Source organism: Schistocerca serialis, chromosome 1 (genome assembly GCF_023864345.2).
Source record: "Schistocerca serialis cubense isolate TAMUIC-IGC-003099 chromosome 1, iqSchSeri2.2, whole genome shotgun sequence".
NCBI lineage: Eukaryota > Metazoa > Arthropoda > Insecta > Orthoptera > Acrididae > Schistocerca > Schistocerca serialis.
This window is the reverse complement of record NC_064638.1, coordinates 89700957-89845135: the sequence shown is the minus strand read 5'-3', so window position 1 is coordinate 89845135 and position 144179 is coordinate 89700957. Positions and strand designations below refer to the sequence as shown.

At 41.6% G+C, this 144179-nt stretch overlaps 1 protein-coding gene and 1 non-coding gene across 2 annotated transcripts; both read right to left on the bottom strand.

Annotated features, from left to right (window-relative positions):
* Positions 1-60382: 60382 nt before the first annotated feature.
* Positions 60383-143949, bottom strand: LOC126462417 (protein rogdi). Its single transcript, XM_050096071.1, has 7 exons — positions 143901-143949; positions 143746-143817; positions 143422-143550; positions 110762-110919; positions 92821-92941; positions 87744-87953; positions 60383-62348 (listed from the first exon to the last, which is right to left on the bottom strand). The coding sequence occupies exons 1-7, from the start codon at positions 143934-143936 to the stop codon at positions 62280-62282; spliced, it is 795 nt and encodes a 264-aa protein (XP_049952028.1). The 5' UTR covers positions 143937-143949; the 3' UTR covers positions 60383-62279.
* On the bottom strand, positions 61021-61095 carry Trnas-cga (transfer RNA serine (anticodon CGA)). The gene has a single exon. It is a non-coding gene; the product is annotated as a tRNA-Ser (tRNA).
* Positions 143950-144179: the final 230 nt, after the last annotated feature.

Here is a 144179-nt window from a genome sequence, read left to right as displayed (position 1 = left end):
GAGCAAAAGATGCTAGGTGCACTACAATGCTGTCGAGACTACAAATTACATTGGTCAGAATTGCTTCCAGTCCCATAGCATTCACCTCGCGTGTCATGATGTCGTTGATTCATACATCTCGTGGTATCTGAAGCAGAAGTTCAGTGTGTGTGCGCGTTGAACCTCACCGACACCTGAGGGGTCTGAAAGCTAGAATAAGTGCCAGTCAGAGGCAGCCAAGATTGTGTTTGTGATCAGCTGCACCTCGACTAGTGTCACCAACAGAAGGCCACCATGCAAACAGCTACAGCGAGTGAATAAGCCTCCCACAAACTCAAACCAGACATCAAGGTGGTCAACATGACAACAGCAATGTTTCACTAGCGTGTGATTTGGGCTTGGAGATCTGCCAATGAGGTCATAACTTAAGACTTCAGCAGAGCGACATAAGCGTAATTTCAATATCCTTGTTATATGGTGACGTGTTTATTTCCAAAGCTTTTTAGATGAACAGACGCCCGATCTCCAAGGTTGGCGATGGGTAGTGCGTCGCACTGTTTATTACCCCGTCGCCTGTGGAGCTGCAAGAGCCTTAACACACTTCATTATTCTCAAATATTTCTAAAGTGGTACTATATTTTGAATTTAAAATTATAATTACCATTCCGTAATTTGTTACAAATTAGTAACCACTGTGTTTTTTGAAGAGAACAATAAATGCAGAAAATAGGCAAGTACTACTGCATAGTAACTCTGACTCTTAAGGTATCCAAATGCGCTAACTTAGTAACTATTCGTCTCTTAAGATAGATAAGTGTTGACATTTTGTAACTACGACTGTCTTAAGATAGCTCAGTGGTCTCATGTAGTAACTAACATTCTTGAGGTAGCTTCGTTCCACCAACTTATTAACTATGATTCTCATAAGATACCAAAGCCCCTCCATTGACGTCACCCTAACAGTATCTAAATTTTCTTAAGGTAACCAAATAATCTCTATGTGAAAAACATACTCTCTTAAGCTGCCAAATCACTGCACATAATTACTGTGACTTACCCGTATTCTTCCTCCCACCGGAGGTTGAATTCCTCCATCGGCCATCGGTGTGTGTGTTGTTCATAGCATAAGTTAGTTTAAGTAGAGTGTAAGTTTAGGGACCGATGACCTCAGCAGTTTGGTCTCTTATGAATTCACACACATCTGAATATTTATCCGTATTCTGCATGTAGCCACACTGAGACTTTTAAACCAGCCGAATGGCCATATATGTATTATCACGTGGCAGTTTTGGGTAATGAAATGCCACTAAGCTGATGTTAGCAGAAGTAAAGAGGTAACAGCATGTAAACTGGCAGTAGCAAAGAAAGATATCCAGGAAACGGAAAATATGGTAACTTTGACTGTTAATTTAAATGACAGGGGGTCTGGAGCATTAAGCTGATCCGAAAGTGAAACACGGACGGTAGATAGTTCAGAAAAGAAGGGAATAGAAGCTTCTGAAATAGGGTGCTGCTGAAGATTGCTGAAGACAGGGTGGATATTCGAGTAACTAATGAACCGAATTAGAGAGGAAATAAAAGAAAGAATAGGTTGGGGCATCAAGACATAATTAATTTGGTAAATGAGAGAAGTGGGTTGCAAGGGGAGAGGGTGTAAAAATTGTAGATAGAGACCAAGTCTTCATAATAGTAAGAAGATTCAGATGGCTGTAGGCTGCACTAGTTATGTGTAGATATACGAGTGCCGTCCATAAAGTAAGTTCCGATCGGTCGCGAAATGGAAAGCACTGGGAAAATCCGGTAAAGCTTTGCAGAGATGTGTTAGGCAGTGTCTCTAGTATGCCCATCGATCGTATCGCGTCACTCTTATCAGTTTTGAGTGAACAGTGAGCACGTAAAGATACGTAGGGAATAGCGTCTTCCGCCAAGTATGAGGGCCTGGTTAGAGATTTCGCCTGTTTCATGCAGCCCACATAACACAACAGTCGAGCAGTTCCTTCTTCATGCCAATTCTCGGCCGCACACTGCAGGGGCAATGAAGACGTTCCTGCAGCGTTTCCGATGAGAAGTGTTTGATCACCCACAACACAGTCCGCAATTGGCTTCCCCTGAGTCTCATCTCTGCACACAAGAGCCGCTGGCTATGGTGACAAAATTTTTCCACAGACAACAAGCTGCAGACCAGTGCAGATAACTGGCCGAAAGCACGGGCGGCTGCTTTCTATGGCGACTTTATTGGAAAGTTGATACAACACTACGACAACACTCGAAGTTGAAGCGGCGACTATGTAGAGAAGTAGGTGGAAGGTGTACCTAACTGTTGCAAATAAAACGTTTCTGGTTCTCACTGTGGTTTCCATTTCGCGACCGATCGGAACTTACTTTCTGGACAACCCTCGTATTACGGTGGAGAGCTGCACCTGACTGGTCTTCGCACTGCAAGACTGCAACATCATCGACAACGATGACAACAGTAACAACGACCAGCAAGTGGAAGTCGCGTGTGTAGCTCCCCATCCCTGAAAGAAACCACAAAACCTGATTGACGTTCTGCAGTAACTGACACCTAACTGGATTTCATCGCAGCTATCACGAGTCAGTTGTACTATACACATCATCCAGATAGCAATATGTCACTATAAAACGAAATAAAAAAATATTTTATTAAATTCAGGTACTTCACCCATAGAGCGACTATTCAACATACCCATTTTAAGGTTGTGAGTGTTTGCATCGTCATGTTGTTTTGTTTTTTTTTTTTTTTTAACTGCTGCAAAAATTATATTAAGCATCTTAACATTATAATTTACATAATAATTCAACCATAAAAACTGCACAGAGTAATATTTTATTTGCTAGAAGTAGGAATGGGAATTTTTCTCGCTCGAGAGTTTCGAAACAGCTGACAAATTGTCGAGGATCTTATGAAACATCTGTATAAATGTCGAACTGTAGTTATGCCGCGTAAGCAACAACATACTGATAGTGTATGACCTACGCCCTTGTAGTGCAGCTATCGTGACTGGATATGCAAATCAACAGACTGTTAGTGCAAGACCTACTTCCTAGGAGAGCAGCTATGGCGTTAAGCCGGTTAATGGAGTAGCGGCAGCTGTTGAGGTCTCCAAGAGCACACGTTATGCACGGAGAACGGTAAGTGAGGCAGTCGTGCGCATCGATACACCACTTTAAACAGCCGCATTAGCAGCTGATTTGACGGAATATTTGCCCTTAGTTAATTTAAAAGTAGAAGTGACTTAGAACTAAATCCAGCTTCTATAGCATTCGGAAACCGTCACATTTTAGCAGCGAAATGCATAAATGCTTCGTGATATCTTGCGCCCATTTTTAATGCGCTCAGAAATTGATATTAGTCTTAACCGCTCTATTTATTAATTTTATACTGCCTTACCCATTTATGTATCGCGACATTCTCAAAGGCTCTACAACATAAATAAGTGAAGGGGTATCCGTGAATAAAACCATTTTGTTTTCTTTGTTGAGTTTCGATTCTCCCCGAAGGGAGCGGGCTGATAGCAGCTTACTACGCCGCTCTTCAGCCTACAGAATTTGTTTTAAAAAGATGAAGATAATAAATACTAAAAGCTGTCTATAAAATCGGTGACTTAAATGGTAAAATAGCGGAAAATAGTGGAACTTAAAACATAAAACAAAGGGTTGATGATGCTAATAAAATATTCAGGAAGCAAAAAAATAATAGACAGACAATTAAAAAACACGGCGACAGTCTGGTTGCTGTTCGCAAGAGATATAAAATTCACACCCAGTGACAGCAGGATTTCTGTTCGCAACACTTTGGAAAGACTCACAACACTGAACACGAACACTGCACTAAAAGGTTGGCACAAATATGACATACCACAGCCGAAGGCAGACGGGGGGAACCTGGACAGATGATGGGAAAGAAAGGGGGGAGGGGTAGGAGAGGAAAAAACGAAGTGGGGGGAGGTAAAGAAAACCATTGGCTCAATTACATAAAACCTGCATCGCATAAACGGAAGAAGCAAGCACTCAGTGAAAAAACTTTGATAAGATGCATAAAATGCACGTCGTAAATAAGACGAATTGAGGTAGAACGCATCAAAACATCTGTAACACATTATAACGTAAAACTAAACTGAATTTGTCAAACACGGATACAAAGTGTCTGGTCTACATTACATGACAACATTTGAGTGCAACTGACTAACTGTACACAACGAAGTATTAGATAAAGAAACCGCCAGATGTCAGTGTCATCGGTGTTTATGAAAATTATATGTATTGAAATACAGAAGTACTGATACAACTGACTGATACATTGTAGTTTTAAATGACAAACAATATTCAATGTTCTGTTATATCTATTACATCCCACGGTTTGTTATCTAATAAGTACCCATCTAGTGCAAGGAGACTGGCATAAACTATCACCACAATATGGCTTTATTGTATAAAAAATTGTAAAAAATAAATCTCAATGTATGCATAAGTTTATATCCAGAAATGCATATATAAAAACGTTGAAATTGGTATATTGATATTCCAACCGTGAGATAAAACAAAATTTACAAAGTTACTCACAAAATGATCATAAGAGTATTTATTATGTAACAGTTTTGTAGAACAATCATGGAAGTATTAAGTAAAATAGAAAAAGGATTATATATAATGATAAGAACACTTCAAATGAATACGCATCTGCTATACTGCTCAAGATAAACAGTGAAAAATGAGCGTCTGCCACATCTTGTAAGCTGTACTACGTCGTGAGCGAGCCAATAAAAACCTGGCGGTATTGTGTAACAATATTCCACCTATGACATAACCAGCAATACTCAAAAAACCAATTAACAATATGTGAAAGTTTTAGCAGATGCTAATTTTTACTTTTATCTTGAGCCGTATATTAAATACACACTCATCTGTTGTATTCCGATACTTCTATGCATTGTATTTTACTTTATACGCTGGTGCTTTCCTCTGCAATATTGGTACATGCTAAATATGCTTCCTGTAATTCTGCGTGCAGCTTTGTAAATTTTAATTTACCTTATGGTTGGAATACTAATATACCGATTTAAACGCGTTTATACAGGCATTTCTGGATATTAAATCATGCACTTCTTGTAATTTATTATTTTATTGAACAGCTAGATGTTCACTTATTTCGATTACATTTTTAGGATTCCGTGTCTCATACGGTAAAAACTGAACTCATGAGTTCGCTTTGTTATCGTCCACCTATCTGTCTGTCAGTCCGAGTGTTTAAGAACCCTTTTTTCTCGGGAACAGATACACGTATGAAGTTGAAATTTTTGTCACATACTAAGGACTGCGATTCCTTAGCAATGTGGAAAATTTAAGCTTGTACGTCAATGCAGTCAAAAGATTCTGGCGTTTAAGTCACGTATTTTGATACTCGCAAACTCAGCCATCAGTACCTTCCCGTTAACCTAGAATGTGAAATTTGGTAAGAAGCAATATTTCACCGCACAAGGAAGGGAAAAATCCGAAAATTGTAAATTTGTAATTATATCAACCAAAAAAGATTTTTTTAACATTTGTTATCCGTCTCTTAAACTCCTTTTCCTCAAAAACTGGTCGACGTACCGAGTTGAAATTTATGTCACATCCTAAGGACTGCGGTCCGTTAGCGGCGTAAAAAATTTAAGGTTCTACGTCAACGCAATCAAATGAGGCGGCTACTTATGTCACGTATTTTGATACTCGAAAACTCACGCATCAAAATTTACCGGGTACGTCTCTTTGACCTATAATCATAAATTTGACAAGAAGCAAGGTTTCACAAGTAAAGGCAAAAATTTAGAAATTGTTAAATTATAATTGTATCACATAAAAATATTTTTTGCCATTACAAACTTACCTTATATTATTAATCTGTCAAAAATCTCAGAAACTATTTGCTGGGATTTTGATATGGTTTTCAGTAATAAGCAGAGTGATTCACGATGAATGTTTGTGTATTTAATTTACAAATATTTCGTGCTAAATGGCTGAGCTACGATGAAGTGAAGTCCCCTGCCGCTGTGTAAACGATGCCTTTGCCATCTAGCAGCGGTAGGTGGAATGCATTCCGACTGCAGCGCTGGCGGTCTATGCCTGCGACACTACAGCACCTGCAATGTTTCAAAGCAAAATAATACTGCTACTGCTAACTGACGCGTAACTGCACTTCCATTGTTCTGGAAGAGGTTCTGAGATTCCATAAAGTATCCATTGAAGCACTCCACGGAAGAATTCGACTTACATAACAGCACTAGCCCTATGGCCGGCTGTACCTTTTTCTTGCCTGGATACTTCGTCAAATATCGCAACAGGTACGTGATTAGATGAATTCAACGTATCGTCAAATGCCAGTTAACAAAGCATGTAAATATAATTCCAACGTCGATAAAATAAATGAAAAATTGCAACATGAAATGGGAAATTACACAAAATTCAAACTTAAAATTGAAACATTCTCGGAAGTCTTGAAATTTCCGGGGTCGATATTATACCAGTGTCGATATTACTAAAAGGAAAAAATTGTCCAGATTCTCGATTTCCAAGATGGATATACTATCTATATACACAATTAAGTTTATACGGAATCCTTGGCGCGTGAGTCCTACTCACTGATGGCATCTTGTGATGATAATTTTCGCCACTCTCTCTGCATCAAATGGATATTCGTTATATAATTAACAACGAGATGTAATAGATATAGTAGAATATCATTTGTCTTTTAAAACTATATTGTATCAATCAATTGCATCAGTACTTCCGTGTTTCAAAAGATATAATTGTCATTAACGCCGTACAATTCTGCCACCTAGCGGTCTTCTTAATTTGATAACGTATATAGTGAGTCAGCAAGCAATCAATCGTCGTCATGGAATGTAAACCAAATAGTTTATACCCACGTTTGACAAGTTCAGTTTCGTTTTGTCTTATAATGCGTTATAGATGTTTTTGTGAGTTCTATCTCTTTCGGATTCTTTTATGATGTGCGTTTCATGTATTTCATCAATGTTCTTTCACTGAGTGCTTGGTTCTGCCGTTCTTACGATGCACTAATGTTTTTTTTTCACTGATACACTTTCATATAGTTCTCTTCTAGAGCCTTTCAGAATGACGTAAGGATGAAACACTTAACGCAGTATAACATTAATAAATAGAGTGGATAATAATTTGGCCTGTGCATTTCAGTGAAGAAAAAATGAGAATAATAAGAGCGCGCAACATCTAGGTTAGACTGTGGTACACACCACACACCGTATGGTTGTTTGCAAAGTACAGATATTGTTGTTGTTGTGGTCTTGAGTCCAGAGAATGGTTTGATGCAGCTCTTCATGCTATTCTATCCTGTGAAAGCTTCTCCATCTCCGAGTAACTACTGCAACCTACATCTTTCTGAATCTGTTTAGTGTATTCATACCCTGGTCTCCCTCTACGATTATTATCCTTCTCGCACCCCTCCAACACTAAACTGATGATCCCTTGATGCCTCAGAAGTGTCCTACCAACCGATCCCTTCGTCTAGTCAAGTTGTGCCACAAATTCCTCTTCTCCCCAATTCTATTCAGTACCTCCTCATTACTTATATGATCTACCCATCTGATCTTCAGCATTCTTCTGTAGCACCACATTTCGAAAGTTTCTATTCTCTTCTTGTCTAAATTATTTATCGTCCATGTTTCACTTCTATACATGGCTACACTCCATACAAATACTTTCAGAAAAGACTTCCTGACACTTAAATGTGACGTTACGAACATAAAGACCTAAACAGCCTACTTACAAGATTACAAGCAAATATTAAAGGAATATATAGAGGTGGAAGCAATATGTAGAGGGTCTATGGAATGGAGACAAACTTGAGGTAAATATGATAGAAAAAGGAAGTAGGTGAAGATTTTCGGAGATGTGATACTGCGAGAAGAATTTGGCAGAGTACTGGAAGGCCTAAGTGGAAACAATGTCCCTGTAGTAGACGACTTTTCTTCAGAATTATTGAGACGATTGGGAGAGCCAGCCATGACAAAAATTATTCCACCTGGTGCGCAAGATATGAGTCATGTGAAGTACCCTCGGACTTCATGAAGAATGTAGTATTTCCAGTTCTAAAGAACGCAGTTGCTGACCGGTGTAAATACTCTTATCAGTTTAACAATTCACTCTTGCAAAATGTATGTGCATTATTTTGCAAAAGAATGGGAAAACTGGTACAATCCGACCTCGGGCAAGGTCAGTTTGGGTTCCGAAGAAATGTTGGAACACATGGGGGAATACTGAGTCTACGACTTACCTATATATATATATATATATAATGACTTTTGAACATTATTAAGGTAAATACATTGTTTGTTCTCTACCAAAATCTTTCATTTGCTAACTATGCCTATCAGTAGTTAGTGCCTTCAGTAGTTAGAATCTTTTTATTTAGCTGGCAGTATTGGCGCTCGCTGTATTGCAGTAGTTCGAGTAACGAATATTTTTGGCGAGTTAAGTGATTCATGAAAGGTATAGGTTATTGTTAGTCAGGCCCATTCTTTTGTAGGGATTATTGAAAGTCAGATTGCGTTGCGCTAAAAATATTGTGTGTCAGTTTAGTCTTGATCAGAATAAGTAAAGAGAGAAGTGTCTGAGTACGTTCAGTTTTGCTCAGCTGTTTGAAAATCAAATAACGTAGAAGTTTACCAGCACAGTCATACATAATTTTCCAAAGGGGACGTTTCAATCTAAGCTCTAGATATTCATACAGCCACTTCTCTTTTCTCTGAATGTGTCCTTAATTTCGCTATAGGCAGCGTTTATCTTTACACTAGTTATACATATTTCTACAGCCTTGCATGTTTCCTCTAATTTCGGCTTATCCATTTATTGTTTTCTGTCAGCCTCATTTTTTAAACATCTGTAATCCTTCCGCCTGCTGTATTTGATACAGTTTTACGTTTTCTCCTTTCGTCAATTAAACTCAATATCTCCTGTGCTATGCAGAAATTTCTACTAGGCATTGACTTTCTACTTTTGTGATCCCTGTTGTCTTCGCTATTTCATCTCTCAAATCTACCCATTAGTCTTCTTCTGTGTTCCCTTACCGTGTCTCTGTCAATCGTTGCCTAGTGCTTCCTTTGAATTCGTCTACTTCCTCTAACTCTTTCATTATATCCATGTCTCGTCTTCTTAATTTCCCACAGCTGCAGTTCATAACGAATAAATTATAGTCAGAGTCCACATTTGCCCGAGGAAACGACTTATTTTTTAAAATCTGGTTTCGAAGTTTGTGTCTTACCATTAGATAACCAACCTGAAATCTTCCAGTGTCCTCAGGTCTCTTCCACGTGTACCATCTCCTTTCATGATTCTTAAGCCAAGTATTAGCTGACTAAATTACGCTCTGAACAAAATTCTACCCGGCAGTACTCTCTTTCATTCCATTCCCCCAATCCACGTTCTCGCAGTACTTTTCCTTCTCTTCGTTTTCCTAATATCAGATTCCAGTCATCAACCACAATTACATTTTTGGCCCCCTTAACTATCTCAATTATTTCCATTATCGTATCAAATGCTTTTTCAGTCTCTTCATCACCTGTGGAGCTAGATGGCATATAATTATGTACTACTGTGGTTCGTTTAGTATTTTATCCATCCTCGGCAACTGTCGTCGTATGTAACGAAATAACAAACAACCAGTTGCATTACAGAAATTTAATTTCCTTTTGATGGATATAACCTTCTGAAGAACATGTATGGAAATTAAATTTCTTTTATGTAATTGGTTGCTTATTATTTCGTTACAGACTGTGGTGTGTTTTGGTTTTGTGTCTATCTTGGCTACAATATTGCGTTCATTATGCTATCCATCGCAGCTTACCAGTGTTTCTATTTTCTTATTTATTATCATACCTACTCCTGGATTACTGTTATTTTATTTTGCTTTGTTAATCCTGTACTGACCTGATCAGAAGACCTGTTCTTCGCTAATTCTTGTAATATCTAACTTCAACCAATCTGTTTCCATTTTCAGATTTTGTAGCCTGCCTACCCCAGTAAGGGATCTAACATTCCTCACTCTGACAAGTAGAATGCCAGTTTTGTTTTTCCTGATGACCACATCCACCAGATTAGTCCGCCTGGAGACACGAATAGGGAACTATTTCACCCTCGGAATATTTCACTCAAGAGGATGCCGTCATTAAACCATACAGCAAAGCTGTATGACCTCGGAAGGAATAACAGGTAGAGTTTCCCCTTTCTATCAGCCGTTCCCAGCACTGCTGGGACATGTTGGTTAATATTACAGAGCCAGAACAGTCCATTATCCAGACTGTTGCCCCTGCAACTACTGACGAGGCCGCTGCTTCTCTTCAGGCACCATGTGTTAGTCTGACCACTTCACGGATAGCCCTCAATTATGGTTGCATCTACGATATGGCTGTTGGGGTGTGCTATCCACCCAACAACGGCAAGATCCATAGTTCACGAGGGCATGTGTTTTGCAGAAGACAGAGAATTTTTAAACAAAACAAATGTGATGTAGATGTTTCGTGGCTTCCCTAAATCACCTGAGGTCCTGAGTGTTACAATATTCTTGCCGCTGACGTCCTCTTCAAGGGATTTGATACGGTCCAATACTAAGGACAAACTTTCGATACATCGGCAATTTCTGTATAAATATTTTCATCAGTTTCTTGTCGCATAAGGGATCTTCAAATATTCTCTCATATCATAGTGTTTCATAACGTAATCTTTAATAGTTACAATTTTGCACGTATTTGGAGATAGTGTTAGCAAAAAAGACAACATTCCACTGTTTGTTCTCTGACCAATACTTGTATTGCACCATGTCTGAGAGCTGAGGAGATAACTTTCGTTTTGGTCGATCATTTTGCTGCTCCAAGTATGCGTTTCTACCTCCATGTATCCTGTACAGAAGATAATCTTCTCCATGTCGTCCCAGCTAGTTTTAAATACAACTCGGTGCTGTCTCATTAACACTATTGAATGGATGTCGACGGGAGATGGGAAAGAGTGCAAATGTCTGACACTCAAGTTATTATCGTTTACAGCATTTACGTGGTGTAATGATGAATTCTTGCTTCCTTCGACTACGACCTCTCGGACGACTTTGCGAAACTTTTCTTCGTTCAAGTCTCTCTGTGAATTTCTCTGTTTTATGACTCGCAGACCTTCCTGTTGCTTGATTTAGCAGAGCTTTATATTACACTTACACGCCTCCAGTAACTTCAAATACGTTTTCCGTGGTAGTTTGACACTTATTTATGGTAGATGCGACGACGCTCGTTAATTTTGTCATTTAAGCCAGTCACGATTTACCGATTTTACTGCTTTTCCAACCTGAATTCTTCTCTGATATTCTTTATTTTCCATCCGATCGTTTTCTGAAATTTTTAGCGCATGTGCTCGACTGTTTTCGTCATCGAATCAGTTAACTCTGTTCTACGTTTGGCTATCGTTTAGCGCGTTTCCTGTATGCTTTCTTTCTACTCATGGTTATTTCTTTCAGTAAATTCTTTCTGTTGGCGACTATTTGTGTCTGTGCTAGACTGTCAGTAATAAGTTATTACTATCGATCTGCATGACGACGTCGTCTTCTATGTCCCTGGCATATTCCCTCATCGTAACGTCATTACTTTAATGCTACTACTATCACTGTCTACCAGCGATTCGTATTCATTATCAGAGAAGCCACTAGAAACATTTACATTTATTGTGTCTTTATAACTTTTTACCAATTGACTTTCTCCTTGATCGGGCGTCATTAATACTGAATGCCACTAGTTTAGGCAGAAACACGTTCGCATTTTGCATCTGTTTCGTTCAATAAGTTCGCAGCTCGTGGTCTCGCTGTAGCGTTCTCGCTTTCCAAGAACGAGGTCCCAGTTTCGATTCCCGGCTGGGTCAGAAATTTTGACCTGCCCCGAGATGAGTGGGTGTTGTTGTGTCGTCTTCATCTTCATCATTCATCCCCGTTACGGTCGGATGCTAATCACCTCCATTAGGACCTTGCCTAGTACGGCGGTGCGGTTCTCCCGCATCGTTCCCCTATGCTCTCTCAAGAAGCATGGGACTTCATTTCATTTCCATTTTCGTTCAGTATTTTTTAAATGTATTTACTGGTTTATTTAACTTGGCAATATTAGGACTAACAGGCCCTCTCTTACACCTAACCAGGCGTTCCACATATTTTGCATTGCATATATTACAGTAATCATGTTATACTAAATTTAGAAAATAAACATCACAATAATGCAGATAAGAAACATACATACCATTTATATTGTACGTGATAAGATCAATAATAATTAGAGTTTACTGTCAGGTGGGTTCTTAATTGTGGGCGTTAGCAACAATGGGCATGAAGAGAGGGAGGAGGGAGGGAAAGAGGAGTGTGGTAACAAACTGTTAGTGAATATAAGGGAAGAGACGGTACCGTAGCTCATAGAGAAAACAAAAGAGAAAAAAGTGTAACTGGGAGAAGATAGCAGCATTTGTTTTGTTATTTGACAGAGGGGAAGTTGGCCATATACATTAATTTTTGGGAATCGCTATGAGGGCGACAGAACTAAGTGCTTCAACTTTTTCTTAAAAGTAGCAGAACACTGAATCGTGCGAACAGTGTAAGGCAGCTTGTTCCAGAGGCGGACAGCAGCGACAGTGTAGGACTTCGCAAAAGTTTTTCTTTTATGACTGGGGACAGCTAACATACTTGATAAGTAAGACCTTGTGTTTATATCATGATGGCACGACAGGTGTTTAATCTCTGAAGCTCTGACTAGTCGGTGAATTAAACGTAGCGTGTACCGATTTGTTGAAAACTGTGGTACTGGCTAGATTATTTCAGGTAACACCTAGAACTTGATGCTATTATTCGAGAAAGAAAATTATCAGCAGCAAGCAGAAATGAAGTGTTCAGATTGCAGACCTGGAAAGATGTCAGATCTGAGTGACTACTGTTCCGTAAAACTTAAGGAAGGGGTAGACAAAGTAACAAAACAAATTGACAACTGCATGGAAATGAAAGTCCGGAAGCACGTTGTCGTGCACAGAAAGCTGGATGACTCGTGGCATGACGTCAGCGTGATGGTAGCACCAACTTTGGCTGGCTCCGTAACACGAGGCAAGTGGAGGAACGGGAAATGACAGTGTGTGACAGCGAGCACTGATTGTGCACCATGCTGTTGTTATACATCGTCTACATCTACATCTACATGGTTACTCTGCAATTCACACTTAAGTGCCTGGCAGAGGGTTCATCGAACCATTTCCATACTACTACTCTGCCATTCCACTCTCGAATGGCGCGTGGGGAAAAGGAGCACCTAAATCTTTCCGTTCGAGCTCTGATTTCTCTTATTTTATTATGATGATCATTTCTCGCTACGTAGGTGGGTGTCAACAAAATATTTACGCATTCGGAAGAGAAAGTTGGCGATTGAAATGTCGTAAATAGATCTCGCCGCAAAAAAAAAAAAAAAAAAAAAAAAAAAAAAAAAAAAAAAAAAAACCCTCTTTGTTTCAGTGACTGCCACCCCAACTCGCGTGTCATATTAGTGACACTCTCACCCCTATTGCGCGACAACACGAAACTAGCTGTCCTTCTTTGCACTTTTTCGATGTCCTCCGTCAATCCTACGTGGTAAGGATCCCATACTGGGCAGCAATATTCCAGCAGAGGACGGGCAAGTGTAATGTAGGCTGTCTCTTTAGTGGGTTTGTCGCAGCTTCTAAGTGTTCTGCGAACAAAGCGCAGACTTTGTTTCGCCTTCCCCACAGTATTATCTATGTGGTCTTTCCAATTTAAGTTGCTCGTAATTGTAATTCCTAGGTATTTAGTCTAATTGACAGCCGTTAGATTCGTACGATTTATCGTATACCCAAACTTTATCGGATTTCTTTTAGTAACCATGTGGATGACCTCGCCCTTTTCTTTGATTAGTGATAATTGCCACTTTTCGCACCATACAGAAATTCTCTCTAAATCATTTTGTAATTGGAACTGATCGTCTGATGATTTTACTACACGGTAAATTACAGCGTCATCTGGAAACAATCTAAGGGGGCTGCTCAGATTATCACCTAGATCATTTATATAACTCAGGAACAGCAGAGGGGCTATGACACTACCTTGCGGAACGCCACATATCACTTCTGTTCTACTCGATGATTTACCGTCTATCACTACGAACTGTGACCTCTATGAAAGGAAATCACGAATCCAGTCACACAACTGAGACAATATTCCATATGCACGCAATTTGATTAATAGTCGCTTGTGAGGAACGGTATCTAAAGCCATCTGGAAATCTAGGAATGTGGAATCGATCTGAGATTCCTTGTCGACAGCACTCATTACTTTATGGGAATAAAGAGCTAGCTGTGTTGCACAAGAACGATATTTTCTGAATCCGTGTTTGTTATGTATCAATAAGTCATTTTCTTCGAGGTGATTCATAATATTCGAGTACAGTATATGCTCCAAAATCCTACTGCAAATTGAGATCAGTGATATGGGTCTGTAATTCAATGGGTTACTCCTATTTCCTTTCTTGAATAATGGTGTGACCTGTACTACTTTCCAGTCTTTAGGAACAGACCTTTCGTCAAGTGAGCGGCTGTATATGATTGCTAAGAAAGGCGCTATTGAGTCTGCATACTCTGAGGGGAACCTGATTGGTATACCATCTGGACCGGAAGACTTGTCTTTCTTAACTGATTTGTTTCGCAGCACCTAAGATATCTACTTTTATGTCACTCATGCTAACAGCTGTTCTGGTTTCGAATTCTGGAATATTTACTTCGTCTTCTTTCGTGAAGGAATTACGGAAAACTGTATTTAGTAACTCCGCTTTAGTCGCACCATCATTGGTAACATTTCCATCTCTATCGCGCAGTGACGGTATTGACTGTTTTTGCCACTGGTGTACTTTACATACTACCAGAATTTCCTTGGGTTTTCTATCATATTTCATCAATACAACATAGCCCGAAGACAACATTTCGATGACTTCACACGGGGAAGAATCATCGGGGAGCTGGAAAAAGGACAAAATGTGACGACTGTGACCCCGGAGTCTGGTATTGATCATAGCATTGTTTCACGTGCATGACGATGAGTTCTGTATCACAGGCACTGCCGCCCAACGGTGAGGAGGTGGTCGACCACAGTCAACTGGAAGAGCTGACGGCCGCTACACTATGCAGCAGGGAGAAGGGACCCACGTCAAACAGCACGCGCAGTAGCAACCACATTTAGCAGGGCTCCTCGCGCTCCATAGTAACACAGCGACTGCATTGGGGTAGTCTCTTTGTCCTCGGATGCACAATACGTTGTTGTTACAACCCTCGGACTCAGGGGTTGTAATATGTCAGAATGACCGAAGCGTGCAGAGAAACACAGGCAAGTGTGTCATCGACTTTATTACATCGAGGGTGCACAGCAGGCCTTCTGCTGAACTCGGCGACGCGCGGCGTGCGTGGGCCAGCGCCAGCGCGAAGTACCAGAATCTGTAGCCTCGTTGTCGGGTTGTCCAGCCTTGCGGACGTAGCGATGCTACTCGCGCCGCAGCTAAGCGGCCGCCGCGTGCCTCACCTGCCCCAATAGCCCGGAACACGGCCCACTGCTCCCTCATACGCGACTCACGGACTCCGTGTAGCGCGCCGAAGGGAAGCAGCCGACCGCCGTCGTTGCAGTGAACCCTAACAAAATGGCTCTAAACACTATGGGACTTAACATCTGAGGTCATCAGTCCCCTAGAACTTAGAACTACTTAAACCTAACTAACCTAAGGACATCACACACATCCATGCCCGAGGCAGGATTCGAACCTGCGACCGTAGTAGCCGCGTGGTTCCGTACTGAAGCGCCTAGAACCGCTCGGCCACAGCGGCCGGCGTGAACCTTAGCAGCTCCGGCCGTCCGACCAGCGCCCGCAGACTGCTCTCCGCCCGAGAGGCAGCGAGTTCGCCCCCCGGCACCGCCCCTGCGGACGGCAGCTTGCAGTCCGCCTGACGATGCCACTCGGAGGCTAGCAACCCCCTCGGTCCTCGCGCCGCTGTAGCTCCAGGGTGCGACACGCCCCGCCACAATATGATGCGTCCATGCAGCGGAGGTTGGAGGTAGCTTCAGCGGGCCGGTTGGCTGCCGAGATCCATCACCAAAAGGTCGTCGTGGTTGGCCTGCAACTTAAACAATCGGCATTCTCTCTGGTTCTAGACGCGGACAAAGTGGCGACACGACTGCTCGATTTGAGCCTCCGGGCTCGCTTATTTATACATCTTTTCCATACGCCTCTGATGTAGCTTCTCTGAAGGGGACAAGTGGAGTGCTCTTTAGTAATTACTAAGTCAGCTCTCCTCAGCTCGCTTCGGTCCCTACACACAGGTCACTAGGCGCTATTGTAACTGCAACGTATGTATTCTTCACAGCTCATCGGTGACCCGCGCTGCCCTGATTACTTCACATGCAGTGCCCGCCGGGCCGTGCCTTCTAGCCTGCGAGCGGTTTCGTAACCTGCCTCGCAGAACCGTTTGCAAAATACCAATATTACCTGCTCCTGCTATCCTATGTAGTGTGATGTACGTCTACAGCTAGCATTTTTGTTTCAGGCAAATTGGTTATGAAGAAGTGGGCGAATATTCGCGATTCCTTCCAAAGAAGCGAGAGGATGTACGACGGCAGTTCAATAAGTAATGCAACACATTTTTTTTCTCGGCCAATTTTGGTTGAAAAAACCGGAAATTTCTTGTGGAATATTTTCAAACATTCCCGCTTCGTCTCGTATAGTTTCATTGACTTCCGACAGGTGGCAGCGCTGTACGGAGCTGTTAAAATGGCGTCTGTAACGGATGTGCGTTGCAAACAAGGGGCAGTGATCGAGTTTCTTTTGGCGGAAAACCAGGGCATCTCAGATATTCATAGGCGCTTGCAGAATGTCTACGGTGATCTGGCAGTGGACAAAAGCACAGTGAGTCGTTGGGCAAAGCGTGTGTCATCATCGCCGCAAGGTCAAGCAAGACTGTCTGATCTCCCGCGTGCGGGCCGGCCGTGCACAGCTGTGACTCCTGCAATGGCGGAGCGTGCGAACACACTCGTTCGAGATGATCGACGGATCACCATCAAACAACTCAGTGCTCAACTTGACATCTCTGTTGGTAGTGCTGTCACAATTGTTCACCAGTTGGGATATTCAATGGCTTGTTCCCGCTGGGTCCCTCGTTGTCTAACCGAACACCATAAAGAGCAAAGGAGAACCATCTGTGCGGAATTGCTTGCTCGTCATGTGGCTGAGGGTGACAATTTCTTGTCAAAGATTGTTACAGGCGATGAAACATGGATTCATCACTTCGAACCTGAAACAAAACGGCAATCAATGGAGTGGCGCCACGCCCACTCCCCTACCAAGAAAAAGTTTAAAGCCATACCCTCAGCCGGTAAAGTCATGGTTACAGTCTTCTGGGACGCTGAAGGGGTTATTCTGTTCGATGTCCTTCCCCCATGGTCAAACGATCAACTCTGAAGTGTATTGTGCTACTCTTCAGAAATTAAAGAAACGATTTCAGCGTGTTCGTAGGCACAAAAATTAGAACAAACTTCTCCTTCTTCATGACAACGCAAGACCTCGCACAAGTTTTCGCACCCGAGAGGAGCTCACAAAACTTCAGTGGACTGTTCTTCCTCATGCACCCTACAGCCCCGATCTCGCACCGTCGGATTTCCATATGTTTGGCCCAATGAAGGACGCAATCCGTGGGAGGCACTACGCGGATGATGAAGAAGTTATTGATGCAGTACGATGTTGGCTCCGACATCGACCAGTGGAATGGTACCGTGCAGGCATACAGGCCCTCATATCAAGGTGGCGTAAGGCCGTAGCATTGAATGGAGATTACGTTGAAAAATAGTGCTGTGTAGCTAAAAGATTGGGGAATAACCTGGTGTATTTCAATGCTGAATAAAACAACCCCTGTTTCAGAAAAAAAATGTGTTGCATTACTTATTGAACTGCCCTCGTATAAGTCATCTCTAAAATCTGCGAGTGAGCGGCAACCACCCAGAACGTACATAAACATCCAACAGCTTCAATTTTTGAAGAAAACAACAGAAGAACGTCCGACTTCCGACAGTTTCTCGGTGACTGAAAATGCGACCACGGAAAGACCAGTTTCTGATGACACTTTTTCCTTCACTGACGATACTCAGGATCCAGAAGCTGACTGTAATAAGACATTCAAAGAGGAAGTGCGTAATTCTGACATACCGAAATCACGCAGTAACAAGAAGAGGAAGATTGACCCTCAAGAGGTAGAGCTGATCAATGCACTGCACAGAAAATCAAATCGCCATATGTCTTTTTTCAGCGGGAGAATTCCAACGCTGGAAACATTTGACGACGATGAGGTAGCAGAGTTTCAATTAAGAGTTATGCAGATTGTTTCTGAAATTAAACAGCGTAAAAAGTCGTGGGACAAAAATAATACTGCCGCTCATCCTAGTACATCACGTGAATACACAGGTTTAACCCTTTATGAGGTACAACCAGTTACAAATGCAGAAGTCAATAGGCAACGATCCACAACAGACACACAGTGTTACCAACAAGCAGTGGAGCAATTTTCAGGGACGTGTTCCAGATCCTCTACGCCATCACAAACCTCTGAAAATTCAGGTGCTGGGTCGTTCAATTTGTAAGCTATGTTTCAATTTTTGATATGATTACAAAAATGTACATCCTTCAGAATAATAAACTTTTTTAAAATTTTACTTTTGTTTATCCCACTAACCTAATTGTAATTGCCAACATTTGTTTAGGCTGGATACATTCTCGGAAGGACGTGTTGCGGCGCTGAATGGAACTCTTCATTCGATCACGTAGATCGTCAAAAGTTCGTAAACTTCTCCGAAAATAATTAAAAAATTTACCTTCATCTCCCCTTAATTCCTCAAAAAGAACAAAGAATGCACACACTTCGTCTCTTCTCACATTGAGTGGATGAACCCAATGCAACCTTCTTCTTCTTTTTCTCTTCAAACGTCTATCGAAGACAAGCCACGCTAATAACTGGTCGGGCTCCGTTTTTCCTCTGAAAGCAACTGCTGGCGGAAGGGCGGCGCGGCACGGCACGCCGTGTTGCTGTCGGGTGAGTGTGAAGAGACGCGGCTCTCGTGTCGGCCCGGCAAGAATGCCGGCTTGTCGGCTGCCGGGTAGATGTGAAGTAAGCCTAAAGCCGTCGGCACACGGACCGTACATCCGAACGTTGAGCGTTGAGCGTGCCGAGTTTATGACGTCATGGCGTGGAATAGCACTTTCGAGAGTCTTTCCGAACGTGCAGAGCAATATCTAGCATGTGGGGTATTCTGAGCGTGCGTCTGAGCGTTGACCAACGCCCCCTACGTCACATGGACGCCATCTCCCTTTAGCACAGAGCTGTGAGGCGCCATATTGGTTCACTTCAAACCTATATGTATATATGCCGTTTCTGAGCACCAGCAAACTGAGAATCACTTTCAAACCCATTGTTAACTGTTTGATTCGTTGTAATAACGTGAAACATCATATTCGTGGCAAAAGAATTATTATAACTTGCGCATTATGGGAGTACATCATTTGAAGGTAGCGACACACTAAAAACACGTTGTTCTTGGTACAATTTGTCATTATTAAATTTCTGTCAGTAACAGAGCTACGATTAAAGCAGTTAGCAAGTGTTGACGCGTTATAATTGTCCATGCTTGAATTGTTGTTACTTTAGCGTAGTGAACAGCGTTAATGATTCACGACCGCATGCGTGATATGATGACTGTTCGCGTTTTGCAAAATGTAAATATTTTTTTCCTAACATTCGCATATTTAATAGGTTCTGATGCTTTATAATTAGTGTTATGTAAGTATATTCTAAAATATTTGATGTTATGTAAATATAAGTTCACCTTTTTTTGAGGAGTGAGTTTTTCCATTGTCTTAATCTACAGGACAGCTTGCGCTACTTGTATAAAGACGTTCTGTTCCTTTTTCTTTTCAGTTTCGTAATTCACATGTTGTAAAGATTCTACTAATGGGGAGGAACAGTGATCCAGTAAGAATGACGTTAGCGTTTTACTAAAATGTAGGAAAGATAAAATAGTGTTTATCTTATGTGGAGAACTATGCAAATTTGTGTCGCACTGTTTGTAATGGATCTTTTATAAGCCTGTGTCCTTATTAATTGGAAATGGTACTTTTCTTTTTGCCTTAAACACGTACATCGATATTGAAGTTTTTATTTGTGTATATTACATAAAGAACAACGTGACAAGGATATGGACAATGGAGGAAATGTGCGTTTCAATAGAGCTGACGTGGGAATTTTACGCGCGCCCGTTTAGTAAACAGTGTGATTTACGAACTAGAAACATCCCACAAGTTCCGCTGGAGTGCGTTGCGATCGCGTATACCACGTCAGGGCCCACGTACCGTGTGCACAAGTCGATTCGTTCCTGAGCGTTCAACAGCATGTTGAACTCCGGCACGCTGAACGTTGACGTTCAACAGCACGGACCGGGTGCCGACGGCTTTACTGTTACCTTCCAGCCATAACTGCGCGTGATTTACAGGAATTCTTCAAATCCACGCCTGTACTTAATCGTGGCGTAGCTTTGTGTTCAGTAGATACATGCTCATCGGAAGCAACGTCTGCGATGGTGCCCAGAGCAAAGGGACTGGACCAAAGAGGAATGGTATCACGTTCCCTGCCCGGATGAGAGAAAATTCAGTCTGATGAGTGATTCTGGACGTGAGAGGCACCCAGGAGCATTATCAAACATAATCGTTTCGGTGGTCCAGGTGATATGGTGTTGAATGGGCGAACTGATCTCCAAATCTTTAAACACTATACACTTAGCGATCAATTCCATTATGTTAGTGTGCTATGTGCATCTTTCCAGGGATGCATTCTGCCCTGGAGTCACTTCTATGGATGACAATGTGCGATCGCATACGGCAGCGCAGGTGGAGGAGTTCTTGGCACGAGAGGACATTCCACCAACGGACTGGCCTGCTTGTTCCTCCGATTTAAATCCCATAGAATACGTGTGAGAAGAGTCGGGAAGGCGTACTGCAGCAAGTCCGCATGCACGATCGATCATGCATTGGTTGTCAACGGCTCTGGTGGAAGAATGGTATGCCTTACCACAAGAACTCTTTACCTGCCTCGTGGTCAGAGTGAGAGCACCCTGCAAGACATGCACTGCCGTCCTTGGTGATCACGCTCCCTATTAAGAACCATGTCCAGTCTTTTGTCATATCCGGGGAACCATCATAAATCTCATTGACTACAGTGCTATTATTGTCTTTGAACAAAAGTAATTTATGTTCGTCTCATTGTGTATTTCTTTCAGTTACCTTCTTCAAGAAGAATAAAATAATTCCAATCACAAAGAAAGCTGGTGTTGACAGACGTGAAAATTACCGAACTATCAGTTTAATAAGTCACGGCTGCAAAATACTAACGCGAATTCTTTACAGACGAATGGAAAAACTGGTAGAAGCCGACCTCGAGGTGATCAGTTTGGATTTCGTAGAAATATTGGAACGAGCGAGGCAATACTGAACCTACGACTTGTCGTATAAGATAGATTAAGAAAGGCAAATCTACGTTTCTAGCATTTGTAGACTTACAGAAAGCTTCTGACAATGTTGACTGGAATACTCTCTTTCAAATTCTGATCGTGGCAGGGGTAAAATACAGGGAGCGAAAGGCTATTTGCAATTTGTACAGAAACCAGATGGCACTTATAAGAGTCGAGGGACATGAGAGGGAAGCAGCGGTTGGGAAGGGAGTGAGACAGGGTTGTAGCCTCTCCCCGATGTTATTCAATCTGTATATTGAGCAAGCAGTAAAGGAAACAAAAGAAAAATTCGGGGTTGGTTTTAAAATCCATGGAGAAGAAATAAAAACTTTGAGGTTCGCCGATGACATTGTAATTCTGTCGAAGACAGCAAAGGACCTGAAAAATCACTTGAACGGAATGGACAGTGTCTTGAAAGAAGGATATAACACGAACATCAACAAAAGCAAAACGAGGATAATGGAATGTAGTCGAATAAGTCGGGTGATGCTGGGTGACGTAGATTAAGAAATGAGACACTTAAAGTAGTAAAGGAGTTTTGCAATTTGGGGGGCAAAATAACTGACGATGGTCGAAGTAGAGAGGATATAAAATGTAGTCCGGCAATGGCAAGGAAAGCGTTTCTGAAGAAGAGAAATTTGTTAACATCGATTATAAAATGGCTCTGAGCACTATGGGACTTAACATCTATGGTCATCAGTCCCCTAGAACTTAGAACTACTTAAACGTAACTAACCTAAGGACACCACACAATACCCAGTCATCACGAGGCAGAGAAAATCCCTGACCCCGGCGGGAATCGAACCCGGGAACCCGAGCGTGGGAAGCCAGAACGCTACCGCACGACCACGAGCTGCGGACAACATCGATTATTGATTTTAAGTGTAAGAAAGTCGTTTCCGAAAGTATTTGTATGGAGTGTAGCCATGTATGGAAGTGAAACATGGGCGATAGATAGTTTGGACAAGAAGAGAATAGAAGCTTTCGAAATGTGGTGCTACAGAAGAATGCTGAAAATTAGATGGGTAGATCACATAACTAATGAGGAGATATTGAATAGAATTGGGGAGGAGTTTGTGGCACAACTTGACTAGAAGAAGGGATCTAATGGTTCAAATGGCTCTGCGCACTATGGGACTTAACTGCTGAGGTCATCAGTCCCCTAGAACTTAGAACTACTTAAACCTAACTAACCTACGGACATCACACACGTCCATGCCGGAGGCAGGATTCGAACCTGCGAGCGTAGCGCCTAGAACCGCTCGGCCACTCAGGCCGGCAAGAAGGGATCGATTCGTAGGACTCGTTCTGAGGCATCAAGGGATCACCAATTTAATATTGGAGGGCTGCGTGGAGGGTAAAAATCGTAGAGGGAGACCAAGAGATGAATACACTAAACAGATTCGGAAGGATGTAGGTTGCAGTAGATACTGGGAGATGAAGAAACTTGCACAGGATAGAGTAGCATGGAGAGCTGCATCAAACCAGTCTCAGGACTGAAGACCACAACAACAAGAACGACCTTCTTTACCGTAATGTAGTAGCTCTTTCTATGAATGGTCCAAGTTTCATCGAGCTACATTATTCAGCAGTGACACATCATGCAGAAGTTACTTTCATCCTTTAAGTTTTGAGTGCCAGTGTATTACACTGCTCAATGACCAAATCAAGTGCCCTTGTGACTGGCCACATCCTAACTTGTCCGATTCTCCTGTCCGTCAGCTTTGTGCACAGCGAAAAACGCCCACTTCATTGGAGTCATGTTGAGACGTTACAGTATTGTTTATGGCTATTCCAGGAGTCACTTGCGAGGGATTAATTAACTATTCCTCTCGGGTCCAGACGTAAATTATCAAATGATGCTGACTGCTAGTTATTTGTCAGATGCAGTGAACATAAGGAAAATATAGTCCCTACGTGACATTAAACTTCAATGAAATAATTATTAATTCATGTCACAGCATTTGACATTTAACTTTAGCTCTATAAAAGCGACAAACGAACATGTAATACACAACTCGCGAGCGCACATTGCGGCTACGACCTACCAGGCCAGCGCGCTGGCGTAGACAAACCGTGGGTGACAGTAACATTATTACAGCGAGACCTAACTTGTGGTGCCATTCATTTAAAATCGTGCAACCGCAAAAGTGTATTACGGCAATGCGGGAGATAGGGGAACCTCACAACATGGATGTAAGAAATACTTCCTTACAGGTCGATGACGAAAGTCGTAAAATTCTAACCTCCTACCTTTTCTCCATAGCAATCAAAATGGATTCGTTTCTGAAAATGAAATAAAAACACACGTCTAACATAAATAAACTAAGCAACCAGTTTCCATGTTCCAGAATTTGCAGCCTAACTGAAATTTTTCGTGATATTTCGACAGCTTCCGTAGCTGTCTTTCTTAGGTGTGTCGAGTGTAGACCTCGCTCGCTCGCCGTCTGGAAACAGTAAACTGGGCAGTCAGTTCGCCGCCTTGTTACAACACCAATTGTTTTCCGGAAATTAAAATGGCGATCAGGATGCTTTCTCTGTATCGGACTTCCAAATGAAATATAAAGAAACCGAGCACCGAATCTTACCTTCACTTAAATCGATTGAACTGTACGACACTGTAACCACATCTATCAGTTGTGGTTTTTCAGCATTTTAGTGACGTTCCACCATGGGCCGAACAAACACGTGACGGTTAGTACTGCATTTGTTTGTATACATTCAATGTCCACCGTTAGTCTTATCTGGTATGGGTCTCACGCGCTTCAGCATCATTCTAAGTTGGGTCACACGAGATTTTTTGTAAAAATTCTCCTTATTAAACAATGTATTTCCTCAGTATTCTACCAATGAAATGAAGCTTGACACCTGCTATACCTGCGACAGATGATATGAAACCATTCTATGTTATATCTCTACAAATTGTCAAACCCAAGTATTTGTATGAGTTGACTGATTTTAGTTATGTCTCATTGAAACTCTAGTCAAAGGGTTTCCATGGTTTAGGAATTGTACAGTTTCATAATTCTGTACATTTTAGGCAAGTTTTCAGTCTTTTCACCTCTTTGAAATCCTATCAATATTTTAGTGAATGTTTGTGAAATCTTCTTCAGACTTCACTTTATTATGGACAACTACATCGCCTGAGGTCTCTGTTAATATTTGCTGCAAGGTCATTCATATACAACACGAACAGCAGGAGTCCCAACACAAGCCCCTGAGCCACGCCTAAATTTATTTCTACATCTGTCGATGACTCTCCTTCCAAGGTAAATGTTGCGTTCTTCCCAGCAACAAACCCTAAACTATCTCTTTTGAAGCCCCATATGACAGTATTTTCGTTAGTAAGCGTTGGTACTGTACTGAGTCAAACGTTTTTTGGAAGCCTACTTCTGTCGCCTACTTCACTGCTTTGATCCAGAAGGTTGACACCTGCAGCACGATGCGGGTATGTTCATACTTCATGTAATGTTCACGAGTAGGCGGTGTTCAGAAACAGCTCTTTTGGTTGACTGATTGACGGTAATGTATCTTTGGCTTTCTTTCGACCTAGGTCACAAACTAAGAAACTGCTTTATGCGACAAATGCAATGGTTTGATAAGAAATTAAATATTATTAAAATTAGTAGCGCCGATATATTGTTAGCAATCGTAAGACGGAAAAAACTGAAAAAATTGCAGGGAGTGTAACAACAAGCAAAAATATGTGAAGTCAATGCGCTAGCCGTATGGAGTGGCCGCGCGGTTTGAGGCGCCATGTCACTGATTGCGCCCCTCCCCCCCCCCCCCTCCCCCCTCCCCTTGCCGGAGGTTCGAGTCCTTCCTCAGGCATGGGTGTTTGTGTTGTACTTAGCATAAGTGTAAGTCCAGGGACCGATGATCTCAGCAGACTGGTCCCTTAGGAATTCACACATATTTGAACATTTTTCAATGCGCTAGAAAACGTAATGCACGAATTTTGCTTTGATCTAGAACAGTTCAACATAAGACAATGGATTAACAGTGCAACATAAAACCTAGACGGGACGCCGACTTACCGCAGAATTCCCAATCTCCGGGACCAGGCTATCTATGATGCTTTTTATTTCTTTCTTTCGAGACCACCTTTAGGGCTCTAGAGTCTGGTACTTTGCTCTCCCTTGTCTGTTACATCCCTGCAAGAAGGCATCGCCAGGATACTTGACAAGGGCATGCAGGTAGGATTTACTGCGGGATCTGGAAGGGACTTGGGGGATCGCGGATGTATTTCTCAAGAGCTTTACGCCCTGACCTATTTGACATCAGCCAGGTTATTTTAGGACAAACCAGCTTTTTAGTTATTGTGTATTATTGCAAGAAGTGACTGTAGAACTGCTACAAAAAATATCGGATACAATATACACCTAGAGGACGCAGCGGGGTCGAGAAGATGGTGAAGAACATTCTGGAGGTAATATGACTGTGAAACAATTGAATTATACCGTAAATAATTACGATTTTAGAAGGCTACTGGGGTAGCCTTTTCTGTTTAAACAAAGGACCGCTAGTTGGCGCTCTTGAAATGTGGCATCAGCGCCGTTCGAAAGTATGTCGTTTCTTATTGATAAAAAAAGGCTATCTAGAAATTGTCCGTTTAACTCGTATACAGTGAGCGTTTGAAGAAACAGTGTAGTGGTAAAACGCAAATTTCACGGGGAGTCCTCTGGATGATTTTCTACGATTTTCGTAATTGCATAAGTCATCAACAATGCCTGGAAGCGCCGTTCCAAAGTATGTCGTTTCTTATTGATAAAAAAAAGGCTATCTAGAAATTGCCCGTTTAACTCGTTTACAGTGAGCGTTTGAAGAAACAGTGTAGTGGTAAAACGTAAATTTCACGGGGAGTCCTCTGGATGATTTTCTAAGATTTTCGTAATTACATAAGTCATCAACAATGCCTGGAAGCGCTTCGTTCAACAACTATCAATCAAACACCTTGATGAAAGACTGATTAAAATGGTTCGCAGAATTTCGTTGTGGTCTTGCTTCCTTCAGCATTGAATTTAACGCCGTTTGATCAAAATCGGGTGTTGTTCCAAAAACATTGATTCTGCGCCGCGACAAGGTAGAAGAGGATCCGTTTGTAACACACTGCGAGATAAAAGCGTCAATAGACGCATCCAAGTCGGCACTAAATTCAGTTTTTCATGAATATTTAGCTGAGAAAAAGAACACTGGCCTGATAGATTTTGCAGCATTTGAACAAAGTTAGGAAACAGGCCTGTACCATTTGGTGCAAGGAAAGACTCGAAAAATTAAACTCAGAAAATATGAGAGCCATTTAGAACACCGTAACAGCAGACGAAATTTGCACGTACTCCAACGAGCCGCAAACTAAGCAGAAATCAGTCGTTTGGGTGTTCCCTGACGAACCGAAACAACAAAATCTGGTTCGTTCGCGAAGCAATTCAACAAAAAATTATCGCGTGTTTCAGTATCCATAGCGCGACCACTGCTTTAGAGGATCGAAGAACACGTTGTGTTGTGTGACGTACGACAATTTGTTCATCACAAGTCAGCGATGAAATCAGGATGAACAACCGAAAACGATGCTACATACTTCATAATGGCAATGGGGGTACTAAGGGAATGATGACGCGAATATACGGCCTCCCTCTCCCAACCGTTGACCTCACCTGCCAGTGGTATATCCTACCAAGCAGGCGAGGCTCTGACGGCTGAGTATTGGCGCTATAATCATAACATCGAGTACGGAGGAAATGCTGTAACATGCTCACTTTCGTGAGTTACGAGCTGTGGCTGGTAAAGCTTAGAGCTGGCAGCCTCATCATCATCAGTCTTACCCATTCAGTGTCTCAGTAAACGTACTTGGAGTACCCAGTCCACCGTTGGAAACACGACTGATTACCGAGATATGGCATGGGAAAGAAATAGGAACAAGAGAAAATGGTTTAACGGAGCTTGGAAAGTTGCCACCTGGAACGTTAGGGGAATTGCTCTTAAGGAAGTCGATTTAGCTAATCATTTGAAAGAAAAAGAAATAGATTTTGCACCGATTACAAAAACAAAGAAGAAAAAAATCTGGAACTAAATATGTAGACAACTACACAGCGGCTTAAAGCAGGAACAAAGAGAAAGTAAATGTGTTACGGTCTAGATTCATAGAAAATGAGAAGATGAAATACTGGACTATGATTATGTAAATGAACAGATTAAACTAGTACGAATTAAAGATCCGAGAGAACTCCTAAGATTCATAGCAACTTACGCCGCAGAGGAAAGAAAAAGTGAAGAGTCCAAGGCCTTTTACAAACAGTTACAACTGATATTAAACAGATACAATAAAAATCAGATTTTACTTATGGGAGATATCAATCCTAGAATTGGAAATGTACCAGTTCCAAAAATTTGGAGGTAACGTATGTAACGAAAACATCCTCAGAGATTTTGTTACCTTTAACCATTTAAAAACTACCAATATTATCTTTAGGAAGAAGGGCATACACAAATTTACCTGGTCAGCAAGAGGATACAGATCTCTTATAGATTATACAGGGTTATTACAAATGATTGAAGCGATTTCACAGCTCTACAATAACTTTATTATTTGAGATATTTTCACAATGCTTTGCACACACATACAAAAACTCAAAAAGTTTTTGTAGGCATTCACAAATGTTCGATATGTGCCCCTTTAGTGATTCGGCAGACATCAAGCCGATAATCAAGTTCCTCCCACACTCGGCGCAGCATGTCCCCATCAACGAGTTCGAAAGCATCGTTGATGCGAGCTCGCAGTTCTGGCACGTTTCTTGGTAGAGGAGGTTTAAACACTGAATCTTTCACATAACCCCACAGAAAGAAATCGCATGGGGTTAAGTCGGGAGAGCGTGGAGGCCATGACATGAATTGCTGATCATGATCTCCACCACGACCGATCCATCGGTTTTCCAATCTCCTGTTTAAAAAATGCTGTACGTCATGATGGAAGTGCGGTGGAGCACCATCCTGTTGAAAGATAAAGTCGGCGCTGTCGGTCTCCAGTTGTGGCATGAGCCAATTTTCCAGCATGTCCAGATACACATGTCCTGTAACGTTTTTTTCGCAGAAGAAAAAGGGGACGTGAACTTTAAACCGTGAGATTGCACAAAACACGTTAACTTTTGGTGAATTGCGAATTTGCTGTACGAATGCGTGAGGATTCTCTACCGCCCAGATTCGCACATTGTGTCTGTTCACTTCACCATTAAGAAAAAAATGTTGCTTCATCACTGAAAACAAGTTTCGCACTGAACGCATCCTTTTCCATGAGCTGTTGCAACCGCGGCGAAATTTCAAAGCGTTTGACTTTGTCATCGGGTGTCAGGGCTTGTAGCAATTGTAAACGGTAAGGCTTCTGCTTTAGCCTTTTCCGTAAGTTTTTCCAAACCGTCGGCTGTGGTACGTTTAGCTCCCTCCTTGCTTTATTCGTCGACTTCCGCGGGGTACGCGTGAAACTTGCCCGCACGCGTTCAACCGTTTCTTCGCTCACTGCAGGCCGACCCGTTGATTTCCCCTTACAGAGGCATCCAGAAGCTTTAAACTGCGCATACCATCGCCGAATGGAGTTAGCAGTTGGTGGATCCTTGTTGAACTTCGTCCTGAAGTGTCGTTGCACTGTTATGACTGACTGATGTGAGTGCATTTCAAGCACGACATACGCTTTCTCGGCTCCTGTCGCTATTTTGTCTCACTGCGCTCTCGAGCGCTCTGGCAGCAGAAACCTGAAGTGCGGCTTCAGCCGAACAAAACTTTATGAGTTTCTCTACGTATCTGTAGTGTGTCGTGACCATATGTCAATGAATGGAGCTACAGTGAATTTATGAAATCGCTTCAATCATTTGTAATAGCCCTGTATAATAATAAATGAAGGATTTCCCGGACAGATTAGAGATACCAGAGATTATCGAGGAATGGACATTGGAGCACATCACTTGTTATTGTTGACAATAATTGATATGTATGTAAAATAGAGAAGACCGAAGAAAACAATTGAGGATCAAAAGGAAGAACAAGTTCTTAAAGTTCACCTTTTAGAAGACAGCAGCATAAAAGATTTCTATCAAAATCGTAAGACAAAAACATCAGCGAATTTAGAAACGGTAGAAGACTTGGAAGAAGAATGGAACAACGCAAAGACAGTCGTATCGAACATAGCTAATGAGGTTCTCGGGTAGAAAAGGAAATACAGGAAATGTAGAGGAGTAAGGATTTGGACGCCAGAGATGGAAAAAAGTATTAAAGAAAAACACCCAACTCTCAACACCTGCATAAATAATACCACTAATGAAAAGTACAATGAATATAAAGGGAAGAGAAATAGTGTGAAATGCATGACTCGCAAAGCGCAAGCAGGATCATGGAAACGCGTTATTAGGAATATAGAGCATAATTTACATGTCAGACAAACTATCGCTTATATTATCAGACTATCGCTTATATCATCAGACAAGACAATTGTCGTATACGTGTTAATAATACTGGAGAAAACGAGTGGATAGCTCATTATAAAAAATTGTGGTATGATTATACTTTAATTCAGACATTATCTGAATTATATGACACAAAAGGTCTGGACGATACTGACACGAGAGAAATGATGGAAGGTCTAAAAGCTACAAAAAGGTACGAAAGCTACTGCTTTAGATGGTATTAATATGCAACAGTGGAAATAGAGGGTTATTCCTGCATCTAAGACTTCTTCATGCATTTAATCAACCTTGGAGAAGTAAGAAGGTACCAAAAGACTGGCTGAGAACCAATATATTAGCTAACTTTTACAAAGGACGATAAAAATAAATGTAGTAGCTATCGAGATAGAAGTCGCCAGGATTCAGCCAACAATTTATATGCCAAAATTCTGAATCCAAGACTTAAAAATATCATGGAAAAGTTAATATCTGCAGAACAATCAGGTTTTAGAAAAGGACGAACAACAACTGACAACGTTTTTACACTGAAACAGTTTATAGAGAAAATGAGTTCACTAGGGAAATTAATCTCTCTTTTGCAGATCTTTAGAAAGAATTCGATAAATTCGGTAGATGTGAATAGATAAATGCTACGGAATATCATGGCTGAACGAGGTTATCCATGTCACCTCGTAACTGCTATTAACAGTCTACACACAAACACTGGAATTGTTACATTTGTGGGAAATATAACAACAAAGCCAAACACAAACAAAGGGATACGACAAGGATGTCGTGTTTCTCCAACACTCTTCAATGTATACATACTCGAAGTTATCAGCAAATGGAAAATGTGGATCATAAATGTTTTTTAGATCTTAACACTAGGCTAAATGTAATTTTATATGCAAATGACTTAACTCTCATTACAGAGAATGAAGGTGACGTTCAAATGGGAGTCTATAAGATGCAGTAGATATACTCGAACTACAACCTAACATTGGTGGTAGATGAAAAGAAGGTGATAGCATTTCAGGGCAGACAACAAAAAGTGGCGAATAATAAAATCTTGGAGCAAATAAAACATTTTAAATATCTAGCGTGCGACATCACTTGCGAATATAACCATGCCATAGATCAAAAATTAAATAAATTTACCCAGCTCAAATTTTATAAAACAATACTGGTATCAACCCCTACTTATGAAAGTGAAGCGTGGGCAGCAATAAGACACCAAGAGAATAGAATACAGGTACAAAAACAGAGATTTCTAAGCTGAGTGGAAGGATGTACGAGGAAAGATCGAAAAAAAAAAGATATAAGAGATGATTCAGGAATATATAATTTAAACGAGAAAATAAAGGAAAATAGGAGAAATTGGTAGGAAGATGTAGACCATATGGGTGGAGAAAGGTTTCCGATAAAGACTCTGAATTGTAAATACTCTGTAAGAAGACATGTAGGTATACCATCCAAGAGATAGGTACCGTAACAAGCAATGTGCCTAATACATGAAGTGAAGAAGAAGAAGAAGAAGAAGAAGAACGTTAGAGTGAAAAAAATATTACAGAAGTGGTTCGAACACATGCAAAAGTGCATAAATTTCAAGGGCGAATATTTTAAAAATCATGCGGTTTCTAACAAAAAAGGTTCTTCTTTTATTATTTTGTAAAAGGTTAAAAGGCCACCCTCATTGTATACTTAACATCAAATCAGAGTTGCCTGCATGTGGAGGATCCCAGCTTAAAACTTTACCTTAAAGAACTGCATTTTCAACCTTCAGCTGTATTAATTCGGCCGGTCAGACCATCAGCACTGAAAGGAAAGATATATACAATAATTAGAAAAGCAATTCATCTCTCTCTCAGATGTGTCGGAAACCCCCAACGTTACACTGAGTTTACACATGCTCATCTGTCAATGTATGCCCATAATATATAATAAATTGGTCTTATTGTTGACTAAGTGTAAAGGAAATATCGGGCAGTCTTCATGATAGTTACGAATCGTGGAACCGTATAATTCAGGCGCGACTTGGGTACCAGCCCGATTTCACTCATTCGGATGTGGGAAACCGCATAAAAGCCACATCCAGGCTCGCCGGCATACCGGCCCTCGGCGTTAATCCGCCGGGCGGCTTCGACCCAGGGCCGGCGCGCCTCCCCGAATCCCGGGAGCAGCGTACTAATGCGTGCGGCTATCGGGTAGCTTATTAATAAGGGCGATTCTGGACTTGTGACACGGACAGCTACCCTGAGGAAAGACGCCTTCGTCGTTGAAAAAGACATCAAGCATTCTCCCCCATAGCATAATACTGCCTCCATGTGCATCTATCGGTGGCGCATGGCATGTTTCGTGCAGCCGTTTGCCTGGATGATGGCCGTCCGGACACGACCTCCCTAAAGTCCACCGTGCTGCAGACACCTTGACCTCCGACACATTCTTGTAGTCCCTGCCAGCGCATCAAACGCCCAAGTTGGAGAACAGAAACGAAATCAAATGAACGTGTAACATTTGTGGCCGGGAGGTCCCGTCTGGGGAAGTTCGGCCGCCGGGTGCAAGTCTGATTTCAGGTGACGCCACAATGGGCGACTTGCGAGTCGGTGATGATGAGATGATGATGAGGACAATACAACACGCAGGCCACGCGCGGAGAAAATGAGCAACCCGGCAGAGAATCGAACCCTGGCCAGCTGCATGGTAGGCAAGCACTTTACCACTCAGCTAAGCAGGCGGCCACGAGATGAGAATGCCATCCTTACCACAGGGAGAATGACTCCCCAGCCCTCCAAAGCGGTCGTTGCACAACCGGACCATTTCTTCCCTGTAGATATTAAAAGTTATCTAAATAAATTGAATTATATCTGAAGTACTGTGTTTCCGACTGTAAGCTCTGAGCTGTAATAATAAATGAACTGTCGTAATGTGAAAGCAAATCTGCTCTGTAGTAGTAATTAATTGTCGTAGTGAAAAGGGGAGTGTTTCATACTGTAAAAGTTATCAATCTGACTGCAAGAATTTTGAACAGTATAAACTGCCTGAATAATGAACTTTGACATGAAACCTAGAGTAATTGGTTTTGCAAAATTGATCTCAAAAACTGTCTCTGAATATCATAAGTTGGTCCTGATTGAATAAATAAAAAAATCAAAATATTTTCTCCTCACCTCTGTTGTTGTTGTTGTTGTGGTCTTCAGTCATGAGACTGGCTCGATGCAGCTCTCCATGCTACTCTATCCCGTGCAAGCTTCTTCATCTGCCAGTACCTAATGCAACCTACATCCTTCTGAATCTGCTTAGTGTATTCATCTCTTGGTCTCCCTCTACAATTTTTACCCTCCACGCTGCCCTCCAATACTAATTTGGTGATCCCTTGATGCCTCAGAACATGTCCTACCGACCGATCCCTTCTTCTAGTCAAGTTGTGCCACAAACTTCTCCCCAATTCTATTCAATACCTCCTCATTAGTTATGTGATATACCCATCTAATCTTCAGCATTCTTCTGTAGCACCACATTTCGAAAGCTTCTATTCTCTTCTTGTCCAAACTATTTATCGTCCATGTTTCACTTCCATATATGGCTACACTCCATACAAATACTTTCAGAAACGACATCCCGACACTTAAATCTATACTCGATGTTAACAAATTTCTCTTCTTCAGAAACACTTTCCTTGCCATTGCCAGTCTACATTTTATACTCTCTCTACTTCGACCATCATCAGTTATTTTGCTCCCCAAATAGTAAAACTCCTTTACTACTTTAAGTGTCTCATTTCCTAATCTAATTCCGACTTAATTCTACTACATTCTATTATACTCGTTTTGCTTTTGTTGATGTTCATCTTATATCCTCCTCTCAAGACACTGTCCGTTCCGTTCAACTGCTCTTCCAAGTCCTTTGCTGTCTCTGACAGAATTACAATGTCATCGGCGAACCTCTAAGTTTTTATTTCTTCTCCATGGATTTTAATACCTACTCTGAATTTTTCTTTTGTTTCCTTTACTGCTTGCTCAATATACAGATTGAATAACATCGGGGATAGGCTACAACCCTGTCTCACTCCCTTCCCAACCACTGCTTCCCTTTCATGTCCCTCGACTCATAACTGCCATCTGGTTTCTGTACAAATTGTAAATAGCCTTTCGCTCCCTGTATTTTACCCCTGCCACCTTCAGAATTTGAAAGAGAGTATTCCAGTCAACATTGTCAAAAGCTTTCTCTAAGTCTACAAATGCTAGAATCGTAGGTTTGCCTTTCCTTAATCTATCTTCTAGGATAAGTCGTAGGGTCAGTATTGCCTCACGTGTTCCAATATTTCTACGGAATCCAAACTGATCTTCGCCAAGGTTTGCTTCTACCCGTTTTTCCATTCGTCTGTAAAGAATTCGTGTTAGTATTTTGCAGCCGTGACTTATTAAACTGATAGTTCGGTAATTTTCACAGCTGTCAACACATGCTTTCTTTGGGATTGGAATTATTATATTCTTCTTGAAGTCTGAGGGTATTTCGCCTGGCCCATACATCTTCCTCACCAGATTGTAGAGTTTTATCAGGACTGGCTGTCCCAAGACTGTCAGTAGTTCTAATGTAATGTTGTCTAGTCCTGGGGCCTTGTTTCCACTCAGGTCTTTCAGTACTATGTCAAATTCTTCATGCAGTATCATATCTCCCATTTCATCTTCATCTACATCCTCCTCCATTTCCATAATATTGTCCTCAAGTACATCGCCCTTGTATAGACCCTCTATATACTCCTTCCACCTTCCTGCTTTCCCTTCTTTGGTTAGAACTGGGTTTCTATCTAAGCTCTTGATATTCATACAAGTGGTTATCTTTTCTCCAAAGGTCTCTCTAATTTTCCTGTAGGCAGTATCTCTCTTATTCTGCGCAAATCTGGATATCGCGTTGCAGCACTGCTCTGTCTGTAGTGTATCCCAAGGCATAGGGTAAATATTGTGTAGCCCAAGAGGAAGGTGAAGGTGGAAGGTAATAACTGGGTTGTGAGTTAACGACACCTGCCAATGTGAATACGAAATCTTAATTATCACAAACTGATCTGTAGTGTTGCCTGAGGTCTAGAGTGGGGTTCAAGGTGTCAGTCTGGTTGTGAACTGGTGAAACCAACGAATGTGACGTCAGTAAAATATCAGTAATTCTTATTATGGTGTGTGTTTTACATGCATTGGATTTCGGTGAGTGGTTTAGGTCCATTCTTTTGAAGGTGACACGAGTCAGAGTGGACGAATGGTTTCAGCAAGTTCAGTATTTTTACACATTTTTTATGGTAGTATAATTTGGATAGGAGAAACCGCGAGCAACATTAGGAAGCCCGATGACAGACACTAAAGTCCCAAGTAGTGTTCAAGGATGTACTGTATGACACTGCATCAGAAACAACACAAATTAACACGAACTGCAGACTTTTACAGTGAATGACAACACGATTGTATCAATACATGTTACAATCAGAAGACGTCAGCCGCGCAAGCCAACTCCAGCGTACCAATTAGAGTTTAAGAAGCATGGAGCATTGAGATTAACGAAGATATGTTGCGCAGGTGACAGTGTCTAAATGTTTATTACGATGATTATGAAACTGATGATGACATCGATGACGAATACCCTAAGATCTGGCAGCACTCTTAATGGCTTTTTTCCTCTATCCTTGAGAAAACTTTAAAGTAGTTGCTTTTATCCGACGCAAAGCACTAAAACCACGCACTTGATTCAGTGGTTCAAATGGCTCTAAGTACTATGGGACTTAACATTTGAGGTCATCAGTACCCTAGACTTAGAACTACTTAAACCTAACTAACCTAAGGCCCGAGGCAGGATTCGAACCTGCGGCCGTAGCAGCAGCGCGGTTCCGGACTGCCATGCATTTGACGAAATGTTGAAAGTTACTGACGGACTTTAATGCTGTAGCCGGACCAGCAGCGAAATACGAACATTTGGCATTTGCAGTCAATGATTTTAGCATTAATTATTTATCCACACTCGTTTCGCAGCCTGACACATACCTTCACTGTGCTAGTGCCTCGCATGACTGTTCAAACTCTACAAGGGTTCTCCAGTATGCCTCATGGCGCTGATAGCCTCGCCGTTGAGTTCCCGTAATCTCCAAACACAGACACCCCGGTCTGCCTTGCTGCACTAGTGACCATGACAGAAAACTTATTGCACAGGATCGCTTATTGCGAGGGTAGTTCCGAAAGTAATGCCTCCTATTTTTTATGGTGACTTTGAACGTTCGCGCCGGATGTCGTTGGTGTAGTGCTATTGCTTGACCCTTCCTCTTTCATTTGCAGGTGATTCCGTTGTTCTGCGGTGGTTGGCGCCAACAGAAGATAGTTCCAAAACTGAGTCTGCTATGGACGCGCGTATAAAACAGCGACGTGTGATTGAACTCCTCACTGCTGAAGAAATTGCGCCGATTGAAATCCATCGACGTTTGCTAAAGTTGTATGCAATAGACGTGATCAATGTGAGGCGATAGGTACGCCATTTTCAAAGTGGTGAAAAGGGTGTGATGACAAGCCACGGCCCAGTCGACCCTCGCAATGAAGAGTGCCTTGATAAACTCATCCATGGTGATCCGCGGATAGCGACCAGAGAATTGTGTGCAAAGCTGAATGCCGGGTGCAGTACCTTGGAAACGATGTTGGAACAGCTTGGTTATCGCAAAGTCTGTGCGATATAGGTCCCTTAAAGAAGAACAAAAAAACTCATCGAATTTGTCAGGACCTACTGGACTAAAAAGAAGCTGAAAGTGACAATTTTCTGAATATCGTCGTCACAAGAAATGAGTCGTGGTTTAACCACTACGAACCGGAATACAAAAGACAGTCCATGAAAGAGCGACGTGCGAGTTCTCCGTCAAAGAAGAAATTCAAGACACAGCCGTCTGCAGGCAAAGTGACTTGCACAGTCTTCTGGGAAGGTCTGGGCGTGGTTCTTTTGAATTTCCTGGAGCCTGGAGAAACTTCCAGTCCAGGATAATACGTCACTGATTACGCTGAAAGCATGAAATTTCAGGGTAAAGCCTGAGAAGAAGACCAACTTTCACCTGCAGCATGATAACGCCAGACGCCACATCAGTTTTGCAACCACGCAACTCATTGCAAAATTCGGGTGGGCTGTCTAACCACATCCACCGTATAGTCCCGATTTAGCGCCTTCAGACTTCCGTCTCATTGGGCCTCTGGAAGATGGACTACATGGCGAGCATTTTCAAGACCTGGATGCCGTTGTTAAAGTTGTAAGGAAGAGATTAGAATCAGCTGGTGCTGATTTTCACAAGCGCGGCATGCATGCTCTGGTTCATCGATGCTGAAGTGCATAAAGAATGGTAATTACTATGTGGGAAAATGACAGCCTGTAGCTGAAATATTGCTCTATTTAGCTGTGCTGTTGTGATTTATGTATCCCCTATAGCTTCCATGAATAAAAATAGAAGGCGTTACTTAGCCGGCCGCTGTGGCCGAGCAATTCTAGGCGCTTCAGTCCGGAACTGCGCTGCTGCTACGGTCGCAGGTTCGAATCCTGCCACGGGCATGGATGTGTGTGATGTCCTTAGTTAGGTTTAAGTAGTTCTAAGTCGAGGGGACTGATGACCTCAGATGTTAAGTCCCATAGTGCTTAGAGCCACTTGAACCAATCGTTACTTTCGGAACGACCCTCGTAGCACCCTTTTGGTTGTTTCCAGAATGAGTATTCTAGCAGATTGAAGTTTTAAGTCAGGCTGAGGCGATAGGAGAGAAAAGTAAGGGTTTGAGTTCGAACACAGGTGAAAAATGCATTGTCAATCAGTCAGAACCTTTCATTAGAGAGTACACTCAGCAACAGAGTAGAAGATTCTTTCTGGTGACGAATTTTTGCAGTTGCAGCACAATTACATAATTGGCGAACAATCGCTGGAATCAGTCATAACCTCCAGTTATCTAGGACTTCCTATCCTATTTAATGTGCAACAGCCACATAAATTAAACCATGGAGAAGGGAGATGTCAAATTAAGATAAACTAGAGGAATGATAAGAAACTGTCATGCGATAATCAAACCGGGAGATAGAAAAGATACAAAGAAAGTGCCACATTTTTGGTATGCGCTTGTATATTCAGCGTGAGATTGTCATAGAATAGCCCAACAATTTGTTTCGAGAGAGTTTATTATGGAAGTACGATCGTAAGGGTGGTCAAGCAAACACTGTGACTGGATTATTTCTCATTGATAGATACAGACTTAATTTCAGACGTGACAGGGAAGTGTGTCCGAACTCTTGCTGTTCATGTTGAATATTAATTATCTGGCATACAATATTAAAAATAACCTAAGGACTTTTGCTGACGATGTGGCTATTTACAATGAAGTACTCTCTGAATAAAGTTGAACAAATGTGTAGTCAGATGTTGATAAGATTTCAACGTCATGGAAACTCTGGCAATTTGATTTAAATATTCAGGAATGTGAAACTGTGCAAGTCACAAAACAAAAAATTGTTGTATCCTATGACTATGAGGTAAACTAGTCACAACTGGAATGAGCTTATAAAAATACGTGGGTGTGACAGTATGCAAGACTATGAAATGGAACAATCGCAGGGGCCCATTTTACATTGATGGACGTAGTCAGCATAATTTTCGGTTTTTGGTTAAATGAAGCAGGTGGCAGACTTCTATACATTGATGGGATACTTAGTAAATTCGATCTATCTACAAAAGAAATTGTTACTTTAAAAAACTCTTGACACCAATTCTAAGAGTACTACTCAAGTGTGTGGGAACTGTTCCAGACAGAACTAATGCGGATGCTGAATGCAAGGGCGAGTGTTTTACGTTGGAACACTTTCGCCTTTAGTCCGCCCTATGATCGAAGTTTATTATACATTTGTATCTGATATCAGAATAATAGCATTCTCTTTATGTACGCTCCCTTGCTGAAATTACAAAAATCACAACGAAAAAGTAAAGATTTTGTACAGTGCGCCCACAACGGTTACATTACGTACATTACATTGCAGTAAATTATTAGTTCTTTTTAATTAGGCACATATTAATTGGGTTAATACAGTGTTATAGAAAATCACTTGTATCTTTTATTTTCTCATCATAAATATGACTACTTTAAGTTCTTCGGTTACATCAGTTACAGTAACAACGTTTATGACTATTTGCAGCTAACATTTTTTCCTTCATTACCATTTAAAAATCAGAAGTCACGGGTGCCATAAATATACAATAACATGCTTACGTTTATACAGTAGTGCTACTTACATTAACCGCAGTAACATGTGAACAAAGCAAGGCCATGCAGAAATCTATCGCGAAAGGAACGAAACACTTCGCATTATTTTATAATTTAGTGAAATCATTATTTCCAGTTAATCGAGCAGCCCTTTGGGAAATAGTCTTAAATTTACCGCGGCTACGTCCCGTATGATAAGGAGCCGGGAGATGAGGCGAAAGAGCTAGGAAAGATTCAGCATAGCGCTTGGGAACTTTTATAATAAAACTTCGTATCAGCTTTGAAATTACTAAGGGGGAGATGAAGGCTGGGGCCATGGCAAGCGGAACAGATTTAGAAATTATGAGAGAGCTCTATCAGCACCACCGGTAATGCGGAATGTTCTTAAACGAAGATTGCGAAAGACTAGATCTACACTAAATGCTCGAAAGGTCCTAGTTTTCTTCCATTTGATGTGGTAAGTGTACCATTGCACGAGAATCCCTATTTTTAAATGTTGTCTGCCTTCTGTAGGCATGCAATTACTTGATAATTACCAAAGGAAGTTTAGAGCTTAATATCTATCCGACGTCGAGTTTATGAAGGCGGACCACTTGTTCTAACTGAAGGAGGATAGCTAAAGAAGTGACAGAGACCTTATCGAAGTGAACCATCCTGACATACCGCTGAAATGATCTAGAGAAACCAAATGCAGAGTGTTTCCCTCCCAATTATTCTCCTTGAGTTGATACAGATTCTAGTACAGGATGTCTCAAGACTATATTGTATACATGAATGAAGACAAACTTGTGAATTTTCTTATGCATGGACCACAGAGTTTTTATTTCCAAAAGAACTTTCTACAATTATTTTTATGAACAATGTTTTCATTTACGTTTCACAGATGTCCAGAGTGCCCTTCTGCACGACAGTCATACCATCCCAAATCTTTGCTTACAAACGCCTTATTGCTGCACTGTTAGTTGCCACCTCCACTCGACGCACATAGGACTCAGTCACGCATAACTGTGCTGTGTTACATGATCCCAAGTAAATTGTTTCGGAAAAATCCAAGAGCGATGATTGTTATTACTCAAAACTGGCTGTGCTCTAACAGAACCGGACTGAAGGCATGAAGAGGGTGAGTACCATCATCGAATATATATGGGACGGTAAAAAATTTTCCGTTTGAGGCAATGCTCCAGCGCATGTGCAACGTAGCGCGACTCCGATCCGGATATACACTGAAGAAACTGGGATAGGCATGCGCATTAAAATACAGGCAGAATACGGCGCTGCAGACAAGTGTTGGGCACAGTTGTTAGGTCGATTACTGCTGCTACAATGGCAGGTTATCAAGATTTAAGTGAGTTTGAACGTGGTGTTATAGTCGGCGCACTAGCGATGGGACACAGCATCTCCTAGGTAGCAATGAAGTGGGGATTTTCCCGTACAATCATTTCACGAGTGTGCCGCGAATATCAGGAATCCGGTAAAACATCAAATCTCCGACATCGCTGCGGACTGAAAAAGATCCTGCAAGAACGGGACCAAAGACGACTGAAGAGAACTGCTGCAGATTTCAATGCTGGGTCATCAACAAGTGTCAGCATCCGAACCATTCAATGAAACATCACTCGTGCACCCTTGATGACTGCACGACGTAAAGCTTTATGCCCAACCTGGGCCCGTCAACATCGACTTTGGACTGTTGGTGACTGGAAACACGTTGCCTGGTCGGACAAGTCACGTTTCAAATTGTATCGAGCGGATGGACACTGCATGTCAGCAGGGGACTGTTCAAGCTGGCGGAGGCTCTGTACCAGTGTGGGGTGTGTGCAGTTGGTGTGATATGGGACCCCTGATATGTCTAGATAAAACTCTGACAGGTGACACATATGTAAGCATCCTGTCTGATCACCTGTATCCATTCACGTCCATTGTGGATTCCGACAGACTTGGAAATTTCCAGTAGGGCAACGAAACACCTCAAACATCCAGAACTGCTACAGAGCGGCTCCAGGAACACTCTTCTGAGATGAAACACTTCCGCTGGCCTCCAGACTCCCCAGACATGAACATAATTGAGCATATCTGGTATGCCTTGCAACGTGCTGTTCAGAAGAGACTTCCATCCCCTTGTACTCTAACGGATTTATAGACAGCCTTGCAGGATTCATGGTGTTAATTCCTTCCAGCACTACTTCAGACATTAGTCGAGTCCGTGCCACGTCATGTTGCGGCACTTCTGCATCCTCGTGGGGGTCCTACACCATATTAGGCAGGTGTACCAATTTCTTTGAGTCTTCAGTGTATTAAGGAGCGCAATGCCACAGAATTCTTCCTTGACGAGATGTTAAATGCTGTTAAAGTTCAACATTCCACCGAAAAAACTTTTGTTGCGTCCATATCTCGGTAGATAAAAACGTTTCAAGTATTAACCACGTGACAAAAGAAACACCTCCTTGTGGGCAAGCTCATTTCGATATTTTGAATCATTTCTGAAATACAACGGGTGTACGACCACATGATTCACATAGCACGTGTGACCTTCCTGTAAACATAAAAATCAATATCTCGTGAAAAGATATAGATACCATAATTTTCTCATCTTTAAATACAATTTTGATATGTCAGCTATATTTCATATAAAGCAATATGTGGCCTAAATTGAATAGTCTACACAATGCGTATTTACCTTTTATAAACTCTTAACATTTCCTGCAATTATTTACTTAATTCCAGTATGGAACAGTACCTATGGCGAATAAAGAAAAGAAGTTCAGTGCTGTAGCAAGTGAACATATCATGCTGTAAGATGTGAAGGAATCAAACTTTTCAATTGGATAGTTTTCTTAAAATCGGATGATAAGAATTTCATAGTGGTCAGCACATCCGCTTAAGTTCTTCGCCAACAATTCGCATAGGACAAAGTAACCACATCGCACCGCTTCATGCTGGATCTCTTGAACATTCGCGCAGTCCTGCGGCATACTACGTTCGCATGAGATAGCTCACGTAGAACGATGTGTTAGCGATGTGGGGCGTGCGAGACAAATTATACGATGCACTACTGTCTAGATTGCTCGGAAACGTTTATTGCACTGCTAACTGACAAATCAGTCTGCAAACTGGTCCCCAGCTGCCTCCCAGCAACTTTTACCGAATCTCCACAAAGACAAAACAGGACTAGAATCCAAAGTCAGTAGGTAAAAGTCACACAAAACACCACACTTCATGTTGCCATGGAAACATGTAATTTATGGTTTCTGTTAGACCTCGCCATGTCTGTCAATTTTCTCCAATCCCAACACCAGCTATCTAGTGGCTCCACACTCTGCTTTAAGTTAACCTTTTACCAAGCATGTGCCCGCCCACTAAACCCCAGCAAACAGTGGGAAAGCAGAATCTCCAAACTCTTCTTCCGCATGGAAAATGTAACTTTGTGGATGATGAAAGACCACTCACTCCTGACTTCAGGGATGTTAAACATTTAAATCATTACCTCCAGCCTAGATGTAGAAAGACTCCCTCCCCCAGCGATGGCTGATAGCTGACTCCTCCAGATCTCGTAAACTTCAAGCAGCTCCACGAAATTATTTTTTCACGTTCAGCCCTGTCTGCTAATTAGCGCCAGGAGCCAAATGTAGTAATTTCATTAGTCATTTCCTGCTTCCTCTCATAGCACCACCCTGCAAATTTCTGCCTCAGCAGGAGACCATCAATGCACACTGATATAATGAGACTCTAAAAAGTTCAAAATAAGCATTCAAAACAAAAGGAGGGGAATGGTGATGAGAAGAGTATACTTGTTGCACAACAGCACCTGTCCTCACACAGCCTTAAGCCATCAATGTGCTCTTGGACTCATTTTATTGGGATGTTATGGATAACCCTCCACATTTCCAACTTTGCAACTCCAGATTATCATCTTTTCACTCCCTCCCTCCTCCTCCCCTCAGACCTAATACCTGCATTATCTATTTCAAATGGTACATTCAAGTATGCCTATTTGATAACCAAGCCTCACAATATTAATCCTCCAAACTTGGGCCTTAAACAAATCTATCATCACAAAACAATATACCTATTAGTAATGTACAAGATGTACACTAAAGTTACTGCCATTTGAAGGATAAAAAAAAAAAGTAGATATTAATCAGGCAAAGAGTCAAACTGGCTATCGAAGCGGATATCAAATAATGGACCATAAACAAAAACAAAATATTACAGTTGGCAATGAATGGGAATTACCACTTTGCCTATGATTCATTTCACATAGCTTCAACAAAATATGTACTAATTAGTCACTGAAAAACAATGCATTGATTCAACCTACATTAGTATACTGATAAACATCTACATCAAATTTCAAAACTGAAAGAGTAATTGGACACGGAGATTCCATATCACCAAAAAATATTCTCAGTAATCTTAGAGGATGTTGTCATACATTTGAACTGGGATTAAGAAAAAGGAATGTGTGCGTTGTTTTATTTTAGGGTGCAAAAACAACTAGGGTCATACGCACCCATGTCAAAACTGTAGAACACGAAGACAGAGAGAGGAGTTAAAAACGACTACACATCAATCACAGTCAACGAAAGAGAAGACAGCTAAAAAGAGGGATGTAGCAAAAGGACTATATAATACACCACAAACGGATGTCCAGAACTAAAAATTAAATGGCCTTCGCCACACTGCTACGACAGATAAAAAGTAAAACATTGTCGACAGCCCGTGCATCTTTTTCTAAAATGGCTGACAATTGAGACAGCAAACACAAACAGAACATAAGCAGTTAAAAAAGGGGCATTCCATCAGGAAATGGCGGACCATCAAAAGTTGAGCGCAATGTGCACAAAGTGGTGGAGGAACACCACTTAACAAATGGCAATGGCTAAAAAGACACTGCTCAATGTGAAACATAGTTAAATGATCTCACAGCAAGCGGAGGTCGTCTAATCTGCTGGGAGAGGCTTAATACGCCAGAATTGTTCCCATGAAGAGAGGACCAGTAGCAATGCCAAAGTGATGCCAGCTGCTGACAAACAGCAGCACAGAGATCATCAGAGGGAATGTAAGAAATGGAGGGCTGAGGTACAAGGACTGCAGTGTTGGCAACAGTGTCAGCAGCCTCATTTCCTGTCACACTGACGTGACCAGGAACCCACATAAAAATCACAATACCTCCATCAAAAGTGAGCAAGTGACAGCCTTCCTGGACCCATTGCACTAAGGGGGGGATGGTGTACAGCACACAGAGCCTTAAGGGCACAGAGAGTCAGAGCAGATGACACAATTGAAAAGCCTGTGTCACCAGATGTACTGCTGTAAATACCAAGCAGTGTTCCAGAAGCCGATACCAAAAAAACTTTGGCGCCAATGACAAGGGCACACCTGACACCACAGTCAGTCTAAGAGCCATCAGTGTACACAAAGGTACTATCACGAAGTTCCATGCGAAGGTTGTGAAACTTAAGCCCATAGAGCACAGCTGGAGTAGTGTCCATAGGAAGCAAATGAAGGCGAAGGTGAACACAGGCCGCCACATGAAACCAAGGTAGTGAAGGGTTCACTGTGGTGTCACTGCCAGACACCACACTTGCTAGGTGGTAGCTTTTAAATCGGCCGCGGTCCGGTAGTATAGGTCGGACCCGCATCTCGCCACTGTCAGTAATCGCAGACCGAGCACCACCACACGGCAGGTCTAGAGAGACGTACTAGCACTCGCCCTAGTTGTACAGCCGACTTTGCTAGCGATGCTACACTGACAAAGACTCTCTCATTTGCCGAGAAGATAGTTAGCATAGCCTTCAGCTAAGTCAATTGCTACGACCTAGCAAGGCGCCGTATTCAATTGATATTTATTATATGAAGCATGTATCATCAAGAGCGATGTTCTACAATTATGGATTAAAGTTAAGTATTCCAGAAGCTACGTACTTTTCTTTATAGCATTCATTACGTATCCTGTTTCAGACCTCACGCCAGCCTGCGTGAGCTTAAGCACGTGCCTTTCGGCTTCCTCTCATTGTGTCTAGGCTGTCTTGTCTAGACACAACATTTACATCCATTGGGAAAGCTGCAGGTAGCGTGAATTTAAGCTGTCGGAGCAAGAGCTGAACGTGAACTACGGGAGATAACATAGAAGAGCAACGAGCCCCATACTGGCGATCAAATGAGTCATAAAGGAAGGAAGCAATGAATGGGTGGCCACGCACGGCAGACAAACGGCATGCATACCTGCTGCAGAGAAAGTCACGGCATTAGGACAGTGGTAGTCCGGCAGCACTCTCAACCAGGCTAGTGTAAAAGGTGCCAGTGGCCAAATGGATGCCACAATGGTGGATAGTATTGAGATGGCGTAAGAGGGACACACGTGCAGATCCAGAAATGAATCCAGAAATGAAACACCCATAGTCTAGTTTCCAACAGACAAGGGACCGGTACAAGCAGAGGAGGGTGGCTCAATCAGCTCCCCAGTAAGTACCAGTGGTGACACTGAGGGACCACATACAGTTGGCCAGTGGGCTGCCAGTTAAGACACATGGGAGGACCAAGAAAGTTTCCTATCGAACATGTTTCAATGAATGGAAGAGCAACAAGCCCATAATGTAAACACGGTGGATGAAACCAACTGCACCGTCAGAAATTCATATAAACTGTTTTGTCAGTGGAAAAACAAAGTCCATTGTTGATGCTCCATGAGTAAAGATGATCGAGACATTGCTGGAGACACCACTCAATTAGACAAGTCCTTGGAAAACTGCAATGGATGGCGAAATCATCAACGAAAAGAGAGCTGGAGATGCCCAGTGGGGGAGAGGCCATTATAGGGTTAATGGCGATAGCAAAGAGGGCAAGACTCAGGAACCCTGAGGCACACCATTTCCCTGAATAAAGGTGTCCGACAAGGCAGAACCCACATGACCTTGAAAACTCAGTCTTTTAAAAATACCTGAAGAAAATGGGGCATGCAGCCTTGGAAGCCCCATGTGTAGAGAGTTTGGAGGACACCAGTCCTGCAGCAGGTGTCGTAGGCTTTCTCCAAATCGAAAAACACTACCACAGTCTGGGATTTCAGCAGAAAACCATTCATGACATGGGTGGACAAAGTGACCAGATGGTCAATTGTAGAACATCGTGTTCGAAAGCCACACTGTGCTGTGGTCAGTAAATTGCAAGACTTGCCCACCACACCAGCTGGGCATAAAGCATACATTTCATCACCTTACAAATACAGCTGGTGAGAGAAATGGGGGTTAGCTAAAAGGAAGGTTTTTGTCTTTATCATGCTTAGGTATGGGTATGACAATGGCTTCACACCAGCCTCTGGAAAATGTACCGTCCATCCAGATGCGGTTGTACATATGAAACAGAAAGCGCTTGCTCGCAAGAGAAAGGTGCTGCAAAATCCGAATGTGAACATCATCTGGCCACAGAGCGAAGGATTGGGATGAAGTGAGAGTGTGATCTAGCTCACTCATAGAAGGGCAGCATTGTAGCACTCACGATTTGGAGACAAGAAGGGAAACGCCCATGGAGTCTCCGCTAGTTTCCGAAGAAGGAAGGCAGGGCGATAGTGGGAGGAGCTCAAAATGTCCGCAAAATGGCGGCCCAAGGTGTTGGAGATAGCAGTAGGGTCCACTATGACATTGTCTGCTAATGTCAGGCCAGAAATTGGGAAATGGATCGTGGTCCCAGAGAGCCAACTGAGGTTGGCTCACATGACACTGGAGGGAGTGAAACTGTTAAAGGAACGAGTGAATGAAATCCAGCTAGCTTGTTTGCTATCTTGAAGAATGTGACAACACTGTGCGTGCAACTGTTCATAATGAATGTAGTTTTCCATCGTAAGATGACAGTTAAAACCACAAAGAGCATGTGCCTGCACACATATTGCATCACAGCTTGCCTCAGTCGACCTACAGACTTTGACACAGTGTGGTAAAAAGGAAGTGCGAGGAATGGAATGTTCTGCAGCGGTAAGGATAATGGTTGTAAGATATTCTACATGGTCATCATCACAACTGGGGAAATGTTTTTTGTCAAAAGGTCGCCAGAAAGGAGTAAAGCCTCCACTTGGCATTAGAAAGCTGACATTTGGGTACGCACTCAGGTGGGGTACAAGTCAGTAAATGGATAGCACATGGGAAATGGTCGCTTGAGTATGTGTCAGACAGAATGGACCACTCGAGACAATGGGCAGGCTAAGCAGTGCAGAAGGATAGAGCCAGATGTGAATATGTATCCGTGGAGCTTGAAAGGAACATGCGTGCACCTGCGTTATGGCAGAGGAGGTTGATTTAGAAGGTCAGCCAAGAGGGCAACTCTCCGACAAGTTCTGAGAGAACCCCAATGGGGATGGTGTGCATTGAAAGTCACCAAGCAGCAGAAAGAGGTGAGGTAGCTGCCTGATGAGCTGGAGGAAGTCTGCCCTAGTGACATCAAATCACAGAGGGATGTAAACAGTACGAAGGGAAAAGGTCAAGTGAGGAAGGAAAAGGTAAAATGCAACAGCTTGAAGATAAGTAGGTTGGTTGGTTGGTTGGTTGTTGTGGGGAAGGAGACCACACAGTGAGGTCAGCGGTCTCATCGGATTAGGGAAGGATGGGGAAGGAAGTCGGCCGTGCCCTTTGAAAGGAACCATCCTGGCATTTACCTGGAGCAATTTAGGGAAATCACGGAAAACCTAAATCAGGATGGCCGGACGCGGGATTGAACCGTCGTCCTCCCGAATGCGAGTCCAGTGTCTAACCACTGTGCCACCTTGCTCGGTAAAGATAAGTAGTCTGGGAGATGGGTTGACTATAAATGTAATCACTTATGAGCAGCACGACTCCCCCACGACATGGAATGCCATCCTCGGGGCAGAAGGTCAAAACGGACCAGGAAGAAATACGAGCACTCAAAGTGGCCATGAGGACATAATTTTGTTTCCTCGAGGCAGAGAAGAAGCAGACACTGTTATTCTAAGAGCAGCCATAAATCCTCTTTGTTGGATCGAAGGCAACGATTGTTCCATTGAAGGAGAGTCTTAACGAGGAAAGGAAACAACAGAAAAAATACAGGTTATCACCTCAGCGGTTGCCAAGTGTCGTCCTTCACCGACTCTCTGCTATAGGGCACAGAGGCTGGAGGATCCTGTTCCATTAGATCTACAGAGGCATTTGCATTCTCCCTGTTTTGATCTGCGGAGTCCAAGGTAGAAAAATGGTTGGTGGTGCTCACCAGCGACATGGAGGTCAGCCAGGTGAGGGTATCACGTGGCAACACTGTCAAAGAAGATCTCAAGTCAGCAAAGGAGAAGACCAATTGCCTTTGTTCGACTTCTTGGAGCCTCTCTGGTTGGCAGAGGAAGACTCAGATGTTTGATGGCTGGAGGGACGTAGGAAGTTTTCGCGGGAGTATTCCTTCTGTCCTTTCTGGCCTGCTGGTTGTGTAGCGAAATTGCCCCAGGATCGAATGTATGGTGGCTTGTTGCACAGTTGGAGACAGCAATGCTACCATGATTTCACAACGGCAGTGCTGTGTTTGAGGTCACATGTCTGCATGGCCATGTCCTTCAAGGAGCAAGATGTAGCAATAACAGTACTGTAAAAATAAGTGTTGGATAGGAGAACACAGGGTTTCCGACTAGCAAACAACTTGCAAGTGACCAGGTAAGGCAATTTTCCCTTTACCCACATCTCTTGGATGTCGCACTCATCGAGACACATGTGACAATCTTAAGAGGCGGCGGTATGGTCACCAATGCAGTTGATACAGCGGGTAGGAGGAGGCGGACAATCGCCCTCATGCGCATCCCTACCACAGTTTACTCATTTGGCCAGGTGTCGACAAGACATTCGAGTGTGGTTTAAATGATGGCACTGGTAGCAGGGCATCGGGTTCAGAATGTAGGGTTGGACTATGTTAACATCGAAGCCTACTTTGATCTTGGACGGAAGTACCACTCTATCAAATGTGAGAAAAAGAGTGAGTGTGGGCACTAAGGATGCATCTACCTTCTTCATCACCCGATGGACACCCATGATACCCTAATCAGAGAGGTACATTTGGATTTCTGCCTCAGTCAAACCATTGAGCAGCCTAATGCAAATAACACCATATGAAGAATTCAGCATTCGATGGGCCTCAACATGAACAGGATAGCCATGGAGGAGCGAAGCTGCAAGCAATTGTTGTGCTTAAGAATCAGCAGTAGTCTCCAAAAGCACTGTGTCATTGTGTAAACGAGAGCAGGATTTCGCAGGACTAGCAACTTCAACAACAGCTTTCTGAATAATAAACGAATTTAGCTTAGTCAATGACAGACCGTCTTCAGTATGTAAAACCACGAGGAACCGTGGTGCAGCTGGGAGGGTCTTTGAATCATTAACCTCATTCCATTTACATTCCGTAGCCATTGACTGTGAAGATGATTGGCTCATTGCGCGAAAATACCCGATTGCCAGCATCTCCAATGGCACACTTCTTCCAACTGGGGGCCTCCTTCAGGAGGGGGCGCAATCCACCTTAGGTGATTATTCACACCTCCTGAACACTTGACGGAGGGATCAATAGGCAATCAGCCCTCCCCGGGCCTGGGCTATACCACCGGTACGTACAAACCCTATCTGTCGACTGGGACTAGGAACTACATGTTACCCAATCACCTGTTAAACATCAGAGGCATGGGTCGGCCTTCACGAGCATACAGGGAGGAAGAAGAAAATGAGGAACCTCAAATGCCAAAGCAGAAGAAGGGTAGGAGGTGGTGGTGAACGAAGAAAGAAAAAAAAAAGGAACAAAAACAGTGGAGAGTATTCTGATATTGACAAAAAAAAGAAACAGCAAGAGGATAGACATGCAGCGTAGAAGGGAAAAGATGCTGCAAAGGCTGGGACCCCATGGTAGCCGAGCTCGGACCCGCCAAAGAGCAGCGAGCCCTCTGGGGGAGGAATGTGTGTTAACAGAGCATATATGATCCACTTAATGTTTTATAGGAAGGATCGATTGCTACTCCCCACGTAGATATGTTGAGCTGTAGATAGACACAGCAAAAAGACTGCCAAATGTGAGCCTTTGGCCAAAAGGCCTTCTTTTAAACACACACACACACACACACACACACACACACACACACACACACAAACTCAACTCTGTATAGTGAATAGCAATCAGTAATTTTCATAATATTGTCATTATTCCCTCCTGAATCTTCAACTTTATGCTTCTACTTAATGCTTTGCTGGTGAAATTCTACTATTTACTTGCATGTTTATTATAAACATCTGGAAGAAATGGAATATCTTAACAATGAGGCCCATGCTGCACTATCTGGGGAGCCTCTGTGCAGGCTGTATGGTCATGTGTGGAGGATCACTACCTGTCCTGACATTCTATTGTATCCAGCAGAGTGATGCCAGTCAGATCAACAGAGTAAGGATGACTCAGACACATATCTTGTACCTATATAACTGTATCACAAGTCCAGTGTCACCAGAGCATCTCAGTACACCATACCTCATTTTTTTCCCCAGTGTTTTTAAGACCTCTAGCTTTATGGACACAAGTATTTTAAGAAAAGACAACTGGAGAGCGAAAAATAAATGTATTTGACAGCACGAGCGTTGTCAATAATAAAGGAAAATTATTTTGTTTATTTCAACTGCTGGTAAAAATAACAACTACTTATGAATTTCTTATGATTAAAACCTCGAGATGAAGAAATTGTGTATCTGAAGGAATTGGTGGGCTAAACATGAATTCATACAAAACACATAACATTAACAACAACATTTAATTTATTGCTTGTGTTCTCGTGCACCTTGTTTCAGTAACACAAAGCAAAACTCCAAGATCTTCTCATAAGTGCCAAAATTAATACATCTAAGGACACAGCAGACAATGGTAGACCCAGTTTCACAGCCTTACCACATGGAATACATACAAAAGAATATTATTGTCATTTTGATAAAGTTTACTAAGTACAATGAAGAAAGGTGCTGAGATGTACAGATTTCTTATTACTCTAAAAACCATCAACAGAGATACAACACCGATATAGCAATGGTAATATCAAATTACTAAGTAACAGTTGACATGTTACTTGGCTACAATTCACAGTTATATAAAAATCCTCTTTAGCAATTTGTACATCCAAAGATCAGAAAATGAGGGTAGAAAACAGCAATTACTTCACAGTTCCTCCCAACGGCAACAGAAAACTGAATCTACATACATGCACACAATGAACCTTTACACACAAATAATATGCCTACGATTTTTTGTTTGCAAATGACTGCACTGGAACACTGCTTTATGTTAGTCCTTCTATTACTGAATACAGCTCCTCAGCAAAAAAAACTGAAAGGAGATTTCAAATGAAGAGGAACTTCATTGCATTTTGGCATCCAGTCAGTAAGAGAATTTTCTTGTAAGAAAACAGCATTCACAATGTATTTACTTTTAGAAATATAAAGTCATAAAGCAGTTTCACAGCCTTCTTGGCTTTTTTTTCACACTTCATGTAATGATTTAATTCACAGCCTTACGTATTGTTACAATATTTACACAAATTCTGATAAACTTATAAGGACTTACCCAAAAACCACAAGTTCATAATGACATTTGAAGTGTTGTTGTAACATCGGGAGAGTGCATTACCGAAACAACCAGTCAAAACCATTTCATTTCTAATTGTACGGTATGCAACGTCTGTTGTTATTACAATTGCTAGACTAGATGGTACTGTCAGCCTGAGTGTTTTAGTGACAGAGCATGGTTTACGCATTGTGTGGATCCATTTTTGGATAATCTCAAAATATCGGAGACCCACTTTAGTGAAAGTGATTTACTTGCCACACCTTACTATTCTACTGCAACCACGGAGCAACTACTTGAACAAAAAATATCTGGTAATAGCGACGTACAATTCAATTCTGAAAATGAACAACTAAGGTTTATGGTACGTATGAGATAAAACTCTCTCTACATCATAAGAACTACTCAACATCAATAAAAACTGCTCCAAATTTTTTTATCCCCATTTTTAAAAAATCTTTCAAAATCAAAAGTAAAAAATATACAAAGCATTAAGCAGACTACGAAGTAGTGAGCAAGTAGCCCATCCTTGTATACATCAAACCCTTTCCTCCACCCCACTTGTTTCAGTTACTGAAGGACTTACAAGCTTACAAGTTATTCAGTATAAAAGGACACACTATAAGAACTGAGCAGTTACAACCCCTACAGGCTACAGAGGCATACCATGCAACTTCTGAGAGACGTTTCTTTCCCCTTTGACAAAAGTAGAGAACACTAACAGAATATAGAATTTCACAGTTTTTCCACATTATACAATATTAAAATAATATTTCATCTTTTCAAGAATACAAAAGAACTGTAAATCTACTAATCATAGATATCACTATAAGTCTAAAACAAATTTCACATAAGGAAATGTACATGTACAAAAAATAAAAGTGGCAAACACTATCACTTGCAAAACCTTGTGATTTTGAACTACGAAAAATGTATAATGGCTGTTTCAATCTGCAATACGCACCAACCATGCAATGATAACAGGTCTAAAAACAAGAATCCTCTACTGTGACAGACAGTCCTATGATACATTTCTTAAGTGTACTACAACACCTAACAGAACAGTCTGCCACATAATTACTACAGGAATATCTCATAGTTTAACAAAGACATCCTAAATGTAAAAATCATAATTATATCAAAAGCAACAACATATCAACGTATCCAAGTATTAACACCGTAAGTCGAAAAATGGTAAAAGTGAGTTATGATGTTTTCCAGAGTTGTTACTTCACCATTTTCCTCCTGTATAAAAATCTTATTTCTATCACCGCAAATTAAGCAGCAACAGCAATCTTCAGAATATTGTAAGTCATGTAAGAACTCTTTCACCAATGAAAAGAATTGCAATTCATGTTCTGATGTTTTCCCTGGGAGAATGGTAGGTTTCAATGAGTGGGGCAACATGAAGCAAAAGATGGCAAACAGGCTGAACTATAGGGAAAGGAAGAAAAGAAATGGAAGCACTGGTGGTGGAACAAGGAATGTGAGGAAGCGGTAGAAACTCGCAGGAAAGCCTGAAGAGACCGGAGCAGCAAGAAGGACCCAGAAAAATGGGAAGTGTTCTTAGGAGCAAGAAAGGAAGCTGCCCTGACCAGATGATGAAGCAGGAACTGGACAAGATTTAGATCAACTTCAGGAAAAACAGCAGCAGACACTTTTTTGGGAAATTCAAAAGAGTCTGATTGGATACAAGAGTAGAGAACTGTTTATAAGAGATAAGAAAGGGGAGCTGGTAGTTAGTGTGAAGGAGAACTGTAGGATTTTTTGCAGACTACTTTCACGACCTGCTGAACTGCGAATCACCTGAAGACGAGCTAGAATTGGGGACTGACACAGAAGAGAGAGAGAGAGAGAGCCACGCCCTCCAACCAGGGATGAAGTCGCACATGCCATAAGCGATCTAAAGAATAATAAGGGAGGTGGAGAAGATGGTATAGCAGCCAAGATGATAATGTGCGGAGGCAACAAAACAATAGACAACATGACTAACATAATCCACCAGATTTGGAGGACAAAGAAGTTGCCAGAAGGACGGAAGAATGCATCTGTAGTACCAATACATAAGAAGGGGGACAAGAGATGCAAACAACTACAGAGGAATATCGCTACTAGACTTCTGATACAAGGTGCTGTCTAAACTCTTGCTCAAAACAGTAGAAGAACAGATAGAAAGTACAGCTGGCGACTACCAAGCGGGATTCATGATGAGAAGAGGATGTATAGAACAGATATTTATCCTGAAGCAACTGATAGAACATAGGGCCTTAAAAAACGAAGAGACAGTAATAACCTTCGTGGACTTCACAAAGGCATATGACTCCATCGACAGACAGACTCTTGTTAGGGTCCTGAAGAACAAAGGACTACATGGAACTACACAAGAACTCATAAAAGAAATTCTGACAGACACAACAGCAAGGGTGAGATTCAGAAGAGCACTGTCAGAAGAATTGAGATCAAGACTGGTGTTAAACAGGGAGATGGATTGTCACCATTGTTGTTCAATATAGCACTGGACAAAGTAATCAGGCAGTGGAGAGCAAAAAAACGAGGAAATGGGAATATCAAAGACCCATGTGGGGGACAAAAAGGACAACAGGGCTCAAGTGGACTGCCTAGCCTTTGCAGACGACAAAGCATGGTACGTGAGATGGAAGAAGACGCAAAGACACAACTCGACAACTTAAGTAAGGTAGCCAGAAACGTGGGACTGAGGATCGCCTATAACAAGACAAAGACATTAAATACCACTGCAGACTGGGAAACACCGGAAGGCATTGCGCAAATGGTGGACAAATTTAAATACCTGGGAGAATTTATAACAGGAAGGAACAGGAGCAAGGAGGGAATAACAGAGAGGATAAAGAAGATAATTTCAGCCTTCTGTGTGATGAGAGAGATGTACAATAAAAAGAATATATCCATAGAGGCAAAAATAAGCCACTACATGGCAATGGTGAGGAATGCAGTATTATATGCTGCTGAGACGATGACACTAGGAAGAAATGGGGCAGAACAACTAGAGAAAAATACTGAGGAAAAATACTAGCTCCCGAAAGAGGTGGATGCAAAGATCTAGGGAAGAATTGTACCGGAACATGAGAACAGTATTCAAGGAAATCAGACTCAAAAAGGCAAAGTTTGATGAACATGTAATTAGGATGAGTATGGACAAAGAGTGTGTGGTGAACAACAGGGAGGACAAGGGAAAAGGCAGGAACCAAGTAGGTTGTTGAACTTGGAAGGACTGGTTGGAATTGGGGATCAAGGGTGAAGGAAAGGAAAATTGGAGGAATAAATACACACCAAGCAATATGCCGGAGGTCAACGACAGAGAAGAATATAGGAAAAGATTAAGAGTGACACCAGTGGAGCCGAAGGAGAAAAGAACACTGAAGATCTCAGAAGAAGAGCGGGAGAGAAGAAGAGAAAGAATGAAGAGGTTCTGGGAGAAGAAGAGGAAAATGCAGTTCACAGAGGGGCTACCCGTGGTCCTAAAGAGGCCGTAATGAAGAAGAAGAAGATGAAGAAGAAGAAGAAGAAGAAGAAGAAGAAGCTGCCCATTTCTTTCAACGGGAGAGTGAACTGTAAATAAGAGGGAATTGTTTCCTAGTGATGCTGAGGCTGTAGTTCCTGGTTCCCAAATGTTCATCCCATGGATTTATTATCAAAAAGCAAGATTATTTACATAATTTATCAGGTCCGAGATGCCATAGATGGCTGATGTGTGCGTGAGATGTGCTTACGTCTTGTTTTCTTTTTCTGACAAATGTGGCTGAAAGCTAATGTGTACGTGCCTCAGTAGCGCAGTTTGCAACTTAAAATATCGTCTTTACGGTAAGTAGCAATCTCTCTCTTTCTCACATTGTTAAATTCACTTCACTCTCAGACAATACCATTATCATTGCACACTTCGATCTGCAGAAAGTGTTGGCTACACCATAGTCAGATTTGAGCATTTATTACTACAAACAGAAGTATTCTATTTTGAGTATGTGTCATCAGAAACAAGGAACAACAGCACTAAGTTTGGCAGGACGCCACTGCCTGTCATGGTCCAAATAAAATAGTCAGGCACCTATACCATTTCTTACAAATGCAAGCTGGTAAAGATGACAAAACATTTAAATTCTATTCATACAGCTGTAGAGGACAAAATAGGGACAAATTGCTACTTTCTATGTTTGTCATTGCATCTATTAAATTTGGAATACCAGTCACATGTCACTTTCTAGAACAGGGGCATTCTCAGAATGACGACGAGTCAATAGATGCTCTAACTGAAAGAAGAAACAATCTCTCCATGTTCTGCATCAGTGGGTCACCTTAAATAGAATGAGTAAGGCCACCAGCAAGCCATACACAGCTAATGAAGAGAGTCAGGATTTAATATATGACTTCAAGGAAGTAGTGCAGAAGCAACAGTGGCTGTACATACCAATAAAAATAAGGTACATGGAGTAAAGTGCCCCAGGAAATTCCTGTCTTAAAAGGGTGACCATCACAGTGTACTTCAAGTACACTTACCAGGAAGAAGCAAAGAGTGTGTGTGTCCAGAAGCAATCTAGAGGAAGGCCACTACCACCCTGTTACATCCTCAAACTGACTTATCACAGGTTCTTGCCAATCAGAGAACAGGAGTTTAAGAATGTCTTGTCCTTACGCAACGGCAAGCGCATCCCAACTGCTTATCATCCGTTTTATCCAAGCCAGTTTAAACACAAACCGGTACACCAGAACATACTGATGGTGCTATATCAAGTGCTGATGAATGAGGATCACTAATGGAAAGTGTAAAAGAATGTCTTAATACATTCCTTTCTCATCTTTTGTTGTCATAAAACTATGTAGCGCAACTTATCATAGAAATATGATTTAGATTTTTCCAGAGAAAAGCATCATAAGCCCTCAAAGTCCATCTTTGAAAACAGGTAGAACTAACAGAACTTGTATCTGTTAAGTTTCAAAAAAATTGAAATAAACTTTGATTTATGCTGTTCACGTTAAACTTCTTTTGCTTTTCCTGTAAAATAAACAATTTGGAGTGAAATTTACTTCTTGCAGACTCCTTGGCACTGATTGGCAATAAGTTTCAGGTGGGAATCACTGCTTTGTTTCGCCATGCTCTCTCCTCAACATAGATTACGTTCAACCAAGAATATTTTGAACAGATTGACGGTGTCGCCACGGGTAGCCCCTAGTATCACTTGGTGGCCAACCTTTTTATTGAGGATTTTGAGGAGAGAGCACTTGAATCAGCAGCCCTCAAACCAACTGTTTCTTGGAGGTACGTGGATGGCACTTTTGTAGTGTGGCCTCATGGAGAAGAAAAATTAATAGAGTTTTTAGATCATCTCATCTCCATTCATTCATGAGAACATTCGGTTTGCCATGGAATTAGAGAAAAATGGTTGCCTCCCTTTCTTGGATGTGCTAGTTAGACAGAAGAGTGATGGCTCTCTGGGGCATTCGGTTTATCAAAAGCCCACACATACCGATTTGTATTTAAATTCGCCCAGCTGCCATCACCCATCGCAAACAATGAGTGTACTTAAAACGCTTGTACACAGAGATCATGTAGTGACAGATGCAGATAGTTTGCCTGAAGAGCTTGCCCATCTGAAGAGGGTATTCAAAGAGAATGGATATTCTACCCGTCTAATTAGTAAGGCACTTGCAATTAAGCCAAAGGAACAGGGAGTGGAGAAAGAAGAGAGCACACCTACTAAATCTTTAGCTTTCCTTCCCTTTGTTGGCAACATTTCCTTAAAAATTGCCAGAATCCTCCACAGTTTCGAAGTGAAAGTAATTTTCCATCCACCATCGAAGATTTCCGACTTACTGGGATCAGTGAAAGATGATCTGGTATTGCGGAAGGCGAGAATTTATAAAATACCTTGTCAGTGTGGCATATCATATATAGGACAAACATTGCGAACAGTAGAAGAACGTTGCACTGAACATCAACGCTGTACTCGCCTTTTGCAACCTAGAAAGTCTGCAATTGCTCAGCATTGCATTTCCACTGGACACTCAATGGATTATGACAAGACAACAATTTTGGCCACAGCAACATCCTTTTGGGACTCTGTCATAAAAGAATCAGTGGAAATTCGCATGACAGACAATCTTATCAACCATGACAATGGCTACCAGCTTGATAATGCGTGGTACCCCCGTCATCTCTAAGATCTGCTCCAGACGAAGACGTCAGAGTACTCCGATGGCCGCGGCAATTGACAACGCTGAAGACAATTGATTTTTGTAATTCCACCAGCGAGGGCGCTGCTGGCGGGCAGTACGGTTCGTCTGTCCATATGATTTTGACACATGCGCGGAATACTCGCTGCACGCTATATATTACGAAACGGAGCGCGTCTTCGTCAATCTTCGATGGCTCACCTGAGGATGGCTGGCAGTTGTCCAGTCGAAATATCGTGGATGGAAGCCAACGACGACCGGCTGCAAGCCCAAAATCTTTTTGAATAAACAATTTGGAGTTACAACGTTAATACTTGGAGCCGTTAATATAACAACAAAAAATTAAAAATTAGATAGCTCTGACCAAAAATTCAAAAAATATCATAATTATTTGAGCATGATACTGAGCACACACAGGTTCATCATGTTTAGCTGTACAAAAAATTGTGCATCTGCTGAAGGCAGCAATGTACTGAGGATACAACATACACATATATTCTATTCAAGGTTTTGATTAATTTAATTGAAACCTAAACAATGAACACTTTTTTCTTACAGAAATACACCCTGAAAATGCAGTCAGCAGATTACACTGTCCAACCAAGAGGTGCCAATGTTATATTAAAGCATACACAATCACATCAGATGAAAACCACAATATTTACCGTCATTCTCAAAAATGAAGACGTGGTTATCCTCAATAACTACAGGTAATGATAGCAAACTCTGTATCATGAAACCAAGTCTGATACAAAGAACAAGTTTAAAACAATGTGTCTTCCAGCTACTGCTAAATGTTTTGCATTTAAATTAATTTAACACCATTGTATACAACATTTCACAACAGCTATTCAACATTACCAAAACAAGGTTACAGATGGCCAAATGGTGAATGACATGTACAGACATGGTCTGCGAAGGTAACAGGTAAGTTTATCTTCTTCCCCTACAGGACATAATGCCAAACAAACAGTTCTTGCCAGTGACGTAAGATATCACTTTGTTGGTGGAAAAAGCACACAGCAAACACAAACAAATATGCTCAAAAAATGGTTCAAATGGCTCTAAGCACTGTGGGACTTAACATCAGTCCCCTAGACTTAGAGCTACATAAACCTAACTAACCTAAGGACATCACACACATCCATGCCCGAGGCAGGATTCGAACCTGCGACCGTAGCAGCAGTGTGGTTCCGGACTGAAGCACCTAGAACCGCTCGGCCACAGCGGTCAGCACAAATATGCTGTTCTGGAATCTGAATGATGAGTATTTTCAAGGAAAATAATGTCTTACCCTGTTCTGGACAGAGTTCTTGCCCATGTCAAAAAGAAGTATTTTTGTACATTCACTTTGCATCTGAATCGTCCTGTAATTTATCACTGAGAATGTGAGGAGATACTACTTGCAGTATTAATACCTTATCCATAATGCATAATTACAAAGAGAAATTATGATCTCAGCCTGCACGTTGCTACCGAAGTATTAAGGTGACGGGAAAATTTGAATGTAGCAAGCAATCATCACCAGATTCCATGAAAAATCAAATAATAGTCATCTCTGTCAACAAATAACAGTGATGTTACAAAACAGTTTAATATCTAGCATCATGATTGCCATAGTCATTTATGTGCAGTACCAATTAATTTTGCTCAAAAACCTCATTAGTACGAAAGCCTACCAACAGAATATTCTAAGCATGAATTCAAAGGAGAACTGACCATTGGATACTTCTTTTCCTGCCCACACCAATCAGGTAAATTCATTTCAATACTTTATTAATGAAGTTCAATTTCAGTGGTGTAGATTGAAGGGAATGCAAGGACTTATTGTTGCACTGACATTACAATCAGTGATAAAGTAAAAGCACACCCCTGTATGAATATATTACATATTACCAAATGTGTAATTGTATTTCTTATTTTATGTAATTTAATAAATGAAGGAAACAGGTGTGGGACCTTTTTTTTTATCAGTGAAACTGTAAGTATCTGCAGACATGCAGTAGGTGTACACCTGAATAACACTCACTCACCAGATACGATTGCTCATCCGCACTCTTGAATATGGAAAAACAGAAAGAAAACAGAAAACACAGTGCTTCAATGACTAATCTCCTGGAATGTGTTCTGAGGTTTTTCTAAATCAAGGTTACTAAAGAGTGGAAAAATGTTGTGCCAAGATAACTGTAAATGTACACATGAAATTCAACTAACATGACAAATATTTCAATAACTGAAGCATTACTGAGTCACAATATTATGACTCCAGTATGCAGCATGACCATTTGGTATTCATCTCTTGTTATTAAGAAAAAGGCTTTTGAGAACAACATACATGTCATAAACAATAATGCATTACAGAATTGCGTGTCTTAATACAGTACAACATCAAAACTCAAATATAATTCCAAACAGTAAAATTATTAAGTATCTTGTTGCATAACAATATGACACACTTGATCGTACTGTACAGCCACATGGTCAGAAGGTGAAGGCACAACAATACACTCCCAAATGTCATGCTGATAGAGTAACAGTTCATGTTAGATCAATTCCTGCATGTCTATTGCAAGAGATAGCATAGAGAAAATATTTCAGCTCTGTAGTATCAGTGCCAGGGCTGTAGAATAGTTATATTGAGTTGTGTATTATTGTAGTTACAGAAAATAACCATAACGCAAGTGATGCATTTAAAAAGGTACAAGTTGGAAAAAATTACATTTTTCATCATCTTTACTGTCGAGAACTTCAGTCAATCTTTAGACAGTCATACATCACTGAACTCAAATAGAAAATGTATTTTCCAATCTTTGGGAAAGTGAACAATAACAACATGCCCTTTATTGTTGTTTTCTCAATAAATAATGCACAAAAACCAAAAGCATCTACACTGCACATATTATGCATGGAATGCTAATATTTTCAACTTCGAAACTTCCTGGCAGATTAAAACTGTGTGCCGGACCGAGACTCGAACTCGGGACCTTTGCCTTTCGGAGGCAAGTGCTCTACCGACTGAGCTACCCAAGCACGACTCACGCCCCGTCCTCACAGCTTTACTTCTGCCAGTACCTCGTCTCATAACAGCGCACACTCCGCTGCAGAGTGAAAATCTCATTCTCGATTTTCAACACAAACACAAACACACACAAACAATCTCCGCAACTTGGCTACACTAAGCACAAAACCAGCTTCAATAATGGGATTAAAATGAACCTTAGAAATTTACCACTAGTATATCAGACAAATATAATTGGTATAATACACCACAAACATAACAGCTACTAGACAAGGGATATTCCATCACCTTTTTTTATTTCCCGGATTCACTGTAAAAGTCTACTTAGGATGAAACCGTGAGTCCAGATACGAAAAATTGACTACATGTGACACACAAGGTCTTATACGACGAAATTTGGAGAACATTTGGTTCCCATTTCATTATAGAGGCACATGAAGATGATATAAAAGTTATTAAATCCACTAACCTGGAGTCACACAAATCATTACAGTCCTCTGTACATTAATTTTGAATCCAGTAAGTATTTACTTTAGCAACAAATCAAATGAAAAGATTTGTGTTCTTAGCTTAATAGAATTTCCGTACCTAAGATAAAGCAGCCAGGAAACTGATATAATGTACAAGAAATTACTAGTGGCCTTAGTTACTGTTTTAGGCTTGTACAGAAAACCAGTGTGAAACAAAATCATCGCATAGGTACTCAGTTGTTACTTAAACAAATAAAATTCCTTAAAAGTATATAGATCTAAAAGTAATAAAACTTGCATACATTAACAAGCAAAAATAAAAATTCTAAAATTTTCCAGTCTGATTTCATAATACACACATTATGAGCGTGCAGATCATTCTGTTGAAAATGCAGATTTGTGCACATTTCCACATGGAGCCATGGAAATATGCCCTTTTAGCTCAAGGCGCACACAGGAACAATAACTGTAGAAATTTTATTCTTTTGGATTTTGAACTATCATGTCTACCAGGGAGTAAACAACTTTGAGCACTATCAGTCATTTTTGTTATGACTGAGGAAACATTATCTTGTAAATCTTATGGTAACATTAAATACCGCACGTAAATATATATGCACATACAATACAAAATTAACAACCTGACACTTCAAGTGTCTTGGATGGTACATCTGAGCAGCAATACCACTTGGCTGGAAGGTCAATTTCAGTACTAATAGCAGAACTTTATTGGGGTACTGGAGATGCCACTCTCATACCCACAGTGAAGTCCTTATACTGTGAGAATACACCAATCTGAAAATAAGAAGCATTAATTAAGCCAGAAACATAAATAACAGAAATTGTTTGCAGTGACAGCAAACATTATTTACTTCATAGTTTACCTAAAAGAAATAAAATACAATGCCTTAGATTTCAAATGTTCTGATATGCACCTTGATAAAAGGGTGAGTAAATGAAAGAAAAATTAAAGACTTTAGGAATATAAAAAACTTACTCAGGCGGAATAACGATAATATGAAAGGGTCTAGACAGACGTAGAAAGCATCACAAATGTCATAATTTACAAGGTGTTTCTGTTCCAAAAGCAACAAAAAACTATACAGAGGGAAAACAGGTAGAGCAGGCTTGTGCTTCTGAATGCAATACAGAGAAGAAAGGGCAAAGTGTAATCTCCCCCCCCCCCCCCCCCCCCACACACACATACACACACACTCTTGTGTGCCTAATTCTACATTCTGAGTGGGGTCAAAGTGTACCAATTTAGTTTCCTTCTTGAGCTTCAAACATGCTGCTGCAACTTGCTTGGTCCATCTGAATTACATATTTTTCTTTGAAAACTGATTCAGTGATCCAGCAATTTCAGTGAATCAGTTGGTGAATTCGTTTTAGTAATGTTTCTTTAGATGAGGCAGTGATCAGCAAATCACTGGTATACTGCGGGGACATTTGGTATGCCAAATTGTAGCCTCTGGTAATTGAACAGTAAAAGCGGAGTATCCTTACTGATTTGGCTTTGGTACAGCCACAATTGTGTAGCCCAATGACTGGTTGTTGGTTGGTTGTTTTGGGGAAGGAGACCAGACAGTAAGGTCATTGGTCTCATCGGATTAGGGAAGGAAGTCGGCCGTGCCCTTTGAAAGGAACCATCCTGGCATTTGCCAGGAGCAATTTAGGGAAATCACGGAAAACCTAAATCAGGATGGGCGGACGCGGGATTGAACCGTCGTCCTCTCGAATGCGAGTCCAGTGTCTAACAATGACTGATCTTCACTGGCTTCCAGAATGATTCTTTGGTCAGTCTTCCAATTTATTATTTAATTTTATCCATCACAGCAAATGGAAATTTGATGTGACTACTATCTTCAATTTCAGGACTATTTTGTTGGTGCCTAAGTCAGGCTGGAAAAGAGATTCATGAAGTTCATATATTGTTTTATCAGCTTCTTTAAATCAATTTTGATCCACCATTTTTTGCAATCAGTGACTCATTATTATTGAATACTGACTGTTTTCTGTGAGTTTAGAAAGAGTAATGGAAGCTTTCTGGTGGTTCTGATGTCTTTGACCACTGTCATCATTTTTCCCTTTAAGTTAATCTGGGCTCCAATAAATGTTTTCAGTGTTGAATTTCAATCGAAGTATTTTGGTCAGTCCAGAAATTCATAAATATTCTTGGTCAGTCCAGAAATTCATAAATATTCAGGTTTATTAGAGGGCAATTTGCACCAGTATCCTGCAAGAATTTCATCATGAAGCCAATGATTTGTGGTGGCATGTGTATTTTTCCAGTGTCTTCACTGCTCAAGATTTTATCATTGCCAGTTTCTTCAGGCACTGCAACTTAATTTGCTTCTTCTGTGTTTTCCTAGCCCTAGCAGAATTCAAATCAAGAACTGCTGCCAACATAAGTAACTTGGAAGAAGATATCCTCAAAACAGTGAAGCAACTTAAATCACTTAACCCTTTAACTGCTCTGGACATGTTAGCGCGCGCTCCTTTGCACCTATCCCTGTGCTCTCTGAAGGTGTTTACTCACACCACTAGTCCTCCTATCTATGCATAGACATGTTCAGATTACTAGGCAGAAGGACTGGTGGTGCACAAAAAGACGTTCAAGCACACAGGGGCAGGTAAAAAGGCACACGCATTAACATGTCCAGAGCAGTTAAAGGGTTAATAAAGGCAAATCTTCTGGTTCAGACTGTATACGAATTAGGTTCCTTTCCGAGGATGCTGACGCAGTAGCTCCACACTTAATCACACACAACTGCTCACTTGATGAAAGATTGAAAAAGTTGCACAGATTACACCAATATTTAATAAAGGCAACAGGAGTAGTCCACTAAATGTCGATATACAGCAGGATTTTGGAACATATATTGTGTTTGAACATTATGGATTACCTATATTGTCTATTGACACACAGTCACTGCGGGATTTATAAAACACCTTTATTGTGAAACACAACTACCTCTTTACTCACACGACATGCTGAGTGCTACTGACAAGGGATTTCAAACTGATTCCATATTTCTAGGTTTCCAGATAGCTTTTAACACCATGCCTCCCAAGCAGCTTGTAATCAAATTGCGTGCTCATGGAATATTGTCTCAGTTATTGCCATTTCCTGTCAGAGAGGTCACAGTTCATAGTAAGTAACTGACAAAAAGTCATAGGGTGATTTCTGGTGTTCTGTATCTAAATAAACAATTTAGGAGACAATCTGAGCACCCATCTTAGGTTGTGCAGATGATGCTGTTGTTCACTGTCTAGTAAAATCATCAGAAATCAAAACAAATTGCAAAACAATTTAGGAAAGATATCTGCATGGTGTGAAAATTGGTAATTAAGCCCAAATAATGAAAAATGTAAGGTCATCCACATGAGTGCTAAAAGGAATCTATTAAATTTCAGTTACATGATAAATCAATCAACTCTAAAAGGCCGTAAACTCAATGAAATACCTACAAATTACAATTACGAATGACTTAAATTGGAAAGAACAAAGAGAAAATAGGAAAAGATGAACCAAAGACTGCATTTTATTGGCAGAACACTTAAAAGATGATTTTTCTTCTATAGTTATCCTTCTGTCTGTTACTTAAAAATGAACAGTATTTATAGCAAAACTGTAATTTTCAATGTTTAATTCGGCTTTTACTCGAAAATTGTTGATTTGTAATGTGAAATGTAGGGATGTTGTGGTAAAAATAAAGAAAACAATAAAGATTTATTGTAAAACACTAGAAAATGCAATTTCCTCAACAAAAAGGTAAAATAGAAAGTCATGAAATAAAAAATATCAAACCATTTCAATACTTTGCCAAACTCATATAAAACATTTTTCTTATAAACAACCATGAACCATGGACCTTGCCGTTGGTGGGGAGGCTTGCGTGCCTCAGCGATACAGATGGCCGTACCGTAGGTGCAACCACAATGGAGGGGTATCTGTTGAGAGGCCAGACAAACATGTGGTTCCTGAAGAGCGGCAGCAGCCTTTTCAGTAGTTGCAGGGGTAACAGTCTGGATGATTGACTGATCTGGCCTTGTAACAATAACTAAAACGGCCTTGCTGTGCTGGTACTGCGAACGGCTGAAAGCAAGGGCAAACTACAGTCGTAATTTTTCCCGAGGGCATGCAACTTTACTGTATGGTTAAATGATGATGGTGTCCTCTTGGGTAAAGTATTCTGGAGGTAAAATAGTCCCCCATTCGCTTCTCCGGGCGGGGACTACCCAAGAGGACATTGTTATCAGAAGAAAGAAAACTGGCGTTCTACGGATCGGAGGTGGAATGTCAGATCCCTTAATCGAGCAGGCAGGTTAGAAAATTTAAAAAGGGAAATGGGTAGGTTAAAGTTAGATATAGTGGGACTTTGTGAAGTTTGGTGGCAGGAGTAACAAGACTTTTGGTCAGGTGAATACAGGGTTATAAATACAAAATCAAATAGAGGTAATGCAGGATTAGGTTTAATAATGAATAAGAAAATAGGAATGCGGGTAAGCTACTACAAACAGCATAGTGAACGCATTATTGTGGCCAAGACAGACACGAAGCCCACGCCTACTACAGTAGTACAAGTTTATATGCCAACTAGCTTTGCAGATGATTATGAAATTGATGAAATGTATGATGAGATAAAAGAAATTATTCAGATAGTGAAGGGAGATGAAAATTTAATAGTCATTGGTGACTGGAATTCGAATGTAGGAAAAGGGAGAGAAGGAAACATAACTGGTGAATATGGATTGGGGGGAAGAAATGAAAGAGGAAGCCGTCTGGTAAAATTTTGCACAGAGCATAACTTAATCATAGCTAACACTTGATTCAAGAATCATAAAAGAAGGTTGTATACATGGAAGGCTCCCGGAGATACTAAAAGGTAGCAGATAGATTATATAATGGTAACACAGAGATTTAGGAACCAGGTTTTAAATTGTAAGACATTTCCAGGGGCAGATGTGGACTCTGACCACAATCTATTGGTTATGAACTGCAGATTAAAATTGAAGAAACTGCAAAAAGGTGGGAATTTAAGAAGATGGGACCTGGATAAACTGACTAAACCAGAGGTTGTACAGAGTTTCAGGGAGAGCATTAGGGAACAATTGACAGCAGTGAGGGAAAGAAGTACAGTAGAAGAAGAATGGGTAGCTCTGAGGGAGGAAGTAGTGAAGACAGCAGAGGATGAAGTAGGTAAAAAGACGAGGGCTAGTAGAAATCCTTGGGTAACAGAAGAAATATTGAATTTAATTGATGAAAGGATAAAATATAAAAATGCACTAAATGAAGCAGGCAAAAAGGAATACAAACGTCTCAAAAATGAGATCGATAGGAAGTACAAAATGGCTAAGCAGGGATGGCTAGAGGACAAATGTAAGGATGTAGAGGCTTATCACTAGGGGTAAGATAGATACTGCCTACAGGAAAATTAAAAGAGACATTTGAAGAAAAGAGAACCACTTGTATGAATATCAAAAGTTCAGATGGAAACCCAGTTCTAACCAAAGAAGGGAAAGCAGAAAGATGGAAGGAGTATATGGAGGGTCTGTACAAGGGTGATGTACTTGAGGACAATATTATACAAATGGAAGAGAATGTAGATGAAGATGAAATGGGAGATACGATACTGTGTGAAGAGTTTGACAGAGCACTGAAAGACCTGAGCCGAAACAAGGCCCCGGGAGTAGACAACATTCCACTAGAAATACTGACGGCCTTGGGAGAGCCAGTCCTGACAAAACTCTACCATCTGGTGAGGAAGATGTATGAGACAGGCGAAGTACCCTCAGACTTCAAGAAGAACATAATAATTCCAATCCCAAAGAAAGCAGGTGTTGACAGCTGTGAAAATTACCGAACTATCAGTTTAATAAGTCACAGCTGCAAAATACTAACACAAATTCTTTACAGACGAATGGAAAAACTGGTAGAAGCTGACATCGGGGAAGATCAGTTTGGATTCCGTATAAATATTGGAAAACGTGAGGCAATACTGACTCTATGACTTATCTTAGAAGAAAGATTAAGGAAAGGCAAACCTACATTTCTAGCATTTGTAGACTTAGAGAAAGCTTTTGACAATGTTGACTGGAATACTTTCTTCCAAATTTTAAAGGTGGCAGGGGTAAAATACAGGGAGCGAAAGGCTATTTACAATTTGTACAGAAACCAGATGGCAGTTGTAAGAGTCGAGGGGCATGAAAGGGAAGTGATGGTTGGGAAGGGAGTGAGACAGGGTTGTAGCCTCTCCCCAATGTTATTCAATCTGTATATTGAGCAAGCAGTAAAGAAACCAAAAGAAAAATTCGGAGTAGGTATTAAAATCCATGGAGAAGAAATAAAAACTTTGAGGTTTGCCGATGACATTGTAATTCTGTCAGAGACAGCAAAGGACTTGGAAGAGCAGTTGAATGGAATGAACAGTGTCTTGAAAGGAGGATATAAGATGAACATCAACAAAAGCAAAACGAGGATAATGGAATGTAGTCGAATTAAGTCGAATGATGCTGAGAGAATTAGTTTGGGAAATCAGACACTTAAAGTGGTAAAGGAGTTTTGCTATTTGGGGAGCAAAATAACTGATGATGGTCAAAGCAGAGAGGATATAAAATGTAGACTGGCAATGGCAAGGAAAGCTTTTCTGAAGAAGAGAAATTTGTTAACATCGACTATAGATTTAAGTGTCAGGAAGTCGTTTCTGAAAGTATTTGTATGGAGTGTAGCCATGTATGGAAGTGAAACATGGATGATAAATAGTTTGGACAGGAAGAGAATAGAAGCTTTCGAAATGTGGTGCTACAGAAGAATGCTGAAGATTAGATGGGTAGATCACATAACTAATGAGGAGGTTGTATATTTTTTACTATTGCAAAATCGATTTTCTGTCACTGAGTGACCATCTTCAGTGCTATATTGTATAACTTAAATTGGGATGCACTGTTGTCACTAAGCTTACGGCAATCACATAGACTATGTGATTGCCGTAAGCTTAGTGACAACAGTGCATCCCAATTTAAGTTATACAATATAGCACTGAAGATGGTCACTCAGTGACAGAAAATCGATTTTGCAATAGTAAAAAATATACGACCAATGCTGCGTCTTTTTTCAAGTATACCTGTTACCTGGTCGTAGTGCACAAGACAACATGGAGTCGCCAATCAATCAATAATGAGGAGGTATTGAATAGAATTGGGGAGAAGAGGAGTTTGTGGCGCAACTTGACGAGAAGAACGGACCGGTTGGTAGGACATGTTCTGAGGCATCAAGGGATCACAAATTTAGCATTGGAGGGCAGCGTGGAGGGTAAAAATCGTAGAGGGAGACCAAGAGATGAATACATTAAGCAGATTCAGAAGGATGTAGGTTTCAGTAGGTACTGGGAGATGAAGAAACTTGCACAGGATAGAGTAGCATGGAGAGCTGCATCAAACCAGTCTCAGGACTGAAGACCACAACAAAGAACATAAACAACTTACGGATTTATCAATAATAACAGGAAACTCTTGTCTTTGATCACAATGAAAAACATTCTATTGGGTACAGAATAACAACAATTGCATATATTTTCTTATATTTTTACATGTAAACTGTACTTGCATCAAAAGTAATTGCTATAGTTGCACAAAAGCGCAAAAGATATGTGATCAACTAATTTTTATTACTTATAAAATTACTGTAAGGATATAAAATATACAATGGACTAACACTGAATGATATGCAGTTCTAATTATGTGCAAAACAACCAACCAAATAAACAAAAAGACAAAGAGAAGTCGACTCCCATTTTTTCTCTTAGACATTCATGGATGAGGTATGTGAGATAAGTAATCAGACTGATTTTTTATTTACCAAAGTTTTTATTTTCTTCAAACAACAATGTTGTCCCCTTCAAAGTAGTTCCCTTCAGCAGCTATACATCAGAGGAGCTGTGGCTCCCAGTCTTGGTAGCAGCGCTGAAAGGCTTCAACTAGAATGGCCTTTAACACTTCAGTCACATTCTTTTGAATCACATCAAAATTTGGAAGTGGCTGTGTGATATGTTGCTACATCATTGTAGCATCGACTAGCCTGCAAAGTCTGGCCTCACTGGATTCACCCTTGCCTTGCTCATTCGAGCCTTTTTCGGTGGAGGAGTTGTCTCAGTGTGCCACTCCTCACTTCGGCATTTTGCCTCAGGCTCGTACCCAAAAACCCAGTATTCATCACTTGTGATCACACAACTGAACCATTTGTGGTCAGCAGCAATCCTCAATGTTCACATTTCTTTGATTGTCCTTCTGCTCTGTTGTAAGGTTTCCTGGCACTATTTTGATACAACTCTTTGCATGTCCAAAACTTCAGTCAAAATTTGATGTAGGGCGAATTTAACATCTCACACATGATCCTTATTGTTAAACGTCAGTCTGATCTCACAAGAGCGCACACACACATTTGACACTTTCATCAGTTTTTTAAGTTGAAGGTCTCCCTGGGTTAGGTTCATCTTCAACATGTTTTTGGCTTTACAAAAACGATCAGTGACAACAAAAAACTTGTGCTCTTGACAAGGAATGTTTGCCGTATCCCAGTTTCATCTTTTCAAAGGTCACACTTATGGATTCCCCAGGTTTAACACAAAACTTGATGGCATCACATTGCTCTAAATTCCACTGTTTCATTTTTGTGATACACAACAGGCCTCTCAAAAACCACTTGATGACTGTATGGAGCTGGAGAAGATGGTATAGCAGCCGAGATGATAAAGTGGGGAGGCAACAAAGCAATAGACTACATGACTAACATAATTCACCAGCTATGGAGAACAAAGAAGTTGCCAGAAGGATGGAAGAATGCAATTGTAGTACCAATACATAAGAAGGGGGACAAGAGAGATGCAAACAACTATAGAGGAATATCGCTGCTAGAGGTCGGATACAAGGTGCTATCAAAACTCTTGCTCAAGAGAGTAGAAGAACAGGCAGAAAGGACAGTTGGCGACTACCAAGTGGGATTCAGGAAGGGAACAGGTTGTATAGAACAGATATTTATCCTGAAGCAACTTATAGAACAAAGGGCCTTAAAAAACAAAAAGACAGTAATAACCTTCGTGGACTTCACAAAGGCATATGACTCCGTCGACAGACAGACTCTTGTTAGGATACTGAAGAACAGAGGACTACATGTAACTACACAAGAACTCATAAAAGAAATTCTGACAGACACAACAGCAAGGGTGAGATTCAGAAGAGCACTGTCAGAAGAATTGAGATCAAGACTGGTGTTAAACAGGGAGATGGATTGTCACCATTGTTGTTCAATATAGCACTGGACAAAGTAATCAGGCAGTGGAGAACAAAAAAACGAGGAAATGGGAATATCAAAGACCCATGTGGGGGACAAAAAGGACAACAGGGCTCAAGTGGACTGCCTGGCCTTTGCAGACGACATAGCATGGTACGTGAGACGGAAGAAGACGCAAAGACGCAACTCGACAACTTAAGTAAGGTAGCCAGAAACGTGGGACTGAGGATCGCCTATAACAAGACCAAGACATTAAATACCACTGCAGACTGGGAAACACCGGAAGGCACTGCACAAATGGTGGACAAATTTAAATACCTGGGAGAATTTATAACAGGAAGGAACAGGAGCAAGGAGGGAATAACAGAGAGGATAAAGAAGATAATTTCAGCCTTCTGTATGATGAGAGAGATATACAATAAAAAGAATATACCCACAGAGGCAAAGATAAGCCACTACAGGGCAACGGTGAGGAATGCAGTATTATATGCTGCTGAGACGGTGACACTAGGAAGAAATGGGGCAGAACAACTACAGAAAAAAAGAGAGGAAAATACTAGGTCCCAAAAGAGGTGGAGAGAGGTGGATGCGAAGATCTAGGGAAGATTTTTACCGGAACATGAGAACAATATCTGGGGAAATCAGACTCAAATGGGCGAGGTTTGCTGGACATGTAGTTAGGATGAGTATGGACAGAATGACGAAGAGAGTGTGGGAAACAACATGGACGACAGAGGGAAAAACAGGAACCAAGTGGGTTGTTGAACTTCGGAAGGACTGGTTGGAATTGGGGATCAAGGTCGAAGGAAAGGAAAATTGGAGGAACAAATACACACCGACCAATATGCTGGAGATCAATGACAGAGAGGAATACAGGAAAAGATTAAGAGTGACACCAGTGGAGCCGAAGGAGAAAAGAACACTGAAGATCTCAGAAGAAGAGCGGGAGAGAAGAAGAGAAAGAATGAAGAGATTCTGGGAGAAGAAGAGGAAAATTCAGTCCACGAAGGGGCTACCCATGGTCCTACAGAGGCCGTAACACAAGAAGAAGAAGAAGAAGAAGAAGAAGAAGAAGAAGAAGAAAACAACACAGTGTAGCCGGATTGTTTGCAGTGTTGTCAGTCTCATTTCTTTTCTCATACATCTCATATGTTTCTTTCCCTGCCAATGCTACCTATAGTATCAGTAATCCTACCATTTACTACATCATTTATGTACTGTACCAAAACCATCAAACTGTGGTTTTGGTTGAGCATAACTCTAGGTCTACCATTTAAGCTCCAACCATTATGGTGCCAAGCTATCTGTCAACATGAATGGCCACCACCAAACTGTCACCAAGAAACAGCTGGACCACCTAGTTACTGAAAATGCCACCTGACATGGTGTGCTTCACTTTAATGACTGCTTCACAGCCTGTGTTATATAGATTCCTTCCACCACCACCAGTTTTTCTGAATGTTGCAGTTGGTAACTCTCCCTACAACATATCCTTTAGTGTCTGTCCTCCACTTACCTATCCCCTTCCCTGCTCCCACTCAAGTGTCACACACACCTTTTATCCCACCAACACACTCATAAAACCATTTCCATTTCCTTTTCTTTACTTCTCTCCTCTCCCTTAACACCCCCCCCCCCTCCCCCCATGCCACCAAACACAGCCTCGCAATGCTGCACCTAGCAGCCTATCCTGTTCCCACCATGTCCCTGCATGCTCCCAAAGGCAGCACTAACATCTTTCCCAACCTCTTGCCTTCTATCCCTCCCCTCCTCACTCTATGCCTCTTCCTTACCCACTCCAACCAAATTTCTGTTCATGACAAACACAATCAGTCAAGTTTCGTCACCCAGAGACAGCGAGCATATTTCTAAAGTTTTGTGTGTGTGTGTGTGTTTTCTAATTCAGAAGGACTTTTGGCCAACAGCTTAAAGGTACAGCAGTTTTTCCATTGTGCCTGTCTGCTGTTTTGTGTGTCCTCTGTATAGTATCAATTTATCATTTGCATAATATTATTGTTATTCCATCCTGCACTTTTAATTGTTTGATTTTTGCTATTGACTTAAATATTCAGCATTTTTTTCATTGTGTCTGTATGTGACTCAGCACCTGCTCTGTGTGTTGAGTTGTAATCATTTGCAAAACGTCTTTTTCTTGAGCTTTTTTTTTTTTTTTTTTTTTTTTTTTTTTTTTTTTTTTTTTCAGTCACTTAGTGAGGTGCTAGAGTTTTCTCAGCAGGTTTTACCGATGTTGATGTTTTGTTTGTAATGTAATTCTGTATTGGGCCCTACACCCAAAGTTCTTCCCATCTGACCAATTATTCTGTTTGCTGCTCACATACGGTAATTTCTGAGTCTGTCACAAGTTCTAGAGACTTTTGTTGCGTCTACCTATTCCCAGGGGCTTTGGAAGACCCAGGTACTACACTAGTGCACAATCTATTATTTAGTTTACACAATATTTCCTTACATGTGATGCTTTCAAATGCCATAAGTACTGCAGATGTTTTCTGTTTAGTAAACTACTGGAATTTTCTACTGTTGGAAATGTGGTGCTCTGAGCAGCACACACAAGTCGATACTGTTTGTTTGTTTTCATTTAGAGTGCAAAAACAACGAGGGTCATACATGCCCATGTCAGAACCGTAGAACATGAAGACAAAAAAGGAGCTGAAAATGACCATGTTAATTACAGTCAATGAAAGGAAAGACAGCTAAAAACAGGGACTTGAGGAAAGGTACATAAAATACATCATACAGAAACAGAGGTCTTGAACTAAAAATTAGATGTCCTTTGCAATATTGCTACGACAGACAAAAAGTAAAATGCGGTCGACAGCCTGCACGTTGTTCACTGAAACGGCTGATAACTCTGATGCCAAACAAATGAGAACGTTAAGTGGTTAAAAAAAAAGGGCATTTCATCAGCAAATAGTGAACTGTCAAGTGATGTGGGAGTATCACTTAACAAATGGCAATAGCTAAAAAGGCAGTGCCCAATATGCAACCTAGCTAAAATGATCTACTCGCAGTGAGAGAGCCGAGAGGACATCGTCCAAGCCACCGGGACAGGTTTCATTGCCCGGAAGTTGTTGCCATGAAGGGAAGACCAGTGGTGATCCCAAAGTGACACCACCTGCTAACAGACAGCAATACTGAGATCACTGCTAGGCTGAGGAACAAGGACTGCAGCTTGGCAGCTTCGTCGGCAACCTCGTTTCAGATCAGACCAGTGTGACCAGGGACCAACAAATATCACAGTGGCACCATCAAGAGTGAGAAAGTGATGGTTTTCCTGGACCCATTGCACTAAGGGATGGATGGTGTACAGGACACAGAGACTCTATGAAAAGCCAGTGTCACCGGATGTACTACACGGCCCGATACGGGGTGAAGAGCTCCACTGTAAATACTGAGCAGTGTTCTGGAAGCCGATACGGAGAAACGTCGGTGCAAATGGCGAAGGCACACCCAACACCACAGTCAGTCTGAGAGCCATCAGTGTACACAAGGGTACTATCACAAATTTCTCTACAGAGGTTGAGAACTTTACAGTGATAGAGCGAGGCAGGAATAGTGACTTTAGGAAGCAAATGAAGGCCAAGGTGAACTAACACTGCCCGCCATACAAAGCCAAGGTGGTGAAGGGTTCACACCCACTGTGAAACTGGCAGGTAGCATGAAGTTAAGCTACCAGAGCAATAGCCGAAAGTTAATTCTAGGAGATAACAGAGAAGAGGGGCACACCCCATACTGGTGATCAAAGGAGTCATCGAAGGAGGTGGTACAGGATGGGTAGCCAGACATGCCAGACAAACAGCATGCATACCTGCTGAGGAGAGAGTCACAGCAGTATGACAGAGATAGTTCGGCAGCTTCTGCATACAGACTCTCAACTGGGCTAGTGTAAAAGGCGCCAGTGGCCAACTGGATGCCTTGGTGGTGGATAGTACTGAGACAGCATTAGAGGGATGGATGGGCAGATGCATAAACGAAAGACGCATAGTCTAGTTTTGGAGAGACAAGGGACCAGTACAAACAGAGGAGGGTGGTCCGATCCGCTCCCAAGGAAGTATTGCTGAGGACACATAGGACAATGAAGGATCATGTACAGTGGGTGGCCAGGTAAAGCATTTGGAAGGACCAAGAAATTTTCCTATTGAGCAAGAGCCCCGGGAATTTCACAGTTTAACAAACGGAAGAGCAACAGGTTCAAGATGTAAAGACGGTGGTAGAAAAAAAATTGCCCCACCAGAAATTCATACAAATGGTTTTGTCAGTGGAAAAACGAAAGCCAATGTCGATGCTCCATGAGTAAATATGATCAAGACATCGCTGAAGGTGCCGCTTGTGGAGACAAGTCTGTGGAGAACTGCAATAGATGGCAAAATTGCCAATGAATAGGAAGCCAGAGATGACCAGCAGGAGACAGGTCGTAGTAGGGTCAATGGCAATAGCAAAGAGGACAACACTCAGGACAGAACCTGAGGCACACCATTTTCCTGGATAAAGGTATCCAACAGGACAGAACCTTCACATACTTCAAAAACTCAGTCTTTTAAAAATTCCTGAAGGAACAAAGCATGCAACCACAGAAGCCCCACATGTCAGGATTAGAGAGGATATCAGTCCTCCAGCAGGTGTCATAGGCTTTCTCCAAATCACAAAACATGGCCACAGTCTGATATTCATGACATGGGTTGATGAAGTGATGGGATGGTCAACTGCAGAATGGTGCACTCGAAATCCATAGGGGTGGGGGGGGGAGGTAGCTAGAAGGAATGTTTTTGTCCTTAGCAGACTTAGGTATGGGTATGACAGTGCCTTCACACCAGTGTCTGGGAAAAGTGTCACCTGCCCAGATACAATTGCACTTATGAAAGAGAAAAGTCTGCAACATCTGAATGTGAACATCGTCCAGCCCTGGGGCAGAGGATTGGGATGAAGTGAGAGCATGATCTAGCTCCTCAAAGAAAGGCGACACTGTAGCACTCACGATCCTGAGAAGAGAAGGGTATTGCCCAAGACTCCTCCACTAGTTTCCAATGGAGGAAAGCAGGGTGATAGTGGGTGGAGCTCAGAATCTCTGCAAAACAGTGGAGATAGCAACAGGTCCACTATGACATCATATGCTATAAACAGGCCAGAAACTGGGAGATGGACCTTGGTCCCAGAGAGCCATCGGAGGTTAGCCCACATGATGGAAGAGGGAGTGTAACTGTTAAAAGAACTAGTAAATGGAATCCTGCCAGCTTTTTTGCTATCCTGAAGAACGCGATGACACTGTGTATGCAACTGTTTATAAAGATGCAATTTGCCATTGTAGGATGACAGATAACGATGCAGAGGCATGTCCCCATGGATGAATTGCGTCACAGCACACCTCAGTCCACCAAGGCTCCGGGACAGGCTGCAGTAAACAGAAATTGTGAGGAATGGAACATTCTGTGGTGGTAAGAATAACATTTTTAATATATTCTAGCTGGTCATCACAACTGGAGAAATGTTGTTCGTCGAAGGTCACCAGGGAGGAGTAAAGCCTCCAGTCAGCCTTAGAAACCTGCCATGTGGGTGTGCACGTAGATGAGGTAGGAGTCAACAAATGGATAGTGGATGGGAAATGGTCACTTGAGTATGTGTCAGAGAGAACAGACCACTCAAGACAATGGACAAGATGGGCAGTGCAGAAGCAGAGGTCCAAATGGGAATAGATGTGCGTGGAGTCTGAAGGGAACGTGAGTGCTCACGTGTTAAGGCAGATGAGGTTAAGTTGACTGAGAAGGTCAGCCAAGAGGGCACCTCTCTGACAAGTTCTGGGAGAGCGCCAAAGGGGATGGTGCACATTTAAGTCACCGAGCAGCAGAAAGAGGTGAAGTAGCTGCCCAAGAAGCTGGAGGCCATCTGCCCCAATGACATCGAATGACCGAGGGATGTAAACAGTACAAAGGGAAAAGGTTAAGTGAGGAAAGAATATGGAGAATGCAACAGCTTGAAGCTGGGCAGTCAGGGAGATTTCTGACAAACTCGGATGTGCAGCATGACTCCTCCATGAAATGGAATTCCATTCTTGGGGGGAGGGGTGGAGGGGGGGGGGGGGGGGGGATCAAAGTGGACCAAAAAGAAATGCAAAAGCTCAAAACGGTCATGAGTGCACAATTTTATTTTCTGGAGGCAGAGAACAAGTGGACGCTGTGATTTCAGGAGCAGCCATAATTCTTCCTTGTTGGATCTAAGACCAAGAACATTCCATTGGAGGAGAATCATGATGAGGACAGGGGATGACGGAAAAAATGAAGGGGTGTCAGCTCGGCAGCTGCCAAGTGCCAGCTCGAAGGTTCACTGCTACAGGGCACAGAGGTTGGAGGATCCTGTTCCATGAGAGGCTTCAGCATTCTCCCCCTGTCAGTTCGCAGAGTCCAGGGCTGAAAAATGGTTGGCGGTCGTGCACTTGCGATACAGAAGTAACCCAGGTAAGGGTATCACATGGCGACATCATTGAAGAGGATCTCCGAGTCAGTGAAGGAGAAGACCGTTTGCCTTTGCCTGATTTCTTGGAGCTTTTCTAGTTGGCAGAGGAAGACTCAGATGTTTGTTGGCCGGAGGGACTTAAGAAGTCTTCACAGGAGAATTGCTTCTGTCCTTTCTGGCCTGGTGGTGGTGTAGCAAGTGGCTTCGGCCCATGAGGCAAAAGTCTGGTGGCTTGTTGCACAGCTGGTGGAGGAGACAGGGATGCTACCATGACACTGGGGAATTTTACAACTGTAGTGTTGAATTTGAGGTCACGTGTCTGCGTGGCCATGTCCTTCATGGAGCGAGATGTAGCAAGAACAGTACTGTAAGTGCCGGATGGTAGAACGCAGGGTTTCCGACTAGCAAACAACTCGCATGTGACCAGGTAAGGCACTTTTTCCTTCACCGAGATCTCCTGGACGGCCCCCTCATTTCGAGATACATGGGACAATATCGGGAGGTGGCTGCGTCGTCACCACTGCAATTGATACAGTGGGGAGAAGGAGGTGGTCCACTGGGGATGGCACAGGTCAATATTCATTGCCTATCATGGTCAATTATATCATTCAGACCAACATGATGGGGAAAATTTTAGCTATGGCACTGCTTAATGGTGTGAGCACACCAAAGTTGTTTAGCACAGAAGGATCAGCTGAAAATCTACTCGATAGCAGAGAAAAAGTATGTAAACAGCCTGTAGCTGCTGCTGTTCCTTGTAGGTAACGTAACATGTAGGGGTTAGACGAAGTAGTTTTCCATTATTTTTTGCATGCAGCATTTTACATTCACTATTTTTCAGTCACATTTACTCTCTCTTACATAGTTTTTGATGAAACTTTATTACTTTTGTGAGAAATGGGATGTAGGAGTCAAATCTTACTACAACCATCGACTGTAGCCCTAACTTGAATTGTGTTCCTTTGGAAATTTTAAACAACTGTAGGTCTATCTTCATTCAGAGACAATAGTTCCCTAATTTCACTGTGCAATTACACGAGAAATACGTTCATTTTTGAGAATTTCCAGATGTATACAAAAGAATATTTTAAAAATTTTGTGCAAGTTACAGCTCTTGTGGATAATTTATTTAGTAGCAAATTAATGTCTGTGATTTACTGTAACTGTCAAAGAATAATTCCCACCAAATTTCAGTATATATTAATGTGAATAAACTTAAATTTTTACCAATTTTCAGAAGTTACCGTTGTCATGCCCACTAACAATTTCACAGTGGATTGAAGTTTGTGATGTAGTTACTATAGCACATTTCATAACTAACATATCATGTTACATCTAGTTATCCCTTTCCAGAGAAGTGTATATTGTCTACATTCATCATAAGTGAACGCTGTTTTTGAATTTGTTAGTGACTGTAACCCCAAAAAGTTGGGAAACCATGAATTTTTGCCACAGGCTATTCTGTTGCCTTAATGGAAATCTCATTGTGTGTACTAACTGCTTCAGCTCTTAATGAGAATTAGTCATAGTTTTAGCTCAACAGATTAGAGATAATGAGCGGGCTTAAAGTAATTTGTTTACTGTACTGTAAAATGGTGCACCAGCCACAATGCAGCCCCACTGTGAATCCTATTCTTAAATATGGGATGAGTTAGTCGACATTCACACCCAGCTGAAAATCATTGTAACTACTGTCAAATGAAACTTCCTGACTGATTAAAACTGTGTGCCAGACCGAGACTTGAACATGGGAACTTTGCCTTTCATGCACAAGTGCTCTACTGGCAGAATTAAAGCTGTGAGGATGAGTCGTTAGTCGTCCTTGGGTAGCTCAGTTGGTGGAGAACTTGCCCGCGAAAGGCAAAGGTCCCGAGTTCAAGTCTCGGTCCGGCACACAGTTTTAATCTGCCAGGAAGTTTCATACCAGTGCACACTCCACTGCAAAGTAAAAGTCCCATTCTACCGTCAAATGATTGGCAGCAGCTGCAAACTGGTGTGTTGAGAGAGCTCCCAAGAATCGTGTACCGAAGTTACTAAAAGTATCTAAAGTATGATCCTCTCCTGCAAATCCTGTCTCCTCTGCAGAAAGTATGGGAACTGTCATTACTCATCCAGTTGACTGGGAGTGGCGTGTCAGTGGTAAGTATACGCATTCTGCATAGAGCAGACAGAGACTAGGGAGGATTCAATGTGTCCCCTAACAAACAGTTTCAAGATGCTATCTTCCACTGAAACTGAGCCACTGGGACTGTCTTCACCTGTTGGGAAACCTATATTTTCCTGTGTCCAAAGGATGCAAACACGAAACAGTAAGGGGTCTATTAATCAATGGGAATTCAAATGTATGACATATAATGGTATCCGTTAGGGAAATGACAGCAAGGGACAGAAACGAATGCTGGGTTCGCTCAGTGCGTATGCCTGGTGGCCTCATTCAATATGTTAAAGAGGGTATTCCAGCAATCAATGAGGGGAAAATGGTGCAACCAACTAAAGATTGTGGGGCATGTTGGAACAAATGATACATGTCATCTTGGCTCCAAGGTCATATCTGATCATTCCGTTGAGTGGCAGAGAAGGTTGAGAAGGCCAGTCTTGCACACAGTTTCAACGAAGCTCACAATCTGCAGCATTGTTCCTAGAACTGATCATGGCCTCCTGGTTCTGAGTGGATTGGAGAGACTTAACCAGATACTTTGAAAGTTCTGTGAAAAGCTAGGCTGTGACTTCCTGGACTTGCAACATAGGCTTGAGAACTGTAGGATCCCCCTAAATGGGTCATTTGCGCACTACACATGAGACGGTGCTACCCAGGTAGTGGACTGTGGGTGAGGTGCACACAAAGGTTTTTTAGCCCAGCCCAGATAATGATGGCATTTGGAGACCCAGAAGTATTACATCCAAAAAGAATGTCTCCACAGGCAAGAGCATTAAAACCCTAGTAGTTAACATTTGAAGCATTCAAAGCACAGTTCAGAGTTTTAAGCACTCTTGAAAAGCAGCAAGCTCCCATAATAATAGGCATAGAAAACTGGTTAAAACCTGAAGTTGATAGCAGTGAGATTTTTTGGGGAAAAATTAAGGATATAAAAAAGGGCTGGCTAATGGGAAATTCAGGCATATTTGTCACAGCACACATGAAACTCAAATTCACTGAGATAGAAATTGAAGCTGCATATGAGACTGTTTGGGCAAGACTCAGCATCAGGGCTGAGCACAAAATGATAATTGGATCCTTCTATCTCTCATCAGACTTTTCTCCTGATGTAACTGAAAACTTTAGAGAAAATCTCAGTTCACTTGTATGTAAGTTCACCAATTATATTGTAATCATTGGTGAAGGGTTTAATCATCCAGCAATTGATTTGGAAAATTACAGTTTTGTTAGTGATGGGCATGATAAAACACCCTGTGAAACTGTACTAAATGTCTTCTCTGAACAGTACTTAGAACAGTTAGTTTGGAACCCCCAATCATGATGGGAACATGTTAGATATAACAGCAACAAACAGACCTGACCTCTCTAGGGGCATTCACATCAAAACTGATATCTGAGAGCGTGAGGGATTTGTGGCAGCGATGATTACCGAAATACAAAGTACAATTAAACAAGTAGAAAGATATACATGTTCAATAAACTAGACAAAAAATCAGAAGTGTCATATCTCAATGAGGAACTTGAAACTTTTAGCACATGACAGGAGCACATCAAGGAACTACGGATCAAATTTAAAAGAATAGTTGACCAAGCAATGGATACATATGTACCAAGTAGAACAGTTCATGGAAGTATTGTCAATGGTATACAGTCCCTGAAACTTTTAAAGAAAAAGACAGTACTGCAAAATAGTGTAAAACAAAGCAAAGGGCTATAGGTATAGGCCGATGCTAAATGAAACGCGTTTGGCTGTCAAGATAGCAATGCATGAAGCCTTCAAATACTACCGCAGCACAATATTATCAAATCATCTTTCACAAAATCCAAACAAATTTTGCTTGTATGTGTACTGTATTAGTGGCACCAAAGTTGGCATCCAGTCCCTCTCAGATGAACAGAAACTGAAATTGAGGGTAGCAAAGCAAAAGCAGAAGAACTGAACTCAACTTTCAAATATTGCTTTACAAAGGAAGATCCAGGACAACAGCCCCAGTTTAATCCTTGAACCACTGAAAAGATGAGAGAATAAGTGTTCTTAGTGGCACTGAGAAACAGTTGAAATCACTAAAATTGAACAAAGCTCCAGGGTCTGTCGGAATCAGGATCAGATTCTATACTGACTTTGGCCTTCTGTTAACTATAATCTCTAGTAGATCCCTCGTACAAAAAATTGTGCTCAGTAATTAGAAGAAAGCAATTGTCACACCCACTTACAGGAAGGGTAGTAGAAGTTATCCATGAAACTACCATACAATATCCTTGACATCAATTTGTTGTAGAATCTTAGAATATATTCTGGCCTCAAACATAATGAGGCATCTTAAACAGAATGACCTCTTCCATGCCAATGAACAAGGGTTCAAAAAATATCAATCTTGTGAAATCCAAGTCACTTTTCTCATGACATACATGAAACTGTGCATCAGAGCAGTCGAGGATATGCAGGACCTCTCAGTTTCTGAAAAGAATTTGACTCAGTATCACAACTACACTTATAATCAAACATTCAATCGTAAGGGTTATCAAGCAAAATTTGAGATTGAATTCCAGTCCAAGACACTGGAGTTGTCAGGCGTGTGTGTGTGTTTTACTGATGAAGGCTATAGCTGGAAGCTGTATGTGAGTGTCTTAATTGTGTGTGTCTGCAACTTGATGCGTGTTCTTTACGGTAAGTAGCAATCTCTTTTCCTACACTGTTGACTGGATTGAGGATTTTTTGGTAGGGAGGATGCAGCAAGTTATCTAGGATGGAGTCATAAACAGATGAAATCTTTTTGGCTGTGCCCCAGGGAAATGTTCTGGGGCCCTTGTTGATCATGTTGCATATTAATGATCTTGTGGACAATATTAATAGTAACCTAGTTTTTTGCAGATGATGCAGTTGCCTACAATGATATACTGTCTGAAAGAAGCTGTATAAATATTCTGTCAGATCTTGATAAGATTACAAAGTGCTGCAAAGATTGACAACTTGCTTTAAATGTCCAGAAATGTAAAGTCATGCACTTCACAAAATGATAAAACTTAGTATCCTAAGACTATAATACCAATGAATCACAGCTAGAATTGGCCAACTTAGACAAATACCACGGTGTACCAGTCCGTAGAGACTGAAATGGAATGATCAGATACACTCAGTTATGGGTAAAGCACATGGTAGACTTTGGTTTATTGGTAGAGCACTGGCGTAATGCTGTCAGTCTACAAGTAGATTGCTTACAAATCATTCATGGAACCCAAACTAGGATGCTGTGCAAGTATGTGAGACCTGTACCAATAGGGCAAATGGGGGATATTGAATGCATACAGGGAACAACAGCACAAACGGTCACAGGATTGTTTGATCACTGGGAGAGAGTCACAGGAATGCTGAAGAAACTGAACTGAATAATCTTGAAGACAGACTTGAACTATCTCAAGAAAGCCTACTTACAAAGTTGTAACACCCAGCTTTAAATCACGACTCTACGAATATACTACAACCATCAACAAACCGCGTAATTCTTCGTGTGCTCCATATATGAATGGAACAAGAAAAAAAACTAATAACTGATACAATGGGATGATCCCTTTTCCATGCACTTCACAGTGCTTTGTAGGGTGTAGAGTAGATGTATATGCAGAATCTCTACCATGTTAAAGTAAAAGCCTTCACTTTCTACCAAAGTAACATAATGGGCTATGTCATACTGGTCATATCTATTTCTGGCATTGCATTTTACTTGCTATGGGCTGATATGCAGTATGTGCACCTTGCTGCAGTTGTGTTGTAGATGAATATTGTTCCTGTCCCTTGAAACTCTTCATTAAATTAGACAAAGTGTCTTGGAATTTATGTCAACTGCTTTCCATTTAAGAAGTTTTACGTTACTGGGAGTGGACTTGATGATTCTTCAGCAACTTTAATTTCTGTGTCCTCACTTGACAGTGGAGGCTTAGGTGTTAACCACATTATTCATGGTGGCAAATGTTCCACCAGTAGCTGGGACTAATGCCGTCTGTATTGCTCAAAGTGACTGACGGCGTACATAACTGCAATGGAACACTTCATCTTTCTGTATTTTATCTCTGATGCACCTCTTTGATAACTGGGTGGGAGAGCCAGTTCTATTATCAGAATAATGCACTGATGGAATACAACAGCTTGACCTCTGTACCTTGGAAACCACTGTGTGTTCAAATAACGAGAGATTTTATTTTTAATGAAATTAAATTTACTTTCTCATTGTACTGCCTAACTTTTCTGTTTTAGTGAAAAGTAGTAAGTGTCACAACTCTTTGATCTATTTCCTGTACTACTTTCCACAGTCCATCGGAGTTGCAAAGTTGAAGAGGAAGAAGAAGGTTCTGCTGTTAGGTAGTTCTCATGGCAGAGGTGTAGGCCAGCAGTTGCAGGAAGTGCTGGGGAGTGAGTACCAGGTCACCAGCATTGTGAAGCCTAATGCAGGGTTGGCTCAGGTGACTGTTAACATAGGGGGGGTTATGTAGGGATTTTACTAAAGAGGATCAGGTTGTGATTGTGGGTGGGGCTGGTAATAGTATTGATAGGGATGGGGAGTATAACATAGATGGTGACCTGGAAAAGATAGCCACTCAGACTGGCAACATGAATGTGCATATCGTGGAACTGTTTCAGCGTCACGATCGGCCTCATCTTAATACAGCCGTCAGGTGTAATAACATGAGACTTGGGGGTGCGCTGATGACAGAAAGCATGGGTCACATTTCAGTGGTGTCGGTGAAGTCTATCAGCACGACGGGTTTCACTAGACATGGCCTGCACCTCAACAGGTATGGGAAGGGGAGGTGGGCAAAGCTTATAGGTGACAGCATAGGTGGGGTTGGTGGGATCACTCATGGGAAAATTCCAGCAGTAGTGGGTGTTAGAGCTGCACCTTTTTTAGATTGAAGTCAGCTGATAGGTATTCCTGCTTAAGGGAAGTCTCTCTAACAAGGGAATCACTTTTGACAAAGCTTAGGTATCCGAGTAATGAGGGAACTAGTATATTTCATCAAAATATACAAGGTATTAGGGATAAAGTTAGTGAACTGCTTATAGATGTTGACTCTGAAATTATTGGTATATCTGAACACTTCTTAAATAAGGAGATAATTCAGAGGCTTCCTTTACCAGGATACAGGTTGGCTGGCAGCTTTTCGGGGAGCTCTTTGTGGTGTGGGGGAGTAGCCATGTATGTGAAAAATGGCATCCCATTTGGGTCAATTGATGTTTCAAAGTACTGCACTGAAAAGGTGTTTGAATGTTGTGCAGGTGTGGTTAAATTTAACGGAGCTGAACTTCTAACTGTTTTTATTTATAGATCCCCAGACTCCGATTTCACAACATTTTTGCTAAAGCTAGAGGAGGTTCTTGGTTCACTTTATAGGAAATACAAAAAGTTAGTTATATTTGGTGACTTCAATATTAATTGTATAAGTGATTGTGCAAGGAACAGGATGCTGGTAGACCTCTTTAATTCATATAATCTTATGCAAACCGTATTCTTTCCAACGAGAGTGCAAGGGAACAGTAGAACAACCATAGACAACATTTTTGTTCATTCCTCATTACTAGAAGGGCATTCTGTTAGCAAAAAGGTGAATGGCCTTTCAGATCATGATGCACAAATTTTAACTTTAAAAGATTTTTGTGCTGCAACACGTGTTAAATATAGTCATCAGCTGTTCAGGAAAGCTGATCCAGTTGCTGTAGAGACCTTTGTAAACCTTATAAAGGAACAAGAGTGGCAAGATGTTTATAGCGCTGATACAGTAGATGATAAATATAATGCTTTTCCCAAGACTTTTCTCGTGCTCTTTGAAAGTTGCTTTCCGTTATAACGTTTAAAACAGGGTACTAGCACAAACAGGCAGCCTGGGTGGCTGACTAGAGGGATAAGAATATCTTGTAGAACAAAGTGGCAATTATATCAAAACGTTAGAAACAGTCAAAATCTAAATGCAGCAGCCCATTACAAACAGTATTGTAAGGTGCTTAAAAATGTTATTAGGAAGGCAAAAAGTATGTGGTATGCAGATAGGATAGCTAAGTCTCAGGATAAAATTAAAACCATATGGTCAGTCGTAAAGGAAGTTCCTGGTCTGCAGAGACAGGTCGAGGATATAGAATCAGTGCGTAGTGGGAATGTCCGTGTTACTGATAAGTCGCATATATGTACAGTATTTAATAATCACTTTCTGAATATAGCAGGTGAACTAAATAGAAACCTAGTCCCAACAGGGAATCATATAGCGCTCTTAGAAAAAAGTGTTCCGAGACTGTTACCTGAAATGCTCCTCCATGATACTGACAAGAGGGAGATTGAGTTAGTAATTAAATCACTAAAGACCAAGAACTCTCATGGATATGACGGGGTATCTAGCAGAATACTGAAGTATTGTTCTATGTATGTTAGCCCAGTTCTCAGCTATATCTGTAACTTTTCCTTTAGGAGTGGTCGGTTTCCTGACCGATTAAAGTACTCGGTAGTGAAGCCACTTTATAAAAAGGGAGACATTGATAATGTTGACAATTTTAGACCTATTTCTATGCCATCGGTGTTTGCTAAAGTTATCGAGAAGGTTGTATATACAAGGTTACTGGAGCATTTAAATTCACATAATTTGCTGTCAAATGTTCAGTTTGGTTTTAGAAATGGTTTAACAACTGAAAATGCTATATTCTCTTTTCTCTGTGAGGTTTTGGACGGATTAAATAAAAGGTTGCGAACGCTAGGTGTTTTATTTGATTTAACGAAGGCTTTTGACTGTGTTGACCACAAAATATTACTGCAGAAGTTGGACCATTATGGAGTAAGGGGAGTAGCTTACAATTGGTTTGCCTCTTACTTTAAGAACAGAAAGCAGAGGGTAATTCTCCACTATATTGAGAGTGGTAGTGAAGTTCAGTCCCAATGGGGCACTGTTAAGTGGGGCGTTCCTCAAGGGTCGGTGCTGGGGCCACTGCTGTTTCTTATTTATACAAATGATATGCCTTCTAGTATTACAGGTGATTCAAAAATATTTCTGTTTGCTGATGACACCAGCTTGATAGTGAAAGATCTTGTGTGTAATATTGAAACAGTAACAAATAATGTTGTTCATGAAATAAGTTCATGGCTTGTGGAAAATAATTTGATGCTAAATCACAGTAAGACTCATGTTGTGGAACGCCCATGTTCAGGATCTTGTTCAGATGCTAAATGCTGCTTTATTTACCATTAGAAAAGTATCTGAAATAAGTGACACTTCAACACGAAAAGTAGTCTACTTTGCATATTCTTATACGCTTATGTTGTATGGTATTATTTTTTGGGGTAATTCTTCTGATTCAAAAAGGGTATTTTTGGCTCAAAAACGGGCTGTTCGAGCTATATGTGGTGTAAGTTCGAGAACCTCTTGTCGACCCCTTTCAAAAATCTGGGAATTCTGACATTGCCCTCACAGTATATATTTTCTTTAATGTCGTTTGTTGTTAGCAATATTAGCCTATTCCCAAGAGTTAGCAGCTTTCACTCAGTTAATACTAGGCAGAAATCAAATCTGCAAGTAGAATGCACTTCCTTGACTCTTGTGCAGAAAGGAGTGCTGTATTCTGCTGCATCCATTTTCAATAAGCTACCACAAGAACTCAAAAATCTTAGCAGTAGCCCAAACTCTTTTAAGTCTAAACTGAAGAGTTTCCTCATGGCTCACTCCTTCTATTCTGTCGAGGAGCTCCTGGAAGAGCTAAAAAATTAAGCAAATTCCAGTGTTACATTGTTGATTTTCTTCATTTAAACTTACGACTTGTCACCTGAATATGTTTTTTTATATTTCATTTTATCTGTTTCTAATATCGTGTTATAATTTCATGTATTTACTCGTTCGATGACCATGGAGACTTCTCCTTACTTTGGTCCCACGGAACAATAAATAAATAAATAAATAAATAAAAATAAATAAGTAAAACTACAATGCTTTGCCAAGAAAAATTACATAAAATGTACAATTTAATGTGTACCTCATAAAGATCTTATTTTGAATAAAAAATTCTTAAGCAATAGGAGGAAGAAGAAAAAAATAGAATGAGGCATCCTTGTATACAACACTTTGTCAATCACATAAAGGAATATCAATGAAACTGTTTCGCTAACTCAAACTGATAGTCCTTTCCTAACTAACAACTCACAAAATGATTTCACCATTAAGTGCTCCCCATCCTCATATACACCACACGCACATTATGATCCAAATTCCAGACAAGTCACTCAAACAATGTCATGAAATTACAGACCTTGTCCTTGAGTTGCTGGCAGAGTTGCAGTGCCACGGTGAGAAGTACTAGAGCTTCATTTAGCCATGGAATTGAGCACTCTGCCTGATGGGTGTCAAACTTCATTGTGCCTTGCACATTTGTCAGCTGATATACAGCAAACACCAGTTTGTGGCTCTGCACATAGAAACTGATTGCAAGATCTTCAGGAAGGTTGGGCACCAAAGATTTCTGAAATATGGATGTGGCATTATTATTAGCTGTTGATAGAAAATGACACTAACACATAAATAAACCACCTAGCATTAATATAAAATTTCAGATTGAGAGAACTTCCCAGTTAGAAAATTTGGAAAGCAAGACGTGTCGGTCAAACAGTTACAAGAAATTTCCACCAATACAAAGCACAAAATAATCAGTACAGAGAATTACAAAGCATTGCTTAAATATTACACTATTATTATTATTATTATTATTATTATTATTATTATTTCTTTCTTGTCTCAGACGTTATGTCTGGTTAAAAATGGAAAGTGACGCGGACCTTGATCAAGCGTGACTTCCTTTATGTTACATTGCATTTAGGAACTTTCGGGTAATTGAACAAGTGTCAATAATTACAGATTTCTGTAGTTGTATATATAAGTTTGGATGTAGCGGTATTGCATTGATGTACTGGTGGATATTGTGTGGTATGACTCCTATAGTTGATAGTATAATTGGTATGATGTCAACTTTATCCTGATGCCACATGTCTTTGACTTCCTCAGCCAGTTGGATGTATTTTTCAATTTTTTCTCCTGTTTTCTTTTGTATATTTGTTGTATTGGGTATGGATATTTTGATTAGTTGTGTTAATTTCTTCTTTTTATTGGTGAGTATGATGTCAGGTTTGTTATGTGGTGTTGTTTTATCTGTTCAAGAAATGGTTCAAATGGTTCTGAGCACTATGGGACTTAACTGCTGTGGTCATCAGTCCCCTAGAACTTAGAACTACTTAAACCTAACTAACCTAAGGACAGCACACACATCCATGCTCAAGGCAGGATTCGAACCTGCAACCGTAGCGGTCGCGCGGCTCCAGACTGTAGCGCCTAGAACCGCTCGGCCACTCCGGCCGGCTTTTATCTGTTATAATGGTTCTGTTCCAGTATAATTTGTATTCATCGTTCTCCAGTACATTTTGTGGTGCATACTTGTATGTGGGAACATGTTGTTTTATAAGTTTATGTTGTAAGGCAAGCTGTTGATGTATTATTTTTGCTACATTGTCATGTCTTCTGGGGTATTCTGTATTTGCTAGTATTGTACATCCGCTTGTGATGTGATCTACTGTTTCTATTTGTTGTTTGCAAAGTCTGCATTTATCTGTTGTGGTATTGGGATCTTTAATGATATGCTTGCTGTAATTCTGGTGTTTATTGTTTGATCCTGTATTGCAATCATGAATCCTTCCGTCTCACTGTATATATTGCCTTTTCTTAGCCATGTGTTGGATGCGTCTTGATCGATGTGTGGCTGTGTTAGATGATACGGGTGCTTGCCATGTAGTGTTTTCTTTTTCCAATTTACTTTCTTCGTATCTGTTGATGTTATGTGATCTAAAGGGTTGTAGAAGTGGTTATGAAATTGTAGTGGTGTAGCCGATGTATTTATATGAGTGATTGCTTTGTGTATTTTGCTAGTTTCTGCTCATTCTATAAAGAATTTTCTTAAATTGTCTACCTGTCCATAATGTAGGTTTTTTATGTCAATAAATCCCCTTCCTCCTTCCTTTCTGCTTAATGTGAATCTTTCAGTTGCTGAATGTGTGTGATGGGTTCTATATTTGTGGCATTGTGATCGTGTAAGTGTATTGAGTGCTTCTAGGTCTGTGTTACTCCATTTCACTACTCCAAATGAGTAGGTCAATATTGGTATAGCATAAGTATTTATAGCTTTTGTCTTGTTTCTTGCTGTCAATTCTGTTTTCAGTATTTTTGTTAGTCTTTGTCTATATTTTTCTTTTAGTTCTCCTTTAATATTTGTATTATCTATCCCTATTTTTGTCTGTATCCTAGATATTTATAGGCATCTGTTTTTTCCATCGCTTCTATGCAGTCGCTATGGTTATCCAATATGTAATCTTCTTGTTTAGTGTGTTTTCCCTTGACTATGCTATTTTTCTTACATTTGTCTGTTCCAAAAGCCATATTTATATCATTGCTGAAAACTTCTGTTATCTTTAGTAATTGGTTGAGTTGTTGATTTGTTGCTGCCAGTAGTTTTAGATCATCCATGTATAGCAGATGTGTGATTTTGTGTGGATATGTTCCAGTAATATTGTATCCATAATTTGTATCATTTAGCATGTTGGATAGTGGGTTCAGAGCAAGGCAGAACCAGAAAGGACTTAAAGAGTCTCCTTGGTATATTCCACGCTTAATCTGTATTGGCTGTGATGTGATATTATTTGAATTTGTTTGGATATTAAGTGTGGTTTTCCAATTTTTCATTACTATGTTTAGGAACTGTATCAGTTTAGGATCTACTTTGTATATTTCCAATATTTGTAGTAACCATGAGTGGGGTACACTATCAAAAGCTTTTTGGTAATCAATGTATGCATAGTGTAGCGACCTTTGTTTAGTTTTAGCTTGATATGTCACCTCTGCATCTATTATCAGTTGCTCTTTACATCCTCGTGCTCCTTTGCAACAGCCTTTTTGTTCTTCATTTATAATTTTGTTCTGTGTTGTATGTGTCATTAATTTCTGTGTAATGACTAAAGTTAATATTTTGTATATTGTTCGTAGGCATGTTATGGGGCGATATTTAGCTGGGTTTGCTGTGTCTGCTTGATCTTTAGGTTTCAGATAAGTTATTCCATGTGTAAGTGTATCAGGGAATGTGTATGGGTCTGCAATGTAACTGTTAAATAATTTAGTTAGATGTGAATGTGTTGAGGTGAATTTCTTTAGCCAGAAATTTGCTATTTTATCTTTTCCAGGGGCTTTCCAACTATGAGTAGAATTAATTGCTTGGGTGACTTCATGTTGCAAAATTGTCACTTCAGGCATTTGTGGTATCATCTTGTATGTATCTATTTCTGCTTGTATCCACCGTGCATGCCTGTTATGTTGTACCGGGTTTGACCATATGTTGCTCCAGAAGTGTTCCATGTCTGTTATGTTTGGTGGATTGTCTATTTTAATGTGTGTGTTATCTATTGTCTGGTAAAATTTCTTTTGGTTTGTGTTGAATGTTTGGTTTTGTTTCCTTCTATTTTCACTTTTTTTGTATCTTCTAAGTCGTTTGGCCAATGCTTGTAATTTCTGCTTCTTTTCATCTAATTGCTCTATCACTTCTTCTTGTGAGATTTTACCTAACCTTTTTTGTTTTTTTTCTGACATTTCATTTCTTATAAATTGTGTTAGCTGTCCGATGTCTTTTCTCAGTTTTTCTATTCTGATCTGTAGCCTGTGTTGCCATGCTGGTTTTGTGGGTTTCTTCTGTGTGTTGGTTGGTTCTGATCTCTGCCTAGTGTGTATATTTAGTGCAGTGAGTGCTCCTATATAAACCAGTAGTTGTAACTCTTCCATAGTTGTGTTTTCATTTATTTTGTTGTGTATGATTGTGTTGATAGTTTTTATAGTTGTTTCGACTTGTGGGTTATTTGGCGGTCTATGCAAGAATGGTCTAATGTCTGTATTTGTGTCTTTGTATTCTATATATGTCAGCTGAAATTTTTCTTCTATATCTAACATGTGTGTCACTTCGGGTTCTATTTGTGCTTGTTCTGGTGGCTGTCTTAAGATTTCGTTTTCCTCTGACTGTTTAATTGATGCGTGTTGTTCTTTGTTTGTTTGCTCTGCGATGTTTGAGTCCATTACTGTATTTTTTTCTTCTTCTGATTGCACATTATTTTGTTCCAGTATTTGTTGTACTTGTTGTTTGATGTTTTCTAATTCTGACTGGGGTATCCTGTTATTTTTGATTATTCTGGGTATCTGGTAATAAATGTTGTGTATACTTGTGATCTGTATCCAGTTGTGTTGTTGGTTCCTAGGTTTGTTGCTTGGTAATAACAGAACATGAGGTGTCGATTAACTTCATCTGACCATCTCATCCTCTGTCTTTGTTTTCCTTCTAGGGTGGTTGCAGGAAGCATATCCTGCAAAACACCTCTATTTGGATTTGAATCATTTTCCAGTTGTCTAGCAGTGTCGTTACCATTGTGAGCGGGCATAGGGTTCAAGCGTCGTCCCCGACCATGACGGCGCTTGTCCGAGGCTTCTTTAGTTCTGTCCTGAACCAACTAATCACACTAAAAAGGGGGTTAGCCCTATTAGTGGTTTGTTCTTTTCGTCGCCTCTTACGACTGGCAGAACATACCGGAGGCCTATTCTTTTCCCGGGCCTCCACAGGAATTATTATTATTATTATTATTATTATTATTATTATTATTATTATTATTATTGTTACCATTATCATAACTCCCACTTACCTCTTGAGAGATGTGGCTTATTTTAATTACAACTCAGTAGTTGCTCATCAATTTAAAAGTTGTGTCCTGAAAATAAGAACTTTGAATCTATTACACTTCTTTCCACACACAGTAATCTTCTTGAAACAGCAAATTAATCACAGCTCAGCTGAAAGCTTTTATGTATTAGTATCTCTCTCTCCTGTTCTGCAAGCTCCAGGTATTTCTGTATTTCTAGTTGGACTAGCACCCTTCGGTTGACGGATACTGTAGGGAATGGCACTCCAACACCCTCACCCTCCCTCTTTTTTTTGCAATGAAACTTCTTTGCTGATTAAAAATCAATGTCAGAGGTGAACAAAAGCTCTGTCTTTGAATTTTGCAGGCAACACTTGTGTCACATAGGGCACTTCATGGTCTGATAAACCAGTACACAACTCCCATCTTCCAAACTCCACAAAAGCTTTCCTACATTCCTGTTAGAACATTTGGGTGGAAACATGTGACACAACACAGTGTAATGGATAGGGCTGTCTGCACAATGAGTCTTCCACTCTGCAGCAGATGGTTTGCTGCAATGTTCATGGCTTAGGATAGATACTACACTTTGGCATGCACACACTTCAGACTTACCATATTCCTGCTTCTCATGAGGTCATCAATAGTCTTCTTACGAGGCACTATGAGACTGGTACGGGCACGTTGCAAGGCTCCCAGTATGTTGCCCAATATATAAAGTACTTCTTCTGATGACCTGTTGAGCATTTCAAATGGCTATTACAGACATGTTAAACTACATACTAGTGGGAGAAACCATAACTGATTGGTAGGGGAAGATATGTTGCAGTTTGGTTTAAGGAAAGAGGTTTCCTAGTAAACATCTCAACCATGAATGGCAGTTACAGATTTAAAGAAAACACCAAATGTATTAACTTAAGTATTTCGTGCTTTCAACTGCAATTTATTAACACAGTGACCCAGTAGCTCTGAATCATTCTTGGTCTTGAAAACCTATTTATGATAGCCTCCTTTTATTTATTTATTTTTAGGTGTGAGCGACAAAGTTGAATTTGACACTATGTTTACACAAATCTAACGTGGACTTTTTTACCATATGCAATATTCAACATTGCAGCACACATACGATTCCTTGGCGCATTACATTCAAGTATAAACTTGAATCTGTCATTCATTGGCAATATTACTGAAATTTAGGTAGTGTTCCTTATGTCACAATGCACTGCTGTAGTTCTCAACTTCGTTACACTATTTTTGACCTACAACTATGTAGTATGTTTGCATAAGGTAATTGCGAAATGGAAGGCACGCACACAGAATATTGTACGATTCTTCTTTCCAAATGTAAAATAATTCCTTGCGCTGAAAAATATGGTAACAGGAGGGCAGGACAAGAGTTTAAAGTAATTAACAGTAATGTTCGCTTATGGAGAAACAGATATTTACATTAGTTGTAACTATCCATACTAGACAGAAATTCACTGGCCCTCGCAAAGGAAGATATCCTGTTGAAGTAAAAGTTTTGGAATTCATCCCTGAAAGGAGGAAGAATGGGCAATCTGTGATTAGTGACACCAAACGAAACAAAGCAAAAGAGGTGGCTGCAGTTCTTAATATTCTCAGGCAAGAGATTAAGGCTAGCTGTGGATGGGTTGATTGCTTTATGAAACAGGTGGGTTTGTTTCTATAAAATCAGACAACAATATGGCAGAAACTTTCACAGGATTTTAAGAAAAAACTTCATGAATTGCATCATTGTCATCACAATTCAGAAATAGAACAACTTTTTAATGAGCCAAATAGTCAATGCTGTTGAGAAGCCAGTTTGATTTGATATGCCACTTAATTACACAGCTGACAAGAAGGGAACAGCAAAAGAAGTTACCATCAAAATATCAGGGAATGAAAAACAGTGCATACCTGTAATGATGACAATCACAGCAGATGGGTGCAAATTTTCCCTGTCTTAATCTTCAAGCAAAAAAAGAGCCCTGAGATTCCTAAAAATGCAAAGCCCTTCCCTTATGACGCCATTGTTCAAAACCTACAAAAGGTCTGGATATGAACTTTAATGCTTGACTGACTCCGAAACATCTCTAAATTCTGTCCTAATAGGCTATCGAAACTACCGCTAATGTTTTGTCTTCACGCAGTTCATGGTCATCTCAGTTACAATGAAAAAAAGAAGATCCACAGCCTAGACAGTACCTTGTCATTATTCCTGAAGGAATGACTTCTGCGTTATAGCCCCCAGATGTAAGTATAAATAAATGTTTCAAAGGTTATGTTCAAGAACAGTACGAAAAATGGTTTTGTGAAGCAAACTGTGAACTGACTACAACATGAAAAACTAAGTGTGCTGCACTTTGTATTACTGCTCACTGGCTTTCAGTTGCCTCAAAAAGCATCAAAGCACCAATGATTGTAAAACCACTCAAGAAGTGCTGTATCTAAAATACTCTAAAAGTTAGTGAACAACATTGAGGATGATGGGGAAAGAGGAAATGAATTTATTGCCAATGTTGATACCTCGAAGGATACCAGTAATGATGACATTAGTGAATAACAATGAATTTTACAGAATCACTCGATTTTTGCTCAAGAGCTTTCAAACTTTCACTCTCTTACAATAAATTCAACAAAGACAAAATATTTACAATAAGAATTACAAGGAGTGGTGAGAACTCCCAAGTACATCATAAAATTTGATGATTATATAAGAATACAATGATGGCTTAAGACATTACAGCTGTTTCTCTTCATGTAATTCTCAAAACTTGACTCAAAAGGCATAGTCTCATATAATCCTTTAAGAACACTGTCATAGCTGCCACTAAATGCAAGCTGATCATCAAGGTGAGCATTCTATAAACCAAAGTCAGAAGTATTTAAATAAAATATGTATATAGTGAATACAGTATTGGTACACTCCAATTATGCACATTTATAAATATTAGTACTCATGAACATCAAACACAACACTACTGAAATTTTAGATGTGCCCATCACCATACAAATAAGGTTTCGTTATGAAGCATGGTTCTATACACACTGATCAACCAGAATTAATAGAAATCTCCTCTCAAATGAAATATGGAAGGTGCTGTACAGAAGGTACCTATGAAAAGGTGTCAGGGATACAGAAAATTAGTTTTATTGCATCCATGTGTAGATAAAGACAACAAAGTTTGTCAGCATTGAATCTGAGGCTCCAGGAACCCCAATGAATCACCAGATTTTAAAATTTTTGAAGTCATCCTTAAAAGCCACATACTTGAAAGGTGGTTGAGCATATTTTGTTGCATCTAATGCAATACCATAGCTCTTCTCTAGGTACAAGAAGATAACAATTAAAAAGTGCTTGCACAGAAAAGTGTGCTGTATAGCTGTGTCCAGCAGACACAGGTTATCAAAGATAAGAGTGAAATCTCCTAAGCCCACACAAAACAGTAACCTTGATTCTAACATCCAGATGAGGTAGTTGGCCTTGTACTAAGTGTCTTCCATATACAGCTGGTGAGGACAACACTATTGAACATACTGGGGTATGTACAATACTTCCTTATTTTTATGAGAGGAATTAATTCAGCTTTTCTCCAGAAGCTGGGGTATTGCTGTTTCAAAATGAAATTAAAAATATTGGAAGATGTTGATTTTGATACTAGAATAAAAATGTATGAAAACTATGCTTGTCAAATCATAGAAAGCAACCTCCCCTCCCCCCCCTCCCCCCCCCACCCCCACCTACCCCTACCCCTACTACCACCACGAATGTAATTACAATTAATTTTTCATGCCACACACAACTCACATACTTACAGCCACTGTCTCCAGGTGCTGGAACACACACACACACACACACACACACACACACACACACACAGAGCCACTGTCTCTGGGCACTAGGGCCTAGGCTCCAGTGCCCACACAGTGGCTCTGTGTGTGTGTGTGTGTGTGTGTGTGTGTGTGTGTGTGTGTGTGTGTGTGTGTGTGTTTTTCTATTTCAGGAGAAGGACATTGCCCAAAACCTTAAATTTTAGTAGTCATTTTCACTACTGTGCCTGTCTGCAGCTCAGTACCTCCTCTAAGTGGTGAGTTATCTATCCTTTCCAAACTGTTGCAATTCATGCCACCCCACACAAAACAAAATGGTTATTTCAGATCCATGTTAAGCTTTGTACATAAAATTTCCCTTACTTCATCTTCCAAGGAGAAGTAAATCAATATTATCCAAACTGAAGTGGAAAATAATGGCTGTAATCCACAAATAATTCACCACCTATAGAATAAAATTAAAATAGAAAATTACCTGCGATAAATTCACAACCACCAGAAAAATTATATATATTTGCACGCATTCCATTCCTAGGTATAATATCATGCCAAGTAGCAAATCTTTTCAAAAGGACACATGTTCAAATAAACTTCCACATAAATAACATGGTGCAACATCAACATGATCCATAGCACCAAAACTACCAGCCCAGGCCTTGAAAAAAATTAGGAATTTACAAGATTGTGACAACTGCTTAAGCTTTTATTCTGAACAGACCTGCAGAAGCTTTAATGTAAGATACCTTGAACACATGGATGCCTTTTAGCCTAGTAAGTTAGAATAAATCTGCAATAGCCACTCATATGGTTCAACACAGATACACTGTTCCTAACATTGAAGTTAATATGTACATACTATGCAGCACTAACAAATGCAATAGCATGGACATCATAGAAGAACCAGAAATATATTTCACACCTTCAGTTCACCTGAATACATTCTAAATGAGCAACTGGAGCTGGCTAACACACAATTTTTACATCATTTTCTTGGGCTGTGCACACAAAAACACAACATGGACATCCAACAGACAAATCTATGCAAGAATTCCCACACTGCAATAGAAGAACACCTGCGCTATGTAACATCCTAACAACTCCTATAGATGAAGAGGTACAGGCACCAAAGTCAACACTCGCCATAGCTTAACAAAAGTCTTTAATTTTTAACACTTCCAAAAACTTAACACAATGTAATTTGCATATATTTATATTCCAAATAAACCTGTTAATGATTGCAGTATAAAGTTACATAACTCTAATGTTGGGCAAATATGTATCCTTAATCCCAAGCTTCATCTTTTTAATTCTGTACCGCTATCAAGTAACTTATAAACTGTTAACAACCATCAAAAGTTCTGTACATATAAATTTGTGTATATGTATGTCTAATTTACCTACACTACAAGGTGTACAATTTTGCTTCCGCTGTTTTTTCCCCAACATTTGAGGCTTTAATGAAACAAATTGGTTACACATGTATCATTCAAAGTATTTTCCATTGCTGGCCACTACTTTCTCCCATCTTTCAGGCAGTGTACAAACCCTGCATCAAAAAAATTATTGTTCTTTTGAAGCGATCCACAAATCGATCCAATTTGTGACTACTTCATATCGAAAGTGTTAGTAAGCCAGGCCATGCACCATTGATCTAACCAGGTGATAGTCAGAGGGAGCAATGTCTGGAGAATATGGCAGGTGGTGTAGGACTTCCAATTTTAATGTTTCCAAGTGCGTTTTGGTCTCTTTTGCAACGTAGGGTCGAGCATTGTCATGCTGCAAAACCACTTCATCGTGCCTCTCACTGTATTGCATCCGTTTGTCTTTTAATGCTCTGCTCAAACACATTAACTGCGTTCGATAACAAGCACCTGTGATTGTTTCACTTGGTTTTAACACCCCATAGTACACCATACCGAGCTGGTCCCACCAAATGCAGAGCACGATCTTGGAGCCGTGAATATTCGTTGGCCGTTGATGTGGAAGCATGGCCGGGATATCCCCATGATTTTTTTTTTTTTTTTTTTTTTTTTTTTTTTGCATTTAGAGTTAGTGTAATGAACCCATTTTTTGTCCCCGGTCACAATGCGATGCAGAAATCCCATCCGTTTTTGCCTCTGAAGCAGCTGTTCACAAACACCGTTCAATGTCTCTTGGTTTCAGCTCACATGGGACCCAAGTTCCTTCTTTCTGAATCATGCCCATAGCCTTGAGACATTTTGAAATGGCTTGCTGTGTCACTCCCACTAATCGTGCTAATTCTTGAGTTTGACATGAGTCTTCACTCAGCAATGTCTCCAATTCTACATCTTCGAATACATTCTCTCTTCCACCACTATGCCGATCTATGACATTAAAATCACCATTCTTGAAGCGTTGAAACCACTCACGACACATTCTTTCCCTAATAGTGTCCTGACCACACGTACTTGAGAGCATTTAATGAGACTTACCCGCTGTTTTCTTCATACTGAAACAAAACAGTAACACCTCCCACAAATGATGAGAATTAGGCTCGTAAACTGACATTTTCAATCAAGTACAACTTTATGATGCAGACAAAAATTGACTAATGTTTGAATGAGGTTATGTTGACCAAGGACCCAGCTAACTGCCTGACATCTGCGTTCTGTTTCTTTCAATCGCTTCTTACCGTGGTCGCCACCTATCAGCAAATGGTGGAAGCAAAGTTGTACACCTGGTACTATAAAAAGCAAGTTAAGGCTCAACAAGCACTTGACCGATTTATTTCAAATTTTCACATGACACACTAATAAAATTTAGTCAGCAGCAGATTGCATATTTTTTAATAAATGTAACATACTACTAAATTTAAGCTATATTAGACAAATATTGATAACAAAAATCTGAAAAAGTTACTGATTAATTTGCGTGAAATTTTTGCACAACACACTAGTAAATATTCACGTAGATGGACAAAGCCCATATATTTTTTAAAACAACAATAACAGGTTTTCCATTGTAGCTGACTGTGAGAAAGAAAATGTGCTGTGAAAAATGTGTGGCTTAGTTTTATTTCTTGTAGTCAATTTGAACTACAATATCAGGGCATTAAAACCATTAGACAAATTGTTTCTCCTACATATATTCTTCCTCCTTACATATAAATTTTAAACAAAATATGCATACACAACGATGTGCTTTTTCGTTTTATTCCTTGCAGTTAGTTTTAACAGAAAACAGGAAAGTTGTATTTATGACTTATCAGCTTATGATTAGAATACTACTGTGGAATCTAAAACATACAAAACATTGTAATCCTATGCATTCGCAGATTGAAACCATGCGAAGTACTGTCACTGAAGATACTATCCTCACAGATCCAGCAATCGGAGAGGTCTCTCTCGCACCCCGTATACCAATGATCCCAACCAATTCCCCAATTCATTCTAAGTAACTTCAACTCCCAATCAAGGTCTTGTTTGCTATACCAATAAACTAGGCTCAAAGTAGTCAGAGAAAAAGAGGGACAGGGATGGGAGAGGGGAAGGATGAGATGGGTGGAGGAAGGAGAATCACAGAGAGGGGGGGAGGGGGGGGGGGAGGGGGGGAGGGAGATAAACAGAGAGATTGAGGAGGAAGAGATGGACAGAGAGAGGGAGGAGACACATATTTAACAATTACGAACCATTTCCAGGTTTCCTAGCATTATGCAATCTGATGGCTTTATAATATCTCATTAAAAAATACTTACTGAAAACAACCTGACATATAGTCCTGTAATAATAAAATCATTCTTAGAGTTCAAGCATTTTTTTGTTGCTAATATGTTGCACATCCCATATATGTACTTTGCTTAGCTTACATTTATATTCAATAGGAACTGAATTATATCTTCATATCTTTGCTTAAAGGATACTCTTTACGTTGTAAACAAAAGCATAGAGTGTGAAGCTCAACACTGTCATTAAGAATATTATGAAAAGTGCCATTGTTATTTGTTTACTTTGTGTGGACTGTTCGCAGTGCAGCTTATACCTGAACCTGGAAAACCTGACAAACCAAAACAAAACAAATCATCATCCACTGGAATGTACGAAAATGTACACAACTGTTGCAGTGGCATTATCACGTTTTTATTACTGAAACTACATATAAAGTGGCTCTAAATATTTAAATGTTCTTGCACACTGTATGAGCAGAAGACATGCTGCTGTCCAAAACATCAGTTTAATTGGAAATGTTAGCCATCTGAAGGTGGTCATGGTAGCCCAAAACCAGTCATGGTATTGGAAAAAAGCATTTTGAATATATTCGTGACTGGTTGCATTATTCATCAACAATATTGGCTGAGTATTCTTTCAATGTTTCTTTAAGGTAATGCCAGATACTGCAATGAATGCTGTCATGACCTGGTAATATACAAAGTGCAAACGGACAATGTTGATTCCTACTTGATAAAGGACAGCTGTAAACATTATTGGTAGAATCAAAGTGAAAACAAATTCTCTTTGTAAGAGCTCAATACTGATAGAAAGCTGGACCGTGGCTTGTGGTAATGCTTAGGCATGTTAAATGTTCTATCATACACTGGACAAGTCTGCTTTGCTGATCTAGACAACACAATTCATCGTACAGCAGTAAATAGGTCCCTTGCACATCTGCTTGAAATCCTCCTCATGGACACCCATACAACTGGCATATTTCGGCATTCTCATCACAGCAAGCTGGCTTTACAGCATCCAGTTCATCATTCTGAAACCTCATCTTTTGGAGATTGCTCTCTCTGGTAGAGGTATCCAGATCAATAATTCTCTAAATTTTCTCAAAAGTGTTCCTTGAAAAGAACATCGCCTTCCATCAGGGATTCTCATTTGAGTTCTCGGAGCATCTCCATAACACTTATGTGTTGTTAAATCATCGTCATCATCATCATCATCATGAACAGTTTCCAGCCTCTGGCTGGGTCTGTTTGGAACATAAGCCTCTCCCTCATCTTCTGACTTGCCACCATCTCTCTGTCTTCACCTTGGTCCAGTCTTCTCCTTTCTTCTGGATGCATTCCTCCACTCCTTTCAGCCACCTGTCTCTCGATCCTCCTCTTGGTCTCTTTCCTTCCAGTTTCATCTCATGTATCCTGCTGGGTATCATGTTCTCCCCCATTTGTTTAACATGCCCATACCATCTCAGCCTTGATTTCCCTATCTCCTCCTGTAATGGTTCCACCTTCATTAACTCTCTGATCCTCTCATTTCTTAACCTGTCTATCTTTGTTACTCCAATATTGTTCCTCAAGAATTTCATCTCACTAGCTGGAACTTGGCTTTTCCCTCTTCCTTTCATAACCCAGGTTTCAGATGCATATGTCAGGATCAAGACATAGTATATATAACCTTTTTACTGATGTGTGTTAGATCTTTGCTCCATATCAGGCTTCTACCACTCTTCCGATATGCTTCTGCTTTTTTCCCCCGTTCATTTATTTCTCTGTTGTTTTTTCCATCTTCCTGTACCAAGCTTCCTATGTACTCGAAACTCTCCACTTTCCTCAATTGTTTCCCATCAATTGTTATTCCAGTTGTTCCTCTCTCCTTTGTTCTTGTTGTGATAATCATCTCACTCTTATTTATATTAAATTTCATCCTATATTCTTGTACTGTTTGTTCCCATATGTCTAACTGCTCTTTTACTTCCTCCTCCTCATTCCCCCAAATCATCAGATCATCTGCAAACACCATAGCTTTCATCTTTCCTTCACCAATTACTTGTGCTATTGGCCTCATTATGTTGTTCAAACATACCAGTAACAAATTTAGCAGGCCACCCCTGAAGTGGTTCAATGTCTTCCTTCAATCCAACTTGGTACGGATCCCATACACTTGTGTAGTACTCAAGAATAGGATATGTGGTCTCCTTTACATGTGAACCACACTTTCCTAAAATTCTCCAAATAAACCAAAGTTGACCATTTGCTTCCGCTGCCACAGTTTTCACACGTTCGTTCCATTTCGTATCACTTTGCAACATTATGCCCAGATATTTAAATAACTTCACTGTGTCAAGCAGGACACTACGAATACTGTATGCGAACATTACAAGAGCATTCTTCCTACACATTCTCATTAACTTACATTTTTCCACATTTAAAGGTAGCTGCCATTCATCAAACCAACTACAAATTTTGTCTGAGTTGTCTTGTATCTTCTTACAGTCACTCAACTTTGACACCTTACTGTACACAGCATCAACAACAAACAAATGCAGGTTGCTGCACATGTTGTTCACCAAATCATTTATGTATACAGAGAACGGCAGCAATCCGGGGCACGCCTGACGACACCCTCGTCTCTGATGAATATTCGCCATTGAGGACACCATACTGAGTTCTATTACATAAGAAGACTTCGAGCTACTCACATATCTATGAACTTACTCCACATGCACATACCTTCGTCAAGAGCCTGCAACAGGGCACCACGTCAAATGCTTTGAGAAAATTTAGAAATATGGAACCAGCCTGTTGCCCTTCATCCATAGTTCACAGTATATCACATGAGAAAAGGGCAAGCTGAGTTTTGCATGCTAAAACTATGCTGAGTCATGGACATAAGCTTCTCAGTCTCAAGAAAGTTTATTATTATCAAACTGAGAATATGTTCATGGATTTTGCAGCAAACTGGCGTTAAGGATATTGGTCTGTAATTTTGTAGATCCATTCTTTTACGCTTCTTATGTACAGGAGTCAACTGTGCTTTTTTCCAGTCACTTAGAACTTTGTGCTGGGTGATAAGATTCACAAATAATGCAAGCTAAGTAAGGGGCCAATGCCATAAAATACTCTTCGTAAATACGATTTGGGATTCCATCCAGAACTAATGATTTATTTGCTTTCAAGTCTTTCAGCTGTTTCTCTACGCCAGGGATGCTTATTAATATGTTGTCCATACGGGAGTCTGTCCAGTGGTCAAATGATGGTATGTTTGTACAATTCTCCTGTGAGAATGATTTCTTGAACATGAAATTTAAAACTTTGGCTTTTGTTTTGCTATCTTCAACAGCCACACCCAATTGATCAACAAGGGACTGAATGGAGGCCTTAGGCCCGCTTAGCAATTTTACATATGATCAGATTTTTCTTGAGTTACCTGCCAGATTTTTTGCTAAGGTATGATGGTGGTAGTAGTTGTACACTTTGCGCATAGACCTTTTCGTGGCCACATGAAGCTCTACTAACCTTTGCTTGTCATTATTTGTGTGTTCTCCAACAGCCTCTGCTATCTTAGCATCTTATGAACTTTGTTATTAAACCATGGAGGGTCTTTTCCATCCCTTATCCACTTACTAGACACTAAATCTCAAGACCACAATTTACAATCTGCTTAAACTTTGCCCATAATTCCTCTCTACATCCATCTTACTATGCCCTTAATTGCTCTGTATGTCCATCTTACTGGCACTAAGTGATGTTAGTTAATGGCCTAAGTGAGATGCTAACAACTGCTTATCTGCTCTATCTAGCACAAACACTCTCCTAGCCATCTGGACTGATTTATTAACTTTCGTAACCATAGTTGGTATAATGACATCATGATTGCTAATCCCCGTTCCTATGTTGACACTGTCGATAAGATCCAGCGTACTCGTAGCTACAAGGCCTAAAATGTCTCCAATGTGTGTGGGCTGCTTAGCTAGCTGTTCAATACAGCTACCAGAAAATGTGTTCAAAAGTATTTTGCATGAATGTCTGTCTGTACCTCCCACAATGAATCCATAAGCATGCCAGTCTATACTCGGGAGGTTAAAGTTGCCTCCAACTAATACTGCACCCTCTCTAACTGACCCAAAGAAGGGACTAATAGTTTTAAAAGTTAGAACCTTTTCTTTGTGATTACATACATATTTATCTGCAGTACTTAAAATTCTGCCTCGTGAAGGTATGCACTGACAAAGCATATACTGTTATCTCCTTGTAATTTTTAAAGTGAATTTTCCTTTTGATCAAATTTAATATATACTGTGACTTACCAAACAAAAGCGCTGGCAGGTCGAAAGATGTCTGCTTGTGTCTGCATATGTGTGGATGGATATGTGTGTGTGTGTGCGCGCGCGAGTGTATACCTGTCCTTTTTTCCCCCTAAGGTAAGTCTTTCCGCTCCCGGGACTGAAATGACTCCTTACCCTCTCCCTTAAAACCCACATTCTTTTGTCTTTCCCTCTCCTTCCCTCTCTCCTGATGAGGCAACAGTTTGTTGCGAAAGCTTGAATTTTGTGTGTATGTTTGTGTTTGTTTGTGTGTCTTTCGACCTGCCAGCGCATTTGTTTGGTAAGTCACATCATCTTTGTTTTTTGATAAATTTTTCCCATGTGGAATGTTTCCCTCTATTATATTAATATATACTGTGATATAAAAAGACTTCTGGCTCTTCTCCTTTTCCCTGATTTTCCCCCTGCTGCTTCAATATTTTGTTTCTCCAAGCTTGTGAAGCTTACAACTCTCATCAGCAACATGTCTAATGCAATGTGCCAGCTAGAAAACAAAAATATGCAGGTTGCTGATAAGCTCACCCCTAAATTGCAGTTTATGTGCGAGTTTGTCAGTCTCAGATTTTCATCTGCACAAAATAAAATAATTTATTAACTCCACATTCCCATCATGAGAGCATCAATGTCTCCATGCTGGTCCTTTCCATTCTTTTTCCTCTAAAAATGACTATATCTATTCCAGAACCCCTCAATGATATAAAATGAATTGTTAAGGAGAAACATATGTAATCTGCATTTGAAATCACTTTTTCTGTGTGGAGGATGTATATGTGGACAAGGAAAAAGAATTCCTGGATTTTTTGCAGATTTCTCAGCTAAAAATATACTTTCTCTGTGTTAAGTGACAGTACACTTCCCCGCTGAACTGTAAAACGTATCAGTCCTTTGAATAGTTAAGGTTTTATATTTTATACACTGGTGTAGAACTTCTGAGCACTTTAAGAAACAAATAAAAAAAAAGAAAAGAAAAGAAAAAACGCTGTTTCGAAAGATCTCTGATATGCAGAAACATGTATGCTGCATATTTTCATATTACAAAAGTATAAATTCAAATTCCACCCAACACAGTACATTAGTTTCTAAAGCATTGAAATCAATATTGTGATGTGTTTTTGTAAGTCAATCATAGCTTAATGTCAGAGGATCTAGGCAGTTGCTGACAGCAGACATTCAGAGCATAGGACATGTGATGTAGTCAGCCTATAGCAACATCACTGTTTCGTAGCGCAAACACACAAAAAGTTAATGGTTTAAATTAATATACATACAGTACAGCTACACAAAAAGCTAAGCTTTCACATATAATACTGGTCTTTTAGCTTTTAAGATACGTCACACAAATGTGCCAGAAACATTTTGAATAATGACATAAATGTGTGGTCTTCTGCAACCCAAGGGTTTCTAAGTGGGTAGTCCTCAAAGTTTTGAGGTTTAAATGAGAGTCAAATGCTCTGTGTTTAAGAAATTAATTGCACATTCTCACACATAACATAATTCATCTTGCGTAAAAGGAAATTTACTTTGAAAGTAATGCTTTTCAAACCGCAATTCACAATATTTTTCTGAGACCTGTTCGAAATAGGTTTGTTTGAAGATTTGCCAGAGAGTGCCAGAAAACAAGTGTTACCACGCATGCACTCCTGTGATGATGTAGAAAGCCCAAGTTTTGTGTCTGCTCTGCTTGTATTCCTTTTGTTGCATTTCTGTTTTGGAATTTCATGTGTAATGGGGTATCATGTGACCCTGTGCGGCACTGAGGCATGTTGTTCAGAGGGGAAATATGGAGTTATTATACTTGGTGCAATTGTTTTATCATATCCTATCCAGATAAGGAATGCAAAATAAGAAAGCAGGCCTTGTCACAATATTCATTTCAAAACTAAACACTATAACTCAAAGTACCCTAATATTTTGTTACTTTGTGATTTTAAGATAGATATTTTTTTAATTTGTACTCTGCAGTACTGTGATGTTGCATCAATACAGCACTGCGACAAGCTAGTAATAAGAAATACAAATTTCTTAAAAAAATAAATTTTTCTATAACCAGAACTAAGAACATATTTTAGTATTCCATAATTATGCGCACATACTTTAATTCACTTGATAGCTCCCAGCCACAGAAATTAGGCTTTTTTTCATGTGGCATGAGAGCTATAAAAGGAAACAGCAAAATCAATAACATAAACACGGGTCACATGGAGACTACCTGCTCCACTACAACACAGACTGCTCCTGGGCATACATGAATCTGCCAGCTTGGGTATGCCAGAAAATTTATTCCATGTAGCATCTGGCTACTTGCTGCTACTGCTTCTACAGCTAACAGCCACATGTCAAGTAGAAATGTGGGAGAAAGCACTACTCATATCCAACTGAACTGCACATGTGCATGAGCTCGCTGGCAACTGCTCAAACCAACCTAATGTAAACAGCTGTGACATTATGCTCATTGAAAACAGTTTGTTGTTATGAAGTATTGCATAATCTTCATCCTAAAGCCTTTGACGCATTTTGCTATTGGATGACACTCATGTGTGCACTGCATTTTAATGTTACAATGGAGCATTCCCTTTGCAACTTAAGTTTTATTTTGGTGTTTCTCTCTCATTTACATTTTATTGCTGTAATATTACTCTGCAGTAGCAGGATAAAGAAAAATTATTTGTTAGAGTATCAATTCTTACTAGTCAACATTATAAAAATTTAACTGAAAATTAAAACAATGAAAAATTCCTGGAATTCTAAAAAATTCTCGTGTTTATCCCAGTTTCCTCCAGATGAAAAAATGCCCAGTTTTCCTTGATTTTCCGAGGCACATACATCCTGTGTATGTCGCAGACATTTTATTTGTGTGCGTTGATTATCAAAAGTTTTATAGCTGCATATTTCACACCTTTCTGTGTTGTACATGTAAATATCTTGTTACTATGAACAATGATAGTTGGTAAAAAATTTCATAAGTGAATAAATTTACTTTGAGACTGTATAAGTCACTTCAACTTTGTTAGATGTTCTATCTACTCAAGTGCGTCCATTTTCTATATGTGCTGTAATTTTTGTGGAGTTTTCTTCTGAAGATGATACATATCAGTGATAGAGCACCTCGCCAAGTTTCTATTCATAATACACAGCATAGCAAGCACAGCTGAAAGCAAGGGGAAACTACAGCCGTAATTTTTCCCGAGGGCATGCAGCTTTACTGTATGATTACATGATGATGGCGTCCTCTTGGGTAAAATATTCCGGAGGTAAAATAGTCCCCCATTCGGATCTCCGGGCGGGGACTACTCAAGAGGATGTCGTTATCAGGAGAAAGAAAACTGGCGTTCTACGGATCGGAGCGTGGAATGTCAGATCCCTTAATCGGGCAGGTAGGTTAGAAAATTTAAAAAGGGAAATGGATAGGTTGAAGTTAGATATAGTGGGAATTAGCGAAGTACGGTGGCAGGAGGAACAAGACTTCTGGTCAGGTGACTACAGGGTTATAAACACAAAATCAAATAGGGGTAATGCAGGAGTAGGTTTAATAATGAATAGGAAAATAGGAATGCGGGTAAGCTACTACAAACAGCATAGTGAACGCATTATTGTGGCCAAGATAGATACGAAGCCCACACCTACTACAGTAGTACAAGTTTATATGCCAACTAGCTCTGCAGATGACGAAGAAATTGAAGAAATGTATGATGAAATAAAAGAAATTATTCAGATTGTGAAGGGAGACGAAAATTTAATAGTCATGGGTGACTGGAATTCGAGTGTAGGAAAAGGGAGAGAAGGAAACATAGTAGGTGAATATGGATTGGGGGACAGAAATGAAAGAGGAAGCCGCCTGGTAGAATTTTGCACAGAGCACAACATAATCATAACTAACACTTGGTTTAAGAATCATGAAAGAAGGTTGTATACATGGAAGAACCCTGGAGATACTAAAAGGTATCAGATAGATTATATAATGGTAAGACAGAGATTTAGGAACCAGGTTTTAAATTGTAAGACATTTCCAGGGGCAGATGTGGACTCTGACCACAATCTATTGGTTATGACCTGTAGATTAAAACTGAAGAAACTGCAAAAAGGTGGGAATTTAAGGAGATGGGACCTGGATAAACTAAAAGAACCAGAGGTTGTACAGAGATTCAGGGAGAGCATAAGGGAGCAATTGACAGGAATGGGGGAAATAAATACAGTAGAAGAAGAATGGGTAGCTTTGAGGGATGAAGTAGTGAAGGCAGCAGAGGATCAAGTAGGTAAAAAGACGAGGGCTAGTAGAAATCCTTGGGTAACAGAAGAAATATTGAATTTAATTGATGAAAGGAGAAAATATAAAAATGCAGTAAGTGAAACAGGCAAAAAGGAATACAAACGTCTCAAAAATGAGATCGACAGGAAGTGCAAAATGGCTAAGCAGGGATGGCTAGAGGACAAATGTAAGGATGTAGAGGTCTACCTCACTAGGGGTAAGATAGATACCGCCTACAGGAAAATTAAAGAGACCTTTGGAGATAAGAGAACGACTTGTATGAATATCAAGAGCTCAGATGGAAACCCAGTTCTAAGCAAAGAAGGGAAAGCAGAAAGGTGGAAGGAGTATATAGAGGGTCTATACAAGGGCGATGTACTTGAGGACAATATTATGGAAATGGAAGAGGATGTAGATGAAGATGCAATGGGAGATATGATACTGCGTGAAGAGTTTGACAGAGCACTGAAAGACCTGAGTCGAAACAAAGCCCCCGGAGTAGACAATATTCCATTGGAACTACTGATGGCCGTGGGAGAGCCAGTCCTGACAAAACTCTACCATCTGGTGAGGAAGATGTATGAGACAGGCGAAATACCCTCAGACTTCAAGAAGAATATAATAATTCCAATCCCAAAGAAAGCAGGTGTTGACAGATGTGAAAATTACCGAACTATCAGCTTAATAAGTCACAGCTGCAAAGTACTAACACGAATTCTTTACAGACGAATGGAAAAACTAGTAGAAGCCAACCTCGGGGAAGATCAGTTTGGATTCCGTAGAAACACTGGAACACGTGAGGCAATACTGACCTTACGACTTATCTTAGAAGAAAGATTAAGGAAAGGCAAACCTACGTTTCTAGCATTTGTAGACTTAGAGAAAGCTTTTGACAATGTTGATTGGAATACTCTCTTTCAAATTCTAAAGGTGGCAGGGGTAAAATACAGGGAGCGAAAGGCTATTTACAATTTGTACAGAAACCAGATGGCAGTTATAAGAGTCGAGGGACATGAAAGGGAAGCAGTGGTTGGGAAGGGAGTAAGACAGGGTTGTAGCCTCTCCCCGATGTTGTTCAATCTGTATATTGAGCAAGCAGTAAAGGAAACAAAAGAAAAATTCGGAGTAGGTATTAAAATTCATGGAGAAGAAATAAAAACTTTGAGGTTCGCCGATGACATTGTAATTCTGTCAGAGACAGCAAAGGACTTGGAAGAGCAGTTGAATGGAATGGACAGTGTTTTGAAAGGAGGATATAAGATGAACATCAACAAAAGCAAAACAAGGATAATGGAATGTAGTCTAATTAGATCGGGTGATGCTGAGGGAATTAGATTAGGAAATGAGGCACTTAAAGTAGTAAAGGAGTTTTGCTATTTGGGGAGCAAAATAACTGATGATGGTCGAAGTAGAGAGGATATAAAATGTAGGCTGGCAATGGCAAGGAAAGCGTTTCTGAAGAAGAGAAATTTGTTAACATCCAGTATTGATTTAAGTGTCAGGAAGTCATTTCTGAAAGTGTTTGTATGGAGTGTAGCCATGTATGGAAGTGAAACATGGACGATAAATAGTTTGGACAAGAAGAGAATAGAAGTTTTCGAAATGTGGTGCTACAGAAGAATGCTGAAGATTAGATGGGTAGATCACATAACTAATGAGGAAGTATTGAATAGGATTGGGGAGAAGAGAAGTTTGTGGCGCAACTTGACCAGAAGAAGGGATCGGTTGGTAGGACATGTTCTGAGGCATCAAGGGATCACCAATTTAGTACTGGAGGGCAGCGTGGAGGGTAAAAATCGTAGAGGGAGACCAAGAGATGAATACACTAAGCAGATTCAGAAGGATGTAGGTTGCAGTAGGTACTGGGAGATGAAAAAGCTTGCACAGGATAGAGTAGCATGGAGAGCTGCATCAAACCAGTCTCAGGACTGAAGACCACAACAACAACAACAGCATAGCATAGTTGATTTAGCGGCCCTGTAGATCATGAAACTGCAACGATTTAAATTGCAAGATCACATTTAGTCATAGTAATCATTCCAACAAATCTGTGGTCTGCTGTAGCAATAAAATCAAATTATAATGGAACTAATGTGTACTGCAGTACTAAATTCAGCATTGACATCTATACCTAATCTGCAAGTAAGATGGAATATTATATAAATCATTCTCAATAGTCGGTTTCCTTTCATTTTGATTTGTAAGACGTTTACCACTACCAGAAATATGTACTTGAAAGATCAGAACATTCAAACTCTAACTTGGCAGTTAAATGTTACTATGCCTGCACTATTCATCAGGGAAACGAATTTGGAAGTATTCATACGCAAGCAACTTATTTGCTTCTCCAAACAAGTAGTAAATAATATAATACATTTTTTTCAAATAATGTCCATGTCAAAAATATGATCTGAAAGGGCTGAAAGAATCACTTTAAAAAACAAATTTATGAAGTTTTTACGTTCTGCTTACTTGAACATGTAATCCTTATCAATAGCTTCAGTATGAACTATGGCCTGCTGCAGATGGTTGCCAGCATCTTGGATCTGCTGCAATCGCCATGGACTTTCAGCTTGAATTGTCGTCCGGTATGTCACTACCTGCTGTCGTTGAACTCTGAGATTGATTTCCTAATGAAAAAATGACATATTATACAGGAAAATGTATTGGGAAATACATATTAATATTAAATAGGATGAGTATTTCCAAGCAGCATAAAACAGACCTTTTTTAGTTTCAGAAAATTTTGTTAGTTCTTATGCCAAAGAATTGGTCTGTAGAAGATAAACCTTCTTAATATCTGTCTACATTGTCTAACGAGTGGAGCACTAACTTTAAGGAGTTGAGGCTGTAATCAAATCCCACTCACCACTAGCCATTTGTGTACATCACTTTCCTCATTGACTCAAGTAAAACTGACAGTCCATCAATAGGAATTGTGTGGAGCCACAGACGTAAATAAAAAAATTTAAAGGAACACTCAGATCAAAGGCAAAAGGCAAAAGGCAAATATTTGAGTTTCTAATTGAGATTAGTGAAATAAATTAAAATGAAGAATAAAAAGTGTTTTAATAGGTGACATGTTGAAAGGCACCTCTGTGCAGCAAGAGAGTGATAGGGTGAGGCTTGCTTATGCACAACAACACAGAGGAAGTAAATATCTAGCATGTTGCTAAGCCTTATGAAGTCTTGCTGTGGATAAAAATGAATAAAGTTACACTGTCACTTAAGCATGACCGGTTCACAGTTCGAAGGAGAGGATTTATTGTTGTCAAGCGCTTTTTGCTGCAACTTGTCTGGAGAAGACTAAAACTGATTGAACCCAATGGTTAGTAAAGGATAATGCACAAAACTGTTCTAAACTGTGCTGCCTTTTGATGTGACGTGCACTACTGTATAACTCTGAATTAAACTGTTTGTGATCAATTGACAGAACGTGGAAAGGATTTTAAACATTAGAGGTTTTTCAAATGAAACCAACAGTCAGAATTTTTTCAATGACATATTTCAGATGCTTTTTATTATGGATTTATGGAGGTAGCCTGTATTTTGTGGAGGTCTTCAATTGAAGGATAAATGAAAACACAAATGTGAAAGAAAAACTACTACCAGTGGTCTCAAACAATTTTTCCCATTGTTACATCTTTCATTAGTAAATACTAAACATCCATTGGAGCAACAAATATGGTGTCTTTAGATTAGATTTACTTTCATTCCAATTGATCTGTAGTGAGGAGGTCCTCCAGGATGTAAAACATGTCAGAAAAACAATAATACATGACAAATAGTTACAACTGAAACAAATAGGCTAATGTACCTTCCACAGGTACAAAGTGGAATGATCGTCTTTTTTTAAATGAACACTATATGAAAGAATCAATTTACAAACACTACTGCACTGAAATGGTGCAGAAGTTAGATTGTACTTACACACACACACACACACACACACACACACACACACACAAACTTATTGTAAATAAATGGTTCAGAAATATATATATAATAGAGGGAAACATTCCACGTGGGAAAAATATATCTAAAAAGAAAGATGATGAAACTTACCAAACAAAAGCGCTGGCAGGTCGATAGACACACAAACAAACACAAACATACACACAAAATTCTAGCTTTCGCAACCAATGGTTGCCTCGTCAGGAAAGAGGGAAGGAGAAGGAAAGACAAAAGGATATGGGTTTTAAGGGAGAGGGTAAGGAGTCATTCCAATCCCGGGAGCGGAAAGACTTACCTTAGGGGGAAAAAAGGACAGGTATACACTCGCACACACACACATATCCATCCACACATACACAGACACAAGCAGACATTTGTAAAGGCAAAGAGTTTGGGCAGAGATGTCAGTCGGGGCGGATGTACAGAGGCAAAGATGAAGTTGAAAGACAGGTGAGGTATGAGCGGCGGCAAATTGAAATTAGAAATTAGCGGAGATTGAGGCCTGGCGGATAGCGAGAAGAAAGGATATGCTGAAGGGCAAGTTCCCATCTCCGGAGTTCTGACAGGTTGGTGTTAGTGGGAAGTATCCAGATAACCCGGACGGTGTAACACTGTGCCAAGATGTGCTGGCCGTGCACCAAGGCATGTTTAGCCACAGGGTGATCCTCATTGCCAACAAACACTGTCTGCCTGTGTCCATTCATGCGAATGGACAGTTTGTTGCTGGTCATTCCCACATAGAACGCTTCACAGTGTAGGCAGGTCAGTTGGTAAATCACGTGGGTGCTTTCACACGTGGCTCTGCCTTTGATCGTGTACACCTTCCGGGTTACAGGACTGGAATAGGTGGTGGTGGGAGGGTGCATGGGACAGGTTTTACACCGGGGGCGGTTACAGGGGTAGGAGCCAGAGGGTAGGGAAGGTGGTTTGGGGATTTCATAGGGATGAACTAAGAGGTTGTGAAGGTTAGGTGGACGGCGGAAAGACACTCTTGGTGGAGTGGGGAGGATTTCATGAAGGATGGATCTCATTTCAGGGCAGGATTTGAGGAAGTCGTATCCCTGCTGGAGAGCCACATTCAGAATCTGATCCAGTCCCGGAAAGTATCCTGTCACAAGTGGGGCACTTTTGGGGTTCTTCTGTGGAAGGTTCCGGGTTTGAGGAGATGAGGATGTGGCTCTGGTTATTTGCTTCTGTACCAGGTCGGGAGGGTAGTTACGGGATGCAAAAGCTGTTTTCAGGTTGTTGGTGTAATGGTTCAAGGATTCCGGACTGGAGCAGATTCGTTTGCCACGAAGACCTAGGCTGTAGGGAAGGGACCGTTTGATGTGGAATGGGTGGCAGCTGTCATAATGGAGGTACTGTTGCTTGTTGGTGGGTTTAATGTGGACGGACGTGTGAAGCTGGCCATTGGACAGGTGGAGGTCAACGTCAAGGAAAGTGGCATGGGATTTGGAGTAGGACCAGGTGAATCTGATGGAACCAAAGGAGTTGAGGTTGGTGAGGAAATTCTGGAGTTCTTCTTCACTGTGAGTCCAGATCACGAAAATGTCATCAATAAATCTGTACCAAACTTCGGGTTGGCAGGCCTGGGTAACCAGGAAGGCTTCCTCTAAGCGACCCATGAATAGGTTGGCATACGAGGGGGCCATCCTGGTACCCATGGCTGTTCCCTTTAATTGTTGGTATGTCTGGCCTTCAAAAGTGAAGAAGTTGTGGGTCAGGATGAAGCTGGCTAAGGTAATGAGGAAAGAGGTTTTAGGTAGGGCGGCAGGTGATCGGCGTGAAAGGAAGTGCTCCATCGCAGCGAGGCCCTGGACATGCGGAATATTTGTGTATAAGGAAGTGGCATCAATGGTTACAAGGATGGTTTCCGGGGGTAACAGACTGGGTAGGGATTCCAGGCGTTTGAGAAAGTGGTTGGTGTCTTTGATGAAGGATGGGAGACTGCATGTAATGGGTTGAAGGTGTTGATCTACGTAGGCAGAGATGCGTTCGGTGGGGGCTTGGTAACCAGCTACAATGGGACGGCCGGGATGATTGGGTTTGTGAATTTTGGGAAGAAGGTAGAAGGTAGGGGTGCGGGGTGTTGGTGGGGTCAGGAGGTTGATGGAGTCGGGTGAAAGGTTTTGTAGGGGGCCTAAGGTTCTGAGGATTCCTTGAAGTTCCGCCTGGACATCAGGAATGGGATTGCCTTGGCAAACTTTGTAAGTAGTGTTGTCTGAAAGCTGACGCAGTCCCTCAGCCACATACTCCCGACGATCAAGTACCACAGTTGTGGAACCCTTGTCCGCCGGAAGAATGACGATGGATCGGTCAGCCTTCCGTCCTCCGTCACAGCGGGACCCACCTCCTCTTCCTCAAAATCACCCTCTCCTAACCTTCCAGGAATTTCTGACTTCCAGCCTTGCCTCTCAATCCTTCTTAAAAAACCTTAATCCTACTCCCAACATCACCACTGCTGAAGCCCAGGCTATCCGTGATCTGAAGGCTGACCGATCCATCGTCATTCTTCCGGCGGACAAGGGTTCCACAGCCGTGGTACTTGACTGTCGGGAGTATGTGGCTGAGGGACTGCGTCAGCTTTCAGACAACACTACTTACAAAGTTTGCCAAGGCAATCCCATTCCTGATGTCCAGGCGGAACTTCAAGGAATCCTCAGAACCTTAGGCCCCCTACAAAACCTTTCACCCGACTCCATCAACCTCCTGACCCCACCAACACCCCGCACCCCTACCTTCTACCTTCTTCCCAAAATTCACAAACCCAATCATCCCGGCCGTCCCATTGTAGCTGGTTACCAAGCCCCCACCGAACGCATCTCTGCCTACGTAGATCAACACCTTCAACCCATTACATGCAGTCTCCCATCCTTCATCAAAGACACCAACCACTTTCTCAAACGCCTGGAATCCCTACCCAGTCTGTTACCCCCGGAAACCATCCTTGTAACCATTGATGCCACTTCCTTATACACAAATATTCCGCATGTCCAGGGCCTCGCTGCGATGGAGCACTTCCTTTCACGCCGATCACCTGCCGCCCTACCTAAAACCTCTTTCCTCATTACCTTAGCCAGCTTCATCCTGACCCACAACTTCTTCACTTTTGAAGGCCAGACATACCAACAATTAAAGGGAACAGCCATGGGTACCAGGATGGCCCCCTCGTATGCCAACCTATTCATGGGTCGCTTAGAGGAAGCCTTCCTGGTTACCCAGGCCTGCCAACCCGAAGTTTGGTACAGATTTATTGATGACATTTTCGTGATCTGGACTCACAGTGAAGAAGAACTCCAGAATTTCCTCACCAACCTCAACTCCTTTGGTTCCATCAGATTCACCTGGTCCTACTCCAAATCCCATGCCACTTTCCTTGACGTTGACCTCCACCTGTCCAATGGCCAGCTTCACACGTCCGTCCACATTAAACCCACCAACAAGCAACAGTACCTCCATTATGACAGCTGCCACCCATTCCACATCAAACGGTCCCTTCCCTACAGCCTAGGTCTTCGTGGCAAACGAATCTGCTCCAGTCCGGAATCCTTGAACCATTACACCAACAACCTGAAAACAGCTTTTGCATCCCGTAACTACCCTCCCGACCTGGTACAGAAGCAAATAACCAGAGCCACACCCTCATCTCCTCAAACCCGGAACCTTCCACAGAAGAACCCCAAAAGTGCCCCACTTGTGACAGGATACTTTCCGGGACTGGATCAGATTCTGAATGTGGCTCTCCAGCAGGGATACGACTTCCTCAAATCCTGCCCTGAAATGAGATCCATCCTTCATGAAATCCTCCCCACTCCACCAAGAGTGTCTTTCCGCCGTCCACCTAACCTTCACAACCTCTTAGTTCATCCCTATGAAATCCCCAAACCACCTTCCCTACCCTCTGGCTCCTACCCCTGTAACCGCCCCCGGTGTAAAACCTGTCCCATGCACCCTCCCACCACCACCTATTCCAGTCCTGTAACCCGGAAGGTGTACACGATCAAAGGCAGAGCCACGTGTGAAAGCACCCACGTGATTTACCAACTGACCTGCCTACACTGTGAAGCGTTCTATGTGGGAATGACCAGCAACAAACTGTCCATTCGCATGAATGGACACAGGCAGACAGTGTTTGTTGGTAATGAGGATCACCCTGTGGCTAAACATGCCTTGGTGCACGGCCAGCACATCTTGGCACAGTGTTACACCGTCCGGGTTATCTGGATACTTCCCACTAACACCAACCTGTCAGAACTCCGGAGATGGGAACTTGCCCTTCAGCATATCCTTTCTTCTCGCTATCCGCCAGGCCTCAATCTCCGCTAATTTCTAATTTCAATTTGCCGCCGCTCATACCTCACCTGTCTTTCAACTTCATCTTTGCCTCTGTACATCCGCCCCGACTGACATCTCTGCCCAAACTCTTTGCCTTTACAAATGTCTGCTTGTGTCTGTGTATGTGTGGATGGATATGTGTGTGTGTGCGAGTGTATACCTGTCCTTTTTTCCCCCTAAGGTAAGTCTTTCCGCTCCCGGGATTGGAATGACTCCTTACCCTCTCCCTTAAAACCCATATCCTTTTGTCTTTCCTTCTCCTTCCCTCTTTCCTGACGAGGCAACCATTGGTTGCGAAAGCTAGAATTTTGTGTGTATGTTTGTGTTTGTTTGTGTGTCTATTGACCTGCCAGCGCTTTTGTTTGGTAAGTTTCATCATCTTTCTTTTTAGATGTATATATATATATATATATATATATATATATATATATATATATATATATATATACACTCCTGGAAATTGAAATAAGAACACCGTGAATTCATTGTCCCAGGAAGGGGAAACTTTATTGACACATTCCTGGGGTCAGATACATCACATGATCACACTGACAGAGCCACAGGCACATAGACACAGGCAACAGAGCATGCACAATGTCGGCACTAGTACAGTGTATATCCACCTTTCGCAGCAATGCAGGCTGCTATTCTCCCATGGAGACGATCGTAGAGATGCTGGATGTAGTCCTGTGGAACGGCTTGCCATGCCATTTCCACCTGGCGCCTCAGTTGGACCAGCGTTAGTGCTGGACGTGCAGACCGCGTGAGACGACGCTTCATCCAGTCCCAAACATGCTCAATGGGGACAGATCCGGAGATCTTGCTGGCCAGGGTAGTTGACTTACACCTTCTAGAGCACGTTGGGTGGCACGGGATACATGCGGACGTGCATTGTCCTGTTGGAACAGCAAGTTCCCTTGCCGGTCTAGGAATGGTAGAACGATGGGTTCGATGACGGTTTGGATGTACCGTGCACTATTCGGTGTCCCCTCGACGATCACCAGTGGTGTACGGCCAGTGTAGGAGATCGCTCCCCACACCATGATGCCGGGTGTTGGCCCTGTGTGCCTCGGTCGTATGCTTGGTTGGTTTGGGGGATTAAAGGGACCAGACTGCCATGGTCATCGGTCCCTTTTTCCAAAGACATAGAACACCCACAGAGAACAAAAACGAGGAACAGAAGAGATCACAGACGATACAGAACAGGAGAGACTGAGACAAAGACAAGACAAAACGAAACGAACGAAAACCACATAGAGATAAACGGTGGTTGGCCGACCATACAAATAAAAAAGGAAAAGCCAACCACTTAGAAACACATTAAAAAATCAGTGTAAAATCATAGGCCAAAGGCCAGAGTCGACACAAAACAAAAATAAAACAGAAACACTCAGATTAAATGATAAAATCCCCCTGCCCGAATAAAACGTAAAACTAAGTCAGCCATAGTGGAGTCGTCTGTTAAAAGGGCAGGGAGCGTATCAGGCAGCGCAAATGTCTGCCTGACCACAGCTAAAAGGGGGCAGGCCAACAGAATGTGGGCCACTGTCAAAGCCACCCCGCAGCGACATACAGGAGGGTCCTCCCGGCGCAGTAAATAACTGTGTGTCAGCCGGGAGTGGCCAATGCGGAGCCGGCAAAGAACTACCGATTCCCTGCGAGTGGCTCGCAGGGATGACCGCCACACAGCCGTCGTCTCCTTGACAGCACGGAGTTTATTGGACAATGGCAGTTCGCGCCATTCCTCGTCCCATAGCGCCAAGATTTTGCGGCGGAAGACTGCCCGCAAATCAGTCTCTGGGAGGCCAAGGTCCAGAGATGGCTTGCTGGTGGCCTCTTTCGCCAGGCGGTCAACATGTTCGTTACCTGGGATACCGACATGACCGGGGATCCACACAAAGACCACAGAGCGGCCGCAACAGGCAAGAGTATGCAGAGACTCGTGGATAGCCATCACCAGACGAGAACGAGGGAAACACTGGTCGAGAGCTCGTAAACCGCTCAGGGAATCGCTACAGATAACGAAGGACTCACCTGAGCAGGAGCGGATATACTCTAGGGCACGAAAGATGGCGACCAATTCAGCAGTGTAAACGCTGCAGCCATCCTGCAAGGAACGTTGTTCGGAACGGTCCCCTAGAGTGAGCGCATACCCGACACGACCAGCAACCATCGAACCGTCAGTGTAGACAACACCAGAGCCCTGATACGTGGCCAGGATAGAATAAAAGCGGCGGCGGAAGGCCTCTGGAGGGACTGAGTCCTTCGGGCCCTGTGCCAGGTCCAGCCGAAGGCAAGGGCGACGAACACACCATGGGGGTGTATGCAGAGTGGCCCGGAAAGTAGGTGGAACAGTGAAAACCTGAAGCCCAGAGAGAAGCTCCTTGACGCGGACCGCTATTGTACAACCAGACCGGGGCCGACCATCTGGCAGATGGACGACCGATCGCGGGAACAGGAGACGATAATTTGGATGCCCGGGCGAGCTGAGAACATGGGCAGCATAAGCGGCCAGCAAACGTTGGCGTCGGAACCGCAGGGGAGGGACACCTGCCTCCACGAGTAAGCTGTCCACAGGGCTGGTGCGGAAAGCACCAGTGGCAAGGCGTATCCCGCTGTGGAGAATTGGGTCCAGCACCCGCAACGCAGACGGGGAGGCTGAGCCATATGCCAGGCACCCATAATCCAGACGGGACTGAATTAACGCCTGGTAGAGCCGTAGCAGGGTAGAGCGGTCGGCTCCCCAGCGGGTGTGGCTCAAACACCGGAGTGCATTGAGATGCCGCCAACACGTCTGTTTGAGCTGCCGGATATGAGGCAGCCAAGTCAACCGGGCATCGAAAACCACCCCCAAAAACCTGTGGGTCTCCACCACAGCAAGGAGTTCGTCGGCAAGATAAAGCCGCGGCTCAGGATGGACTGTTCGGCGCCGGCAGAAATGCATAACGCAGGTCTTGGCTGCCGAAAACTGAAAGCCATGCGCTACAGCCCAAGACTGCGCCTTACGGATAGCGCCCTGTAGCTGACGTTCAACAGCTGCAATGCCAGTAGAGCTGTAATAAAGGCAGAAGTCGTCAGCATACAGGGAAGCGGAGACAGAATTTCCCACGGCCGCAGCAAGCCCGTTAATGGCTATTAAAAACAGACAGACACTTAAAACAGAGCCCTGTGGCACACCGTTCTCCTGGACGTGGGAGGAACTATACGAGGCCGCGACTTGCACGCGGAAGGTACGACACAACAGAAAATTGCGGATAAAAATCGGCAGAGGACCCCGAAGACCCCATCCATGAAGCGTAGAAAGAATGTGATGACGCCATGTCGTATCGTACGCCTTCCGCATGTCGAAAAAGACAGCGACCAGGTGCTGACGGCGGGCAAAGGCAGTACGGATGGCAGTCTCCAGGCTCACCAGATTGTCGGTGGCGGAGCGGCCTTTACGGAACCCACCCTGAGACGGAGCCAGAAGGCCCCGAGACTCCAGTACCCAATGCAAGCGCCGGCTCACCATCCGTTCGAGAAGCTTGCACATAACGTTGGTGAGGCTAATGGGACGGTAGCTGTCCACCTCCAGAGGGGTCTTTCCAGGTTTCAAAACGGGGATGACAATGCCTTCCCGCCATTGCGACGGAAACTCCCCCTCGACCCAAAGACGGTTGTAAAGATCGAGAAGGCGCCGCTGGCAGTCCACTGAAAGATGTTTCAGCATTTGACAGTGGATGCCATCTGGCCCAGGAGCGGTATCAGGGCAAGCAGCGAGGGCACTGCGAAATTCCCACTCACTGAAGGGAGCATTGTAAGATTCTGGGTGGTTGGTGCGAAACGAAAGGCTCCGACGTTCCATCCGCTCTTTAATGGAGCGGAAGGCCTGGGGGTAATTCGCAGAAGCGGAACTCAAAGCAAAATGCTCTGCTAAGCGATTTGCAATGACGTCGGAGTCAGTACAAACTGCTCCATTCAGTGAGAGCGCAGGGACGCTGACAGGTGGCCGATAGCCGTAGACGCGTCGAATCTTGGCCCAGACCTGCGATGGAGAGACATGGAGGCCAATTGTGGACACATACCGCTCCCAGCACTCCTTCTTGCCTTGGCGGATAAGGAGGCGGGCCCGCGCACGCAGCCGTTTGAAGGCGATAAGGTGCGCTAAGGAGGGATGTCGCTTGTGACGCTGGAGCGCCCGCCGGCGATCTTTAATCGCTTCAGCGATCTCAGGCGACCACCAAGGCACAGCCTTCCGCCGAGGGGACCCACAGGAATGGGGAATGGCAGATTCGGCGGCAGTAACGATGCCGGTGGTGACCGATTGAACCACCGCATCAATGTCATCGGTAGAGAGAGGCTCAAAAGCGGCAGTGGAGGAGAACAAGTCCCAGTCAGCCTTATTCATAGCCCATCTGCTAGGGCGCCCAGAAGAGTGGCGCTGTGGTAGTGACAAAAAGATCGGAAAATGGTCACTACCACACAGGTCGTCATGCACACTCCATTGGACAGACGGTAAGAGGCTATGGCTACAGATGGAAAGGTCAATGGCGGAGTAGGTGCCATGCGCCACACTGAAGTGTGTGAAGGCACCATCATTTAACAGCGAGAGATCGAGCTGCGACAATAAATGCTCAACGATGGCGCCTCGACCTGTTGCCACTGACCCACCCCACAGAGGGTTATGAGCGTTGAAGTCGCCCAATAGCAAGAAAGGTGGCGGCAATTGGGCGACCAGTGCAGCCAGGACATGCTGCGAGACATCACCATCCGGTGGAATGTAAAGACTGCAGACGGTAACAGCCTGTGGCGTCCACACGCGTACAGCGACAGCCTCTAGAGGCGTCTGGAGAGGGACAGACTCGCTGTGCAGAGTGTGAAGGACATATATGCAGACGCCACCAGACACCCTTTCATAAGCTGCTCGGTTCTTATAATAACCCCGATAGCCACGGAGGGCGGGGGTTCGCATTGCTGGAAACCAAGTTTCCTGGAGAGCAATGCAGAAGAAAGGGTGAAGGCTGATAAGGTGGCGGAGCTCAGCTAGATGGTGGAAGAAACCGCTGCAGTTCCACTGGAGGATGGTGTTGTCCATGGCTTGGAAAGGCGTGACGGGACTGGGAAGGCAGATTACGCCACTGGGGCACCTGCTGCCTCCGATGGAGCATCCGTGCAAATGCCATCCATTGCGTCCGCGGGACCGGCAAGAGCGAGGTCCTCAGCGGACGCCAGAATCTCCACCTCGTCCTCAGAGGCAGAGCTTGTAGGGAGCGGCGGGATCGGTGCCACCGCATTACCGTTGGTCTTGGGGACTTTCTTCCTTTTCTGCTTATCACGCTGTGCCTTCGGCTCTTCAGGCTGCATGGGCTTCACTGGGTCAGTCTCTGGGACAGACGACGACCGCGAGGCCCGACGACCAGGGACTGGCGGTTGTTTCAACCACTTGCGGGCGTCCGCCTTGCCACTGGTCGGAACTTGCGAAGGGAGGTCCCCAAGGGATCCCTTCCTGGCGAGAGCAGCCGAAGAAGTCTTACGCTTCTCCGGCTGGGAAGGGGGAGCTGATGTCCCCGAAGGTTGGGAGGGTGTTGCTCCTGAAGAAGAGGGAGCAGGAGCAACAGGGTGTGAAGTGCCCCCCACAAGCAAGGGGGCCGGTGGATGCTGACCGATCTTAGGGCCGATTCGTGATGACGGGAGAACCGTCGTTGCAGCAGCGGCGTAGGTCGACGGCATTGCCACAGGATGGAGCCTCTCATATTTCCGTCTAGCCTCGGGGTAGGTCAGCCGGTCCAAGGTCTTATATTCCATTATCTTCCGTTCTTTCTGCAATATCCTACAGTCCGGCGAGCAGGGGGAATGGTGTTCTCCGCAGTTAACACAGATAGGAGGCGGGGCACATGGAGTATCGGGATGCGAAGGACGTCCGCAATCCCGACACGTCATGCTGGAAGTACAGCGAGATGACATGTGCCCGAACTTCCAGCATTTAAAACACCGCATCGGAGGAGGGATATATGGTTTCACATCACAACGATAAACCATCACCTTAACCTTTTCGGGTAAGACATCACCCTCAAAGGCCAAGATGAAGGCACCGGTGGCGACCTGATTATCCCTCGGACCCCGATGGACGCGCCGGACGAAGTGAACACCTCGTCGTTCGAGGTTGGCGCGTAATTCATCGTCGGACTGCAGAAGAAGATCCCGGTGGAATATAATACCCTGGACCATGTTCAGACTCTTATGCGGCGTGATGCTAACGGAAACATTCCCCAACTTGTCACAATTGAGCAACCTCCGTGACTGGGCAGAGGATGCCGTTTTTATCAACACCGATCCAGACCGCATCTTGGACAAGCCCTCCACCTCCCCGAACTTGTCCTCTAAATGCTCTACAAAGAACTGCGGCTTCACGGATAGAAAAGATTCCCCATCAGCTCTGGTACAGACAAGATATCTGGGCGAATACGTCACAGTGTCACGCAATGCCTGTCGTTCCTCCCATGGTGTGGCGAGGGAGGGGAACGATTTGGGGTCATAAACGTTACCTTTAAAATGGGCTCTCGAACGCTTAGAGACTGCTGACGGCTGGCCGCCAGCAACAGATGATGTACCACGCTTCATTGCGGGTCATCCGCCCTGATGCCACCTACTCCGACCAAGGGCCCTCCCCACGGGCGCCACCCAGCCACAGCAAAGACCACCTGGCAGGATGGCCATTGCCGGGAGTCCTGATGCCCCAGGGAGATGGGCATCTACTCCTTGGCATACGTGGGGAGTGAACGGCGCAGGCATCAGTAGAGCGATCCCTGTGTTGTCAGGGGGCTACAACCAAGAGGGTACATGGCGACCCCACCACAACGGACTGGCTACCGTGCTGGATCTTAGGTGCAAAAATGGCCAAGGTCGTCGTCACAGTTAAAAGAAACACTGCAGAGTGCAGCGTGGTAATCGCCCAAGAGATCGAAAACGAGCGGGACACCATTGCAACGACGAGGAAGACGGCTATAGGTCGAAATGCACGAAGGATACAGTGCACCATGTAAGGTGCCCTTCCCCAATTGGCTCGCTCTTCGGAATAATTTAGATAGATGGAGGTCAAACCCGAGAGGGGACCATCACAAAAGGCCGAAACGTTTGAGACTCCTTTTAGTCGCCTCTTACGACAGGCAGGAATACCGCGGGCCTATTCTAACCCCCGAACCCGCAGGGGGGTCGGTCGTATGCAGTCCTGATTGTGGCGCTCACCTGCACGGCGCCAAACACGCATACGACCATAATTGGCACCAAGGCAGAAGCGACTCTCATCGCTGAAGACGACACGTCTCCATTCGTCCCTCCATTCACGCCTGTCGTGACACCACTGGAGGCGGGCTCCACGATGTTGGGGCGTGAGCGGAAGACGGCCTAACGGTGTGCGGGACCGTAGCCCAGCTTCATGGAGACGGTTGCGAATGGTCCTCGCCGATACCCCAGGAGCAACAATGTCCCTAATTTGCTGGGAAGTGGCGGTGCGGTCCCCTACGGCACTGCGTAGGATCCTACGGTCTTGGCGTGCATCCGTGCGTCGCTGCGGTCCGGTCCCAGGTCGACGGGCACGTGCACCTTCCGCCGACCACTGGCGACAACATCGATGTACTGTGGAGACCTCACGCCCCACGTGTTGAGCAATTCGGCGGTACGTCCACCCGGCCTCCCGCATGCCCACTATACGCCCTCGCTCAAAGTCCGTCAACTGCACATACGGTTCACGTCCACGCTGTCGCGGGATGCTACCAGTGTTAAAGACTGCGATGGAGCTCCGTATGCTACGGCAAACTGGCTGACACTGACGGCGGTGGTGCACAAATGCTGCGCAGCTAGCGCCATTCGACGGCCAACACCACGGTTCCTGGTGTGTCCGCTGTGCCGTGCGTGTGATCATTGCTTGTACAGCCCTCTCGCAGTGCCCGGAGCAAGTATGGTGGGTCTGACACACCGGTGTCAATGTGTTCTTTTTTCCATTTCCAGGAGTGTATATATAATAGAGGGAAACATTCCACGTGGGAAAAATATATCTAAAAAGAAAGATGATGAAACTTACCAAACAAAAGCGCTGGCAGGTCGATAGACACACAAACAAACACAAACATACACACAAAATTCTAGCTTTCGCAACCAATGGTTGCCTCGTCAGGAAAGAGGGAAGGAGAAGGAAAGACAAAAGGATATGGGTTTTAAGGGAGAGGGTAAGGAGTCATTCCAATCCCGGGAGCGGAAAGACTTACCTTAGGGGGAAAAAAGGACAGGTATACACTCGCACACACACACATATCCATCCACACATACACAGACACAAGCAGACATTTGTAAAGGCAAAGAGTTTGGGCAGAGATGTCAGTCGGGGCAGATGTACAGAGGCAAAGATGAAGTTGAAAGACAGGTGAGGTATGAGCGGCGGCAAATTGAAATTAGAAATTAGCGGAGATTGAGGCCTGGCGGATAGCGAGAAGAAAGGATATGCTGAAGGGCAAGTTCCCATCTCCGGAGTTCTGACAGGTTGGTGTTAGTGGGAAGTATCCAGATAACCCGGACGGTGTAACACTGTGCCAAGATGTGCTGGCCGTGCACCAAGGCATGTTTAGCCACAGGGTGATCCTCATTACCAACAAACACTGTCTGCCTGTGTCCATTCATGCGAATGGACAGTTTGTTGCTGGTCATTCCCACATAGAACGCTTCACAGTGTAGGCAGGTCAGTTGGTAAATCACGTGGGTGCTTTCACACGTGGCTCTGCCTTTGATCGTGTACACCTTCCGGGTTACAGGACTGGAATAGGTGGTGGTGGGAGGGTGCATGGGACAGGTTTTACACCGGGGGCGGTTACAGGGGTAGGAGCCAGAGGGTAGGGAAGGTGGTTTGGGGATTTCATAGGGATGAACTAAGAGGTTGCGAAGGTTAGGTGGACGGCGGAAAGACACTCTTGGTGGAGTGGGGAGGATTTCATGAAGGATGGATCTCATTTCAGGGCAGGATTTGAGGAAGTCGTATCCCTGCTGGAGAGCCACATTCAGAATCTGATCCAGTCCCGGAAAGTATCCCGTCACAAGTGGGGCACTTTTGGGGTTCTTATGTGGAAGGTTCCGGGTTTGAGGAGATGAGGATGTGGCTCTGGTGGCTCTGGATCACCCTGTGGCTAAACATGCCTTGGTGCACGGCCAGCACATCTTGGCACAGTGTTACACCGTCCGGGTTATCTGGATACTTCCCACTAACACCAACCTGTCAGAACTCCGGAGATGGGAACTTGCCCTTCAGCATATCCTTTCTTCTCGCTATCCGCCAGGCCTCAATCTCCGCTAATTTCTAATTTCAATTTGCCGCCGCTCATACCTCACCTGTCTTTCAACTTCATCTTTGCCTCTGTACATCTGCCCCGACTGACATCTCTGCCCAAACTCTTTGCCTTTACAAATGTCTGCTTGTGTCTGTGTATGTGTGGATGGATATGTGTGTGTGTGCGAGTGTATACCTGTCCTTTTTTCCCCCTAAGGTAAGTCTTTCCGCTCCCGGGATTGGAATGACTCCTTACCCTCTCCCTTAAAACCCATATCCTTTTGTCTTTCCTTCTCCTTCCCTCTTTCCTGACGAGGCAACCATTGGTTGCGAAAGCTAGAATTTTGTGTGTATGTTTGTGTGTCTATCGACCTGCCAGCGCTTTTGTTTGGTAAGTTTCATCATCTTTCTTTTTAGATATATATATATATATATATATATATATATATATATATATATATATATATATATACACAAATAGTTGGTTCTACTGAGAAATTCATCAATGGAGTAGAAGGAGTTGGCCACCAATAAATCCTTTAGGCTTCTCTTAAACTGAATTTCATTGGTTGTTAAGCTTTTTATGGCTGCTGGAAAGTTACTGAAAATGAGTGTTTCTGAATAATGCACACATTTTTGTACAAGAGTAAGCAATTTTAAATACTTGTGAGGATTATTCTTATTCTAATATTGATTCCATGAATTGAGCTGTTGGTTTGAAAAAGTGATATATTTTTAATGACAAATTTCATTAAGGAATAAATATATTGGGAAGCAGCAGTTAGTATCCCTAGTTCCCTAAACAGGCTTCTGCAGGATGTTCTTGAGTTCACACCACATTTTTGTGCCCAGAAAACTTTAGCTTCGCTTGATGAATTATCCCAAAAAATAATCCCATATGACATTATGGAATGAAAGTAAGCATAGTATGCCAGCTTTTTCATTTATATATCCCCTATGTCTGACACAATTCACATTGCAAATAGAGATTTGTTAAGAAGCTTCAGCAGTTCTGTGGTGTGCTCCTCCCAGTTGAATTTATTATCAAGCTGTAATCCCAAGAATTTAACACTGTCCACTTTTTCTATCTGCTTGTCATTGTATGTTAGGCACATACTCGTGGGACACCCCTTACAAGTTCTGAACTGCATGTAGTGTGTTTTTTCAAAGTTTAGTGACAAAGCATTGGCTAGGAACCAGTGATTAATGTCCATAAAAATTTTACTAGCCGGTCTTTCTAAGACTACACTTGATTTGCTATTTATTGCAATGTTTGTGTCATTGGCAAACAAAACGAACTTGGTATCTGAAAATGTTACTGATGAAACGTCATTGATATACACAAGAAAAAGTGACATAAAATGGAACCTTGTGGGACCTCACATGTGATTAGTTCTCAGTTAGATGATGCCTGATAGCTTAATACATGTCTCTTTCCTAATAACACCCTTTGTTTCCTGCCAGAGATATAAGATTTGAACCATTTTGCAGCATTTCCTGTTACGCCATAATATTCAAATTTACTTTAAAGGATATTGTGATTTACACAGTCAAATGCCTTTGACAGATCACAAAATATGCCAGTGGCCTGCAATTTTTTGTTTAATGAATTAAGCACATTTTCACTGTAAATGTAGATAGCCTTCTCAATATCAGAACCCTTTAGAAATCCGAACTGTGACTTTGACAGTATGTTTTTTGAGATAAGATGGTTATAAAGCCGATTGTACATTACTTTTTCGAAAATTTTTGAGAATGCTGGCAAAAGTGAAATTGGACAGAAATTTGATGCTATTTCTTTATCTCCCTTCTTAAACAGTGGCTTAACTTCAGCATATTTCAACCATTCAGGAAATATTCCACTGATAAACGACTGGTTACACAGATAGCTTAATATGTTACTTAACTCAGAATCACATTCTTTAACTTTGTTGATATTTCATCATACTCACCAGATGTTTTTGATTTTAAAGGTTTTATGATGGGCATTATTTCTGTTGGGGTAGTGAGGGTCAAATTCATATTATGGAAGACACTTGAAATGTCTGGTCTGAGATAATCCATAGCGACATCTACAGAATCTGACAACCCCATCTTTTCAGTAACAGTTATAAAATGTTTGTTATGAAGTTCTGCAGCACTATACACATCTGTCACCAATGTATCATTTACTCTTAATGCTATTTGTCCCTCTTCAGGTCTGGTTCTATCAGTCTCCTCCTTCACTATATCCCAAACTGTCTTTATTTTGTCTAAAAGTGCAAAGAATGTATAGTAAAGCAGACACTATTTTGGAACAAGTCTCAAGGCATAGTGGACATCTTTGGTTGCATAAATAAACAGAAACATAAGTGTACATATCTCCACTGATGACAAACTCTTTTCTGTCAAGTTTACATAACTTAATACTTTAGTTAGATTTAAGTAATCAGGACGACACACTATAAACATTAATTGTAATAATTAAGTTGCCATATCAACATATCGCTTTTGGTAAAGCGATGTGTTACCCAACAACATCTACCTGGTCAATGAATGATGATCACTTTAGTGAAAGTATTTGTTATAATTTGTTTAGAATTGTAAACTGTTGGGAAGTTGTATCGTTTGTGCATGTATACGGCCTGTTCAGAAAGTACGTATACTAGATTTTCATATTTGTTTAGAAAAAGTGTAATGGAAAAAAATTACAGCATATTGTTGACACACTTGTTCACTATTTTTACACATAATCACCATGCCATTCCATGCAGGTGGTGAGCCATAGCGCAAGCTTTTTTTATACCCTTCTTGAAGAACTATCCTGCTAACTCATCCCCCACTCCAGAACCTCTTTCTGCACCTGCTCATGAGCTGAATATTTAATTTGACTTATATGTGCCTTCAGGGAAGTGCAAAGATGATAGGGGAGGGAGGGGGGGGGGGGGGGGGACAGTTCTTAACATCCCAACCAAATCAATCCTTGAGCACTTTGATGGCTAAGGCTGTGCGAGGACTGGCATTGTCTTGCAACAAGTACATTCCTCTTGTCAGCATTCTCCTCCTTTTGCATTTTTTAGGGTCTCTCAATACCATTGTGGATTGTGATCTCCCCTTGAGTCAGAAATTTGACACAAATTATACTGTTTTGGACCCAAAACAATAAGGACATGATTATTTTGCCTAAAATTGTGGTTCTGAATTTTTTGACAGACTGACAATTGGTGTGACACCACTGTGATGACTGTCGTTTCATCTCAGGTGTATAATGAGCCAGTTACATTTCATCTCCAGTCACAATAGAGCCATCCTGTGAGAATATGCATCCTAAGTACTTGAAACCGTCCACCTATTCTAACTTTGTTCCTCCTATTTGGCACTCAATCTGTTTATGTTTCTTTCCCACTGACATTACTTTCATTTAGGAGATGCTAATCTTCATACCATAGTCCTTACATCTCTGATCTAGCTCTGAAATATTACTTTGCAAACTTTCAATCGCATCTGCCATCACAACTAAGTCATCTGCATATGCGAGACTGCTTATTTTGTGTTCACATATCTTAATCTCATCCAGCCAGTCTATTGTTTTCAACATATGATCCATAAATAATATGAACAACAGTGGAGACAGGTTGCAGCCTTGGCTTACCCCTGAAACTACTATGAACCATGAACTCAATTTACCGTCAACTCTAACTGCTGCCTGATATCTATGTACAGACCTTTAATTGCTTACAATAGTTTGCCTCCTATTCCATAATCTCGTAGAACAGACAATAACTTCCTCCTACGAACCAGGTCATATGCCTTTTCTAGATCTATAAAGCATAGATACAATTTCCTGTTCCACTCATAACACTTCTCCATTATTTTCCGTAAGCTAAAGATCTGGTCCTGAAAACCTCTAAGAGGCCTAAACCCACACTGATTTTCATCCAATTGGTCCTGAACTAATACTCGCACTTTCCTTTCAACAATACCTGAGAAGATTTTACCCACAACGCTGATTAAACAGATACCTCTGTAGTTGTTACAATCTTTTCTGTTTCCATGTTTAAAGATTGGTGTGATTACTGCTTTCATCCAGTCTGATGGAACCTGTCTCGACTCCCAGGCCATTTCAATTATCCTGTGTAGCCATTTAAGACCTGACATTTCACTGTATTTGATGAGTTCCAACTTAATTTCATCCACCCCAGCTGCTTTATTGCACTGCAATTTATTGACCATTTTCTCCACTTCCTCAAATGTGATCCTATTTCCACCATCATTCCTATCCCATTCTACCTCGAAATCTGAAACATTACTGATCGTATTTTCACCTACATTGAGCAACTCTCCAAAATATTCCCTCCATCTGCCCAAGGCATCCACAGCATTCACCAGCAGTTTTCCTGACCTGTCCAAAATACTTGTCATTTCCTTCTTACCTCCCTTTCGAAGACTGCTAATTACACTCCAGAATGGTTTTCCAGCAGCTTGGGCCATAGTCTCCAACCTGTTTCCAAAGTCTTCCCAAGATTTCTTCTTTGATGCTGCAATTATCTGTTTGGCTTTGTTTCTTTCTTCAACATAACTTTCTCTGTCTACCTGAGTTCTAGTATGTAGCCATTTTTGATACGCTTTCTTTTTCCTTTTACAGGCTGCCTTGACTGTGTCATTCCACCAAGCTGTTTGCTTCATCCTACTTTTACACACTACTGCTCCAAGACATTCTTTAGCCACTCTAGTACTGTGTCCCTGTACCTTGTCCATTCCTTTTCCAATGACTGTAATTGACTACATTCAACTAACTGGTACCTTTCTAAGATCGCTGTTATGTACTTGTGCCTGATTTCCTTATCCTGAAGTTTCTCCACTCTTATCCTCCTACACATGGACCTGACCTCCTGCACTTTCGGCCTCACAATCCCAATTTCACTGCAGATTAAATAATGATCAGTGTCATCAAAGAATCCCCTGAATACACGTGTCCCCCTCACAGCCTCCCTGGAAGTGCACAACAGAAATTAAAACAAGGATAGCAATGGCAAAAGAGGCGTTTTATAAGAAAAGGAGAATTTTCTGCAGCAGTCTGGACAGAGAACTCAGGAAGAGACTCATAAAATTTCTTGTACGGAGTGTTGTTTTATATGGCACTGAAACACGGACTATGAGGAAGAAAGACATTGAAAGGCTGGAGGCTTTTGAGATCTGGATATGGTGCAGGATGGAAAGAATAAGTTGGATGGACAGAGTAAAAAATGAAGAGGTACTGAGAAGAGTGGGAGAGAAAAGACAGTTACTAAATGTAATAAAGAGAAGAAAAAGAAATTGGATTAGGCATATATTAAGAAAGAATGATGGACCGATAAAAACAGTTTTAGAAGGTTATGTAGAACGGAAAAGGAAGCGAGGAAGGAAGGGATTCCAGATACTGGATGACATGATGGACGGTACAACATACAGCAGCCTTAAGAAGGAAGCAACGGATGGCAGAAAATGGAGAGGCAAAGGACCTGCTAATATAGCAGATAACTGATGATGATGAATGTGGAATGTTATAAAACAAGAAACTGGAAAAAACAAACAAGTATAACATCAAACAAATCAAAGATGGGGATAGAATAATAGAAACACCTCTGGAAGTAGAAAATTTTGTAGGTGACTGTTTCGTTGGCACTGTGGAGAAGCTGCAGTAAAATCTACTTACAACACATGTAACACCCACAATGACTTAACACAGCAAGCATAATGATGTTTTCCACAACAGAGCCTGAACTTAGGAAGATAATAGAACTAAAAAATAAGAAGTCAGCAGGCATAGGTGAGGTTTCGGTCTTCATTCTCAAGGCGTGCATACATAGTATATTAGATCCTTTAACAAACATAATAAATGAATCCTTCAGTTCAGATATTTTGCTAGATCACCTAAAGCATGCCTGAGTGATGCCCTTACTAGAGAAAGATAATGCAGAACACATGGAAAACTACAGGCTAGTTTCACTGCTGACTTCATACTGAACAATAATTGAATCATTAATGGGAGAGAGAGAGAGAGAGAGAGAGAGAGAGATGGACTAATACTTTGCATGAGTATATACAACCTTTTTAATGAAGCACAGTTTGGTTTTTGAATGGGAGAAATACCATATTGGCCATTACAGTGTTCACAAAAGTTGTACTTGAAGCTCCTGATACAGATGACTTGAGTTACAGGCATTTTCTTACACTTGTCCCAGGCTTTCGACACTGCAAACCATAAAATATTCCACAACAAGCTAGAGGCACTAGGTGTAAAAGAAACAGCAAATGAAGGGTTTCAGTCGTATTTGGAAAATAGGATGCAAAGTGTAGAGGTAGTTCGCACATCGGGTCAATGAATGTGTCCGATTCCACCCGCCTGCTTTGACCCGTGACGTAAGGGTGTTGTGGTGTGCGACATCACTACAGTGCCAAGTTTAGTTTATGAGCTGGTTGTGTTTGGAGATGTCAAGATGTCATCTTGTTGTGTTTGTCGGTGCCCTGTGTGTGTGTGTGTGTGTGTGTGTGTGTGTGTGTGTGTGTGTGTGTGGACGCACGCGCGCACCCTTGTGGGCATGAGCACTGTATTGGGTTTGAGCTTTCGTGTTGGAAGAGTGAAGTTGTTGGCAGTGTTCATGAAGTAAGGATTGGAATTTTTTTCAGTGAGTTATCAATTAATCGTTTTTTTGTTTATGAGTTCATGTTTCCTTTAGGTGTTATTGGTTTGCTGTTTGTGGTGTGGTGAGACATTTAATTTAATGTGTGACTTTTGTTAGGTATGGATATGACAATCAAGTACAATAGTATTGTGTTGGGGTTGGAGATGGGGGAGGACATGTTGTCCCTGATTAAATTCCTCCAGGTATTTGGACTAATTGCTGATATTGTGAACTGCAGTATCTGTCACAAGAATATGAGGTTGGTCAGAGTTTCAGCGTCTCGGACCAGGGATGGGTCCGTGGCGGTGTTGGCGGGATAATGTTTGCCGTTCTATTAGATGCAGTACCTGGTTTGACAAATCTAGGCTGGCCATGAGAGAAATTGTTTTGAAAGCATACTATATCTGTTACACGTCCTTGATTAGTTTTTGTGTGCATGAGACTGGAGTGAGAGAGAGAATGGTGTTAGACTGGTTTTCTTTTTGTAGGGAAGTGTGTTCTGAGTATGTGAAGTATAGGGGTAAGTTGGGTGGGTCGGGATTTGTGGTTGAGATAGACAAGTCGCAGTTTGGGAAGAGGAAATATGGGAGGGACAAGTCTTCAATTGGTTTGTGTGTGTGGGAGGGTGGATATGCTGATTGTGTTTTCAGAGTTTTGGAGGGCCTTACTAAGGGAATTGGTGTGGTTAATTGAAGAGTATATTGAGGAAGGGAGTACTGTAGTTTCAGATGCTTTTTCATCTTACATGGCTTTGGGGAAGACAGGTTTTGATCATTTAGCTGTGAACCACAGTTTAGAGATTAAAAATTATGAAACTGGGGCATGTAGTAATACAATAGAGCGGTTTTGGGGGCCAGTTAAATCAGTCATAGGGAGGGGTAAGAGGCGCTTTTCTAACCTGCAATCTCATTTGGATGAGTATTGCTGGCAGAAGAGCATCCCTGGGGATTATTGTATTTTTCTTGTTTTTCTGGGGCCTGTGGGTAGGATGTACAGGCTGAGGGCGATTAGCTGAGGGGGTTTGGTATGTGCGAGTGGGGGGAGGGGTGGCTTGTAGGTAATTGTTGTGGATTTAGATGGGTGGGCTGTGGATGGGGATTGTTTTACAATTATGTTGTAGAGGACCTTTTTTTGTTCCAGTTGTTGCTTATTTGTAAGGCGTGATTGAGTTTTTTTGTGGTTTTTATTTGTTGACAATTTTTTGTATTGGGGGGGTGACATGAGGGATTGGGTTTAGTTTTTTTCATTCTATTGGGCTCGACTTGTGATGTTTTGTGTATTTATGGTGTATTGTTCGTTTTTTAATTTCTGTAGGGAGGTTTGATTTCTGGTTTTATTTTTCATAGTTCTAGGTGTTGGTGTTTTGGTATCGTCAGCTGTGGCTGACCTATATAGGTCAAGGGAAATGTCAGATTCTCATTATTTTACCTGTAGGTGTTGGTTTTTGATAGATTAGCTGTGGCTGACCTATATAGGTCAAGGGAAGCGCCTGATTCCAATTTTTGTAGTTTTAGATTTTGTGGTATTGGCGGTTGTGGTTGAGCTATATCCGTCAAGGGAAGTGTCTAACACTTGTGGATTTTGTTGGTGTGGCAGAATGTAGTAATTTTGTTGTTGTTGTCATTTTGTGTTTTTTGTGATTGTAGTACGTTTTTTATTTTTATATTTAGCTTGTCCCCACCCTAAAAATCCCCATTTCCCGCAGTTGTCCCGTTAGTTTGATTATATTTTTGAAGGGAGATGTTATTGTCTTATTTATATGCATTTTCACGTTTGTCGCCATGTATAGTAGTGACATTATGGGCACCATATTGGAGACAATGTGAATGACCATTTCCACCATACTGATGACGTCATAGGCCAAAGCAGACAGGTGGAATCGGATGTTTCTGCTTTATTAAACAACTATCAGACCACAAACATACATAAGGGATGTTCAAAAAGAAATGAGCCAGAGGCATAATCACAGAAACCAATACCTGTATGTTAGAGGTATTGACCCTGGCTGTTGAGACACTTGTCCTACTGTGACACAAGGCGGTGAATGGTTGTCTCATAAAATTCCCGGGGCTGCAATGTTAACCAGTTCTGCATGTACAGCTGGACGTCATCATCCGAGGTGAATCGTTTGCCCCTCAGAGCCTTTTTAAGGGGACCAAAAATGGCATAATTACAGGGAGAGGGGTCCTGAGTACATGGACTGTGGCCGAGAACCTCCCATTTGAATTTCTGCAGGAGTACTATGACTATGTTGGCCATATGAGACTTTGCATTGTCATCGAGCAGAATGACCCAACAAGTGAAATTGCCTGGTCGTTTTGAATTGATCGCTTGGCGAAGGGTGGTCAAGGTTTGCGAGTAACGCTGAGCATTTCTGCTCTCCCGTGCTGCAGAAACTGAATCAGAAGGGGGCCATATTAGTCAAAGAAGAATGTCAGCATAACATTTCCTGCACTTGTGTAGGTGGTCTTGGACTTTTTTTGGTGGTGGTGACCATGGACACTTCCACTGGAGACTTTGTCATTTTGATTCTGGTTCGAAGTGATGACACCATGACTTCTCCAGCCACCACTTGTGCCAGGAATGCATACCCTTCCCGAGCATAGTGCTGCAGATTAGCAAGACATTGGGCCATTCGATATGCTTCCTGGTGTGGTTGAAGACTGCAGGGCACCCATTGGGCACACACTTTGCGCATATGCACTCATCCCTTCATGATGGTGTGAACACTTCCGACGCTAAATCCGACCATGGCGGCTATGGCTTTCACTGTCACTTGGTGGTCCTGTGAAATGAGTGCAGCCACCAGCTGAACAATGTCATCAGTAATGCAGTGTGGTGCTCCAGACCATGCATCATCAGCTAACAACACCTGTCCTTCCCTGAAGCACTTGTGCCATGCCTTGACCCTGGCAAGGGACATGCAGTGTTAGCCATACACTTGTGACATTCGCCAATGAAGGTCTGTTCCTCCTACTCCTTCTGCTGTCAGAAAACAAACAACACTCTTTGCTCTTCCTCTGATGCCTTCATGTCACTGTTTGCAATGCGACTGGCAGTGTTGAACGATTGATGCGTGCTGCTGCTAGCTCTGCATAGTCAGATGACGTGCATGAGTGCCCTCTAGCGATGGGCTGTGAACTTCCACACTTTGATCAGAACCACATCTGTTACACACGCCATGATATTACTCTCCTGTCACCAATTTTCGCATTCCAGACTCTGGCTCGTTTCTTTTTGAATGACCCTTATAATTGTAGGTGTTCCTCATGGTAATGTATTGAGTCCAATTCTATTCTCAATATATATCAATTAAATTGCAGGCCATGTATGAAATGGAGAAAAAAAATCTATGTGCTAATGACAACAGCATCAAGTCACTGATTAAACACCCGAGTTCGTACTAGGGGGGAAATAAACTCAAAGGTGTTTGCAATTGGGCAGTATGTAATAAATTAATGCTGACCATAAAGGAAACAAAATAGTATACACTTTAGCATATGGAGGAGAAACAACTTCGTCACATTTGCATACATGATAAATATGTAAATTTTGTTGCAAACACACAGTTTTTAGGGATGAACATTTACTGTCAGCTAATGTGGAGTGAACAAACAATGACATTGGCAAAAAGAGTGCCATCAGCATGCTATGCTCTTATGGTGTTAGCATCAGTCTACAACGGCCAGTGTCTTGTGATGACATATTATGCCTACATACACTCAATTATTAGTTATAGGATACTCTTTGGGGATCAAAGGCACAAAACACATATGACTTTGAAACTGCAGAAAAAGACCATAAGAAAAACTTGAAGTAGCAACCGGGCTCATTACAAAGAGCTATTTAAGGAACTGAGCACCTTTACTGCACCCAGTGAGTACGTATACCACAATGTGGTACAAACCACAGAAGGTTAATAAAACTGCACTAATAGTTGTGTACACAACTACCATGGGACAAGAGCCACGTTGGAGTCATTTAGGATGGACACAGGCTGTTTACTTTGGTGTTTGTATGTTTGGAGTTTCAATGCTTTGCCTTTAGGTTGGATATGAAGAATGCAGATATTTGCAATTAATAACATGGTGTTTTGTTTCATGCACACGGGCAGCTACTGCTGACATGTATTTTTTGTTTCTTAATGCTGCCATGTGTTCCTTGAATCTGATCTCAAATAATCCACCTGTCTGACCTACATAGAAACAGCCACAGTCCAAACAGCAAAGAAAACAATTTGCTTTCATTCTTAATGGCAAAAACAATATTTACTACGGTATCATCTTTGTTTTTAGCAAGAGCTCATGTTACTAAATTGGTGTGTGTGCGCATGCACAAACACACATTCAAAATCAAAGAAACATACGCTGAAGAGCCAAATAAACTAGTACACCTGCTTAATATCGTGTAGGGCCCCCGTGAGCAAGCAAAAGTACTGCAACATGACGTGGCATGGGCTCAACTAATGTCTGAAGTAGTGCTGGATGGAACTGACACCATGAATTCTGCAGGGCTGTCCATAAATTGGTAAGAGTATGAGGAAGTGGAGATCTCTTCTGAACAGCATGCTGGATGCCATCCCAGATATGCTCAAGAATTTTCAAATGGATGTAGGTGATCAGGCAGGATGCTTACGTACGTATCACCTGTCAGAGTCATATCTAGACATATAGGGATCCCAAATCACTCCAACTGCACATGCCCCACACCATTACAGAGCCTCCACCAGCTTGAACAGTCCCCTGCTGATATGCAGGGTCCATGGATTCGTGAGGTTGTCTCCATACCCCTAAACGTTGATCTGCTTGATACAATTTGAAACAAGACTCGCCCGAGTAGATATCATGTTTTCAGTCATCAACAGTACAATGCCGTTGCTGACAGGCGCAGACGAGGGATAAAGCTTTGTGTCATGCAGTCACCAAGGGTACATGAGTGGACCTTCAACTCCGAAAGCCCATATCGATGTTTCGTTGAATGATTCACAAGCTGACACTTGCTGGTGGCCCAGCATTAAAATTTGCAGCAATTTGCTGAAAGGGTGAACTCCTGTCACATTGAACGATTCTCTTCAGTTGTCATTGATTCTGTTCTAGCAGAATCTTTTTCTGGCCACAGCGATATCAGAGATTTGATGTTGTACCAGATTCCTGACATTCATGGTACACTCATGGAATAGTCATACAGGAAAATCCCCACTTCATCGCTACCTTGGAGATGCTGTGTCCCACTGCTAGAGTGCCCATTATGACACCACATTCAAACTCACTTAAATATTGGTAACTGCCATTGTAGCAGCAGTAACCGACCTAACAACTGCGCCAGACACTTGTTGTCTTACACAGGCATTGCTGAATGCAGAGCCGTACTCTGCGTGTTTACATATCTCTTTATTTGAATGCACATGCCTATACCAGTTCCTTTGGCTCTTCAGTGTAATAATTAAATTGTTATATACAGCCCTGTTGGCTACATAATTATTATACTTATTGTTTCTAGCATGTCATCCTGATTACTTAAATGTGCATGAATTATTAAGTTACGTACATTTGAAAGGAAAGAATCTGTGCCTACAGGAGATACATACACTTATATTCCTGTTTCTATATGCAACCATAATCTCTACAATATTTGGGGCTTGCTCCAAAGTAGTCAGTACTGCCGTATGTTCTTTGTGCTTATTAGACTTAAGATGCCATCTTTGCTGCCATCAATGTTAAAAAAGTGTCTTGGTATATGTGCTGTAACATGACAGGAAAAGGAACTTGTAACCATGGACGTATTTGTATTTTTACTTTCATATTCATTTTTCATTTATCTTTTCAATGAAAGACCTGCACAAAACTCTGGGTCATTTACCAAACAGCTTTTTGTTTTTTCTCTACTAGGCACAACACATACATGCCATATTAATCCAGCTGATCATGGAAGTTTAAACCTTGAAAATGAGTAATGGAAATAAAAAATTAGTGGCTGATAAAGGTAAACCTGTTCTTACATTCAATATCAGTACATCATGGTGAAGCCTTAACAACAAAGTCTGCAATTAAAGTTAAGATGTCTGATCACTTTTAACTAGCCAGAACTTCATTTTTCCAAGAGATGTTCCTTCATTAAATGAAAGATGACAAATAACTTGCACTAGGGAAAGATGAGAGTTGATCATACAATGAAGGCTCTCATGATCTGAACTCATAGTTGCTGGTGAGCATTCTGAGTTTATGGTCGTTAACCTAGAAACTTTGATTACTGACGTTTCATTCAGAGCTGCACTGGACATTTTTATAGGTGCCCCTGGAGCTGCTGAGCCTTGCCAAGTCATCAAGGAAAACCTCAAAAGATGCCCAGCACAGCTCTGGCCAGAACCAAAAAGTTGAATGGCCATTATATATATATCTGTGTGTGTGTGTGTGTGTGTGTGTGTGTGTGTGTGTGTGTGTGTGCGCGCGCGCGCGAGAGAGAGAGAGTGTATACCTGTCCTTTTTCCCCCTAAGGTAAGTCTTTCCGTTCGGATCTCCAGACGGGGACTACTCAGGAGTACATTGTTATCAGGAGACAGAAACCTGGTGTTCTACGTACTGGAGCGCGGAGTGTCAGATCTCTTAATTGGACAGGTAGGTCAGAAAATTTAAAAAGAGAAATGGATAGGTTACAGTTCAATATAATGGGAATTAGTGAAGTTCGGTGGCAGGAGGAACAAGACTTCTGGTCAGGCAAATAATTATAATCACAAAATCAAATAGGGGTAATGCAGGAGTAGGTTTAATAACGAATAAAGAAATAGGAGTGTGGCTAAGCTACTATGAACAGCATAGTGAAAGCATTATTTTAGCCAAGATAGACACAAAGCCCATGCCTACCACAGAACTACAAGTTTACACACAAATTAGTTCCGCAGGTGACGAAGAGATTGATGAAATGTATGATGAGATAAAAGAAATTATTCACATAGTAGTGAAGGGAGACGAAAATTTAATAGTCATGGATGACGGGAATTCGATAGAAGGAAAACGAAGAGAAGGAAAAGTAGTAGGTGAATATGGAATGAAAGAGGAAGCTGCCTGGTAGAATTTTGTACAGAGCATAACTTAAGCATAGCTAACACTTGGCACAAGACTCGTGGTTATGAACTGTAGATTAAAACTGAAGAAACTGCAAAAAAGTGGGGATTTAAGGAGATGGGATATGAATAAATTGAACAAACCAGAGGCTGTAGAGAGTTTCAGAGAGAGCATTAGGGAACTTCCTGGCAGATTAAAACTGTGCCGAACCGAATCTCTAACTCAGGACCTTTGCCTTTCGCGGGCAAGTGGTAGAGCAGTCTTGGTCCAGCACACAGTTTTAATCTGCCAGGAAGTTTCATATCACCACACACTCTGCTGCAGAGTGAAAATCTCATTCTAGCATTAGGGAACAATTGACAACAATGGGGGAAAGAAATACAGTAGAAGAAGAATGGGTAGCCTTGAGAGACGAAATAGTGAAGGCAGCAGAGGATCAAGTAGGTAAGAAGACAAGGGCTAGTAGAAATCCTTGGGCAACAGAAGAAATATTGAATTTAATTGATGAAAGGAGAAAATATTAAAATGCAGTAAATGAACCAGGCAAAAAGGAATACAAATGTCTCAAAAACTGACAGCAAGTGCAAAATGTCTAAGCAGAGATGGCTAGAGGACAAATGTAAGGATGTAGAGGCGTATATCACTAGTGATAAGGTAGATACTGCCTACAGGAAAATTAAAGAGACCTTTGGAGAAAAGAGAACCACTTGCATGAATATCACGAGCTCAGATGGAAACCATTTCTAAGCAAAGAAGGGAAAGCAGAAAGGTGGAACGAGTATATAGAGGGTCTATACAAGGGCGATGTTCTTGAGGACAATATTATGGAAATGAAAGAGGACGTAGATGAAGATGAAATGGGAGATATGATACTGCATGAAGAGTTTGACAGAGCACTGAAAGACCTAAGCCGAAACAAGGCTGTGGGAGTGGATAACATTCCATTAGAACTACTCATGACCTTGGGAGACCAGCCATGACAAAACTACCATCTGGTGAGCAAGATGTATGAGACAGGCGAAATACCCTCAGACTTCAAGAAGAATATAATATATCCAATCCCAAAGAAAGCAGGTGTCGACAGATGTGAAAATTACCAAACTATCAGTTTAATAAGTCATGGCTGCAAAATACTAACACAAATTCTTTACAGACGAATGGAAAAACTGGTAGAAGCTGACCTTGGGAAAGATCAGTTTGGATTCCATAGAAATGTTGGAACACCTGAGGCAATACTGACCCTTCGGCTTATCTTAGAAGATAGATTAAGGAAAGGCAAAGCTACATTTCTAACATCTGTAGATTCAGAGAAAGCTTTTGACAATATTGACTGGAATACTCTCAAATTCTGAAGGTAGCAGGGGTCAAATACAGAGAGTGAAAGGCTATTTACAATTTGTACAGAGCAGTGGTTGGGAAGGGAGTGAGACAGGGCTGTAGCCTATCCCAATGTTATTCAATCTGTATATTGAGCAAGCAGTAAGGGAAACAATAGAAAAATTCGGAGTAGGTACTAAAATCCATGGAGAAGAAATAAAAACTTTGAGGTTTGCCGATGACAATGTAATTCTATCACAGACAGCAAAGGGCCTGGAAGAGCAGTTGAACGGGATGGACATTGTCTTGAAAGGAGGATAAGATAAACATCAACAATAGCAAAACGAGGATAGTGGAATGGAGTCGAATTGAATCGGGTGATGCTGAGGGGATTAGATTGGGAAATGAGATACTTATAGTAGTAGATGAGTTTTGCTGTTCGAGGAGCAAAATAATTGCTGATGGTCAAAGTAGAGAGGATACAAAATGTAGACTGCAATAGCAAGGAAAACATTTCTGAAGAAGAGAAATTTGTTAACACAGAGTATAGATTTAAGCATCAGAAAGTTGTTTCTGATAGTATGTGTATGGAGTGTAGCCATGTATGGATTTGAAACATGGATGATAAATAGTTTAGACAAGAAGAGGATAGAAGGTTTCGAAATGCGGTGCTACAGAAGAATGCTGAAAATTAGATGGGCAGATCACATAGGTAATGCGGAGGTACTGAATAGAATTTGGGGGGGGGGGGGGGGGGGGAAGAGAAATTTTTTGCCACAACTTGACTAGAAGAAGGGATCGGTTGATACGACATGTTCTGAGGCATCAAGGGATCACCAGTTTAGTATTGGAGAGCAACATGGAGGGTAAAAATCATAGAGGGAGACCAAGAGATGAATACACTAAGCACATTCAGAAGGATGAATGTTGCAGTATGTACTTGGAGATGAAGAAGCTTGCACAGGATAGAGCAGCATGGAGACCTGCATCAAACCAGTCTCTCAACAGAAGACAAAGACGACGACAACAACAACAACAACGACACAGTTTTTAAACTTCGGAAACGGGGCATTATAATAACAACAAGAAGCAGTAGTCAGACTCGCTGCAAAGAACTGTATAAAAACTGGATATCCTTACTGAACCAATTAAGTACATCTATCGATCTATTGTGCCTATCAGGGAAAAGATTACTAAGTATTTCACAAATAAGAATACATATAATTGTGGAATAAAAGCAAGTTTGACCTTGCATTTACCAAGGGGAGAACTAACAAAAAAATTTGAAGCAGAATCTTCTATCAGGGAATAAAACTGCACAATAAATTGTTTAAGTAAATAAAAAAGCTTATTAAAATAAATGCATATTACTCAAAGATTACTTAGAGGCCTCAGTACACGATAATAATGGAACAGGACAACTACAATACCATGTCACATTACAAAATACATAATGACAACATAATGCTTTTACAAGCAAATGTGCAACGATCTATAGTGCATGATAGTAATGTCTCATCATTGTCCTGAGCACATCATCTCACTGAAAGGGGGGAGAGGGGTGGGGGTATGGGATAATGACTCAGTTTTCCAGACAAGGACAGAGACACTTGCAGATTTGTGTTCCTGAAGACACCATTGGGCAAACTGTGTATGATCAACAGAACAGTGTACAGTGGAACCAACCAAAGGAGGCAATGCAGCTGTTGCTACACTGACTAGAGGATGGAATATGCTCTTTTCAGCCATCCTGATTTAGTTTTTCAGGAATCATTCAGGCAAATGCCAGAAATGGCTCCTAACCCATGGCCAACCGCCTGTCCTATCATCATAAACAAACTTATATATCCTAAGTGTATGTATATTGGTGCTGTTTATTTTCACTGTATTATGATGATAAATCCTATATCACTGTAAATGGATGAATAAATAAATAAATAAATAAATAAAAGCTCTTTCTTTGGAAGGGTAGTCTGATTTATATTACATGAATTCAAAATAAATGAAGCTACTGCTGGAAATTAAACATAAGCTTCAAACAGTTATAGTTTTCATAATCAGACAATTTACTAACTGTAGTAAAATGAAATAAATCAAATAGCACAACAGATTTAATTTCACTGGGAGTAACTATGAGTTCAGCAGAGGCTTTTGTGTTGCTAACTCCATGACAGCATAAGAAATTAGTCTATTGTAAAAGATTACTGCAAGACAAACACATTAAAGAAACCAAATGTAACAAGAAATGTGAACAGAAAATCATGAGCAAAAAGTATCAGCTGAAGTTATGTATGAAAGCATTATAATACTGCCGCAACTTGATCTGTGCCTGAATTCAAAACTGGGGCAAGGAGGCACATTGGAAAATATTTTGGGGAACACATTAGATATTCTATCAATGCAGAAGCAGTGATTACCACAGAGAAAACAACACATATAGGACGGTGCCAAAAGTTACGTAAAGCTCTTCAAAACATGGTAACACATATAGTTTTTTCTTTGTTCTAATGATCTAGCTCATACACTAACCGCATGAGTGATGCTATCCCCTGCCAATGTGATGACGCATTTTGGCTGCTCCGGCAGTGCTGACAGCATAAATTTTTCTTGTCTGTGTGATGCATCATTGCTACAGGCAGGAAATCTCCGACCACACTCCTGAAAGAAAGTTTTCCTTCATCCTTCATGCACCTGCAATAGTTGCACGATTTGACAGCCACAACAGAACAAAGAAGATTCATATTTAGTCGATCTCAGCATGGTAGACAGCCTAATCAAGACTTTTACTGATACCACTACTGTGTGACTGTTGTAAAAAAATAACATTTTGTAATTTCTTAAAACCGAACTTACGACGAGGATTGCATGTAGCTGACTGACAACAGCATGTACTTCTTTTCGGAGAACCCATTCGAACTCCAGTTGCTGAAAAGAATAATAAAATTGTAATGTTTTTCCTCTCTGCTCCTCTGCCATAAACATGAAACGTGAATTAATCAGAAACACACCAAATTCTGCGCTTCTTCCTTTTCGCAATCTGCCATTTTTAGCAGTAAGGTATATTGACACTAACATCTCTGCAAAGTTTACACAGACGAAGCGGTAATTTCAAATTTAGGGTAACTTCTCTCATCGTGTTATGTATTGCATACATATGTTCTTTACCCCTTTTCGCCAACATTACTGTCTTAAACAAAGCAAAACTTTTCCTAAAGTGCCCCACGGACACTCAGTATTTATTGCGCAGTACCAATAATATTGAACGTCTTAGAGCACTATTGATGGTT

Bases quoted from the DNA above. Each gene is read 5' to 3' on its own strand.
- LOC126462417 (XM_050096071.1), bottom strand. From the start codon at position 143,936: ATGGCAGATTGCGAAAAGGAAGAAGCGCAGAATTTG. The intron at 110,920-143,421 runs GTTAGTGTATGA...TTTTTTCATTAG, and splicing joins GGGATAGCATCACTCATGCG to GAAATCAATCTCAGAGTTCA. The intron at 87,954-92,820 runs GTAAGTCTGAAG...TCCATATTTCAG, and splicing joins TCATGAGAAGCAGGAATATG to AAATCTTTGGTGCCCAACCT.